At 51.4% G+C, this 107,935-nt stretch overlaps 3 protein-coding genes across 4 annotated transcripts; 1 reads left to right on the top strand and 2 right to left on the bottom strand.

Annotated features, from left to right (window-relative positions):
* Positions 1–17,695: 17,695 nt before the first annotated feature.
* Positions 17,696–84,819, top strand: OLFM2 (olfactomedin 2). Of its 2 annotated transcripts, none has more exons than XM_059696884.1 (6): positions 17,696–17,778; positions 79,825–79,974; positions 81,545–81,691; positions 81,922–82,141; positions 82,476–82,582; positions 83,698–84,819. In XM_059696884.1, exons 1-6 carry the CDS (start codon positions 17,710–17,712, stop codon positions 84,373–84,375), a joined length of 1,371 nt encoding a protein of 456 aa, XP_059552867.1. In that variant the 5' UTR covers positions 17,696–17,709; the 3' UTR covers positions 84,376–84,819. The 2 variants fall into 2 exon arrangements, with proteins under 2 accessions (XP_059552867.1, XP_059552866.1); XM_059696883.1 differs by lacking the exon at positions 17,696–17,778 and adding an exon at positions 36,413–36,723.
* Positions 84,820–88,649: 3,830 nt separating this feature from the next.
* Positions 88,650–98,861, bottom strand: PIN1 (peptidylprolyl cis/trans isomerase, NIMA-interacting 1). The gene is made up of 4 exons (XM_059696885.1): positions 98,715–98,861; positions 96,660–96,872; positions 90,350–90,460; positions 88,650–89,257 (listed from the first exon to the last, which is right to left on the bottom strand). The coding sequence occupies exons 1-4, from the start codon at positions 98,770–98,772 to the stop codon at positions 89,148–89,150; spliced, it is 492 nt and encodes a 163-aa protein (XP_059552868.1). The 5' UTR covers positions 98,773–98,861; the 3' UTR covers positions 88,650–89,147.
* Positions 98,862–105,345: 6,484 nt separating this feature from the next.
* On the bottom strand, positions 105,346–107,144 carry UBL5 (ubiquitin like 5). The gene is made up of 5 exons (XM_059696886.1): positions 106,990–107,144; positions 106,683–106,739; positions 106,319–106,402; positions 106,159–106,196; positions 105,346–105,500 (listed from the first exon to the last, which is right to left on the bottom strand). Exons 2-5 carry the CDS (start codon positions 106,736–106,738, stop codon positions 105,457–105,459), a joined length of 222 nt encoding a protein of 73 aa, XP_059552869.1. The 5' UTR covers position 106,739; positions 106,990–107,144; the 3' UTR covers positions 105,346–105,456.
* Between the last annotated feature and the right edge of the window lie 791 nt (positions 107,145–107,935).

The following is a 107,935-nucleotide window of genomic DNA, read 5'->3' on the forward strand; positions in this document are numbered from 1 at the left end:
CTGCTATCAAGTTTGCCATCTCCAAGTTTTACTAACTATTCACTATAAGCGGAATCCTCTGATCTCATATTTGTTTTAAGAGACAACTTTCTGAAACATCCCCAAACATTACAGTACTTTAAACTTGTCTGTACTATGGCCGATCCCATAGCATGTGGTTCAATACTGAGACATTGTCGAAAATCCCCTCCGAGAAGGAGAACTTTCCCACCAAATACAACATTCAAATTCATAATTTCCCTTAGTAATCTGTCTATGGCATTTATATCATGACCAGATGCCATGATGCATTCATCAATAATGAGAAGTTGGGCCTTTTTATTTTTATTTTTTTGGGGGGGCCTTTTTAATAGTTTTAGCAACTTCACTGTTTATATCAAGTCTAGAAATTGAAGTTTCATTTAATGGAGTTGGTCATTTATATTGGGAATGAAAGGTTCTTCCACCGAGAAGTAAATTTGCAGCAATTCCTGTAGACGCTGTGGGTAAAACAGTACCACCATGACCTCTAATATAATGTATTAAAACTTTATTGTGGGGAGCCGCTACAGTGTTTTGGACAGGTTCAAGCCTTGGACTGATGAGAGGGCACAGTCCTCTCATGGCCACGTGCAAGCCCAGCTTGGAGTGCAGGGCCCTCCCAGCACAATTATAGCCAACAGCTGTAGTTGTAAGCTTGAATCTATGCTCCAAACACGTGGCCCCACGTGCCTGAGTGATGTGGGCTTGATAGAGTTCAGGTGCATGTAGTTGAGTAGGATTGAAACCCAGGAGAATGTTTTAAACAACTTGATCACACCCTTACTTTGCCTCGTGGCATCTGCTATAAAATAAAGACAGGCTCTGTGGGCGTGGTCGCTGTCTCTCAGAGAAGCAGCGTCCCACCGAGACCCAGCTTTCATTCTCTTGTCTGTCTTTTCTAAGCCTTTCAGCCGCCCCCACTCAGGTTCACCCTTGGCCGTGCTGGCACAGCACACTTTATAAAGATACTAGGGGCCCGGTGCACGAAATTCGTGCACTGGGTGTGTGTGTGGGGGAGTGTCCCTCAGCCCAGCCTGCCCCCTCTCACATACTGGGAGCCCTCAGGCGTTGATCCCCATCACCCTCCAATCGCAGGATCGGCCCCTTGCCCAGGCCTGACGCCTCTGACAGAGGCGTAGACCCCCATCACCCTCCGATCGCCTGATTGGCCCCTTGCCCAGGCCTGACGCCTCCGCCAGAGGTGTCAGGCTTGGACAGGTGACCCCCATCTCCCCCCGATCACTGGCTCTGACCCCTGCCCCGGCCTGAGGCCTCTGGCCCAGGAATCATGCCTGGGCAGGGGACCCCCATCTCCCTCTGATCCACTCCCCGCCCAAGCCTGACACCTCTGACCCAGGCTTCAGGCCTGGGCAAGGGGACCATCATATCCCCCCAATCCCCGGCTCCGCCCCCCACCCAGGCCTGATGCCTCGGCCAGAGGAGTTGACCCTCATCACCCTCTGATCACCAATCATCGGATCGGCCCCTTGACCAGGCCTGAGGCCTCCGGCAGAGGTGTCAGGCCTGGGTAGGGGACCCCCAGCTCCCCGCCTTGCAGGCTCCACCCCTGCCTAGGCCTAATGCCTCTGGCCTAGGCGTCCGGCCCGGGCAGCGGGGACCCGCAGCGGCAGCAGCCCCATGACCGTGGGCTCCGCTTTAGGCCCAGGCAAGGGACCCCTAGCTCCCGGGACTGCCAGCTTCAACCGTGCCCAGCTCCCATTGCTGGCTCCACCCCTACTTCCTGCTATCACTGGCCAGGGTGGAAAAGGCACCTGATTCTCCGATCATGGCTGGGGGGCAGGGCAAAGGCGGCCCCAGGGCCGCCTTTGCCCTGCCCCCCAGCTCTTAGCTCCCCCCTGGGTTTCTGATCACTGTCAGTGGCAGGGGGCTTCTTCCTGCTTTCCCTTTCACCTCCCTGCATTGTGCCTACATATGCAAATTAACCGCCATCTTGTTGGCAGTTAACTGCCAATCTTAGTTGGCAGTTAATTTGCATATAGCCCTGATTAGCCAATGAAAAGGGTATCGTCGTACGCCAATTACCATTTTTCTCTTTTATTAGATAGGATGCCTCCACGCTCGAGGGCGGGTTCCTGCCTCAAACCTCGCCCTTACCTGAAACAGCTCCTGGAAATAGCTCAGGGAGGGTGCAGCCATTTCCAAGACAACCCCTGCAGGACTGACTTCCTTCCGGTTGGTCGAGCCTCAGGTCGTGGTGTTACACCCAGGGTTTTTATTATATAGGATGTGATTTCAAGTAGTGGTGGTTGTGAAGGAAAATAAAACAGGTTGCATGGCTAGATAGTGATGGGGTGGGCAGTTAGAGAGGCTTCATTGAGGAGGTGACGTTTGAGCGGAGGCATGAGGGATGTGAGGGCAGAGCCATTTAGAGTCTTATGGGGTCTCGAGGAAGAATTCCACACACAGTGAAGAACCCAGAAACCCTCAAATACCAATGAGGGGTCTGGAAGGGATGCTGTTTCTCCTGATTTGTTGCTTTTGCTGACTTCCTCACCCTGTGTTTTCTTCTTTGAACCCAAATGTAGACCTGGACCTGCTTCTCTTTAGTTTCTCTCCCAAAATCTTTATCTCTTTACCTCAAGAATGTATATGGCAACACCGATGCTGTGTGTTATTTCCTCTTCCTGGGCACACCTGAGGACACATTTCCCAGCTTCCCTTGCAGTTAGATTTGGGCTGTGTGACTGAGTCTGGGCTAATGGGGGTGTGGGTAGCCATACAAACTCCTACATCAGGGGTCCTCAAACTTTTTAAACAGGGGGCCAGTTCACTGTCCCTCAGACCGTTGGAGGGCCGGACTATAGTTAAAAAAAAAAACTATGAACAAATTCCTATGCACACTGCACATATCTTATTTTGAAGTAAAAAAACAAAACGGGAACAAATACAATATTTGTATTTGCATGTGGCCCGCGGGCCGTAGTTTGAGGACCCCTGTGCTACATAGTCCTCCATGATCTTCTCCCCATTCCATGGTGACTCCATGGTGACTTTGGAGACCCCATATGTAGGATGGAGGTGTCAGATACAAAACTAAAAAGGGGCCTGGTTCCCTGAGTTACTGCTTGGAGGAATGCTACCAAGGAGACCTCCATCAGGTATGACCAAGAAATAACTTGTTTTAAGTCCTTGATAATATTATTTTTTTTAATCCTCACCTGAGGATATGTTTTTCATTGATTCTGGAGAGGAAGGGAGAAGGAGAAAAAGAGAAACATCTATATGAGAGAGAAACATCGACTGTACACCCCAACCAGGATCAAACCTGACAACTGGATATGTGCCCTGACTAGGAATTGAACCGGAGACCTTTTGGTACGAGGGAAGATGCATCAACCAACTGAGCCACACCGGCCAGAGCTAAGCCTTTGAGATTTTTAAGGGTTGCTTGTTATGGCAGCTAACATTAATTATCCTAATACAGTGAATGTATCTAACATTTACTGAAGGTCAGCATGTGAACATGTGTGTGAACCAGGAGGAATCATTGCAGGACAATCAACAAGGTAAAATTTAATATGGAATATCCTTATCCTCAAAACTGCCCACCATTGTGAATTTGCCACTGGACATGTGCTCTCCCCAGGTCTGGGTTTCCTGCCCTTCTGCTGCCCTCTCTCATCTCTCCCTCCCTAACATCTCTTCCTGCCTCCCCTCCTCATCCCCTTCCTCTAAGGCTGTCTACACTCAGATCAAATTTATCTCACTTTCTTAAGAAGAACCATTCACTCAACCCTTCTTACAGACCATATCTTCACGCACACATGATCCATGATTAGTTCAACTGACACTGTTAATAATGACAATGATAATGACTGAGCATGTACATGTCAAACACTGTTCATCAAATGTTTTCCCTGGATGAATGTATTTGTTCCTCATCACAAACTTAAAGGAAGTTACTTAAAGGAAGTTCCTCATTTTGCAGATGAGGAAACTGAAAAGCAAAGAGGTGGAGAAATTTTGCTAAACAAAGACCTGTCATCTCCTTTGACAGAATTTTTTCCTATTGTTTTAAAAATGACATCTGCCCTGGGCAGGTGGTCAGTTGGTTAGAGCGTTGTCCCATATACCAAAAGGTTGCATTTGATTTCCAGTTAGAATGCAACCCCAGTTGGTCAGGGTGTGTATGGGAGGCAACCGATCCATGTTTCTCTCTCACATCGATGTTTCTCTCTTTCTCTCTCTCTAAAATAATATCAATAAACGTATCCTCAGGTGAGGATGAAAAATACATATCTATACTAATAAAAGCCTATATGGTCATCATGCCCTCACGCTGTGATGCCCTCATGCCGTGATGCCCTCACGCCATAACAATCTATCACCAGGAGGCTGTGTGCACAGTGGGTGCATGTGGGTGGGGGGGCTGAGAGCCACAGAGGTGGGTCCCGGCAGCTCCACCTTCTCACAGTCAGGCCAGGGTTCCCCTGGCATGGCATCTCCTGGCTCCGGCCTACCTCTTTGGGGCAATCCATCGAAGAGCCTTGGATGGGTGGGCAGGGCCTACCTCTTTGGAGCGATTGATCATGGGGCTCCTGCCCTGTGAGAGGGCACAGGCCAGGCTGGGGGGACCCCCCCCCCAGTGCATGCATTTTGTGCACCAGGCCTCTAGTATTTATATATATTAATATACATCCAATACACCGCCCAGGGTTTGAGTACAGATCAGCTGGCATTAGCTTTGGTAATTCCAATCTCACCCTGGTGCATGTATTTTGGAGGGAGGAACAATTAATAACGTAATAAGAACTCTTTAATTAGCTAAAAGCTCGTTAAAGAACTAAGAAAGCCGGTGCTGCTACATTAAAGGGTAATTGACGAAGGTGTAAGGAGGGACTTCTGAACCTCCCAGGCTCAGCTCCCTCAGCTCTGTGTACTTACCCAGCAGCCATGCCAGCACCCTGCGCTGCTGGGAAAGCCCCCAGCTGATTTGCATATTCAGCAGCCACAATTAATCACTTCCAGAGCAGTTACACCCCCTGTTCCGAGCACGGAGCTGGGTGAGGCAGCCAGTTTGGAGGCACCGTCAGCTTTATACAGATATGGTTGGGGGAGGTGGGGTGGAGTAGCAGATTTTACACACAGACCAAGAACCCAGGGAATCAGACCCTCATCTCATTCCTCACTTCCCCCCTCCCCTGCCACAGCTGCGGGCCACATCCAGGACCCACAGGCAGCCTCCCAGGGGGCAGGCCCTGTTATACACACCCCTACACCCTCAGCCAGATCAGACACGTTGACACAAATATCAGGCCACACACACAGCGGCACACACCCATTTGTGCCTGGACATACATCCAGAGCCCTCTCACACACATACACACAAACAACCGTGTTCACAAACTCGCACCCAGAGATGGAGCCACACCTGCAGGGAGACGCCCGTTGTCACTCACAGAGACACCCTAGGAACGCAGAGGGACGCAGCCCTGCACAGAGACGTCCACCAACACATAAGCTACAGACCCAGGTAAACTCCGTCATGACCACCTCCGAGATCCTCCCCCTCTCCACACGTTCATTCAGTCGTTCATTCAACAAAGATTTACTGGGCACCTACTATGTGCCCGGTGCTGTTCTAGGCTCAGGGGATCCAGCAGTGAACAAAACAAAGATGCCTGTCCTGGTGGAATGAACACTCCAGTGGGGCTGATAGGCAGTACGCAAATACAGATAGGAGACGTCCGGTGGCACCGTGGGAAAAAAGAAGGCAGTGAGGCAGGCCAAAAGCCTCCTCCAGGGAGGCATCCTTGAAGCAGCGGCTCCTTCAGAGGGAGGGAGGGAGCCAGTGACGTCTCACACAGCCACGCGCAGGCACGTGCCATGTAGCTTCACCAGGGCCCTGTCCCCGCCAGGCAGGTGCGTGGCCTGGTGTCCTGCGTGGCCCCTACCCCAGAGCTTCCTTTTGAGAGGTTGGGCCTGAGCCTTGCAGGTGACAGTGGAGGCAGGGGAAGCTGAGCCGACCAGAGACCACACTGACCGTGAGGCTGCCCTATTCTGCCTCGATGCTACTCTCTCCTCCTTTATACACCCCCCCCCCCCCGCCCCTCCCCGCTTGGTCTATTTCTTATTTATTTAATTTTTGTGGTAAAAAAAACAACCCACACATAACATAACGTTTGCCATCTTAACTGTTGTTAAGTGTTCAGTTCAGTGGTGGTAGGTTTTCATATTGCTATTCAACAGCTCTCTAGAACTTTTTTATCTTGCAAAACGGAGCCTCTGTCCCCGTGAAACGGTAACTCCCCCACTCCCTCCAGCTCCAGGCACTCACCATTCTACTTTCTGTTTCTGTGGATTTGACTCTGGGGACCTCCTATAAACGGAATTATACAGGATTTGTCTTTTTGTGACTGGCTTAGTTCACGCAGCACACTGTCCTCAAGGGGCACCCACTTTGTAGCCGGTGTCAGAATCTCCCTTCCTTTAAGGCTGAACACTCTCCCTCCCACAGACCGACCACACTGGTTTATCTCACCCATCGATGGGCACGTGGGTTGCTGCCAGTTCTTGGCTACTGTGAGTAATGCTGCTTTGACCCTGCTTTCAATTCTTTTGGATATGTCTTCCTGGAAGGGGGATTGCTCAATCGGGCATATTTCTTTTTGTAAAAATTGCTTTCACTGAGGCACACAATATATGATAAAACACACTGATCTCAAGTGCTCTGTTGGCTGACTTTTGACAACTGTCTGCACGCCCTAAGCGAGAGGTAGACTGTTTCCAGCTCCCCAGAAAATTCCTCACGCCCCCTCCAAGACACGAGCTCTTCTCAGATACATTCCTAGTGGGACAACACCGATGAATGAAATATGGAAGGTGATGGAGGCAGTGTGATGTAGTGATCAGAGCTAAGCCACTTGGTCCAAGGTTTTTTTAAATTTATTTCAGAGAGAGGAAGGGAGAAGGAGAGATAGAAACATCAGTGGTGAGAAACATCAATCGGCTGCCTCCTGCACGCCCCCTACTGGGGATTGAGCCCACAACCAGGGCATGTGCCCTGACCTGGAATCAACCATGACCTCCTAGGTCATAGGTCAATGCTCAACCACTGAGCAACACCAGCTGAGCCAAGTTTTTATTTTTTATTTTATTTTTTTAATATATTTTATTGATTTTTTACAGAGAGGAAGGGAGAGGGATAGAGAGTTAGAAATATTGATGAGAGAGAAACATCAATCAGCTGCCTCCTGCACACCTCCTACTGGGGATGTGCCCACAACCAAGGTACATGCCCTTGACCGGAATCGAACCTGGGACCTTTCAGTCCGCAGGCTGACGCTCTATCCACTGAGCCAAACCGGTTAGGGCTGAGCCAAGTTTTTTAAAAAATTTATTGTTGCCCTAACTGGTTTGGCTCAGTGGATAGAGTGTCGGCCTGCAGACTGAAGGGTCCCAGGTTCGATTCTGGTCAAGGGCATGTACCTGGGTTGCGGGCACATCCCCAGTAGGAGGTGTGCAGGAGGCCGCTGATCAATGTCTCTCTATCATTGATGTTTCTAACTCTATATCTCTCTCCCTTCCTCTCTGTAAAAAAATCAATAAAATATATATTTATAAAAAATTTATTGCCGAGGCCGGTTTGGCTCAGTGGGTAGAGCGTCGGCCTGCGGACTGAAGGGTCCCAGGTTCAATTCCGGTCAAGGGCATGTGCTGGGTTTCGGGCACATCTCCCAGTGGGTGATGTGCAGGAGGCGGCTGATCGATGTTTCTCGCTCATCGATGTTTCTGGCTCTCTATCTCTCTCCCTTCCTCTCTGTAAAAAATCAATAAAATATATTAAAAAAAATTAAAAATTTATTGTTGACTATTACAGATGCCCCCCATTTCCCCCTTTTGCCCTCCTCCACCCAGCCTCTGCCTCCCGCCAAGCCTTCTCCATACTATTGACTGTGTCCATGGGCTATGCCTATATGCATATATGTTCTGTGGTTGATCACTTCTCTGTCCCTCCACCCTCCTTCCCTCTGAGATCTGTCATTCTGTTCCATGCATCATGCCTCTGGCACTTGGTCCAAGTTTTAACCCTCCACTATCACAGGTGTGACCTTCAACCCTCTGAGCCTCAGTCTTCACAGCTGTAAAGTGGGGCAAATCATAGCACCTGTAGCATCAGGTTGTGCTAGGGTTAAATTAGATTTAACACTTAGAACCATGTCTGCCGTGTGGTAAATGCTGCAAGGTGTTGCTGTTATTCTAGAAGACACACACGGGGGAACTTTATAATGAACACTGTGTGTGCACCACCCAACCTCAGAAATAAAGCATCATACACATAGTTGACGCCTCCTACATTCATTTCTGCCATTGCATGCCTGTCCTTTCCGTTCCCCTCCTTTCCCCACCAAGGGTGGAGAGATGAGTGTGGAGAATTTTTTAAATATTTTAAATTGTGGTAAAATATACGTAAGATAAAAGTTACCACTTAGCCATTTTTGTGTCCAGTTCCGTGCCATTAAGTACATTCACACTATTGTGTCACAATCCCCACCACCCACCACCCGCCTCCAGCACTTTCTCATCTTCCCAAACTGAAACTTTGTCCCCATTAACACTAACTCCCTGTTTCCCCTTCCCCTGGGAGCTTCTGCTGAGAGCGTTTCTCCATGTTTCCGGCAAATCAGGCTGTATCCATGGATGACACACACATCATTTGGCAAGTTTTTAAATTATAACTGTACAGTATTGAACATTTTCTTTTGCAACTTGCTTTGTTATTCAATTGGGTTTTTCTTTTTTTTGTATCTTACCCATGTACTAGTGGACACAAGTATTTCTAATCCTGTCTTTTTAATTGCTTTTTAAATGCTTGCTTCAGCCCTTAGCTGGTTTGGCTCAGTGGATAGAACGTTGGCCTGCGGACTGAAGGGTCCCGGGTTCAATTCTGGTCAAGGGCACATGCCCGGGTTGCGGGCTCGATCCCCATTGAGGGACATGCAGGAGGCAACTGATCAATGATTCTCTTTCATCATTGATGTTTCTATCTCTCCCTTCCTCTCTGAAATCAATAAAAATATATTTAAAAAAATAAATGCTTGCTTCAGCATAGTTATTCTTCTCCTCCTCATGACCTTTTAGCTGTTTCCCACTTTGCTCCTGTTCACACATCCTGGCTTGTCTGTGCACAGGATGAATGTCTCTGGGGCGTATAACGCCGAAGAATGGAAAGTCAGGGTTTCGTCCTGAGTAGGATGTTCACACTTTGCCCAAACGTCACTATGTCCTTTTCCTCTTGTCACTCTCCTGAAGTTCCCTTTTGGCCCCCAGATAAAGTCCAGTCCGTCCATCTGGCAGCTCTGGCCTCACTGTCACCATACCTCCTTACGAGGAGACCTCGCCTCCTGCACCTGTGGGCCTCCGGGCTTTGCATCTGCTCCTCTCTCTGTCCACCATGGCCTGCCGGCTCTTACTCATCCCTCAGGTTTCAGCTGCAGCGTCATCCCCTGACCCTGGACCCCCCAAGCTAGGTCAGGGCCCCCAATCACGCTCAGAGAACTCTGCCCATCTGTGCATGCACCGCAATCTTAACTTGCTTTTTCTTTTTTTAAATCCTCACCTGAGACACTCTAAGGGGGAGAGAGAGAGAGAGAGAGAGAGAGAGAGAGAGAGAGAAACATCAATGAGAGAGAGAAACATTGATCGATTGCCTTCTATACGTGCCCTGACTGGGGACTGAACCTGCAACCCAGGTATGTGCCTTGGCCAGAACAGAACCGGCAACCTTTGGATGCACAGGATGATGCTGAGCCAGCTGCCGAGCCACACTCCTAACTTTCAACTACTTAACGATAGAGGCTGCCCTGTTCATAGCCACAAATTGCGTGCAGGCTGGGCCTGGAAGGAGCACCTGGTCTGTGTTCGTGGATGAACGGAGGAATCCTTCTATCTACCTCCTGGCTGGGGCAGGACTGCACAGAGACCTGGGCTCCCTTCCCAGTCCATCACTTCCTGCTGTGTGACCTCAGGCAAGTGGCTTAACCTCTCTGAGCTCCTCACTTTCCTTTCCTGTAAAACCCTTCCTAGGGCTGTTGCAGAGGTTGAAATGAGTGAGCCCATCAGGCCTGGCTAAGGGTAGGCCACTCCTGGTAGGAGCTACTCTGGTTCTGAGCCAAGTTCCGGCCCTGTAACCCTGGACTGGGGCCTTGTTCCTTCCTGGTTTGGCAGGGCTGGGAAGCAATGCTGGGTCTCCTTGTCCAGCCAGCTCATCCCTCAATTCCCAAGCCTGTAATGGGAATCACATGTGCTGGATGCCTGCCCAGCCCCCCTCCTTCCTCCCCCCTCCTCCTCCCCCAGAGAGGCCCCTGAGTCATCCTGGTCACCTCGCCCCTTCTCACAGCCTCATTCCCACGCTGCCCTGGCCTGGATACACATGTCAGAGGGTGTGTCACGTCATGGGTTTCTGTGGGTCTGTGTGTGTATGTGTGTGTGTGTGTGTGTGAACTATCTGTCTGTGCTGTGTTTATGTGTGTGATTGTGTTTGAATTGTAGGTGTACGGGTGTGTTTTGTATGAACTATGTGCTTATGTTGTATGTATGTTTGCATATGAACTGCCTGCCTGTTTTGTGTGACCATCTATGGGTCTGTGCATGTGTTAACTGTATGTCTGTTTTATGACTTTCTATGTATGTGAACTGTGTGTTTATATTGCATGTTGTTTGTGTGACTAGGTTGTGGGTTATGTGTGAGTTGGTGTGGGATCTACATGTCTATACTTGGGATCTCTGCATGTGGGCTGTGTGCCTGAATCACGGGGTGTGTGTATTTTTTGTTGAGGGAGTCTGTGTGTGTGATGGGTCGCTGTATTTGCGAGTGCTGGGTAAGTGTGGCTGGTTCACCTCTGATATTCTTCCACCATCTGATGGTGGGTGTATGCTTCTGTGGGCCCCTGTGCCCGGAATGTGTATCTGGCTGTTTGTTGTGTGTGCTTGTGCTGGGTGGGTGTGATGTGCCTGGACCATGTACCCAGGTGTGTGTCCCTGGGTGACAGTGTGCCCATGTTGCATGTTTGAGCGTCGGTTCACAGTTTGCCTGGGCAACTGGGGGATAAGTTCCCACCCCCGCAGCTGGCTCATTCAGCACGCCTGTGTGTGTGTGTGTGTGTGTGTGTGTGTGTCTGTGGTGCCTAGAGGTAAGGAAGTCTCAGAGTGGCAGGAGTTCCACAGTGAGAAATGCCCATGAGTAGGAAAAAACGGGGCTGAATGGTGGGGACGGTACATGGGGAACTCCAAGAGTTGAGGTTAAACTCAGGCTTCCCTCAGGAGCCTTCTCCTGGACTCGAAAGGGCCTGTGCTCTATTCTGTGTGAGCACAAGGGCGGGCGATTGGGAGGCCTGGGCCTGGAGGGGCTGGATTGAATGGTCCCTCAGGGCCTGGAGGGGTGAAGATGCTCAGCTCACCTGGGCAGGGCCAGGCCTCCTCGCTGCCTCGTGAGCGCTAGAGGGTGTTCCCTTGCAAACACAGCAGGAAGAGGATCACGTCTGTGGTCAGACACGAACCCAATCATGGTCTTAGCTCTGCTGTACATCCTCTTTGTGGCCTCAGTCAAGCATCTTAAGTTCTCTGAACCTCAATTTTTCCATCTGAGCAATGGGCCCCAGCCAGATGGTGTTGGTGCCCTGCCTGTATCCCTTCAGCCCTCACATGTTCTGTGCACTGTTTGTCCAGCCTCGGGGCTGCCTCAGCTCACACGCCGGCCAGACCAGGAATGCCGAGGAGCTGACGCCCCTGGACGCAGCCCTCCTCCAATAACCACGGGCCCTGGAGAACAAGCATCCAGGGAAACTCTAAGGCGGGGTTCTAATTTCTCTCCCAGGGGTCCCCAGCAGGACTGGCCCTCAGTGGCCTACGTGGATTTGGTGGGAAAGGAAGAATGCACAACAAACAACCCAGTATAATACTATAGAGGTCAACAGTTGGCTTTGAGTCTGACAGAACTGGGTTTGAATCCCCTATCTGCTCTTTTATGGTGGCTTTGGTCAAGTTACCTAACCTCTCTGAGGTTTGAGCTTTCTGTTCTTAAATTGGAGATAATAATTCCTCCCTTACAGGGTCATTTTAAGAATTCAAGGAAATAACTCATGGAGAGGACTTAGCCTGGTGTGGAGTTCTTAGTGGGAGTCTGATGAATGGGGATGGTTCTCATTAAAGGGGTGCAGTGTGGAGTAGGTCATCACACAGCCGGGAGTATTTGGGCTTCGTGAGTGATGGGGTCCTCTCCAGACAGGTCACGGAATGAACATTCCAAGCACATGTCAATCAGGGTTTCACTATAGGAAACAAAGACCCAAATCAGGGAACTTGGTACTTACAAAACTGCAGAAAGGTTGGCCAACGGGACTCTAGGCTAAGCCTTTAGGATGACTGCCTATAGAACATCTCTTCTGAATTGGCCCCCCAGGACCTCCTGCCTCTGTTATCTACAGAAAGGTGGGGAATCACCCTCTGGGAACCACTGACTTCAAGAACACATCACCATCATGGATAAACAAAATGTAGCCCATCCATACAGTGAAATATTATCTATACTAATAAAAGGGTAATATGCTAATTAGACTTGATAGACCAGATGTCATTCCGACGTCCTTCCTGACAAAGCCAGGGCCTGGGAAAAGCCACCCAGGGTCCCGAGTGCCTGCGGCCAGCCGGAGGAGGGAAGCCAGGGTCTTGGGTGTGGGGGCCGAGGCAGAGGTGGTTAGGGGTGATCAGGCAGGCAGGCAGGTGAGTGGTTAGGAGCCAGCAGTCCTGGATTGCGAGAGGGATCCCAGATTGTGAGAGGGTGCAGGCCAGGCTGAGGGACACCCCCCTGCCGTGCACGAATTTTGTGCACTGGGCCTCTAGTTCAGCCATAAAAAGGAAGAAAATTCTGACAACATGGGTGAACCTCAAAAACATTATGCAAAGCAAAAAAAAGCCAGACATTAAAGGACAAATGTTGTATGATTCTGCTTATATGAAATATCTAGAATAAGCAAATTCAAAAAGACAGAAAGCAGATTAGAAGTTACAGGGTGGGTGGGGGGAATGGGGAGTTATTGCTTAATAATTATGGAGTATCTGGGGAGGTCAGAAAGTTTGGAAATAGTATTGATGGTTGCACAACAATGCAGAAGTAATTAATACCACTGAGTTGTATACTACAATATTATTAAAATGGCAAATTTTATGTTATATATATTTTACTACAACTTAAAAATTAATCCCATAATATACCAAAAAGCATGGAACTACTTTAAAGGGTGAATTGTATGTATGTAAATTATATCTCAATAAAACTATTTAAAAAAACACAATACATGATGATAGTTGCAATTTAGAGATTTGGAAATTACCATCATTGTCACTTGCAACTGTCTCTCAATAAAAGCTAGTGGCACTGGTGACTGGAGATAGTAACATTCCGGCAGGAAAACCCATGGTCTCCACAATGTGTTTGCCACATGCCACTGCAATGCAGAAGAAAGACGCCTCCACCCATTTCTCCCGCACACATCTCATGCTTCCACTTTTTAAAAATATACTAGTATATATTTTTATTGATTCCAGAGAGGAAGGGAGGAGAGGGATAGAAACATCAATGATGAGAGAGAATCATTGATCGGCTGCATCCTGCACGCCCCCTACTGGGGATTGAGCCAGAACCCCCAGGGAATTGAACCATGACTTCCTGGTTCCTAGGTTGACATTCAACCACTGAGCCATGCTGGATGGGTTCATGCTTCCACTTTATAGAACCTAATTGGCATGCAGAAGTGTAGCTGCAAGGAAGTCTGCAAAAACAGTTTTTAGCTTTGCAACCTCTGTAGTAGAGGATTGCACATTATGAGGTTGGGGGCGGGTGCCTCAACACTTGCCATCTCTTGGTTTTGCTTGTACAGCATTCTTTCCCTTTAATGGTAAAACTTCCATGTCTGCTTCTACTTCCCATACTTGCCTTTATTTTCTATCCAGTATAGGTTGAATGAAGCTAACTTCACTCTCTGGATTCAGGAAATGATCTACAAGGGAGGTCTGGCCAAGCCATATAATACATTGCTCCAAACCCATGATTGGCTCAGGGATGGGCACATGACTTGGGATGGGCCAATGAGAGTCATTGCTTTGCAAGTTCTCTCTTTTTGTTGAAGTTGTGGAGCTTGGAAGGTGTTCCTGGGAGCCATCTTTTGCTAAAATGGAATCACTTGTGGAGAATATCAGAGACAAGAAATGAGAGACAAAATCCTGATGATGTAACAGAACCCCTGGATCCAACTATGCTTGAATTCCATTACCCCTGAATTTTTTAATGTCAGCTAATGGATACCTTTTTTTTTTTGTTTAAGATTGTTCAAGTTGCCTTTCTACCACTTGCTACTAGAGGAGCCTGACTAATATATAGAGAGGTATCAGCAAGAGCAAAGGCATGTGTAGACATGCATGCTGAAGATTTGTTCACTCATTACATTCTTTTTTAAAAAAATATTTTTTTAATTGATTTCAGAGAGGAAGAGAGAGGGAGAGAGATAGAAACATCAATGATGAGAGGGAATCATTGATTGGCTGCCTCCTGCACGCTCCCTACTGGGGATCAAGCTTGAAACCCAGGCATGTGTCCTTGACTGGAATCAAACCTGGGACCCTTCTTGATAATTTTTTTTCTGGTCAGGCCCTATGCTGGATATGAGAAAACAAAGGCCTTGACTATATCCTCCTCTGGTTGGACACGTGAAGGGGAGTAGAGGCAATGACTGAATGACTGCTCAAACACCAATTAGGAAAACCTATTCGCTAGGTGGTCAGAGTTAGTGGGGATCCAATGCCCCTCAACCTGGCCTCCTGCATATGGCGGAGAGCAGACTCTGCCCTGAGCCACCTGGTCGATCAGTTTTGCTGCATGAGGTCCTAGAGAAGCTGATCTCTCTTCAATGATGGTCTACAGTTCTGACCATGACACTAATCCCAGAGGAAGGTAGACACCATACTCATTATAGCATTGACCATGATACTGACTTTCAAGTGGACAATAGTACAACCAGGACACTGAGTATGACCTTGACCACAGTAGGACCTGATCATAATTTTGACCATAGCATGTCTAGGTAACTGTCTACAGCAAGGTCAGAACCTGACCAGGACAGTGACTGCGACTCTGAGTACAATATACCCAAGAAACTGATTACCACACTGACTGCAACACAACCAGGAATGACCAGTGGAGACCACAACATTAACCACAATGCTGGCTCCAGTAGAACCAGGATGCTGATGGCAGCCCAGATCACAGTTCAACAGAACACTGACCTCAGCATGTTCAGGACACTGAGTTTGCCACTGACCATAACTGTGGTCACAACCACAGCACTGAATGTATTGGCCAGTGTTCAGTCAGAGGGAAAAAGCTCACCTCAGGTAGTTCAATAGCAAACATTTAATATGTGGATTAAAACAGAGGTGTCAGTTAAACTTTAAGAGCAAATGGGAGGCCCTGATCGGTTTGGCTCAGTGGATAGAGCATTGGCCTGCGGACTGCAGGGTCCCAGGCTCAATTCTGATCAAGGGCATGTACCTTGGTTGCGGGCACATCCCCAGTGGGGGGTGTGCAGGAGGCAGCTGATTGATGCTTCTCTCTCATCAATGTTTCTTACTCTCTATCCCTCTCCCTTCCTCATTGTAAAAAATCAATAAAATATATATTTTTTTTAAAAAAGAGAGCAAATGGTAGAAGATGAATTGACTCTAGATTAGTAAGCTGCCATCAGCAAAGAGAGGCGGTGGTCACCAGAGTCCAGGGCTGAGCCCTGGTGGATTCTGTCCAGTGTGGTTGAAAGCACAGAGGAGACACAACAGCTACTTCTAGAGACACCCAAAGTGGGGAGAGAGGGAGCTATATTCTGGCTTCCTTCTTCCCACTTGCCAACCTCCCTCAGGCCTCCCTGGCTGAGCCTAGCCAGATGCAGCAGAGCCTGGGAAGTATAGTTTGTAGGGGGTGACCAGGACCTGGAACATGTGGTTTTCAGGGGCCATCTCCCTTGATACAGAGAAATCAGGGGGGGAATATACCACCTGATTGGGCATATTGACCAATGCCAACCACACAACGCAGGCCATAGTTTGACCATGACAATGAACATCTCAGTGACCAGAGCCCACAAAGGACATTGTCGCAGTCTTGAAACACAGCACTAACAAGGCCATTACCCTGTAGAAGAGGGACAAGCAGGGCCCTTCCGCACCAGTGTTGACCACAGCCCACTCTTGGTCAAGAGCTTGAGAGTTAGACCAACCAACGTCCCTCTCCCATCCCATATCTACTGCAGGCTTGGCCTGGGGAGTCAGCAAAGGACCAGCTCTGATTTGGAAAGAGGAGGTAGAGGGATGGATGGGATGCCTTTCCTGGCTCAGCTTCTGTTTGGTGTCCTTGGTCCCATAGCCAGTGTCGTCAGCCTCAAGCTTCATTGTAGTGAAGCCCCCCGGGGACTGAGCGCTGGCTCGGTGCTCACAGACGTCTCTCAGCAATTCTAGGAGGAAGCAGGTCTTCTGAGAGAAGGAATGCTCGTTGCCTCAGCTCACATGGCCAAGAAGTGACAGAACCAGGGCTGAACCCAGGTTCTACTGGACACCGAGCTCTTCCTCCTTGCGTTGACAAAACCATCCATAATGTGTGATCTGCCTGGCACACAGGAGGGTCGATAAAATGCCAGGACTGCCCCATATTATGGCTGATTCTTCTGTAACCTGATTTGCTTGCTGCCCCCTAAAAAAAGCCACTGAGGGGTGATGGGGGGGGGAAGTTGCCTGGGGAGACCCGATGGTGGGAAGAGGCAGAGAAAGGCTGGAGGCAGGACCTAGGACGCTCTTCATATGCAAATCATTTGCCCGGAGGCAGCCTTAATATTTTGATTCTCTCAAGAGTTGGCCTCACATCTGGGGCCTTTGAAACTGGGAGTAAGAGACTGTCCCAGGTGTGGCAGGGGAGGGGCGACTTTGAGTGGCAGGGCCCTGGGGAGTGGGACTTGGGGTGAGGAGAGTGAAAACAGGGTGCCCCTTTTGGGCGCCAGGCCCACCCTGCTGCTCATCCCCCTCGGCCTCTGGTCCTCTCAGGCGACCTGTTCTGCTTCTCACCCCAGTCTGCATCTTCTACACCCCTCCCCCCATGTCCAATTTCACAGGCTTTGCCTCAGTTTCTCTCTTGATTCTCGAGGTCTTTAGGGGGGAGCCTCTCAATTTCTCTTCTTTGCTCTCAGGCCTTCCTCCTACCCCCCGCGCCTCTTGGTCCCCCTCCTGCCCCCATTTCCAACGTGGAAAAGGTCCAGGGAGGCGAAATTTACAAACACGTGATGGAACCCCTCCCCCATCTCCGTGACTCGCCTGCATAATGGCCTGGGGGGCCGCGGGGTTTGGTCTGGAGCTACCGTCCCCGGAGCGGGCTCCCCCACATCCCGGGCCCCAGACCCCCTGGGTCGGCGCCCAAAGACCAGCTGGGGGCGGGGCTGGGGGGCGGAGCCCGTAACAAAGACTCGGCGCGAGCGAGGGGCCGGGGGCGGGGCGGAACCGGCCGCCGGGGAGGCGGGGGAGGCGGCAGCCGAGGGTCGCCCGGCCGGGCGGGCGGGGTCGCGCCTGGTGGCGGTCCCCGCACGGAGGCGCCGCGGGGGTGGGCGGGGGGCCGGGACGCCGGGCGGGGGGCGCGTCATGTGGCCGCTCACGGTGCCGCCGCCGCCGCTGCTGCTGCTGCTGCTGTGCTCAGGCCTCGCCGGACAGGTAGGGGCCCGGCAGGCAGGTGCGGGCGCGGGGGGCTCCCGGAGGGGAGGGCGGCTCCCGGGGTTCCCTCAGGAGCGGGGTTCGGGGTTCCGCGAGGCCCCCGGGGCTGCGAGGGGCGGAGGGCGCCGCGGGGAGGGGCTGGAAGGTGCACGCTGGCTTTGGGGGATAGGAGTCGGGCTTCAGACCCAGCTTCCAGCTGGGATGCTTTGGGGGACAGTCTGACCCCAGCTTCGAGGGTTTCGACTCCTCGGTGACCCGGAGCCCACCACGCCCGCCATCTCGCTGGAGCTGGGGGGAGCTGGGGGGACTTCAGGGGGCTTTGGGGTGTTGCTTACCCTTTGCTCCCCCATCGTGGCTGGAGGTGCCCAGCGTCGGAGGCCCCCCATTCTTCGCCTGCACCCCCAAGGTGGGGAAGGGGGCGGGGCTCACGTGTGAGTGAGTGACGGGGACATGTGTGAGGGGTGTCGATGGGTGCGGGGTAAACGTGTGCCTTTGTGTCATGACTGGGCGTGCCTGAGAGTTTGTGTGGCTGTGCTGGTGTGGGTCCAGCTGTGCGCGAGTGGGTGTGACGGGGGGGGGGTGTTTGTGCGCGGGGAAGAGTCTGTGCGTGACCGCGGGGGGCTGTGCCTGGGGGCTGGGGTCACAATGTGAGGCTGTGCGGCTGTGCCTGGGGGCTGGGTGTCTGAGTGGGGATGTGGCAGCAAGGCAGGACTTGACCCTGGCGGAGTGTGGGCAGCTGTAGCGGAGGGCAAAGGACGGCGTGTGACAGTGTCCCCGTGACTCTGTCCACCTGCCTGGGTGTCGTACAAAATGTCTGTGACCAGGTGTGTAGCTGTGTGAGAGCTTTGGGGTGACGGTGCGTGTTTGGTGCCTTTGAGTAAACCGCTTGAAAGGGGGTGTGAAGAAGCACGCTAGTACCTAGCGGTGTGTGCAGATGTGTGCACCCATGCGTGTGCGTGTGCGTGTTCATGTGCGTGTGTGTGTGCTGGTGGTGCCTCGAGCACTCCATTTGTGCTTTCACAGAAGCAGGTCTCCCTCTCCATGTTGCTCCCATCTCTTCGGCAGGCTTGGAGGATCTTGCTAAATGTGGGGGTCCAAGCTTTCTGCAGCCATTGGGAAACCTCTTTCCTCCTCCATCTTGGGGGTGCGAGCATCCCCGGGCTCGCAGATCTGTAGGAACTCAGAGGGAAGCTGGAATTGGAAAAAACCAACTGATAACCACAGCCAACGTTTATTAAGTGCTTATTATGTACTGGGCACCTTTTCAAGCACAAGCATGAATGAAGTCACTGAATCCCCCCAGCATTCCACCGGTGGATGCTATTGTGACCCTCGTTTAACAGACGGAGAAACTGAGGCACAGGAAATTAAGTCACTTGCCCAAGCTCAGGACACTTGGGAGGGGCAGAGCTAGAATTCCAGAGGCAGTCTGTCTGGTTTCGGCGCCCACATGTTTGCCCTCTTGTAAAATAATCCACTCCGTGGTGTGGACAGCACCTGTGTAGGCACTAGGAGGGGCTTTAGGTAGAAGCTCCAAGGGAACCAGTCCCGGCACATCCTCTTTCCTGGCCAAGAGAAGAAAGGAATCAGACCCTTGGACGCCAACCTGAAAGGGGCCCTGGGAGGGACGGTCAGACTCTAGATAGGATTTCCAAGCCACAGGGAGAGGCTGTGGGGTCCCCTTCCTCAAGGACGCCTCTGTTTTCCCATCTTTGGACCCACACACTGGGTGGAATAGGAAGCAAGCTCAGTAGCTAGCATCAGGCTGCGCATAGTAGGTGCTCAATGGATACCCCGTATGTGAACCAGAGAAAAGTAGAGTAAACTGAGAAAGAGACAAGAGACCAAAAGAGGCTTATACTTTAGAATTTGCTGGGGAAAAAATGAACCAGGAGTGAAGTTGAATTTGATTTCCAAGAAGTACCCTTGGAACCACCACCTGGGTGCCCCCCCCCCCCGCCCCTGATAGCCCCTAGGAACTCTAGTTTCCCTGTCTTCCAGCCAAGATTGGCTAAGGGTGCGGGAGAGTGTGTGAAATATTACACATCCCAGGGCGGGGAGGGTGTGGTTTGGGGGCGGGCCTAACACGAGGTTTCCTGGGGGCAGAGCTAAACTGGGGTCGGTGGAGGCGGGGCTAAAAGGCGGGCGGGCGGGGCTAAACTGGGTAATCCGTTGGGGCGGGGCCAGTGAGGTCCAACCACGGGCTGCAGTTCCTGCCGGCGGCCACCTCGGGCAATACAGTGTCGTCAACCGCCCTCAGCCCCCAGCGTGCCCACCAGCCCGACCCCCCAGGGAGGGAAGGGGTCTGAGGAATGGATGCTCTGTCCCCCCTCCGCCCCCTCCATCGCTTCCCAGAGCTCCCTCTTCGGTCCCTGCTGGACCCTGGGCACCGCCGAGGGGTCCGTTCTAGGCAGCATTCTTTCGTCCATTCAATCAGACGACACGATTGAGCACTGGGATGCAGCCATGAACCAAGTAATCAAATCCTCTCTCTCCTGGAGCTGATCTTCTGCAGGAGAGACAGGCACGAATCGAATAGATACACAACACAATGCCAAAGCTAAACGTATAATACAACGCAAGCGTCATAAAGAAGTAGGGGGAGGGAATTAAAGAGTGACTGACGGCGGTGGGTGGGGGCTATTTTAGCAGAAGGGCCAGGGACAGTGTCTCTGAGGAGGTGGTATCTAAGGCCACACATGAAAGAGGCGAGCGAGGGAGCCTTCTGGTGTCCAGAGGAAGAGCGTTCAAGGCAGGGAAAGCAAGTGCAAAGGTCCTGAGGTCGGAACAAAGTCGGTGAGCTTGAGGAGCAGCAAGGAGGCTGGTGTGGCTGGAGAGGAGTGAGCCAAAGGGAAGCTGTGGGGAGATGAGACCAGGGAAGTCAGGAGGGGGCAGGCCACATGGGAACTTGTGGACTGTGGGCAGGAGTTTGGATTTGACCTTGAGAGCAGGGGAGTAGCACCTGTCAGAGGAGTCGTCCGTCCTTCCAGGTTCTGTCAGGAATGTTCTAGGTGTGGCCCATGAGTGCCTTGGAGCTACCAGAGAGCTTTCCCTGTGGGAAAGATGCCCCCTTCCTGACCGCCAGACCTTCCCTAAGATCTAGCGACATCTTTGGCACTATCTGGGTTTGGGGTCACCTCTTTTCTGGGGTGCCCATGGGATAGGACAGGAGTAGTAGTTCAGTCTGGATGGCATGCCTCAGGGCCATTCTCTCTGCCTGGGACACTGTCCTCCCAGGCAGCTACTTGACCCCCTCTCTTTCCTTTTGCTTAAATGGCACCTCCTCCAAGAGGCCCACCTTGAACATCCACTGTCGTTCTCTGAGCTCTAGATGTATTTTTCTGCATAGCCTTCATCACTATCTTTACACGAGTTGTTTATTCATTCACAGGTGCTCAACACATATTTGTTGAATGAATGAATGGCTGGATGAATTCCCCTCGTCCTCCCAGAATCTTTTCTTTCTCAAACGGTGGGACTATTGTGCCACGGGAAAGTCGGGGAAACACTGCCCTTGCACCATCCCCCACCCATTTCTAGTCAACCACTGCTCCTGGGTATGAAGCCCCAGGAAAACCCCTCTTCACTGTGCCTGAATTCCCCCATTACCGGGCACCGTTATTTGGAGTTAAGACACCGTGTTAGTAGGCCCCTTTGGAAAATGTGACTGTCCCAGGTGGAGGGAAGTAAAAGGAAATCTTAAGGACTCCTAGTTAATAAATGAATTGGGTATTTTCTTCCCACGAAAGATCGGGGTTGGTGGTGGGTGACACCTAGTGGTGGAATGAGGTCTGTGCAGAGACTGTGTGTGCGTGTGTGTGTGTGTGTGTGTGTGTGTGTGTGACTGTGGCAACGCTGTGCTGGCTGATGTCCCTGTGTGTGTCACGGCCCCGTCCAGGGTGAGGCAAGTGAAGCACTCGCCGCTGGTGCAAAGTTGAAGGGGTGCCCAAAAGCACCAACACCAAGATAGAGAATATCTTACTGCAGCGTCTTTATTTATTTATTTAAAAATATATTTTATTGATTTTTTACAGAGAGGAAGGGAGAGAGATAGAGAGCCAGAAACATCGATGAGAGAGAAACATCGACCAGCTGCCTCCTGCACATCTCCTACTGGGGATGTGCCCTCAACCCAGGTACATGCCCTTGCCTGGAATCGAACCTAGGACCTTTCAGTCCGCAGGCCGACGCTCTATCCACTGAGCCAAACCGGTTTCAGCACTGCAGCATCTTAAGAACATAAACATTCATCCAAAAAATCTGCCATAAACAAAATTTTAAATAAAGACAGAATCCAGTTCTGCACTCGCACCACTAGCATTACTTGCCTCACCTTAACCCTGGCTCTAAAGGAGCGTGTCTGCAGTGCCGATGGGTGTGTGTTTAGGATTGTGCACTTGGCATTGACCGAGCTGGGCACAGAGGCGTGTGTGCCGTATTCGTGTCTGTGGGCATGTGCACCAGTGGCTCTGTGTCCTTATGTGTTGACCATGTGGGCGTGTTGACCAGTGGCTCTGTGTCCTTATGTGTTGACCATGTGGGCGTGTTGACCAGTGGCTCTGTGTCCTTATGTGTTGACTCTGTGTCCTGAGCCCAGCAGCTGGGGTGGGCAGTGACTTTGTGTCCCCAGAATTCACTGTCAGTGCTCGGGCGGCAGTGACTTGCTGTTTTCCTTTATTCGTGCCTTTGTGTGTTCACTTAGGAAGCATTCACTGGGAGCCTTCTGTGTCGAACCTCAAACCAGACACCAAAGGCTGGGCAACAGTTTGAGCTGCCGAGGGGTGGGGTGGAAGACTTCGCTTCTGTGATGTTGGGTCTGGCTGTGCTGGGGAGAAGGGAGTTGCGACAGGAGCTGGAGACTTTGTTCCCACTTTTCGGGAGCTCTCGTCTGAGAACATCAACGTGTCTTCACACCCAGAGTGGAAGCCTGTTCTGTGTTATAGTCATCCATGCAGAGCTCAGTAACGAAGCAAGGAGAAGCCAGATGGAGCAGAGAGCAGTCAGAATAGACTCTCTCTGTGGCTGTCCACTCTCCCTTTGCACACAGTCCTAACAATCCTGGGCAAGGAAGACAGGGAGTCACAGTGTGGAAGACAGAAACCAAAAGGCAAAGTCCGCCGAAGCCACTGAATGATATGGCAAACAGCTCCTGACCTTTAAGGCCCTGAGGGAGCTGCAGTTATTCACAAAAAAACGCATGATATCCCCATGATGAGCCAGATTCTTTCTATTCCTGATTTCTCTAGTAATTCCTACGTGAAAGACAGCAAGGGAGGCACTGGGGATGTGGAGGGCTTCTCAGGGCCACCTTGGGGAGCATGCAGCAGGCACAGGGTCCACGTGCAAAATGTCCAGAGTCAGGCAGGCTTCCTGGAGGAGGTGGCATTTGAGTGGGGCCTTGAAGGATGAGTGAGTGAAGATTGGAGGGTGGACATTCCCTGCAGAAGAAGGTTTTTGGCCAAGCTAGCAATGCGTACAGCACACGGAGGGTTCTGAACACAGGGGTCAGGTGGAGTGGGGATGATGCGCATGGGGAGGTGAGAAAGGAGGGGAGCTTGGAGAGGTAGGTTGTAATCTGGCTATAAGGACCTTGAAGGCTGGTTAAGGATTTTACAATTTATTGAGCTGACAGTACGAGGCCATGGAATGGAATGTGTGTGCATGTCTCTGTGTGTGTGTTTCAATAGAAGGTCTTTTAAAAAAATCAGCAAAATACACATAAAATTTATCATCTTATCCATTTTAAGTGTATAATTCAGTTGTATTAAATACATTCATGTTTTATTTTATTTTTTAAAATGTATTTTTATTGATTTCAGAGAGGAAGGGAGAGGGAGGTAGATGAGAGAGAATCATTGATTGGCTGCCTCCTGTATGCCCCCTACTGGGGATTTGAGCCAATAACTCAAGCATGTGCCCTTGACCGGAATCGAACCTGGGACCCTCCAGTCTGCAGGCCAACGCTCTATCCACTGAGCCAGACCCGCCAGGGCAGTATACTCATGTTTATGTGCAACCATTACTTACCACCATCCATCCCCAGAACTCTTTTCATCTTCCTGAACTGAAACTTTGTCCCCAATAAACAATAACTCCCCATCCTCCCTCTCCCAGCCCCTGACACACATTTTACTTTCTGTCTCTACGAATCTAATTCCTCTAGTGAACTTATATAAGTGGGGCCGTACAGTATATTTCTTTTTGTGACTGCCTTACTTCACTTAGCATGATGTCCTCCAGGTTCATCCATGTTGTAAAAAGGCATTTCAATCTTTTTATAAAAAAATATATTTTATTGATTTTTTTATAGAGAGAAAGAGAGAGGGATAGAGAGTTAGAAATATTGATCAGCTGCCTCTTGCACACCTCCTACTGGGGATGTGCCCACAACCAAGGTACATGCCCTTGGCCAGAATCGAACCTGGGACCTTTCAGTCCACAGGCTGATGCTCTATCCACTGAGCCAAACCGGTTAGGGCGGCATTTCAATCTTTTTGGGGGCTGCATAATATTCCATTGTATGTATATGCCACATCTTGTTTTTCCATTCATCCTTTGGTAGACACTCGGATTGCTTCCACCTTTTGGCTATTGTGGATAAATAATGCTGTTATGAACATGGGTGGACAAATATCTTTCAAGACCTTCCAGTTTTTTTAAAAAATATATATATTTTTATTGATTTCAGAGAGGAAGGGAGAGGGAGAGAGAGATAGAAACATCAATGATGAGAGAGAATCATTGATCAGCTGCTTCCTGCACCCTTCCCACCGGGGATTGAGCATGTGCCCTGGCCGGGAATCGAACCGTGACCTCCTGGTTCATAGGTCGATGCTCAACCACTGAGCCATGCCAACTGGGCTCTTCCAGCTCTTTTGAATATATATCAGAAGTGGGACTGTGCATTATATGGTAATAATGTACTTAAGGTGTTTTTTTTTTTTTCATTTTAAACAAGAAGTTTAAACAATAAGATGCTTGACTTAAAGGGAAAACTATCTAGGATTCATTTCTTTTAGCGTAATGTATCCTTACTTAAAGACAGATTGCCCTCCATGTAACAGCTACGTACAAAAAAGTTACAAATTGTCCTTAGTTTTACAACGATAAATGAAAAACATTAAAATTCTGCAACCAAACAAGGTGTGCAAGGATCTTTATGTTATTCTTTTTTGTTGTTGTTGTTAAACAGCGGGAGCAAAATAACTTACTGGGATATAAAGATGAGAGCTGCATGAGTTTCCACTAATGGAGAAGGGGGTCCTTTCACAGAACCAGTATTTTCCCCAGCCCATCTCCATTTGATGTCGATCAAAACATACCATTGGCCATTTATTTTACAAAATGCAAATGCTGTGTACGTACATCAGTTAATTTGTGCACAATAAGGGGACGGGGATGGGAAAAATGGCGGTATTCTAACTGAGAATGTCTTCTTGGCCTGGAGGAACCGAGTTCTGGATAAAGTAGCAGGTTCCCTTTGTGGTGGACACCTCCCGTCCGCTGCCAGAACACGTCCGTGGTACCTTCATCCTCCCTTTCCACCTGTGCAGGCGTGTCTGTGTCATTGATTGGCTGCCCAGCAAATCAGAATCTGATCGGCCTCATTGGCAAACCCTGTCTTTCACAATAGGCCTTCATTTGTTTACTAAGTGGCGTATGCCTCTTAATCTTTTTTTAAAATATATTTTTTATTGATTTTTTTTTACACAGAGGAAGGGAGAGGGATAGAGTTAGAAACATCGATGAGAGAGAAACATCGATAGGCTGCCTCCTGCACATCCCCTACTAGGGTTGTACCCGAAACCAAGGTACATGCCCTTGACTGGAATCGAACCCGGGACCCCTCAGTCCACAGGCCAACGCTCTATCCACTGAGCTAAACCGGTTAGGGCTAATCCTAAACTGTACCCAGAACCATCCTGCCCCGACACCTTCAAATAAACATGATCATGTTCTTAGTCTTGACTCCTTGGGCTTTTTGTTGACTCGTGTGGGAGTCGCTTCACAAAAGACGTACCAGGTCCGCCCTGAATGAGCACACAAGCAGCACCAGGAGCCAGTGATGCATTTCAGTTTTTGAGGAACTCCCAGGCTGCTTTCCATAGTGGCTGCCCCGTTTTCCGTTCTCACCAGCGGTGCACAAGGGTTCCAATGTCTCCACATCCTCACTGACACTTGTTATTACCTGACTTTTGATTCTGGCCCATCCTCAAGGGGTGAGGTGAGCTCTCACTGTGGCTTTGATCTGCATTTCATTCGGGGGTTAGTGATGGAGAGCATCCTTTCAGGTGTTTATTGGTCATTTGTGCATCTTCTTTGGAGAAATGTCTAGCTAAGTCCTTTGTCCGTTTTTAAATTGGGTTGTATTTTGTTGTTGTTGCTGTTTAAAGAGGTCTTAAAGCCAGGAATGAGGCATGGTTGGATTTGTGCGAGGGACAGAGCCTCTTGCTATAACATGGAAGACAGACAGGAGTGGGAAGAGTAAAGGTGTGAAGACGGAATTATTTCAGGAGCTGACAAGGCCTGAGGCAGATTGGGGGCAACCAGAGGCGCGGCAAGACTAACACTCGGGGGTGGTGAACGGAGGGAGGGCACTTCTCATTGTCTGAGTCCTTAACAAGGCCGCCTGGCTCCTTCCCACCTCCTCCTGGAATTCTGAACCAGGCGAGAAGCAGAGACGACAGGAGAAAGACTGCGCTGAGAGGAGAGAAAAAACAGCTCTTCCAAGGAGGGAAAAAAAGGAGACATATTTCAACACCATTTCCCAAAACTTGCTGTAACCAAGAAAAAAAACAAACCTAAAAGCAGCCACAGGCTAGAAGGCTCATACCATTTGTGTTCTGAGGGACGCAGAGCGGCGTGTGCGTGGACATGCATTCAGGCCTGTCTTTACGTGTGGGCTGAGGTGGCCCGGAGGACAGGGGCCACTTGGCTTTCTGCCAAGGACACGGAGTTTTGTGTGGTGTGTGATTTCTAGCGTTTCCACTGGAGAGCTCTACTATTTTTTACCTGCTGCCCATCAGAGACGGGACTTACGTTTTATGCTTGATGCCCTAATTCATATTTTTGAATACATTTTCTCTTGACATAAAACCTGCACAGGTCATAAGGGTGCATCTTGATAAGTTGTCTTGAGGTGACATAGTGTTACCAGCACCAGGTCAAGAAACAGAACTTTGCCCACTGGCATGGTTCAGTTGTTGAGCATCGACCTATGAACCAGGAGGTCACGGTTGGATTCCGGTCAGGGCATATGCCTGGGTTGTGGGCGCGATCCCCAGTGGGGGAGGCGTGCAGGAGGCGGCCGATTGATGTTTCTCTCTCATCATTGATGTTTCTTTCTCTCGCTCCCTCTCCCTTCCTCTCTGAAATCAATAAAAATATATTATAAGAAAAAGAAACATAACTTTGCAAAAATCCAGAGGCGCCCTCATGCTCCTTCCAGGTACCTGCTCCACCCCCCTCCCCCAGAGTCACCCACCACTAAGCTGACATCTCTCACCACACTGGTTTCACCCACTTGTTAACCTCATGAAGTCATGAAGTGTGTAGTTTTTGGCATTCGGTTTCTTCAGCTCCGCATAGTGTTTCTCCGTATGGTTGTTTTGTGATGGATCGTGTGTTTTCATCTCTTTGTGGTGCTCCATTGTGTGATATACCATGACATGTCTGGTTTAGGCATTTGGGTTGGTGACATTTGTGGCTGACACAAACAGTACTGACATAGACACTCTGACACATGTCTGTAAGGATGCTTGGCTATACGCATTCAGTAGATTCTCTTCATTCACAGTAGTTATCCTACATAATAAAAGCCTAATATGCTAAGTGTCCGGTCGTCCCATCGTCCATTCAACCAATCAAAGTGTAATATGCTGCCCTGACTGGTTTGGCTCAGTGGATGGAGCGTCAGCCTGCGGACTCAAGGGTCCGGGGTTTGGTTCCAGTCAGGGGCATGTACCTTGGTTGTGGGCACATGCCCAGGAGGGAGTGTGCAGAAGGCAGCTGATTGATGTTTCTCTCTCATCGATGTTTCTCTCTATCCCTCTCCCTTCCTCTCTATAAAAAAAAAAAATAAGAAAAAAAGCATGTAATATGCTAATGATATGCTAAGGCGCTCAACCGCTTGCCATGATGTGCACTGACCACCAGGGGTCAGACACTCAATGCAGGAGCTGCCCCCTGGTGGTAAGTGCAGCTCAGCTAGAAGCCAGGCACACAGCTGGAGCGGGCCTAAGCCGGCAGTCGGACATCCCCTGAGGGCTCCCAGACTGCAAGAGGGTGTGGGCCAGGCTGAAGGACCGCCCCCCCAGTGCATGAATTTTGTGCACCAAGCCTCTAGTGTTCTATATAATAAAAGCCTAATATGCAAATCGACCAAACAGCAGAGTGACCAGCGGAACAACCGGTTGCTATGATGCACACTGACCACTAGGGGGCAGATGCTCAATGCAGGAGCTGCCCCCAGCCCGCAGGCCCCAGGCCAGCCACAGCAGGTGCCAGCAAGGGCCCCCCAATTGCCCTGCCAGTCACCCCACAGATCAGCCTTGATCACCGGCCAGGCCTAGGGACCCTACCTGTGCATGAATTTTGTGCACCGGGCCTCCAGTGTTCTATAAAAACCCAGTGGACACTGAATTAACAAATACTGAATCATTGCAGGGTTAGATTCCTGCAAGCCTCTGGTCACAACATATTTGTGGACCAAACAATAGCAGCCTTGTTTTATATGTGTTTCTGTTTAAAACACCTTATTTCATATAAATTGTGGGTTCATTAGCATCAAACTCACAGCCAATGGCAGTATAACTCATACCTGAATGAAATTTATCGACCAGACATATTTTCTCCTGAAGACCCACCCCAGCCTTCCTGTGCTTGGAGACGCTAGACAGCCGTTCAGCGCTATGCGTAGGAGCTGCTTAAAGTAGAGAAATCACCAATAAAAACCATGAAAATGTGAACAATTTGGCACTCAATAGACTGAAAAGGACATGTTTACAGTTAGGAGAGCTGGAACAAGAAGGCAGAGCATGGCTGTGGGTGACCAAATTTTTGCTACTCTGTGCATGTCCACGAATGACCACAAAAACCCTGCAACTGTTGATTTGGGGGGTTATAAATAAATTGTAATGAGTAGGCGAGCTTGCCAATACAAAATCTGCCAATAGCGAGATTCAACTGTATATGCCTAAGAGTAGGATTGCTGGTCTTTGGGTGGGTATAGTGAGCTTTAGGAGATATTACCCAGCAGCCTTCCAAGCTTCTGAAGGCTCTTCAAAGAGTTTACCAATTTATTCTTCCACCAGCACTGTCTGAGAGGCCAGCTCTTCCACATCATCACAACACCTGGGGTTGTCTTTTTCATTTCAGACATTCTCATGGGTGTGCAGTGATATCACTTTATGGGTTTAATTTACAGTTCTTTTTAAAAACATATTTTTACTGATTTCAGATAGAAAGGGATGTAGTGGAGAGAGAGAGAGAGAGGAAGAGAGAGAGAGAGAGAGAGAGAGAGAGAGAGAGAGAGAGAGAGAGAGAGAGAGAGAGAGAAACATCAATGATGAGAGAGAATCATTAGCTGCCTCCTGCAGGCCCCTTACTGGGGATCAAGCCCACAACCCGGGCATGTGCCCTGACCTGGAATTGAACTGTGACCTCCTGGTTCATAGGTCGATGCTCAACCACTGAGCCAAACCAGCCAGGCTAATTTACAGCTCTTGATGACTGATAGTGCTAACTACCTTTTCACATGTTTATTTACCACTCAGGTATTTCCATTTGTGAAATGCCTGTTCAAGTCTTTTGCCCATTTTTCTATTAGGATGTCAGCCTTTTCCTTATTGATTTGTAGGAATATATCTATACATATTTTATATAAATAGAAAATCAGGATATGAGTTCTTTATTGGACATAGGATTGCAGATACCTCCTCTTACTCTGTGGCTTGTCTTTTCATTCTCTTCATGGTATCTTTGATCAATAAAAATTTAAAATTTTAATGTAGTTCAGGTGATTTTTTCCTTCGTTAGTGCTTGTTACTGTTCAGTTTTAGTGATCTAAACTAAAGTGATCCTATCTCAGAGTAATGAAGATATCCTTCTATATTTTCTACTAAAAGCTTTATTGTTTACCTTTCACCTTTAGGATGTACAGTCTACCTGGAATTGATTTTTGTATATGATGTGAGGTAGGGATCAAATTAATTCTTTCCTCTATGAATAGGTTGGATGGACTCAGCACCATGTAACCTGTCTGTCTGGAATAGAATCCTGGGGGCCTTTGGGAAAGTTTCTTAACATCTCTGTGCATCTATTTCTTCATTTTAATTAGAATCATGTTTACTTCATAGTGGTATTCTGAGGGTTAAATGAGTTATTTCATGTATATCACTGCATGTTATCAGTACTTGACACGTATTTAATAAACCTTAGCAATAATTGTTATTGTTTCTGACAGTTGTTAATGTTTTTCCTCCTGGGAATTTTCAGGAAATAAAACATTACTTCCCATGGCTCCCAGTCTTAGTGCACTCAGGCTGCCATAACAGAATACCACAGACGGGGTGGTTTATAAACAACATAGATTTATATCACATACACAAAAGACATTTCTATCTCACAGTCTGGAGGGCTGAGAAGTCCAAAATCAAGGTGCAAGCAGATGTGGTGCCTTCACTTCCTGGCTCACCGATAGTGCCTGCTTGCTGTCTCCTCCTCACATGGGGGAAGGGGCAAGGGAGCTCTCTGGGTCTTCTTTAGAAGGGCACCGTCCCATTCGGGAAGGCTCACCCTCATGACCTAATCACCTCCCCAACACCTCACCTCCTAATACCATCGCCTTGGGGGTTAGGGCTTCAACATATGAATGCTGGAAGAACAAACATTCCATCCACAGCACTCCCAAACGCCATGCTTAGGGTGATGATGGTGATGGAGCGGGGAAGACACTCTCTGGAGATATTTCTGCATCAAAATCAGCAGCATTGTTGCTGGCTTGACTGGCGGAGTAGGAAGAGAGAACACAGGGGTAAAACGGAGCAAGACCTGTAGTTTCTAACTATGGGTACACCCGGGCTATGTTCCTGGGAACTGAGGAGCATAGGGTGCACAATTTAAGGAAGAACTCATTCTCATGTCAGTGCAAGCACAGGGCACCTAAGGGAAGGGGCCTTGCAGGGGAAGTTTAAGAATGTCCCCTCTTTTAACAGTTTTATTTAGGTACTAGGGGCCCAGTGCACGAATTCGTGCACTATTGGGGTCGCTTGGCATGGCCTGTGGAATTGGGTCAAAACCCACTCTCCAACATCCCCCAAGGAGTCCCGGCATGCGAGAGGGAGCAGCCCAGACCGAGGGACCCAACTGGTGCATAATCGGGGCTGGGAGGGGATGTGGGAGGGTGGCCAGCTGGGGAGGGACTGCAGGAGGGCTCCAGGGCGTGTCTGGCCCATCTCACTCAGTCCCAATTGGCCAGACCCCAGCAGCAAGCTAACCTACCAGTTGGAGCATCTGCCCCCTGTGGCCAGTGCATGTCATAGCGAGCAATTGAGCAGCTTTAGCACATCATTAGCATATTACGCTTTGATTGGTTGAACGGCTGACCAAATGACCAGACACTTAGCATATTAGGCTTTTATCATATAGGATAATTTACATACCATAAAATCCACCTGTTCGAGTGTGCAATTCAATGGCATTTAGTAAATTGACAGAGTTGTGCAAACATCACCTCCATCCAGTTTTAGGACATTTCTATCACCCCCCACCCCCAAAAGATCCCTCGTGCCCATCTCAGCCCATCCTCACTCTCACCTGAAATTATGAAATTGTTTGAAATTAGTGATTGTTTGGTTCTTTCACTTAGCCAAATATTTTGAGGCTTATCCATATTGTAGAATGTGTCAGTAGTTCATTTCTTTTTGTTGCTGAATGGCATTCCATAATATGGGTGGACCAGTTTTATCCATTCACTAGTCGATGGCCATTTCGATGGTTTCCTTCATTATGAAAAATGCTGCTATGAATATTCATATATAAGCTTTTCCATGCACATGTTTTGATTTCTCTAGGGTAAATGGAATTGTTGGGTCTTATGGTAAGTTTCTGTTTAACTGTTAAAGAAACTGCTAAATTGTTTCTCAAAGTGGTTGCAACATTTTATACTCCCACTTGCAATAGGTTCTGGTTTTGCCACATCATCACCAATACTTGGTACTGCCTTTTTTTTTAACCCTCACCCAAAGATACATTTTTATTATTGATTTTAGAGAGAGAGGAAGGGAGGGAGGGAAGGAGAGAGAGAGAGAAAGAGAGAGAGAGAGAGAGAGAGATCAATATGAGAGAGAAACATCAATCCTCTGCCTCCAGTACACACCAGGACCAGGGGTTGAACCCATAACCTAGGTATGTGCCCTGAACAGAAATCAAACCTGCAACCTTCTGGTGCACAGGATGATGCTCCAACCACTAACCCCCCCGGCCAGGGCAGTCCTGCCTTTTTGATTGCGGTTGATCTGGCGGATGCCGCCTGCTCTCAGTCCCACTGTGAAAGACACAAGTGGAGCTGTCCAAGAAGCAGGTGGGCACAGGTGTCTCAGTTCCAGGTGGAGATCTGGGCTGTAGCTATACCTCTGGGAGGCCTCAGCTGTAGATGTATTTAATCACGCAGTCAACAATTTCTTGGGCCAATTACTGCCCAAAGTCTTGGGGATGCAGCTGTGAAAAATACAGGCTTGTTAAAATTCAAGTCTAATGGAGCCGACAGACCATAAAGAATAGAATGTCACATGCTGTTCAAAAAAAAATAGAGCCGTGTAAAGGACAGAGAGTGGTGTGGATGAGGCGGCCGGGGAAGGTCTATAATGGCCATATTACTCAGAGCCCAGTCAGGGAAACAAACTACTCTAGGGTATCAAAGAGGGGATTTAACACAGGAAATTGGTTGAGTGTGAGATGGAAGAGCTGAGAAGCCAACCTGATGGAATGATCAGGGAATCCAGCAATAAGCCATAGTACCAAGCTGTTAGAGGGACATGACCAAGGGTGATGTGATGAGAAAAGGGCTCTTGTGTGGGAGTTGGCTTCAACCAGCCAGAATACCCCACCCCACCCCAAGCTGAAGGAGAGAAGAGAAATACCTCTGCTCCTTCCTTCCTCTCCCCTTTCCAATCTCCCTCCGTTGCCTCCCGTTGGATGAGTTTAACAGGAAGCCAGTGTGCAAGGGAAACTGGGAAATGTAGTTTTCTGGAGAAGGGTAGGGCATGTATCTTACCCATACAATGACAGAACAGAGATATAAATGAAATGAGCAAACCATGTGTATCTGTGGCGATAGTGTTCTGGGTAAAGGACAGCAAGTGCTAAGGTCCTGGGGCCAGATGGAACCCAAACTCTGGCATGATGGTCTACCAGCAGTTCTCAACCTGTGGGTCGCGAACCCTTTGGCGGTCGAACGACCCTTTCACAGGGGTCACCTAAGACCATCCTGCATATCAGATATTTACATTATGATTCATAATAGTAGCAACATTACAGTTATGAAGTAGCAACAAAAATAATTTTACGGTTGGGTCACAACATGAGGAACTGTATTTAAAGGGCCAGAAGGTTGAGAACCACTGGCTAGGCTAAGTGTAGAGAGTGAGAGGGGCTGGGGACCTATGACCAAGCCTTGGAAAATATAAATATTTAGGGAGAAGGTAGGAGACAGTGATGGTGCAGCTAGAGAAGTGGGGGCAGAACTAGAAAGAATAAGGTGTCTGAAATCAAGGGACAAATTACTTTCAAGAAGGAGGGAATGGCCCAGCCGGTGTAGCTCAGTGGTTGAGTATTGACCTATGAACCAGGAGGTCACGGTTCAATTCCCTGACAGGGCACATGCCTGGATTGCCGGCTTGATCCCCAGTAGGGAGCGTGCAGGAGGCAGCCTATCAATGATTCTCTCTTATCATGGATGTTTCTATCTCTCTCCCTCTCCCTTCCTCTCTGAAATCAATAAAAATATATTTATAAAGAGATAGAAACATCCATGATAAGAGAGAATCATTGATTGGCTGCCTCCTGCACGCTCCCTACTGGTGATTGAGCCCACAACCTGGGCATGTGCCCTGATGGGAATCAAACCTGGGACCCTCCTCAGTCCGCAGGCCAACACTGTATCCACTGAGCCAAACCAACTAGGGCTAAAAATGTATATTTTTAAAAAATATAATTTTCTCATCTATGGAGGCGATCAGGTGATTTAAAAAAGAAGGAGGGAATGATCCATGAAGACTAACCCATGAGAGTGACTACGTGAGGGCTCGTGTGAGGCTGTGGGACTGGCCATTGGAAGGTCATTAGCCACTTTGGTGAGGAGTTTTGGGAAGAGGGAGGAGGTGGGGGGAAGTGGTGACAGCAGGGCAGGTGTGAGAGAAGACCACTCGGTGGAGAAGTTGGCTGAAAGGCGCGAGGGCAGTTTCCCGCAGCGCCAGTGTTGAGTGAGATTACCATTGGCTTCCAAATTCTCTAAGCCAGGAGGCCTGGAGTCCAGCGGTTTTGGCATCTAAAATCAGACCTGGGTTCAAATCCTGGGGCCCCATGTACCTGCTGGGTCACCTTGAGCTGGGCCCCTCTCCTCGCTGAGCCTATTTCCTCACCTGTAAATAGGGGAGTCGCTGTACTTTGCATGGGAGGTTGTAACGACTGCTCAGCAAGCAAATCTGCAGTGTTCAGCACTCATAAATGCAAGCTGTAGTACAAGTAGGCAAGGACACATCTCATTTTTTAAAGCTTAATATCAGTTGCAAATAATCATAAGAACAGCGGCCTGGCGGGTGTGGCTCAGTGGTTGAGCATCGACCTATGAACCAGGAGGTCACGGTTCGATTCCCAATAGGGGCATATGCCTGGGCTGCAGGCTTGATCCCAGTTATGGGGTGTGCAGGAGGCAGCTGATCAGTGATTCTCTCCCATCATTGATGTTTCTATTTCTCCCTCTCCCAAATCAATTATATATATATATATATATTTTAAAAGAACAGCGGTTACTCTATATGAAACACCATGTCCCAGACACTCTGCAAAATGCTTTACAAGCACCATCTCCCCCTCACTCTCCCCCAGCTCACTCTGCTCCAATCACAATGGCCTCCTCCCTGGCCCTTGAACACGTATGCTCCTGCCCAGGGCCTTTGCACTTGCTGTTCCCACTGCCTGGAACTCTTCCCTCAGGTATCCAAATGGCTCCCTCCCTCCCTCCCTTCTTCGAATCTCTGCTCAAATGTCACTTTTCCCAAACCACCCTGCTTAAGGTTTACTCCGTATTTATTTTTCTGCCCCACCCGAACCCCGATGTCTTATTTTACGTTTGTTTTCTTATTTCTTGTCCGATTCACCCCACAGAATGTTCAGCGCCACGAAGGCAGGCATTCTGTTTGTTGTTCACAGTGCCTGGGACATGGATGCTCAGTAGCTTTCACTGATTCTCAGGACACTGGAGCCCTTTACACACATGCGGTCCGTTGTCCTTGCAACCACCCACTTGGCAGATGAGGAAACTGAGGCAGAGAGAGAAGTCATTGTTGGAAGTCAGAACCTGCCTCTCTCCTGCCTCTCTCAGAAAAAAAGGACCGTTCAAGGCACGCACCCCGTGTTCAGGGCTGTTCCCCAGGCGAGACCTTGCAAAAGCCTGAGTCATCGCCACCTCCAGACGGCGGCGGCCCGGACTGAGGGCGGCGGCGGCGCGAGGTGATGCGGGGACGCCAGGAGGGGGCGTGAGTGCAGGGAAAACAGAGGAAATGGAACCGGCCGGGCGCTCCTCCCGGCAGCCTCGCCGCCCCCGCCCGCGGCTGGTGCGGGGGTGGGAGGTGCGGGGGCTCTGCACGCCCGGTTCCCCCGGGCCCGGAGTCCTGGGGCCTGGAGGGGGGTCCCGAGGGTCGGTTCCCGCCCCCTCTCCAAGTTCAAGTTGCGCCTGGAGAGCCGCCTGGGACTTGACTGCAAAAGGCTGCCGGTCTCCGCTGTGCCCGGCCGTCATGCCGCCCCCGGCGCACCGGGGAATCCTCGCTGCCCTAGTGACCCCCATTCCCGCACCTTTGTCAAGTCACTGCGTCTACTGGCTTCAGACCCGCCACTCCGGCTTCCCCGGTTCTGAAACGACCCGAGTGGCCCTGGTCCCCGGAGCGCCCCTTCCCAAGGAAAAGGAGACTCTGGGCCGCGGGATTCCTGGGGGCGCACCATCCTGCCCCCCAGACTCTCACACCTGTGTCCCCTGTTTTAGCGAGCGGGGTTGCTGTCCTCACTGGGGAGGAGCGGGACTGGGACTCCGGTCCCCTGCCGGCGCGGGGTGGTCGCGGGGCCAAGCGCCGGGGAGTCTGTGCGCGGGGGTGGCCCGGGAACCCCGCCGGCGGTGGGGAGGGGGCGACCGCGGGGGCGGGGCTGGGGATGCCGCGGCTGGGGCGGGGGGTCTCTCTCCGGGAGGGGCGGTCCCGGGCGGGGGGCGGCCAGCCTGGGGAGGGGAGCGGGGCCGTCGGGGCTCCCCCCCGCCCCCCGCCGGGCTCCGGGCCTGGGCCGTGACGTCACGGCGGCTGGAAGTGCCCGGCGCGGAGGCGCGGGAGGGGGCGGGGGCCGAGCCGGCGCTTTATAAGCGGAGCCCGCCCGGCGCGCGGAGCCGCAGCCCGCGTCCCAGAGCCCCCCGGCCGGCCGGCCCGACCCCAAGCCCAGCTCGCGCTCGCGCCCCCGGGGCCGCGGGGCGGCGAGGGCCGGAGCGCCAGGCGGCGGGCGGGAGCGGGGCGCGCGGCGGGCGGCCGCGGGGCATGAGGCAGGGGCGCGATGTCGGTGCCGCTGCTCAAGATCGGGGCCGTGCTGAGCACCATGGCCATGGTCACCAACTGGATGTCGCAGACGCTGCCCTCTCTCGTGGGGCTCAACGGCACCGTGTCCCGCGCCGGCGCCTCCGAGAAAATCGTGAGTGGCGGCCGCGCGGGGGGCGCTCCCGGGGGGCGTGGTGCCCGTGCCGCCGCCGCCGCCGCCGCAGCCCCCGGGGACCCCCGGCCCCCAGTTTCCCGGCCCGGGGGCGCCCTCTCGGGGCCGGGGGCGGGGCGCCGAGGCGGCGGGGCCCGGGACCCTCCGCCACTGTTACTGTTATTTCTTCTTATTAGTGAGCAGCGTCCGAGTGGCAACGATGTCCTAGGCTCGCTCCGCCCGGGGTGGAGGCGGCGGGGGTTCGGGCTGAGTGGGACGGGGCGGAGGTTGGGGTGGGGGACCCCGCCTCGGAATGGGGTAGCCTCGGGGTCCCCGAGTGCCTCCACCTTCAGGATCTCTCCCTGTTTGCGTCGGTGTCTCTGAATAGTCCCGTGTCTGTCTGTCTGTCTGCCTGTGTGCGTGTCTCTCTGTCTGTCTATTCTTTTGCCTGTGGTTTGCTTCTCTGTTTCTGTCTCTCCCTGCCTCTGTCTCTGTTGCGCTGTCTCTGACTTTGAATCTTTTTTTGTGTGTGTCTCTTTTTCTCTCCCTTGCCCCCCCGCACCCCCACCCCCCAGCATCTCCCTCCTCATTACCTGCCTTACCACGTGCTGAATATTTATTCCCATAACTTGCCCTCCCAGAAGGGTCTCCGACTGGGCGGGGCTGACGCTGCCCCCAGAAGCTCCAGTATTGCCCCCTCCCCCATGCCATCCTATCCTCCATCACCTTCATCCTCTAGCCTTCCTGCCACAGAGCTGGAGGGGAGGGAGGGGGTTTATAATGGTGGTCCTGGTGTCCTGAGGAGGGGCGGGGGAAGGCATCCTCCATGGAAAACTTCCCTCAGCCTCCTCCAGATACGTCCCTCCCGCCCCTTCCCTCTTCAGTCTGTTTGCGGGACTCCTCCCCTTACATGGAGCTGGGATGCTCGGGCTCCCTCTCCTGCTTGATTTCCCCCCAACTTCGCCAGCAAACGCGGTTTAGCTTCCGATGGCTTCCACACTGCTGCTTCCTATGCCTTCCATGGAAGAAAAGGGGTCTTTGCTCCAAAGACTTTCAGGCCTGGGCTCAGCCCCTGGGGAGAAATGGCACTGGGTTTGGCACAAGTGAGGGCGTTCAGGCCACGTTCTCAAGCTTGAAGCCAATGTGTGAAACAGTGTCTTTCTGTGTGTCTCAAGTACGTCCTGGTGTGTCCATCCCTGCATGAGTTCCAGTGTGCTGCGGGGGGGAGGGGGGTGGTGGAAGGGGGCTGCGAGAAAGTTTATGTGTTTTGCCAGCGTGAGGGTCTAAGTGTATCTTCGTGTGTAAGGGTGCATCCCAGGACGAGTGTGAGTGTGTCCCTGGGTGAGTGTGTCCAGATGCAGATGCACCTAAGTGTGTCTCTGCAGCTGTATGTCCCTGACTGTGGGTTTGCATGTGCTATGTGATTGCATCTGCACATGTGAGTCTGTATACATGAGCCTGAGACAGCCTTCTTGCTGTTACCTTCTGAGGGGCAAGAAAGATGATGGTGTCTCATTGAAATTAGAAGCCAGATTCCTCTCCCCCACCATCTTAGGAGTGCGAGTTTTTGTAAGTGTGTGCATGATTATGTGCAGTGTGTGGTGTGTAAATGAGAGCATATGCTATGTCTGAGGAATGTGTACATAAGTGTGTAAGAGTGGGTCTCTGAGTTATGATGTTGTGTGTGCATATGTGTCTGTACAAGTATGTACATATGCATGTGTGTGTTTTGTGTGCATTTTAAGTGTAGACATGTATGTCTTCAGAAGAGTGTGATATATGTGCAAGTGTGTATCTATGCCTACCTTGTATTATATGTATGTGGGTGGACTCCTTTGTGTACCATGTGTTTTCTGTAAATATGTGTGTGTGTGTGTGTGTGTGTGTGTGTGTGTGTGTGTGTGTGCGCGCGCACTCAAACAGTCCTGGTCCCCAATCTGGCCCATCCGTAGTTAACAGCGCCTTGATCAATGCTTCCATGGAATTGCCTGCTGAAGCTAATAGTTCTCCCATCCCTGAGCCCCACCCCATCCCTGAGTCTCACTAAGCCTTGCCAGAGGGCTCTGTGGAGTGAGATGCCCGGGACCTGGGAGGGAACTGTGACATGAGGGTGTTCTAGAAGGATCTTGGGAGTGTCTCATAGACCTAGGCGGGATCCAGACTTTCTCCCAACTTGCTCTATGACTTGCTCTTGATTCTGGACCAGTGACTTCACCACTGTGCAGTTTACTCATCTATAAAATGGGCATGATGATTCTTACCTCACAGAATTGTCATGGTTAACAGATCTACTGTCCAGCTTCCCATCCATCCATCCATCCATCCATCCATCCATCCATCTTTATCCATTCACCCATCTCTATTCTTTTATCCATCTCTCCATCCATCCATCCATCCATCCATCCACTCATCCATTTATCTTTTTATTTTTCCATTCATCTATTCATCCACCTCTCCATCCATTAGCCATAATTTGTCTCTCCATTTCTCCTTCCATCTGTCTATCTCTCTATCCATCTATTCACCTATCCCTCCATTCAATCATTATCCACCATCCAACCATTTCTTCATCTATCCTCTATTTATTCATCCTTCCATCCATCCATCTCTCCATCCATCTTGTTTAGTCAACAGAATCATTGAGTGCTTCCTCTGTGTCAAGCACATGTATGCTTGAAAGCCCCAGCCCAGTGCCTGACATAGATTCTCAGTTAGAGATAGGACTCCAAGTCAGACACCTGGGTTTGAATTCTGGCCCTGAAATTTACTAGCAGAATGACCTTGAGGGAAATTATTTGATCTCTTTAAGCTTGGCTACAATGACTCCCCATTGTCAAGGAGAGTCAGATTCCCATTAAACCATCGGACCCATGTGAACTTCAATGTTTTGCTCACTACTGAACCCTAAGGTTTGATGCAATAAATATAGAATGTCCCCCAAAATGTATACACACGCTTTGAATAATTAGAAAGGCAGTGGTTATTAAAATACATTTTATTCCTCCCACCCCCCCGGGCTGGCATGGCTCAGTGGTTGAGCATCGACCTGTGAACCAGGAGGTCATGGTTTGATTTCCGATCAATTGGGGCACATGCTGGTGTTGTGGGCTTGACCCCTAGTCGGGGGTGTGCAGGAGGCAGCTGATCAGTGATTCTCTCTCATCATTGATGCTTTTCTCTCCCTCTCCCTTCCTCTCTGAAATCAATAAAAAAAAATCTTTAAAAAATTTAAAAATACATTTCATTTTCAAAATTGAGCTGTCAGCTGTTAAAGTGTGTATACAGGGACACCCTGTATTTGTCAAGTGGCTGAATCAACAATCAAATCTTCATAAGGATTCAACCTTCACATGGAAACCAATGGTTGGGTGCACATAGGTTAGCGATTTTCAACCTTTTTCATCTCATGGCACATATAAACTCATTGCTAAAATCCTGCGGCACACTAAAAATAAATTTTTTGCTGAGCTAACAACAACAAAAAGGTATAATATTGGTTCGTTCATGCCAGACGGCTATTGTGGTGGTGGCTGTTGTCATTTTTTTTTATTTGACAATCTAAGGGAAAAGAGGTCAGTGCCCCAGACTAAATAGTCAGGTGTTGCATGTTTTTTAAATTCTTGCGGCAAACCAGTTGAAAATTGCTGATATAGATGCTCAGTAAGGAGGAGGTACTTTGCTTGCCGTTGTAGCCAAGCACATCACATGCCTGAAATAAATATTTTTAAGTGTTTAAATTAATAATCCATTTTCCTAAGGATTGGGAAGAACAAATGGAAGTGACTAGGCACATAGTAGGTGCTTAGTAAGGAGGAGTTGTAAGAAGGTATGGAGCACCAACATGGGTAAGTAAGCTGACGGGTTCAGGAGCGCGGGTAGTGAGAAGTCCCAGTTATAAGGCAGAAGTTTGAACGCTGGCATTTGGCTTAATAAAGAACCTCAGTGGTGAGGTGTGAGAGCTGGTGAGCCCAGACTCTCTGGGCCTTCTTGTCTCTGGCTTCCCCTCCCCGATCTGATCCAGAGGAGCAACTTAGCATGCCGAGAGATTCTAAGAGAGGGTGTTACAGACCATCTCTGGGAAGGAGGGGGAGGAAGCTGCCACTGCTGCTATCTTTGGCCAACGCCCAGCCATAAACCATTCTTGTGGGGTGGGAGCCGTCAGTGGAATGGCTGCTCACCTGGGCGTCATAAATCCAGAAGCAGACTAAACGCTGTCAGCCTCATTGCGAGCGGCCGCCGTCATTATGGGGCCTGGAGTGAGTTACCTGCACCTTATATGTGATGTCCTCGTCCATTCCCTCATCCTTAAGGGCTGGAGGGAGGAGAGGGGAGATGGAGGAAGCTATTCTGCTTGGGGAGGACCCTCTTCCTCAGGAGAGGAATGGGGAGGGACTGAGCAGGTACCAGCAAAATGTTCTTTGAGGACCTTCCCGTGAAGGACCCAAGTGCAGAATCCATGTCTTTTCTTGACATTTTCGAGGAGGAAAAGGCCCCAGATACTCTATATGAGTCAAGAGAGGCCGAGTTACACTAGTGACAAGCAGCCCCATGTCTCAGTGATTTATTTCTCTTGCACTGCGTATCCACTGTTGGCTGGAGAGCACTGTCCATGGTGGTCACTCAGGGACCCAGGGTGACCTAATCACAGAGACTGGAAAAGGAAGGCACAGCAGTCCTCCATCCACCCCCCACCCTCAGCTCCTAGAGCCTTGCCCTGAAGGTAACACATGTCACCTTTGCTCACATTTCATTGGTCAATGCAAGTCACATGGCATGCCTAACCTCAATGAGAGTAAGAAGTGTGGTCCTACCATGACCTGTGTGGAGAGGAATGGTCTGATATGTGTAAACAACCCTAAATACTGCCCTGCTGCGCTCAGTCTCTCCTCCAGTTATCCTAAGTAACAAGAATTCTCTTAGAGGGTGTCTTCATTCATTCATTCATTCATTCATTCATTCAGTGAATACGTATTAAGTTCCTATGATGTGCCAGGCCCTATTCTAGGTATCAAGATACAACAGTGAACAAAATAGACAGATATCCTTGTCCGCATGGAACTGACATCCTCGGGCAGGGTGGGGAGAAATAAGTATATAGGAAAATTTACAGTCTTTCAGGTGCTGAAATGTGCTATGAAGAAACACAGCCGTCAGCAAAAGGGGAGTGGAGAGTGACGAGGGGGACTTTTAGATTGAGTGGCCTCTCTGTGAGGAGGCGACATTTGAGCAGAGATCTGAAGGAAGTGAGATGGGCTTAGAGGAAGAGAATTATGGGTAGAGGGAACAGCAAGTGCAAAGGCCCTGAGGTGGGAATATGTCTGGAATGTTGGAGAAACGGTGAGGAAACCAGTGTGGCTGGAGCAGAGTGAGCAAGTGGGGGAGGGAGTGTGAGGAGATGAGGGTGGGCAGATTGCAGAAGCCACATCATGTTTGGGATGGGGAGCCTTGTAGGATTTCAGATTTAATGTGAAACTCCTCATATATCGCCTCCCCTCGCATGCTCTCCTTTTCTCCATTGCTCTTTTAACTGATAATATACTCTATGTATTTGGCTTATTTATCTTGTTTAATTCTCCCCACTATAATGTCAGCAACCCGAGGAAGGGATATTTTTAAAAATCAATTTTTGTTGACTGTTGTAGCTCCAATGCCTAGCCCGGGGCCTAATACACACTTTGTGTTTAAGAAATACTTGTTAAGCCCGGCCAGCAGGGCTCAGTGTTGGAGCGGCGACCTATGAACCAGGAGGTCATGGTTCGATTCCCGGTCAGGGCACGTGCCTGCATCGTGGGCTCAGTCCCCTGTGTGGGGTGTGCAGGAGGCAGCCGATCAATGATTCTGTCATCGTTGATGTTTCTATCTCTCTCCCTCTCCCTTCCTCTCTTAAATCAATAAAAATATATTTTAAAAAAGAAATACTTGTTAAATGAGTAAATGGGATGTTAAGGAGGGTTCTGAGCAGAGGAGGGATGGACTTGACTCAGGTGTTCAGTTCTCCTGGCCTTGGTGGGAAGGGCAGAGCAGGAAGTGAGGGCTGGAACTGGGAGACCAGGGAGGGGCCACTGCACTGGTCCAGGTGAGTGAGGATGGGGACTGGACCAGAGCAGGGGCCCAGGAGGTGGAGAAAAGTAGGTGATTGTGGATTCGACCACACCTGCCATATCCACCTGCTCCCAATCATGGGCTCACAGCTTCTGCTCAAACACCTCAAAGTGTGAGGAAATATTTACTAAACACCTTCTTTATACTGGGAAGGGCTCTAGACTATGGAATATAAAAATGAACAATTCCCCCAACTTCAGTCACATCGCAGTCTCATCAGCAGAGATGATAGTGATGTTTTGGAGTGTTATGGGGCAGAGGAGGGGCACTGATACCAGCCGGCGTGCAGTGGAGGTTTCCTGGAGGTGGTGATGCCCAAACTGTGTCTTCAAGGAATTGGCCAGATGAAGACAGAGCAAGGGCATCCCAGACAGAAGGAACAGCATGGACAAAGGCTCAGAGGCTCAGAGGCAGTTCAGAGTGGGCGGAGACTTGGCGCCAGGTTGGGAGGAGTGTGGAAGTGGCCCGAGTGGTCAGAAGGCTCTATGTCGCGAAGGGATTTTGCTCGAGGTGCCTGCACTTCATCTTGAGTGTCCAAGATGGAGCCTTGGAGGGGTTTGGAGTCAGGAATTAATGTGAGGCTGCCTATGGCATTTTTTTCCCAAGAGACCTAATTGTTGGAAAATACTTCAAGATTCTGAGTGTGAAATCTGCTTCCTTTTAACTTTTGCCCACCTCCCCTGCACAAAACAATCTAAACTCCTTACCCTGGCCCAACTTGTGAAGCCTCAGTTTTTCCATCCATAAAATGGAGATAATAGCTGAATGTACCTTATGGCATTATACCTGACATATGGAAGGTGCCTATAAAAGTTAGCTATTGTTATTTCTCGCCATCACCATTATTATGACAAGATCCTACCTGCCTGAATCTCAGATCTTGGACCACTCATCTATCCCTCCACATTGCTCTTCTCTTTTTTAAAAGGTTTTTATTGATTTCAGAGAGAAGAAGGGAGAGGGAGAGACAGATAGAAACATCCATGATGAGAGAGAATCATTGATCGGCTGCCTCCAGCACACCCCCTACTGGGGACTGAGCCCGCAACCCGCGCATGTGCCGTGACCTGGAATTGAACCGTGACCTCCTGGTTCATGGGTCCACCTGCAACCACTGAGCAACGCTGGCCGGGTCCTACACTCTTCTGGTTCCCGCGTCCGGAACTTTGCACTTGCCGTGCCACCCCCTGGGAACACCCTTCCTGTAACCCTCCCTGCAGCCAGCTCCTTCTCACTGCTCAGGTCCTAGCTCAGATGTCGCCTCCTCCGAAAGATGTCCCTGACGGCCTGGGCTCACACGTCCCCGCTATTCTGTGAACCTGTTCTATTTTCTGCCCAGTACTCATAATGATCGGAAATCATCATGGTAATGGTTTGTTTACCACCATCAGGATTGGAAATGCCACGTGAGCAAAAACTTTGCCCCTCTTGCTTGTCACGGGGAACATCTCAGTTCAAGCGGGAGGTGTTTTCCGAGTGGTCTCGGCTCTGGCCCGGAAGGCCACGGCCCCTCATTCCTCCACTGACACCCGTGAGTCTGGATGAGTGTCCCTGTGACCCGCGTCTTCTCCCAGGGCTCAGGGGGGCCCGTTTCTCAAAGCAGTTTTTCTCGTGCCCTGGTTTGAACGAGTGTCCAGAAAGCGTGCACATTGCCAGCTTCCCACACACATGTCTGGCGTGGTGTTGCCACCGAAGAGCAGGGCAGTCACCCCCAATGAGCGGTGTGAGCCCCTCACGTGCTGAGTCCTGGGTGGGGTAGGGGGCACTGCAGCGAACAGGAGAGACTCGGTCTCCCCCTCGCACAGCTCCGGAGGGAGGCACAGGGAACCGCATGAATGGCTGTGTAATTGCAGTTTGATGAGGGCGAGGAAGGAGCTGATGCAGAACCACGAGGGCATGCGATTGGGAAGGGGGGTCAGGGAAGGCTCCCCGGGGAGATGGCATTTGCCCTGAGACACGCAGGGCGAATAAAGCCAAGACAGAGCGGGGAAGGGGAGGGAGAGAGGCCAAGTGTGGGGGGGGGGGGCAGGGCTTGTGAAGGCGTTGGAGTGGGACAGGGTGGGTGTGTTTGAGGATCTGGTAAGGTAGGAAGGAGCCTTAACCCCTTAGGTGACCACCACCCTGGACCCAGTCCACCCCAAGTGTGATGCCAACACCTCTACAAATGGCTTGAGGTGTGGCCTTTGCCCACCCAGGCAGAGCCACAGGCAGCTTTCAAGGCCAGGTGATCTGGGCCGCTGGCGTGAGGGGAACACCGGCTTCCTCTCCTGCCAGAGGAGGCGCGGGTTTCTGCCTCTGGGCTTCTCTCAGGCCTGGCATCCTCTCACCTCTGGCCCCGGTGATTGATGCCTCTGTGTGAAGCTCGGCCAGGGAGCAGCCCCAAGCTGGGCGAGGAGGAGAGGCAGCCTCTGGGGGGCCCAGGCGCTTTGAGGGTTGGATGTGGGGTTGGATGTGTTCACGCGTGGGAGGGAGGAGGCTCCCACAGGGAGACAGGGCGGGGGGGGGGCAGGCTGGTTCCCAGTCCCTGTCTCTCTCAGCCTTAACGCGTCTCTATTTTTAAACTCTCGTCTTTTGAGTCTCTCTCTCTCTCTCTCTCTCTCTCTCACCCCCCCTCTCTCATACTGTCTTTATTCCTTCTCTCTTTCTAGCTGTGTATTCATAACACACAGCAGACATTTATAAATGTTTGTTGAGTCAATATTGATGATGATCTCTGTCTGCCTGTCTGTCTGTCATACTGTCTTTCTCCCCTCTCTGTCTTGCCTCTATCTGTGCCTCTGAGTCTATTTTGTCCTCTGTCCGTGTGTCTCTGTGTGTCTCTGTCTGTGTGTCTCTGTCCATGTGTCTCTGTCCGTGTGTCTCTGTCCGTGTGTCCCTGTCTGTGTGTCTCTATCTCTTTCAACTCTGATTCTCTTTTGTCTCTTGGTGTCTCTGTCTCTCTATCTCTTTCATCTCTGTCTCTTAACCTGTCCATCTGTCTTTCTTTCTCCGAGAGCCTATTTTCACGCTGCCAGAGTTGCGTCTCACATCCAGGACCCTGACAGGGGGTGGGGGAGAGACTAGAATTCTCAGACCCGAGAAAGCTCTTGAGCCAGGACGGAGCCAGGCCCTGTGGGGGGTGCTGGGCAGGATTCAGGAGACAGGATGAGCCAGACCATCTCAAGCCCTTGAAGGGTATTGGACTCTTGGGGTATCCAGTGACCCCATCTCCCCCCCCATCTCCATTCTCCCCTGCCGCCAGGAGGATGTGTGTCCCTCTAGGATCCAGCCACCCTGCCCGTGCTGGCTCCAGGATGGAACAGCTGTCTGGGCTGCAGCTGCAGCAGCTCATTTTGAACAAGGGAGATGATTGCAGGAGCGATGGGGGAGGGAGAGCAAAGGGGAGGGCGGCAAGGCCAGAGGAATCAGGCGTGATTGTTGCTGCTGCCGCAGTGGGTGGTTTGCCCAGGAGATGGGGAGGCCGGGAAAAGGCAGAGGAAGGTCTGTCTGCCCAGTCGTGGGTCCGTCTGTCCCCACTTCAGGTCCTCCCTGTTGTGAAGTTTCGCCGCCTGTCGCTCCCTGTTCCTGTGTCTCTGACTCTCTGCCTGTGTCGCTGTCTCCGGCTCCTGTCCCCCCCCCCCCCCCCCGTGTTTTAGTTCCCCCATCTCTCCCGCCTGCATTGCTGTCTCTCTGCCCACCACTCTGCCTGGATCTCTTGCATCTCTGAGCGTTGCCCGCCGTCATTATCAGAAGCTCAGCTAAGGTTCAGGCAGCCTTTTGGACTGCGCTGTCTTTTTCTTGTCATTTCTGCGCTACTCAGGGGCTAGAGACAAGTAGAGATGGCAAATTCCCAGGAAGCGACGGGCTCCTGTCTTTCAGTAAAGAGATATTTACAAAGATATCTCAATTAGAACTAATTAATTAAGCGAGCCACTCTTCCCCTGCCCTCTCCTCCACCCGGTAGTCCCGCAGCCTCCTGGGAGAGAAGCAGCCAGTGAGTGGATGGCTGTCTCAATGTTTAATTTATAACAGCCTGCTCTCCGCGCCCCGTCAATCCATCCGGAAGGGCAAGGTGGCCACATGGGTATAGACTCAGTGCGTGCCGGGGTGTGTGCCTGTGCATGGAGCCTGCCCTGCGTGTCAGGGTCGATCACGGCACGTTTGAACATGTCTGGCACGTCTCTGTGGCAGGCATGCTGCTTCGTATAGGGAGAGTCTGATGCCACTGGGCACGTCTGAGCACATGGGACACGTAGGCGCAGGCCAGAGCCTGTCTCGGAGAATGTCTGAGCTCAGCGTGCCCACGTGTGCCGGGGGCATCTCTCCTCGAGGGCATGGCCAGGTGTGTCTTGCAGGTCCCCTGGCCAGGAGACTGGAGGCATGATAATGTCTACAGCTTTCAGGAGGAGCTGGCCATACCCCCCGGCCCCAGCCCCTCAGCACTGGTGAACGAGAAGGGTTGGGTTCCAGCTCCTGTCCGCCCCTCTGCGCTCTGTGGCCTCCCTCCCTCGGTGCATGGCTTCAGAGTCCTCAGTTTCCCCCGTTGACTTATAGCCATGTATGTAAATGTGCATTGTATACATACATGTATCTATGGCTGTTCACCAGCCCCCTTCCGATGGCCTCTCAAGCTCACCTCTGCCTGCCCCTCCCACCCCACACAGAGGAGTCCCGAGTGCAGAGGGAAAATGTTGCTTTTCCATTGTTACCTTCTAGTTACGAAGCCCTCAGTGTAATATCAGCCTGGAGCCCTGGCGGTGTGACCTAAAGGGCGATTCAGTCCTCACGTAAAGACAGGCGTGCTGCTGCAGCCCTGACCGTAATGTCCAACGAGGTGATGCAGCTCTCAGTGTAACGACACGTCTGTGGATGGAACCCTCAGTGTCGTGCCCCGGCGAGTGGTGCAGCCGCCAGCAGTGACAGCTCTGGTGATGCAGCCCTTAGTGCGGTGCCAGGGCAGTGCTGGGGCCGTCAGCTCGAAATATCTTGAAATGTGACTTCGGTTCTGCAGACAGGCACTGGCTGGGACATTTGGTGCAGTCGGAGGAAGGGGAATGTGCTCGTTGGTGAGTGCATTCCCTGGCTGCTCCGGGAGGGAGGCCGGGGTTCCCCACCCCCCGCTGGCCGCGAGGCTGGCTTCATTAGCCGTGGTCAGTGCCCTGTGACCTCAGCAGGATCCCAGGCTTATTTGTGAAGCATGGATTTCGCGGGAGTGTTTCTGGGCTGATTGCAATGCTAATGAGTTAGTCAGGGAGCCCTCAGAGGGCAGCCGGTGGAATGTACACAGATGTCCCTGCCTACCGAGAGCAGTGTGGGCATGCTTCCCGATTCAGGCGGGCAACGCATATGGATGCAGAGAATCACACCTGGAAGGGCATGCATGTTCTTAAGTGGCCATGTGTGACATGTCCGTGGCTTCTGGGTGGACAAACACATGTGTCTATGGCTGTTCAGAACAGCAACAGAGGGCCAGGATTATTATTCTTTTTCTTTCTGTCTTTTGTTGTTGTTGTTAATCCTCACCCAAGGATATTTTCCCATTGATTTTTAGAGAAAGTAGAAGGGAGGGTGAGAGACAGAGAGAGAGAAAGAGAGAGGGAGAGAGAGACATCGATGTGAGAAAGACACATCAATTGGTTGCCTCCCACATGCGCCCCAACCAGGGCTGGGGATCAAGCCTGCAACCGAGGTACGTGTCCTTGACTGGAATTGAACCTGAGACCCTTCAGTCCCCGGGCTGACACTAGACCCACTGAGCCAAACTGGCTAGGGCAGATGAGGAGTATTTTTAAGGAGGTGTTCACCTGTGTGATGGGCTCTCTGTGGCAGGGCTGTTTGCAGGTCTAGGCAATGCACATTTACATCCATGGCTATAGGGCGGCACGTGGACACGAATGCTGAAGGAGAGAGGCAGGTAAACACAAGTATATCCGGTATACACATATCCAGATTGACTTGCGGGCTCATGAATTGTACCGAGTATATGGGAATAGCATGCTGTGAACCTGTCTGAATGAAGGCAATGCTCATGGCCATGGCAACAGTGCAAGGTGCACATACACTTGCACTTGTCCACTGATGCACACTGGCATTCGTCTGGGTTTACAGGTACGTGCACCGATATACATGGCTAGTCACAGATGTGTCCAGATGTTCCATGTGTGTCCAGAATGATGCTCACAGGGGCCTGTGGATAAACATGGATGTCCACAGTCACAGAACCCCTGTGTGCCCCAACACCTACATGCCACTATTTTGGGATACAAATAGCCAAATCTCCTCATTTCTGGACTTCTGGTAAAGTGAGATTTGAAGCCAACAAGAGTACAGAGTCACACGGGAAGTCCAGAGTCACACCAGCCAAGAATACAGAGCCCTGAGCCCAGCCTTGCTCATCTGGCTGTCCTAGCGGAGATTCTTCCCTGTTGACACCCCCCTCCCATCAGAGCTAATTGGGGCAGCCAGTGCTCAGAAATGGCTCAGAGTGGTCCCTGCACAAGGAAGAGCCCAGTGCATGTCAGGGACCATCATTGTCATTGAGTAGAATCGTTATTACCACATGAAATGCAGGTGGACCCTGGTCCTTTGTGTCCGGCTTCCCAGCCTTTCCTCTCCCCGCCCTGCCTGACCTGGCATCTACCCCAGTGTCCCTCGAGCCTCCCAGCGTCATCTGTTCCTCTCTGCTCTCCCTTGAGAGAGTCAGCCCTGGAAAACCGTGGTTTCCTCTCTCATGGTGGGCTCTTTCCTGACACCTCTCTTCATCCTCATTTGCCTCCAAGCATCTCAGTTCCGGTCTGTCTGCCTAGGGGTGGGAGGGTATCCGAGAGTCAGTTGGGAATAGAAAGCCGCCTAAAATGGCCCAGTGAAATAGGACCTTCATGTAATGAATGCAGGGAATCTCATAAAATCCAACAGCTGAGGCTCCAGAGACCTGGAAAATGATAATTCACTCACCCATTTCTCAATGTAGTTAGCCAATATTTATTACGCACCTACTGTGCACCAGGTAGACAAGATGGATACGATGCTTGCTCTCATGCAGCTGACATTTTAGTGGGAAGAGGCCAGTCATAAACAAACGCGTGAGAAGTGATCACCCAGTAATAGCGCTGTGCAGAGGGATGGCGGTGGGGCTGGGGCTACTTTGGATTTAGAAGCAAATCCCCGCTCTGAGCAGCCTTTGTTTCTGCGCCCCTCACTCTAGCCTGCCCATGACTCTGGGTTTCTGCAGCCTCTGGTCCCCCATGAACCTTCAGCTCCACGGCCCCGCCCCTTTTAATCACCTTGACCTCCATGTTTCAATTCCCACTCCCTGGACTGGAGAATTTACCTCTTTCGACGTCTATCAGGAATCCACTCTCCCATTCTCTGAGACTGGACACTTGGGCCCCTGGGAACATGTGGGTATGGAGGGCTCCCTCTCAGAGGGATTTACAGGTAAGGGCATTCTCTGGGAAGGGGCACTGGGAGGGGAGGCAGTGATGGACATCACCATTCATTCATTCACTCACTGGACTAACTGACTGAGTGCCTAGGCTCAGGCACTGTCGTAGGTGCTGAGACACAGCTGTGAATATGATGGGTCTGCCTCTATCTTGTGATGTTTATTTATACCGAGACACAATAAGCATGGAAGCAAATAACTAAACAAATTCATCTTGGATAGTTAAGTGCTATACAAAAGAGAGGGGGAGAGAGAGAGAGAGAGAGAGAGAGAGAGAGAGAGAGAGAGAGAGAGAGAGAGAAAGGGAAGAAAGTGACCAGAGAACCTCATTTTGTTGGGACATTGGGTTGGCTCTCTGGAGAGGTGACTTCCCCCCAGCCCCCCAGCTTTTCTGAGATATAATTGACGTATAACGTTGTGTAAGTTTAAGGTGTACAATGAAATGATTTGATAGATGTGTGTATTGCAAAATGATTGCCACATTAGGGTTAGTTAATACCTCCATCACCTCACATAATTGTGTGTGTGTGTGTGTGTGTGTGTGTGTGGTGAGACCATTTACGATCTACTATCAAGTATATAACACAATATTGTTGACTGTAGTTACCATGCTGCACAATAGATCCCCAGAACTTATTCATCTTATACTTGGAAGTTTGGGGAGGCAGCATTTGTACAGAAACCTGATAGATGAGGAGTCGGCCTTGGAAAGGACAGGGGAGGAACATTCTGGAGAGGGAACTGCCAGTGCAAATGTCCCTGAATGGAAATGAGCGTGGTGACTGCCTTCTGGGAAGGGAGGGCTGGGGTGGCTGGAGAGGAGGAGGGGATGAGGTGGTACAGGTTGGCAGGGGACACTGCATTACGGCCTCACGGGCCAAAGTGATTTGTTGGTTTTTATTCTAAATGAAATGAGAGGCTGCTGGGCAAGTTGCAGTGGGGAGAAGCTCCATGATCTGATCCCCAATGTTTAAAGGTCCCTCTAACTCAGCGGTTCTCAACCTATGGGTTGCAACCCCTTTGGCGGTCGAATGACCCTTCCACAGGGATCGCCTACGACCATCCTGCATATCAGATATTTACCTTATGATTCATAACAGTAGCAACATTACAGTTATGAAGTAGCAACAAAAATAATTGTATGGTTGGGTCATAACATGAGGAACTGTATCTAAAGGGCCAGAAGGTTGAGAACCACTGCTCTAACTTCTGTTACAGGAAATGGGTTCCAGGGAGAGAGAGTGGAAGCAGGGAGATCAGGAAGGAGTCCAAGCCAAAGCCAGTGGTGGCTGAGCCAGACCGAAGCATCTGGAATCATGAGCAGTGGGGAGATTGGGCTCATGTCTTAGTAGTAGAGCCACCAGGACTTGCTGACAGATTAGATGTGAGGGGTGAGAGAAAGGAACAGAGAAACAGGGTGGTAGCTGGAGAGAAGCATGAGGCCTAGGGAGAATTTTAAAAAATGGGAGGACAAGAGCAGACCAGATGTCAGCTGGTCACCCTGCCTTAATAACCAGGGAGAGATAATGGCTTGACCCCTTCCATGCTCCGTGCAAAGGCAGTGTCTCCCCAACATCACCACCCTTCCTGGGGGCCTATATTCTCTTGGTCATTCCTGCCTCTGACTCCCTGCTTCTGCTGATCATTGCTCCCCATTTGGCATCTATTGCCCTCCGGTCTCTGCTCTAATCTTTATCTAGACTGAGAGCGTAGACCTTGAGGCCACGGAGAGCCAGATGCCAGGGCACGCCACTCGAACTCGATCCTGAGAGCAGCGGGGCCATTCACCCACCATGTTTTTGTTCAACAAGTACTTTTGAGGACCTACTAGGTGCCCATCATGGCAGTTAAGATGGTGAGCCCAGCAGACATGGATGCATGGAGCTTCCTTCAGAACGGGACACAGGTCTGATCAAACGTTCACAGATATCACCGGCAGCTGTGATAACAGCTTGAGGAAAAGATCCTTGGTGTTACAGGAGCTTTTAATAGGAGGATTTAATCTAATTTGGAAGCTCAGCGGAAGTAAGAGCTGAGATCTGAAGCAGAAAGCAAAGGGTATTCTAGGCAGAGGGAACTGCTTATGCAAAGGCCCTGGGGGTGAGAGGAAGTGTGGACAGTGTGACAGATTAAAGAAGGCCTTGGAGGGGAAAGACAGAGGAGGATGAAAGCAGAGAGGTAACTGAAAGGGCAGACCTGCTGGGCCTCGGGGCCATGTTAAAGAGTTTTAGCTCTATCCTAAGAATAAAAGGAATTACCAATGAGGTTTTGGTTGGGAGGATAACATGATCAGATATGCATTGTAAAAATTCTCTGAGGCTCTTATGTATAGAATGGACTGGAAAGGGAAAGGCTAGATCAAGGGAGACCAGAGAGACTTTCTGAAGTGTGGGGGTGGCTTGGATCATTGAGTGGTGATAAAGATGGAGAACCATGCATGAAGTGTAAAAATATCTAGGCATTAAAGTCAACCAGACTTGATGAGGGAGTAGGAGTCAGGGAGGGAATAGTGCCTGGGCATCTGAACCATTGACCTGGGGAAGTGGGAATGGTGACATGGGAGTACCGCCTGAACATGCTGGGATTGAGATGCTTTTGAGACATCCAAAGGTGAGGGTCAAGAAGTCCATTGTATATGTGGATCTGGAGTTCTGGGGATGTATATGTATGCAGGTGGTGATGGGAGGTTTGACAGGGTTAAGAACCCTTAGAGAAAGATTGAGGCAAAGAGACAGCCCAAGGCTGAGTCTAGAGCAGTGGTTCTCAGCTAGGATTTTGCACCCAGGGGACATTTGGAAATGTCTAGAGATGTTTTGTTGTTGCAACTGGGAGGGGAAACTACTGGTAGAAGCTGGGAATGCTGCTGAGCATCTTATAATGCCCAGAATTGTTTTCTGGTCAAAATATCAATAGCACTCAGGTAGAGAAACCTGGGTCTAGAGCAGTGACGGCGAATCTATGACATGCGTGTCACTCATTTTTTTGGTTGGTTTTTCTTTGTTAAATGGCATTTAAATCTATAAAATAAATATCAAAAATATAAGTTTGTTTTACTATGGTTGCAAATATCAAAAAATTTCTTTATGTGACACGGCACCAGAGTTAAGTTAGGGTTTTTCAAAATGCTGACACGCCGAGCTCAAAAGGTTCGCCATCACCGGTCTAGAGTAACATGTAACAGCCAGGTGGAGGAAGATGAGTCTGCAGAGGAGATACATTGATGTAGGAGGAAACCATGCAAGTATATGTGATGGTGCCCAAGGGAAGGAAACATATAGAGAAAAAGAGGGCAGTCAACAGAGTTGAATGCTGCTGAGAGGTCAAGAAATTTGGCAGGCTGAAAGGCATCCATTGGATTTAGAAACTGCAGTGGCATTTGCAAGAGCCATGTTGGTGGTACTGTCAGGTCAGAGACTGGATAGGAGGGGTGGAGGAGGGAGTTCAGGAAGGGAGGGAATGGAGGCAGTGGTGTAGGCAACTAAGAAGAGGAGGGGAGAAGTAGGAGACAGACGAAAGGACCAGTCAAGTAAGGCGTTTTGTTTTTTAATAGGAGAGACTTCAGTTTACTTAACTACGGAGGAAGCGCTTCTTGAGAGGAAGAGGTTGAATATGCAAGATACAGACAGTATGTTGACGATATGAGATTCCCAAGAGGGTAGAGGAGGAACGAAGCAAGAGTAGCTGCCCCCACCTTAAGATGAAGGGCAGCTCTTCCATTATAACAGGAGAGAGGGGCCAGGATGGGGCAAAAGTTCATCCATTACCACAGGGGAGAAGAGAGACTCATTTTATGGCTCTTGTTTTCTCTGGGAGTTCACCGGAGGGTGGAGGAGAATGGAGAATGTTTCGCGTCTTCCTGTTCCGTGTGTTGGCCTTCCCATGAAGAGCGCCCTCTTCAAAGTCCCCTGCTGAACTTCTGGCCTGGGGTTTGGCATCTGAGCCTAGAGAGGGCTCGGATGGGGATGTCCGACTCCAGGATTTATGAGGTAGCCTCATGATGGGTTCTCATAAAGTCCCCAACTTTTTGAAAATTAATGCCGTTCGTAATAGCCCATCAAGAAAGCCTTGTAATAATCCTTGAAAAGGACCCACATAATCCACCTTAATGAATCTTAGATCATGGCGTTGGAAGAAATCCCCTCACCCTCAGCAATCCTTATTCCCACCAATCATTTGCAGTGGACATTCATCCAAGAGTCCTGAGCACTTAGGGGAAAGTGCTCCATGAGTTGGGAGATGCTCGGGAAAAGGAGACTTTAGCGATGGCATTCACACTTGATTGTGAAAGTTGAGGAAGGTGGATGCAGATACTGAGATAGACCTGGTGGAGAATGGGTTCTGAGATAGACCAGGCTCAGCTCAGGTTCGAGATTAGGGATTAATTCAAGTCCTGGGACAGAGCAGGGATATTCCCCTGAGGTCTTTATTTTATTTTATTTTTTAATTTTTATTGATTTCAGAGAGAAGGAGAGAGAGAGAGAGAGAGAGAGAGAGAGAGAGAGAGAGAGAGAGAGAGAGAAACATCAACGATGAGGGAGAATCATTGATTGGCTGCCTCCTGCACCCTCCACACTGGGGATCGAACCCACAATCTGGGCATGTGCCTTTGACTGGAATTGAACCAGGGACCCTTCAGTCTGCCGGCCAATGCTCTCTCCACTGAGCCAAACCTGCTAGGGCTCCCCTGAGGTCTTAAGATACTCCATGGCTGACTCTGAGACAGACTAGGGTCAAACCTAAGCCCTGGATAGACAAAGGCTGAACTTGGATCTGGGGATAGACAAAAACGACAAACTTGGTCCTGGGAGACCAGGACAGAGTCCGGGTCCTGGGTGAAGCAGGGTTCCGGTAGATAAGGCCTACCTCAGCTCCTGGGATAGAGCAGAGTTGAACCTGAGAACTGGGGTGGAATGGTGCTGAACCCACCTCCTGAGATAGACCGGAACAGAGCTCATGGGGACAGACACAGAAAATGGGCTGATCGTGGGGAAATTAGGTTTGCCCTGTGGGGGTCTCCCTGCTTGTTGAGCCACTTTGCTCAAACTATTGAGTACCTCTGGGGTTAGTGTCCATGGCAAATGACCTGGCATATCCCCGGACTAACGAGGGGAAGCCAAGTGAACTTTCCAATGCCAGCTTATCCTAGGACCCAGGTTTAAGCTAGCTCAGGCCCAAGGACCTGGAGACATGCTCAGCAGAGCCGACAGCTTGGAAGGCCCAGGGTGGCCATCCCTCCATCCATACAGACTAGAGTGATGCCCATACTCCGCACAGGCTCATCACACATGGGGGCTCATATCGTCACAGCACAGCAGACACACACACACACACACACACACACACACACACACACACACAGCACCCAAGTACAGTCCTAGAGAGAAGAACTAGAAAATTTGTGGACACTTCTATTGACTACCACAGTCTCTTACACATTCCGAGGGTTAACACGCTCACATATGCAGTGCATACACGCACACTTTGTTCCCTCTTGTATGGACCAGTCTTTATGACCTGTTCCTCTCCATAGGATGAGGCAGGAGGCCACACTGGCCCTCCGCCTGGTTTGCCTCCAGAGTGCCTTTGTCTTGTGGCACATCTGAGCGGTCTCCCCCTCCCTCCCGAGCTGGGGGTCCCAGGGTAACAAGTTTCCAAGCTGGAGCTAGAGTCAGAGCTGAGACAACAGCGCAGACACCTTCCCTGCCCCCGGAGTGGGCGGTATTTCTCCACAGACACTGGGGAAGAATAATAACAGGCACTGAGAGGTCTCCGTGTTGGCCGAAAACCTTCCCCATCTTGCCAGCTGCAGCGTGGAAGGGGAGCTGGAGGGGAGAAGGCAAATCCAGGGAGACCCCATCCTCCCTGCTGCAGGTCCCCCCCACCCCTCACACCACATGGGGCCCTCTCCTTCCTCTCAAGGCCTGCCCCACGCCTCCCTCCTTCCAACTACTTAAATATTCCAAGGCAGGAAACTCATGAATATTTATAGGGCCCTAGCAGTGAGGGAGAGAGAAAAAAAGGAATTTATGAACCAGGATACGTCTATAAATAACAGGCCTGTGGCTGATGGGGCTCTTCCCTCACCCACCACATTCCTTCAACTTTGGCTCTAGCCCCATCCAAGCCTCGCAGAACTACCCTGTGCACGTTCACACGCGTGCACACACGCGCACAAACACAGCTTGGCTATGGATGCACACATTCCCGTCCTCCAGTGCGCTGTCATACATGCACCCGTTCACATACGGTTGAACACAGACACGCATTTGCACCTGCCTGGAGCCTGGCCCCACTGCCTCCCTTCCACACATAGACACTGACATGCAAAATCTGCCTGAACTTGTCTGGCAGCCTCCTGTGTCCACTTTCAGGCAGATACAGGCACTTGGGCTCAGATGGGCACACACTCCAAGTTGCATGTAATCTCACACACACACACACACACACACACACAGCATAGAGGCCCTCGGCCTCAGCTCATGGGCCTACCCTCTGACCCACGGCTTAAGCATGGTACTTCCCCTGTCTGGGCCTTGGTTTCCTCATCTATGTAAGGGGTATGCTGAGAGTCCCTGCCTCATAGGGTCTGTGCAGATTTTTAAAAATAACAAATAGCCTGGCTGGCGTGGCTCAGTGGTTGAGCATCGATTTATGAACCAGGAGGTCACGGTTCGATTCCTGGTCAGGGCATGTGCCCAGGTTGCGGGCTCGATTCCCAGTGTGGGGTGTGCAGGAGGCAGCCGATCCATGATTCTCTCTCATCAATGATGTTTCCATTTCTCTCTCTCCCTCTCCCTTCCTCTCTGAAATCAATAAAAATATATTTGAGAAAAATACCAACAAATAAAAATAACAAATAGGTACTAAGTGCCTGTTGTGTGAAAGACGCTACTCTAGGTGCTGGCGACACAGCAACGAACAGAAAAAGGTAAAAAATCCCTGCCTGACATCTGGAGGGGAAGAAAGGTATCACGCAAAATGAATGTGCAAACGATGTGTTGGAGGCTGATAAAGCAGGGGAACGACTAGTGCTGAGAAACATGTAGTCTGACTGGGGGAGAGCGGAGCTCAGGGAAGTGCTCTTGAAACATGGCGTTTAAGTAAAGATTGGAAGGCAGTAGAAGGACATTCCAGGTAGTGGGCATAGCCTGTGCGAAGACTGGGTGTAAAAGAAACATGCTCTGGGTGTCGCAGGAGCAGCGAGGAGGCCGAGGAGGCTGGTGTGGCTGGAGCACAGGGAGCTAAGGGGAGTATGGAGGACGTGAGGGGCGGGAGGTGACCGGGCCGGGCTGATCTTGCTGGGCCTTGTGGGCCATGGGGAGGATTTTGGTTTTTACCCCCAGTGAGGTGGGAGCCATGCAGGATTTAAAAAAAAATATATGTTTTTATTGATTTTAAAAATTTATTTTTAGAGAGAGAGAGAGAGAGATATCAATGAGAGAGAAACATCATTTTCCTCCTGCATGCTTCCTACTGGGGATCGAGCAAGCAGGGCACGTACCCTGACCTGGAATCAAACCAGCAGCCTCTTGGTTCCTGTGTCAATGCTCAACCACTGAGCCACACTGGATGAGTGCCATGCAGGGTTTTGAGATGAGAAAGAATGTGACCTCTCTCTCTCTCTCTCTCTCTCTCTCGCTCTCGCTCTCCCCACCCCCCCAACGCCCGTTTTCTTTTCTCAGGTGCCTACTTTTGCCCTCTCTCTCACTCCTTGCCTCTGTAACTTCCTTCCTGAGCTCACACAGCCCAGCTAGCTCCCCTTCTCTACCCCGTGACTTTCTAAACAAACTTCCGCTTGCATTTGAAAGAAAGAAAAAAAGCGACCAGACTCAGGTGCTCATAGGTGCCCATAGGCTGCTGTGGTGGGAACAGACTATGGGAGGTGAGGGTGGGAGTCGGGGGCCAGGGCAGAGGCAACTGTACTGGGTCGATGGTCATTGGGAGATGGAGCAGCGAGTAGATTCTGATGATGAAGCTGTACAAGGAAGAGACCATGAAAACCGCCTGTAAATGAATGCATTTCAAGAACTCATTCTTTAATTCCAGAAGTGTTTATTGAGTCCCTACTACGTGCCAGGCGCTATTCTGACGGGAGAACACAGCACTGAACAAAGTGATAATCATCCTGCCCGTGGAGGAGACAGGCAAGAAACAGGATGCATTTAATCTAGGGCCAAGGAGTAGGGAATTTTATACAGAAGAACGCAGCCGAGTGAGCCTCGGGGGCGACGGGCGCTGCACATGTAGATTGGGTGGACTGGGCAGGATGGGGGATGCATTTTGAAGCGAGAGGTCCTCTCGGGGTTGGCTGACGGATTGCCTATGTAGGTGGAAATGACAGAACTTGGTGCCTGGGTGTGACTTTGGGCTTTGAAGGGTTGCCCACATAAATATTCCCTTACAGTGAATGGTCATTGTCCCCCCCCCCCCCCATGTTAGGTTGGGTTCCTGAGTGCATGATTAACTGGGAGTGGGGCCGAAGCGAAGTAGAACTGAGCGGGGAAGGGGTTGGCCGAGGAGGAAGTTTCCAGTAAGGCCTAAGCTTGGCCTGATCCACGGGGTGGGGTTCCCTCCAGAAGGTAAATTGTACTGCGAAGGGGTGGGCTTTTGGGTCCCCCCATCAATCAATCATTGGCTGCTCCCAGGGGTGGGGAACACTTCCAGGATGTCTCCAGGGTGTGCTGGCTCCAAAAGCCAAGGGCAGGTCTCCAGAGAAGGTCACGGGTGCTAGCTGTGGGCCTTCACTCTCAGCAGCTGCAGGGTGAGTGCACCCAGGCGGGAGGGGATCTGGGCAGCGCCCCAGGCTCCCCCAAAGAGGGTCAGAGGAGCACCAGGCATTTGTGCCAATCACAGCCTGGGTGTCTGACACCAGGGCCTGTTCTCAGCTCTCTTGGTATGGAAAGCAGGCCAACTTGGCACCGGAGCTCCCGCGACACAGCTGAGATCCTTTCTGGATTCATTAAGTGCCAGAGCCTCAGCCCTTCGCTTCCCAGATTGCCTGGGGATTGCAGAAGGGAGCTGAGGGGAAGAGATGCTGCCCCGACATAGGTCGGAACGGCTCCTTTAATTCTCCCACGGCCCTAGGGGACGGCACAGCTCTCACCCCCGTTTTGCAGATGTGGAAATGGGCGCACAGAGAAGTTAAATCACTTACCCGAGTTCACACAGCTGGAATGTGGAGGAGGCAGGATTTGAACTCAGGTCACTAGGCTCTGGGGTCTATGTGCTTCGGAGCTGTACTCAACTGCCTTAAACCCCGTGCCTCCTTCAAAATCCCAGAGCCCCTGTACCCACTCCAAGAGGGAGGGGAAGGAGGGAGGGGATCCTGAGGGAATGGGACAGAAGGTGTGTGGGGAGCGGGGCAGAAAGAGGTGACATTGAGGACTTGCCATGTGCAAGAGACATTCATTCATTCGTTCATTCATTCCTGACCTGATGATGACGCCTACCCTGTCCAGCATGTGCTGGTGTTGGGGCCACAGTGGGAAAGTAGAAAGACCTAAAAAAAAAAAAAAAAAGAAAGACGGACCTCAGCCCTGCCCCTTTGGCGCTAACAGTTTAACAGGACACACAGACTCTCACCTCGGCAAGGAAGAGAATAAAATATAAGAAACTTGCTAGAGGGGAGGGGCAGGGAACTGTGGAGACACACACAGCAGCAGCTCGGGACCTGTCTGCAGGGATGGGGAAGGCTTCCTGGAGGTGGTGACGTTTACTCTGAGCCCTGGAGGATGCACAGAGTTCGAAGAGTCCTGGGGCAGCCGACAGGAGTGCAGCGGAGAGGAAATACCAGCATCTGTACAGCTCCCAGACCTGTGTTTGTCATTCCAGCTCTGCCACTTCATATACTATAGAGCAAGCACCATTACCTCAAGGTTTTAAAAACGTGTGCAGATATTTATGGAGTACCTACTACGTGCCAAGTGCTTTTAGGCATTGGGAACATGGGAGAGATCAAGACGTGAGGTCCTTGTGCATGTCCCTCCTAGTGGGTCATACACCACACCAGCCAACAAAGATATAGTGTGGTTTCTGCATGACAAATGTCAGGCTGGGAGAGGGGGACTGAGAAGGGTTTCTTTAAGGGGGCAACCAGGGGAGGCTTCCCTGAGGAGGTGACTTTTAAACTTAATTCTTAACTTTGGACAAGAAGGATCCAGCATTATCACTGTTCTTTCATAGGCTTATGGTAGGGTTTGAAACGGGACAGTAGACATGAGCCAAAGCTCCCTGAGTGTGTAATTCAGTAACTAAGACAATTTTAGAGGGAGGCAGCCTGGGTCCTGAGTCCTGTTAGCTAGCTGGTCATTTACCCGGTGTCCCTCAGATCCATTCCTTCCTCGCCCTTCCCTTGTTCTCTGTCTTAGGGGAGTTGGCTGAAAACTACATTTTCCAGGTTTCCTTGCTCACTGGCTTCCTGTTAAATTCAGCCAATAGAAGGCCATGGTGGGAGCTTAGAGAAGGGAGGAAGAAAGAACCTGAGGGATTTCTCCCAGTTTCTTTGCTGCAGGCAGGGCCTGTCTCCTCCCTGGGTCTAGTGCCCGCCTGGCATCCACTCAGGCAGCCTAGTGGCCCAGCTCCTGGGCTCAGCCACACTCCTCCTCCCTTTGCCCTGCCAGCCCTGCAGCTTCTTGCAGTTGCTATTCTTTAAGTTATTTCACCTTCTCCCCTGCCCTCTTTCGACCCTTCTGGCTCCTCAGCACCGCATTCCCCACGTTAAATTTCCTCCATGAGCCGTCAGGCATGACCTCTGACCCTTAACAGGCTGGTGGCGCACCAGCCACTGCCACCTGACTTTTCCTCCCTGACCCTCAGTTTGTAACGCCGCCAACCTCACGAAGCTGCTGTGAGGTGAGCAGAGACAGTATCAGTAGCCGACATTACAGGGCTCTTGTTTGTGTGGTTCGGAGCTCTGCACGGGCACCCATTTAACCTCCACAACAATCCTACGAGGTGGCGGGTGCTACCGTTAGCTCTGTTTGATGGGGAAACTGAGGCGCAGTGAGGTTTAAGTCACCCGCTCAAGGTCACCCGGCTAGGAGGTGCCGCTAGGAGGTCCCTCAGGCACACGTCGTGCATGTAGAGTGTCTGGCATACGGGCAGCGCTTGGCAAGTGGGGACAGTGATCATCGCTACATGAGGCTGGTCTCTGGTGAGTGCCCAGGATGGAGGTGATGCTGAAACTCCAGCTCAGATGGACACAGGCACTGGCGGCCACAATGCGTGTTGATTGAAGGCCCGTTTGGGATCTGCCACCTGGAATAACATCCCTCAGCCTCCTGCTGGCTCCTGTCCCGGCCCTGGAGGAGCGGGGCAGAGGGCCTCTCCCTCGCAGCTTGTGCTGGGAGCAGCTGCTCAGCGCTTAGCCAGAATCGATTTCCCTTCACCGGGCCCATTCTCCCTAACAAAGAGCTCCCTGACCCAGGTGGCCGCCATGCCCCCTCCCCTCTGAGCGGAGACGTGCTTTGCCGCCGGCTGGAGCTGTTTTCTGTCTGTGGGATTCATTTCTCTGAAAGCTCTGGAAAAATCCTAAGATGGAGTTTTCAGCCCCCCAGGTACCCACCTGCAGTTCACTGGCAGATATCTCTGTCTGTCGTGCCCTGGCCAGTCTACCTCCATGATCTTCCTGACCAGATCCTCCCCCACTCACACACGGTTATGGGCAGAACTCCCCTCCGCCCCCCAATTCATATGTTGAAGTCCTCGCCCCCAGGACCTCAGAATGTGACTGTATTTGGAGAAAGGGTCTTGAAAGAGATACAGTGGGGCCTTGACTTATGAGTTTTTTGAGATACCAGCTGTCTCTCCGCAGATTTTTTGCATTGAGTTGACAGAGTAATTTGAGTTAACGAGCTCGGTCTCAGAACGAATTAAACTCGTAAGTCAAGGCACCACTGTAGTTAAGTTAAAATTAGGTTATTAAGATGGGCCTAATCCAGTGGTTCTCAACCTTGGCTGCACATTAGAATCACCTGGGAATCTTTTTAAAATCCTGATTTCTGGGCCTCATCCTCCGGAAATTCTGTTTCTTTGTTATGGGGTGGGGCCACAACATTAGTAACAAAGAAACAGAATTTCTGGAGGATGAGGCCCAGAAATCAGGATTTTAAAAAGATTCCCAGGTGATTCTAATGTGCAGCCAAGGTTGAGAACCACTGAGCCAATACGACTGGTGTCTTTATAAGAAGAGATTAGGCCCAGCTGGCATGGCTCAGTAGTTGAGCATCAATCTATGAACCAGGAGGTCACGGTTTGATTCCAGGTCAGGGCAGTTGCCCGGGTTGTGGGCTTGATCCCCAGTAGGGGGCCTGTAGGAGCAGCTGATCCGTGATTCGTTGATGTTTCTATCTCTCTCTGTCTCTCTTCCTCTCTGGAAACAATAAAAATATATTTTAAAAAAGTAAGAGGAGAGCCCTAGCTGGTTTGGCTCAATGGATAGAGCCAGGTTTGATTCCGGCCAAGGGCACATGCCTGGATTGCGGGCTCTATCCCCAGTGGGGGGTGTGCAGGAGGCAGCCAATCAATGATTCTCTCTCATCATTGATGTTTCTCTCTCCCCCTCTCCTTTCCTCTCTAAAATCAATAAAATATATTTTTTAAAAAGTAAGAGGAGATTAGGACACAGACAGGCACAGAAGGAAGACCGTGGGGAGACCCAGGGGGAAGGTGGCCGCCCCCAACCCCAGGAGAGAGGCCCTGGGAGAGATCAGCGCTGGCGGCCCTTCCTCTTGGGCTTCCAGCCCCAGAATGGTGAGCGATGAAACTTCTGTGCAGCTCCCCAGTCTGGGGACTTTGTGATGGCAGCCCCAGCAAACCAATACACACAACCTTCGTGGCTTCCCACCCCCTCAGGGTGAACTCTGGGTCCATTATTCAAGACCCTGTGTGGCCCCATAGTCTCGTGGAGACTATGTCTGGCAGGGTCCCGGTGCGAAACCTGGCTCCCTCAAAAAGGATGATTAGAGAGAATCCAACAAATGACTCATCAGAACGGTGGGCAGGGGTAAGAGCACAAGCAAGGGGGCGTTGAAGACCTCTGGGGTCAGCAGCGAAGGGGAGCTGCGGCTACCCTCGGGCCTCAGGGGGAGCCATGGCTGCAGGAGAGGGTAGTGGTCTGCTCGAGCTGCCATAACGAAATACCAGACTGGGCAGCTCAAACAACAGAGATTTAATTTCTCACCATCCTGGAGGCTAGGAGACCGAGAACAAGGCGTCAGCAGGGGCGGGTTGGTTCCTGAGCTGAGGCCTCTGCCCTTGGCTTGCCCGTGGCCCCCTTCTCCTGTCTTCACCTGGTCTTCCTTCTGGGCATACCTGTGCCCTGATCTCTCTGTAAGGACTGCAACCATATTGAACTGGGGCCTACCCTCATGTGGTTTCTTTAAAGGCCCTGTCTCCAAATACAGTCACATTCTGAGGGCCTGGGGGTGAGGACTTCAGCATAGGGATTTAGGGGAAACACAACTCCGTCCATAACATCAGGGGTACCCAGAGGAGCCACCAGGTTCAGGGGAGGGATGCAGACACGGTGGAGCCACTGCTTGCCAGACTCTCTCCTCCGCCCCCACCCCACCCCCAGGCTCCCGGGCTGCTTTCCTTGGCCACACTGTTCAGTCTTCAAGGCCTTCCCCCAGGCGGCCCCCGCTCGCCCGCCCCGGGAGCCTCGCAAGCAAGCACCTCCATTTTGCGCAGGGGCGGCTGCAGCTACCCGTGTGACATGCCTTGGCCAGCCACGGAAGATAAATTTACCCCATGACGACCTTTTCCACGTGCTGACGGATTGATTTTAGCAATCTATCCCCGGCCAGTGTGCCCAGCCCCAGCCCCCACCACAGGCGCTGATGGCTGCAAATTTATGCCCGTGCCAGAAATTGAATTCCTGTACGTCGAGGCAAGTGTCTGAAGAGCTCACCCAGGCTCATTTTTACTTCTGACAAACTTCAGTCGAGAGATTAAAGCTGGGCAGGCGTCTTCCAGCAGCAGGGACCGTGGTGATGGGGAAATTACTCACCGTGGGCATTTCTCTTACCTTCCCTGCCTTCAGCTTGGCCTCCAAGGGCTGAGAAAGAAAAAGCAGCCAGGCCCGCAGGCCTGCATGGTGAAAGGGAATTCCCACTTCTGACCAGCTAATGTCAGAAAGAGGGCACACTCTGTGTACCCAAAGGCAGGCCGGTCGGTCCCTGTGGTAAATACTGGGCCGTTCAGGGGGGAGGGGAAGTAGAGCTTCTAATTCATCGCCGGCTCTCGGCAACTTTGCAAGGTTCTACGTTTCCTTGGGTTGCGGCAAAGAGGACATCCCAGTGTGGATACTCCCGGAGCCCCTCACTTCCTTCCGCCCCTGCCAGAGGCCCAAAGGTGGTGGAGGGAGAAACAGAGACCCCAAGGGGCAGCTCTGTGAAGGAAGAGACCCCGCTTTGGTAGAAAGATCTCTCCGGTTTGCCTTGAAAACTGTGACTGTCGGATGCAAATGTCGCTGTTTCTCTTTTGTACAATATTAAAGAAATGAACCCTTGATGTCTACCAAAAGGGATCAAAAGTGAATCTTTCTTTCTGAAAGGAGAAGGGCTTTTATGCCGCTGTGAACTTTTCTAGATCTAGCCTCTGGCAGGGATGTCTGCAGAACGCGGAGTGTGGGAGGATAAAGCCATAAATGACTGCCATTCATGTATTCATTCATTCAGGAAGCGGCTGTGAAGCGCTACTGCGTGCCGGCATGGGGCTGGGGAGACGCAGGGACAATTCGAACTCCGTTCCTGCCCTCATAAGCCAGTGGGGCATTCTATACAATCCCTGACCGCTAGTCAACATTATCATGGTGGTGAAAAACCAGGAAGACTGAGAAACGATTATGGACCGGAGAGGATTAAGGGGACATGACGACTCAGCACAGCGTGGGGTCCTGGGTGTGATTCTGGACCAGAAAAAGGACATGAGCCCTGACTGGTGTGGCTCAGTGGATAGAGCGTCGGCCTGCGGACTGAAGGGTCCCAGGTTCGATTCCGGTCAAGGGCATGTACCTTGGTTGCGGGCACATCCCCAGTAGGAGGTGTGCAGGAGGCCGCTGATCGATGTTTCTCTCTCATCGATGTTTCTAACTCTCTATCCCTCTCCCTTCCTCTCTGTAAAAAATCAATAAAATATATTTTTTTTTTAAAAAAAGAAAGAAAAAGGACATGAGTGGAGAAATTGGAGAAATCCAAATAATGTCTAGAGTGTAGTCATGGTGACGCACTATTTAGTTGTGACACATGTACCGTGGATATATGTAATGATGTTAATGGGAAAACTGGGTGAGGGGCATATGGGAGCTTAGTGCTATCTTCGTACTTTTCTATAAATCCAAAAGAAAAAGTTTATTTTAAAAAAGTCAGCGGGGAACAGGGAACAATTCTGGAACAGGGCTGTTTCTGTGAGTTGATTTAAAGGCTCCCCGTCGCTGGGTGGGCACTCGTACAGTGCCAGGTGCTGTGATTGACTCCTTTTTTTTTTTAATCTTTATTTTTGAGAGTATTACAGATGTCTCCCTTTTTCCTCCTATCGCCCCCTCCACCTGGTTCCCACCTGGCCCCAGGCCTCCACCACCCTATTGTCTGTGCTCATGGGTAATGCATATGAGATCTTTGGTTAATCTCTTCCTGACCCCCTCCCCCCTTCCTTCTGAGACTTTTTTTTTTTTTAATCTTCACTGGAGTATATATTTTACTGATGAGAGAGAGAGAGAGAGAGAGAGAGAGAGAGAGAGATGTATGAGAGAAATCTCAATTGGTTTCTTCCAATATGGGCCCCCACTGGGGATCGAACCCACCACCTAGGTATGTGCCCTGACCGGGAATCAAACCAGCAACTTTTAGGTGCACGGGGCTATGCTCCAACCAACTGAGCACACTGGCCAGGGCCTGTGATTGACTCTTGACGTACTAATTCACCATCCTGACAACCACCTTGTAAAGCCCAGCCATTATGCTCCCAACTTTTATTTATTTTTTTAAAAAAGTATTTTTATTGATTTCAGAGAGGAAGGGAGAGAGTGATAGAAACATCAACGATAGAAACATCAACGATCAGCTGCCTCCTGCATGTCCCACACTGGGGATCAAGCCTGGAACCCGGGTATGTTCCGAGACCAGCAATCAAACCGTGACCTTCTCATTCATAGATCGAAGCTCAAGCACTGAGCCACGCTGGCCGGGCAGATCCCAACTTTTAGATGAGTAAGCAGCGAGGTTAAGAGAGGCACTGAGGGGTTAAGCTTGCCCAAGGTGACACAGGAAGGAAAAGATCAGAATTTGGACCTAAGCAGCCTGAGCTGTTAAACTCTACAACCACCTGTTGATGCACAGGTATTTAGTGAGCAGCTCTCAGGGGCTGACTAGAGAAATAAAACTCTTCTAGGTATTTCAGGGATTTTAAGTCAGGGCTTGGTTACCGAGATGATGGAAGAGATGAGCAACTGAAGAGAAGATGAAGCTGATACTCAGAGATGAGCAATAGCAGAGAGCCTCTATCCCACTCCCCCCCCTCCCCAGCCCCCAGGACTGGGGGTCGGATGGAAGAGGTGATATAGACGAAGTCCAGGAGTGTGACTACCAGTGGGAGCTGAAGCCACAGCGGAGGTGCAGCCAGTGCTGAGCACAGGAGGCAGAGAAAGGGGTCCCCTGCTGTAGCAAAAATCCAAAGGACGGTGTGACTTCCACAACAGGCATTTATTTCTCACACCTGTGGGGGCTGGCAGGCTCAGTGTCTAAGAACCGGATTCCTGGTCGTAGCCCGCGTCTTGCTGTGTCCTCGGGGCGTGAGTTCCACTCCAAAGGCCCCGCCTCCAAATGCCAGCACATGGGGGGTTAGGTTTCCACGTATGGATTTTGGGGAGCCAGAAACATTCAGTCTGTGCACAGTGTGAGCTCTGAAGTGTTAAATAAAACAGAACCTTGGTGGCGGGTGGCTGGTGCCTGGCCCACTCCTTCATCCATTCCTGTGACTTTTGATCCCATCTGTCTGCTGACAGCACCCAAAGGCTCATCTCTCTGCTCCCCTTCCCATATGCCAACTTGACATATTCCCTTCAATGTGGTCACAGCATCATGACCTGAACATGCCTTGATTTCCATCCCCTCCCCAAAGCTGCTCCTCCCCCACTTCCCATGGGTTCCTCCTCCAGCGTTCTCCAGCTCAATAAATGGCACCCCCATTCATCCGCTCCATTACCTGGGTTCCAAATATCGAAGAAATCCTCCACTTCTCTTTCCCTTCTACTCCTCCCCTCAGTTCACTGGACATCCTTATACCCGGTGCTTTGAACTCTGCATCTGGAAAACTGTTCGCCTCCGTTTTGTTTAGTCCTTTTTCTGGAGTTTCCCCCTTTTCTTTCATTTTAGACATGTGTGTTTGTCTCCTCATTGCGGCTGCCGCTCTGTGTTTGCTTCTGTGTGGTCGGTAGATCTCCTAGCCTTGTCAGACCGGCATTATGGAGTAGGTGTCCTGGGGGCCCAGTGGCGCACTCTCACTTATCACCCGAGCCAGGTGTTCCAGGGGTGTCGCTGGTGTGGGTAGTGGTCCCTTCCTCTTGTAGGTGAGCCCTGATGTAGTTGGCACATGAGTGAGTGAGACTGACCCTCCGGCGGACTGGCTGTGCGGACCGGCTGTGACTTCAGTTGTGTGTGGGCTGCTCCCCGAGAGCTGCATCGCTTTAGCAGGACTCTGGTGTCTGCCAAGCCCACCCTTCGCGCGTGTCATCTGCGGCACTAATTGTGTGGTGCCCTGGTGCGGTCTGACCCCAGCTGCCAGGAGTGTTGGTTCTGGGGCCTCTTGGGAAGGGCTCAGAGGCAGGCCAAGGTCAGCCACTCCATCTGACCTTCCGGTGGAAGGTCAGCCACTCCATCTGACCACCTGGTGGAAGCTGGGAAGTGCTCTGAAGTTGGTAGCTGTATGTGCTAGGCTTGGAGGGGCCTGGGCGTGGTTATGCTGTGAACCGAGGCTGGTGACCACTCATGCCAGTCTGGAGGCCAGTTAGCAGGAGGGACGGGGCACTTGGAGGCCAGCCATCCCTTGTTTGGGGTTTTGGGACCTTGGAGAGATTTTAGGAAGGTTTGCAGTGCCTCTTGTGTGGATTAGCCTCTGAAGAAGGTTCAGGCCAGGCACGTGAATTGGGTGAGGTGGGTGTCAGAGAATCGCTAGGGCAGGGAGATCAGTGTTGGCTGGGTGGATGGCGACTCAGATCTGGCACCGACCTGTGCCTGCAGGCTGCGTGTGTGGAGGGCTCCACAAAGGAACAATGTTGCCGGCCAGCACTTTGCCCCGAGAGAGCTGCCCCTCCAGCCCTCGCCTTGAAGCCGGAGAATTCGGTTCCTCCTCGTACATCCCTGGTGCCTTAAAAAGTTTTTAAAAAATATATTTTGTATTGATATCAGAGAGGAAGGGAGAGGGAGAGAGAGATAGAACCTCAATGATGAGAATCATTCATTGGCTGCCTCCTGTATGCCCCCCTCCCTCCCGCCCCCTTCCCACCACTGGGGATCAAGTCTGCAACCCAGGCAAGAGCCCTGACCAGGAATCGAACCGTGACCTCCTGGCTTATAGGTTGATGCTCAACCACTGAGCCACACCGGCTGGTCTGTCCCTGCTGCTTTGTGAGCTGGTGTCCCTTCTCTGGAGCTTAGGGTGAGTGCTTGTGAGTCTGTGTGTGGGCACTGGTGCCCTGAGGGCCAAGTGTGGGGCTGGGACCTCTCCCTCCTCAAGGTGCCAGGGGTGGGGGGTGGGGGGGATGGAATCGGGGAGGTCCTCTGCATCAGAGATACCTCTCTTGATCATTTTTTAAAAGATCTTTTAAAATTGATTTTTAGAGAGAGAGGGAGAGGAAGAGGGGGAGAGAGAGAGAAACATTGATACGAGAGTGAAACATCCATTGGTTGCCTCCTGCATGCTTCCCATCAGGGATTGAGCCTACAAACCAGGCATGTGCCCCGACCAGGAATCAAACCAGCAACTTTTGGTAAATGGACAACGTCCAACCAACTGAGCCACACCAGCCGGGGCTCCCTCCAGGTTTGTAACCGCCGCACCCGTTTCATGTGTCTTATTCCCTAGGTATTTTCTTCTTTTGGTTGCAATTACAAATGGAACTGCTTTCTTAATTTCTTTTTCTGACATTTCATTGTTCTGTATAGTGTATATGGATTTTTGTACATTGATTTTGTATCCTGCAACTTTACAGTATTTGTTTATTGATTCTAATAGTTTTTTTAGTGGAGTCTTTAGGGTTTTCTATATGTAGAATCATGTCATCTGCAAAAAGTGACAATTTTATTTCTTCCTTCCAATTTGGATGGCATTTATTTCTTTCTCTTGCCTGATTGCTCTGGATAGGGCTTCCAGGAGAATGCTGAGGAAGTGGTGTTCCTGTTCTTAGAGGAAAAGCTTTTAGTTTTTCACCATTGAGTGTGTTAGCTGAGGGTCTGTCATAGATAGCCTTCATTATATTGAGGCACTTTCTTTCTTCTATACCCATTTTATTGAGTGCTTTAATCATAAATGGATGTTGTCTCTTGTCAAATGCTTATTCTGCATCTATTGACAGGATCATATGATTTTTGTCCTTTATTTTATTAATGTGGTGTATCACATTGCTTGGTTTGCATATGTCGAACCATCCTTGCACCCCTGAATGAACCCCACTTGACCGTGATGTATTCTCTCTTTATTGCATTGTTGTATTCAATTTGCTAGTACTTTGTTTAGGAGTTTTGCATCTATGTTCATCAAGAGATTTTGATCTGTAATTTTCTTTTTTTGTGTTGTCCTTGCCAGGTTTTGGTATCGGGGTAATGTTGTCCTCATAAAATGAGTTAAGAAGTATTGCCTCTTCTTCAATGTTTTTGGAAGAGTTTGAGAAGGATAGGTGTTAAATCTGCACTTTTATTTTTGGGGAGGTTTTGATGACTGTTCCAATTTCCTTACTTTTGATTGGTCTATTTAGATTTCCCAGTTCTTCATGATTCAGTTTACGAAGGCTATCTTTCTAAAGACTTGCCCATTTCTTCTAGGCTATAGAGTTTGGTGCTGTACAGCTTTTCATAGTATTCTTGCGTAGTCCTTTGTGTCTCTGGAGTGTCCATTGTAACTTCTCTTTCATTTCTGAAAAAAATTTAAGTTTTTATTTTATTTTGTTGAATTTATTGGGGTGACATTGGTTAATACAATTATACAGATTTCAGGCCTACAGTTCTGTAATACATCATCTGTATATTGTATTGTGTGTTCACCACACAAATTCAAGTCTCCTTCCATCCCAATTTATCCCCCCTTTACCCTCTCCTGCCTTCAATACCCCCCTTCTCTCTGGTGATCTTCATACTGTTGTCTGTGTCTATGATTTTTTTTCTTTGCTTAATCCCTTCACCTTTTTCACCCTGCCCCACTCCCCCTCCCCTCTGAGAGCTGTCAGTCTGTTCTCTCTGTCTATGAGTCTGTTTCTATTTCGTTTGTTCATTAGGTTCCACATACAAGTGAAATCATATGGCACTTGTCTTTCTCTGACAGACTTATTTCACTTAGCATAATACCCTTCAGGTCCCTCCATGCTGTCCCAAAAGGTCAAATTTCCTTCTTTATGGCCAAGTAGTATTCCATTGTGTAAATGTATCATAGCCCGCCCCCCCCCCCTTTTTTTTTAAATCCACTCATCTATTGGTGGGCACTTGGACTGCTTCCAAATCTTGGCTCATTTCTGAATTTACATTGAGTCTTCGTATTTGTAAATCCTTGCACAAGGCAAGTTCCTCCACCCCTTCCCTGGACTCCGGGGAAGGAAGTCAGTTGAACTCAGAGGCCTGTGTCTCTTCCTGCCTTTCCCGAGAAAGTCTATTTCATTGATTATTGGTCCACATCAGTACTGTGCTGGCAGAGACGAAGGCATGCTAGAACATAAGCACTGGCTTGGACTGGGGCTCAGGGGCGCTGGGGTGCTCTGCCAAGACTTGGGTAGCTTTAGAGAGGGTTGCGCTGTGCTGCCAGCCTGGACAGCCTCTCAGGGCAAGATGGGTTAATTACACTGTGAGGGAATGAAAGGATGAATGAGTGAATGAATGAGTGAGTGAATGAGTGAATGAATGGACAGAGAGGTTTCTTCCATCCGGCCCCGCCCCCAGCCACAGGCTCTCACAGGCAGAGCCCCAGCTGCTCAGGCTGAGGGAGGCCGCAGCTCTCCCTCTCGGCGAGGATGAGCTGATATCTTCTTTAAGGCCTGTCAAGCTTATCACTCAGAGGATTTGCCCGATGCCTCGAGGTGTGACAGGGGCAGCCTGCGATTATCTCAAGCCCTCCAAAGGGACATGGCGCCTGTCATAGCTCAGCAGTGGCAGGCAAGCGTGTCCCCGATCGATTGTCGCGGCCATCCTGCCACCCTTCTGAGGGAAGCCACGCTGCCCCGGAGCCCACGGGGTGTCTGTCTGCAGCCCGATCTCAGAACATGCCTTCTCGGGAGAGACCGAAGGGGAAACGCACGGGAGATCTGCGGCGATGTTTGCTCTCTGTCCCACCGGCCGACTAGATCCAGTCATTCAACAAACATTCATTGTGATAGGCCTGGGGAAAGGTACAAGAGAGGTGATGAGCAAAGCACACAGAATTCCTCACACCCATGTGGTCCTAATGGTCACTGTGATCAGGCTTGCAGGAGGACAGGGGAGGTGAAGCATGGTGCTGCGGACTGGAGCCAGATGGCACGGGTTCGAATCCCAGGTCCACCACTTGCAGGCTGTGAGACGCTGGTCAAGAGACACGAGCCCTCTTGCACCCAGTTGTTTTGCCTCTCAGAGGAGGATGAATGACCGTGCCTGCCTCCTAGCACTGGGTGAGAGTCAAATCCGTCAAAACATGCAAAGTACTTAGAACAATGCTTAACATATCGTAAGAAATAGAAGGATTAGGGCGGTGGTTCCCAAGGTGGGGCACACGCCCACAGGGGGGCAATTTGATTTTTAAGGGGAGCAATTCAAGAATGAGTTATTAACAGTGATTTTTTTTTGCATTTCTTATGGTTCTAGGGGCCTCATATACAGTATATAAATATATATTGTGACATTTAAGTTCTCTATTATATGTTTTGAAACTTTATTTGCTATTTTTTCATATCACTTCATATTATTATTTTTTTAAAACAATTGCTTAGTGATTTCTTCCTCAGTACTTCAACTGTCCTTTCATTCTCTTATTTTTCTCTTTCATGGATGCCGTGGTCTTTGGAGGCTTGTTTAGACTAAGTTAATGGCCTTTTAGGCTTCCTCCACGTGAATAGGAGTTCACTTTTTGAATAATAAGAATCACATGTCACAGGGGGGCATCAGGATTCTAGAGAGGCTTAGGTGGGGCATGGCCAATAAAGGTTGGGAGCCACTGTATTGGGAAAAGCACAGGATGCCATGGGAGGTGGGTGACTGGAAAAGGTACAGCAGAGGCTGCTTTTGGAAAAGACATTTATGCTTGAGCCCCAGGAATGGGGAAGAGGGAGCCTGGCCAGGAGACGGGTGAGAGTGTTGACGGCAGAGGGTCCAGCCAGTGCAAAGGCCTGGAGGTGAGAAAAAGCATGGTGTGTTCCAGCAAGGGTCGGACAACGAGAAGATGGCACAGAGAGGACACGGCATTGCGAGCCTCGTTGATGGCTGGTGAAGATGAAGCAGGACTCGCCTCCGCCAAACGACGTCAAGGCCATGTCCTAAGACAGGAAGCCGCCGGGCCGCGTGGGGACCAGACACAGCGAGCGTCTCTGCCCGTCTTCCGCGGGGCCCCTCTCTCGCTCACTCCTCAGCGCCATGGGACTCTCCGTGATTCCTCATCACTGCAGCCTCAGCCCCAACTCCACAGGGCTTCCATCAGTCCTTCCAGATCGTCTCCACTTAGTGACTCAAGCTCCAACCATTTTAACTTCAGGAAGTCAGAGTGTCATGAGGGTTAGAATCGACCATCAATAGCAGCAAACACTTCTGATGACTGTTCTCATTGCTCGTGCATTTAGTGTGAACACATGCAAGCTTCCCAGCAACCCTGCGAGGTAGGCACAGTGGTCACGTCCTTTTTACAAATGAGGAAGTGGCGGCGCAGAGAGGTTCACCGAGTTGCCCGGGTCACACAGCCAGTGAGTGGCCGAGCCAGGACAGAAACCCAGGCAGCCGGACCCAGGACACTGTTCTTGACCGTGTGGCTCTCCTCTGCCATGCGAGTGGGCATAAGAGACAGCGGAGGAAGGGGTCGTTTCTGTCGTAAGCGTGGTGTCTGGAAAGCTGCTGGTGACACCACACAGACTCCTTTCTGGGAGGGCCGTGGGAGAGATCCTTGCCTGTTCTTGGTACCAAAATACTTGAGCTTTCTCCCGAGCATCTGGTGCGCTTGCTTTCAGGACACTGGGAGCCGCAGAAATGACCAGCTTTCCTTTTCTGAGTTGGCAGCTAAGGAGCTAGGAGCCAAATTTATGGCCCAAGCATATGCTGGCTGTTCGGGGTCTTAAGGGACCAGTTTTTCTTAGCCTCGCTTCTGGCTCCGTGTCCCTGCTTTTCTCTGTCTTCCTTTTCTCCTTTGCAAAAAAATAAAAAATCTTTGCCAGACCAATCTGCATTCATTGTGGAAAACTCAGAAAATAAGATACCCTTGAAGATGGCAATAAAAATCCCCACTAATCCCCAACTTGAATGTCTGCATGGTTTTCCCTCCTGTGAATGCACCTTAGGTTTTGAAATCAATACTCCTGATTGGACAACATGAGGGGGAAATTCCAGCTGTCCAGTTTTGCCCAGGACTTTAATGAGCATCCTTGTAGCAATTGTTCGTCCACATGATTCCCCTGGGCTGAATTCTTGGACTTGGATTGGCTGGGTCACATACAAATGCAGAAACCGCCGAGCTTTGGCTTGGGATTGGCAGACGGTCCTCCAGGATCACCTAATTCCCACTCCTCTGTTTAATTGGCGCGATCTGTGGTATTTTACATATCCTTGTGAACCACTCGAGTCCTCTCTGGAACGAGGCAGGGTACAAATGCATGTATAAGCCCCAAGCCACTTCTGCTTCCTGATTAAATTGTCCAGCCTCAAATGCAATAATATCCTTGTCTTATTAAGAGCCAGCTGCTTGCTCTGTTCTTGTTGGCTAGTCCCCCGCAGCCAGTGCTGGCTGGCTGGCTGGCTGCCCCCAGGACCTCGGAGCAATCCCTTCGGCCCTGGACGACCCAGGCATTGTTTTTAAACCGAGGCGTGGGTGGTGGAGCTGGGCACTGAGACCCGGGTGTGACAGCAAGAAATTTTTTGTGTGAATTTCTCAGACTCAGCCAATCCTGAATCTGTTACAGAGACATCGGCTTAATTGGGGCAGCAGCCTCGGCGAAAGTATTTGAAAAACCCCAGCCAGAAAGACAATCTGAGGAGCGGCCACTGAGCACATAGCTTACCCTCTTAGAGGCCATTAGCAGGAATATTAAACTCTGGAACCAGCGTCTCAGCCAAGACAGCGGCTGGCTTCTGGGGAGCATTTGCCACATCTGAGGTGAGACAGGCCACCCCTGGGCTCCCACACCTGCTGTTACAGCATTTCCCACGGCACAGGCCATGCTCTGTCCCTCGGTCTGTGACCTCCAAGAGTTCATGACTTTGGTTCCAAGCTAAACCCAGCCTGGGAGAGCAGGCGCGAGGACCCTCAAACAGCAAGCCTTCCAGGACACCCCAGTGGGCCTGGGGACATGAACTTGCCTGTGTGGTATTTGATCTTGAACCTGACGACTGGCGATCTCTGCCGTGCTGAGAGTTGGCGGCCAAACCCCAGGCATTTAATTCCTCTGCTGCAGGGAGCACTCTGGCCAGGGGTGTCCACGCAGACAATTATTTTAGGAAAGCCGCGGAGGCCGCCTCTCCTCCCACTTAAATCCCGCTTCTCTTTTGCAATCCAGTATTTCAGTTGTTGAGAGGACGAGGATTGTTTGCTGCAAAGCACAGTCTAGGGGATGTAGGGAGGAGAAGTTAATTAGGTTGAACTGGGCAGCTTGGTCTCTCTCTGCACAAGTGAGAATTTTGAGGGGGTTCCGTCCAAATTGCTTGGGGATCAGAGCCAGGGAACGTGGATGGGGAAGCTTGGACTCACGTTTGTTGTTGTTGCTGTGTGTGTGTGTGTGTGTGTGTGTGTGTGTGTGTGTGTTTTAGGAACTGAATTTGTTGTGAAAGGAGGCGAAGCTAGTTACGGTCTTCCAGAAACTAGGGGAAAGCTTTCTTGACTCACCCTTCTTGGGTTGGGTTGGGCTCCCCCAGGAGCAGAGGTGGAGAAGAGTTGAGTACAAGTATTCCCCTGGGAGGTGATCCCAAGAGGAGCCAGTGCGGGGAGTGAGGAGAAGGGAAGGAAACCCATGCAGGGTGAGCTGGTGAGCAGCGTGCTGTTGTGGGCACCTGGAGTACAGGTCCTAATGGGCTCCCCTAGGAAACAGTACTGTGCACAGCTCAGAGTTCTCCTGCCAGGGAGGCGAGAGGGAGGTATTCATCACTAACTCCTACGAGGCATGGATGGGGCCTGCGGGCGGGAGAAGGCTGCCCAGTGCAAAGGCAGAGCGGGCTGGGGCCCCCAGAGAAAGCCCTTGGCATTGGGTGATCCGGGTGCTGCTGCCGCAAGACTGCGGAGGCAGGAGTGTTGGCCCTACCTGAATCAGACCTGCGGGCAGGGGCGTCTGGGAAGGCGAGTGACTTCATTCCTCCACAGGGAAGACATGGGCTTGTAAACAGGGGTTCCGCCAACTTCAGAAGGTTGTACATAGGCACAAACAATGACGAATTACGGTAGCTTCTTACAAATTAGTGAGGAGTCAAGCTCGCCTGTACAATTATATCACTCACTCACATCCTAATACGCTTTTCAAAAAAAGACTTTATTGAGTGGGAGAGAAAAGGGTGGGCGTATAATAGCTGGAGACTCCAGGATTGTGCATAACACAGCCTGGCTTCTGCTGGGCGCTCAGTTAGTTAATGGCTTGCAAATGATCAGTTATTATAGGGCTTTGTTTCTCTGTAAAACTCTTGGGCTTTTATCAGAATTTCTTCAGTGCCTGTAGGAATACATCCTGGATGGGACCAGCGTCTTTCACTTCCCACTTCTGTTCACCACCTGTCATCTCTCCACCTCTACGCTCACCACCCATCTCTTCCCTGGACGTGCAGTCACCTTTACCCTGGTCTCCTGCCCTCATCCTGCTCCCTAACCCCCACAGTCTGTTCCCCCCACAGCAGCCAGAGGGAGCCTGAGAGCACCTGACTCAGGTCATGTCTATCCTCTGTTTAGAACCCTCTATGACTCCCACCTCACTCAGAGCAAACTTCTCATCTTCCTCACTGCCTGCAGGCCCCGAACATGCGGCCCTGTCCCCTCCCTGCTCTCCTCTCCCTCCTCCCTGCCCCCGCACCACTACTTACCCCTTTGCTGCAGCCACACCAGCCCCTTCCCGTGTTTCCTAATCACGCCAGGCAGGATCTTGCCTCTTGGATCTTTGCACCTTTCGTTCTCTCTGCATGGAACATCCTTCCCAGATAGCCACCTGGCTTCTCCCTCTCCTCCAGGTCTTGACTCAAATGCATCTTCTCATGGAGGCTTTCCCAGGCCACCCTAAAATTGCAACCCCAACCACCTCTAACCCTGTGGCCCATCATTTCTTCCCTGCATTACTTCTCTCTGGCACTCATCACCATTTAAATACTGGACATTTACTTAATGGTTTATTTCTTTATTAGAGGCCCTGTGCATGGATTCGTGCACCGGTGAGGTCCCTCGGCCTGGCCTGTGGGGATCCGGCCGAAACTGGCTCTTTGAGGGGTCCCAGATTGCAAAAGGGCGGTTTTCGGGTGACACACCTCAGAATTGGGCTCCCTCCTCCCTCGTCCCGGGTGCGTCACCGGAGAACCACAGCTGCCAAGTCACGGCAGCTTGGCAGATCCTGCATTGAGCACCTGCCCCCTGGTGGTCAGTGTGCATCATAGCTACCGGTCGGACAGTTGGAAGGCTGCTTAGGCTTTTATATACATAGATGTCTGTTTCTCTAATGTGTACTCCTAGAGGAGCTTTTGTATTTGTGTGTTTTGTTCACTCTGTGATTTCAGGATCCAGAACAGAGCCGGACACACAGTAGGCGCTTAACAAATACTTGTTGAACAAAATGAGGCCATCATGCCCTGATAGAAAACAAAAGGACTGGGACTGGTGACTAACTCCAGAAGCTCCAGGGGGCCTGATCTGGAGGCCCAGCATGTTCCAGCCAGGGGCAGTCAATGCTTTCTCAAATTTCATTTTAGTTTTCAATTACAGTTGACATTCAATATTATTTTACATTAGTTTCAGGGGTACAGCATAGTGGTTAGACATTTATATAATTTAAGAAGTGATCCCCCCGATAATCCAGATACCCACCTGACACCATACATAGCTATTACAATGTTATTGACTATATTTCCTATGCTGTATTTTACATCCCTGTGACTGTTTGTAACGACCTATTTGTACTTCTTTTTTTTTTTAAATATATTTTTATTGATTTTTTACAGAGAAGAAGGGAGAGGGATAGAGAGTCAGAAACATCGATGAGAGAGAAACATCAATCAGCTGCCTCCTGCACGCCCCCCCAGTGGGGATATGCCCGCAACCCAGGTACATGCCCTTGACCGGAACCGAACCCGGGACCCTCCAGTCCACAGGCCGACACTCTATCCACTGAGCCAAACCGGTTTGGCTTATTTGTACTTCTTAATCCCTTCACCTTTTCCACCCAGCCCTCCCAACCCCCTCCCATCTGGCAATGTTGTTTGTCTTCTGCACCTATGAATCTGTTGCGGTTTTGTTTGTTCTTTACATTCCACATATAAGTGAAATCATGTGGTATTTGTCTTTCTCTGTCTGACTCATTTCATGTGGCATAATTCCCTCTAGGTCTATCCATGATGTTGCAAATGATTTCATTCTTTTTTTTATGACTGAGTAATAGTCCATTGTATATATGTACTGCATCTCTTTTATCCAGTTGTCTACTGATGGCAGTCAGGTTGCTTTCATATCTTGGCTATTGTAAATAACATTGCAATGAACATAAGGGTGCATATATCTTTTTGAATTCGTGTTTTGGGTTTCTTCGGATATATTCCCAGGTGTGGAATTGCTGGGTTATAAGGTAGTTCCATTTTTAATTTTTTGAGGCTCCTCCATACTATTTTCCACAGTGGCTGCACCAATTTGCATTCCTACCAACAGGGCATGAGGGTTCCTTTTTCTCCACATCTTCACCACACTGTTGTTTGTTGAATTTATTGATGATAGCCATTCTGAAAGGTGTGAGGTGATATCTCATTGTGGTCTTTTTTTTTTATTGTGATGTTGAGCATCCTTAAAAATTTGTTTTTTATTGATTGATTTGAGAGAGAGAAAGGAAGGAAGAGGGAGAGAGAGAAAACATCAATTTGTTGTTTCACTTATTTATGCATTCATTGGTTGTTTCTTGTATGTGCCCTGACCAGGGATCGAACCTGCAACTTTGGCGTATCAGGACAATACCCGAATCAGTAATCAACTGAGCTACCTGGCCATGGAGCATCTTGTCATGTCTATTGGCCATGTGTATGTCCTCTTTGGAGAACTGTCTACTCAGATCCACTGCCCATTTTTTAATCGGATTTTTTTTTTTTTTTGGTGTTGAGTTGTATGAATTCTTTATAAATGTTGGATATTAACCCCTTATCAGATAGATCGTCAAATATCTTCTTCCATTCAGTAGGTTGTCTTTTGTTTTGTTGATGGTTTCCTTTGCTGTGCAAAACTTTTTAGTTTGATATAGTCTGATTTACTTTGCTTTCGTTTTCCTTGCCGGAGGTAAATCAGAAAACAATATTGCTAAAAGAAATGTCAGAGTTTTGGCAGTCAGTGTTTTTTGAACAATGCACAGACTTATCTGACCACAGAGGACCCTTTTTCCAGCTCACCTGGTAAGATCACCAGCATTCCAAGGATCATGGCTTGCAAACACGGCCGCGATAGATCCCGGAATTACCTGAGCTATAGCAACTAACTTGAAGTTTTACTTGGGAGGAGTCTTAAGGTGATGGCTTCTATTCAAGGTCCCGAAGTCTCCCTGAGGATTGTCACCCTGTGGCCATTTCCAGGAGCAGGGGCAGATACGGGGAGGGGACAACAGTAGGGCTGTGCTTAGTGGTCTCTGAGGTGTATCCGGAGCTTATGTGTCTCCGGGCTGAGGAAGCAGAAAGGGAGGTCTGGGGTTGGGGGTACGAGCAGCCCTATTTCTAATGGTGGTTACGGAGGCAATGTTGTGTGTGCGCAAATGTGTGCGAGCGATTAAATTCCTGCCCGTGGAAGGGCTCAGATCCCACAATTCCTTGCTGTGTCCTTTCACTCTTCGTACCTCAACCTTGTCATCTGTAATATGGGGTCCCATGCATCAGTCACTCTGCACATTCCAGGGATCCAGTAAAGGCATCCGTTTTTCTCCAGTTCCCCTTTCTCCTCCAGAGAGGGCTGGGTGCGTCCCCCACTGGCTTCCTGCTCCCTAATCCGTGACTTCCCCACAGACCCTCTTCCAAAGCCCAGAAGAAGGCTGGCAGCTGTATACCTCGGCCCAGGCCCCCGACGGGAAATGCATCTGCACGGCCGTGATCCCCGCACAGAGCACCTGCGCCCGAGATGGCAGGAGTCGAGAGCTGCGGCAGCTGATGGAGAAGGTGAGACGCTTCTGGTTTCTTTGGGGAATTCGGAGAAGTCTCCCAATTCTCATCTTGCCCTCCGCCCCCATCCAGGTCAGCCAGGGCCATGTCTAGCCATGCAGGTCATTCGGAGCCGGCAGACAACCGGCCTCCCCTCCAGATGGGCATTTTAGTTAGTATCTGTCCAGTGATTCTTTGGCGGAGAAGCTGAGCTCTGTGTGGGCTCCAGGAGGAAAGAGGACCCCAGTGGCAGCATCTGTCTCCTGCATGTGTGAGCTCCACCCTCACTGTGCACGCCCCACTCAGCCCTTTAGTTTGTCGTACTCACCTGCTAAGAAGGTGTTTTGTGTCCCTTGAGGAGGGGTCTCACCCTCTATCCCAAGAGGCTCGTATGAGGATTCCTTCCCCTTCTGATCATTGCCAATGGAAAATGGTCCTCATTCAATGCATCCCTTTGTAGACTTGGTGCCCTTTATACACTGCTTGCTGCCCTTGCCGCTGCCCAGCTGCCTGCCCATTCGACGGTTCTAATGTTGGTGTTGAAAGGGCCCAGCTACCTCCCACCGTCACCCTATAATGGAGGAAGCTGAGGCTTGGCAGAGAACGAAAGAGACCCTTGTCATCAAAAGAGTCTCCCACCTATTAACTCGGCGGGATCCTGCCCTACCCGCTACACCAGAATTGCTTTCCCCACAGTTTGGGGCATCCATGCGATGTCCCTGATTGTTTACAATGGCTGTATCATGTTCTGCGGTGGCCAGGGTGGGTATCAGGCTGTTGAGAACTTCCAATGTCATGTGGAAAGCCTGTGTATTTCAACAACTTGCCTTTGAGTTCACCTGACCCAGGTGGAGGTGGGAGCTAGAGGGCCTTCAGTCTGGGTTAGGAGGCCAAGGGCTAGGGAATTGCAGTTTAGTCACTTAGCCAAAAAGTGCTTATTAAGAATCTGCTTAGGACCCATGCTGGGCACTAGAGCTTTGGCTGTGGACATGCTAGATACCGGGTCTGCCTCTGAGGATCCCATCTGAAGGTAACAGGTGAATAAGCCCGTTTCGGATAACAGTCATAGTTGGGAAGATAATAACTGGGTGAGGGGGGAGTGGGTATCTACTTGAGATGGTGATCAGAGAAGGCTACTCTGGAGAGGTGATGCTGGAGTTGAGACCTGAATGATGAGGAGCCAGCTGTGGGAAGACGACGGGAACAGTGCTCCAGGTAGAGGGATCAGTGGGTGCAAAGACCCTGAGGAGGAAAGGAACTCAGAATCTGTGAGAGTGAAAGGGGCTGGTGGTTGGAGTGGATGCACATGGAGAGAGGCAGGCAAGGGGGCAGAACCAGCCTGCAGAGTCTACAGGGGAAGGGAGATCCAGTCTTCCTTCTGAAAAACTCCCTCTAGCTGCTCTATGAAGAACTGACTGTTGGGGGCTAGGGTGGGAGCAGGAGGTGAGGGAGGAGAGGAGAGAGGTGAAAAGCGATGGTGGCCATTCCAGGCGGAGCCGATGGGTGGGCTTGCTGTTGGTAAGATCAGGGGAGGAGAAGGTTGGCTGGGGGCAGGAGTCTGGCTGTCTCTAACCCTCCCAGTTCCTAGGTCCAGAATGTCTCCCAGTCCATGGAGGTCCTTGAGTTGCGGACGTACCGTGACCTCCAGTACGTGCGCAGCATGGAGACCCTCATGCGGAGCCTGGATGCGCGGCTCCGGGCAGCTGATGGGTCCCTCTCTGCCAAGAGCTTCCAGGTGGGTCCTTTGGGGTCAGGTCAGAGGTCAAAGGAAGAATTGGGAATGTTGCCCATTTTTCTAAGAGTGAGATTGCATCTGGGAAGGCTGAGGGTTGGCTGGAATCTAGGGTCCAGTATGGGCCAAATGTCAAAGACAGGGGGTGAGGCTGTGGGTCAAAGGTTGGAGTCATTCATGTCTGGTTAAAGGTCAGGGATAGGGATTAGCGACAGTTCCGTCTTGGTGAGCAGGAACTGAAGGACAGGATGACGGAGCTGTTGCCCCTGAGCTCGGTCCTGGAGCAGTATAAGGCCGACACTCGGACTGTTGTGCGCCTGCGGGAAGAGGTGAGGAATCTGTCCGGCAGTCTTGCAGCCATCCAGGAGGAGATGGGTGCCTACGGGTATGAGGACCTGCAGCAGCGGGTGATGGCTCTGGAGGCCCGGCTCCATGCCTGCGCCCAGAAGCTGGGTATGCTTTGACCCTTGACCTTGACCCCTTACCTCCATGTCCAATCCCAGTACCACCTGTGTATGCAGAAGCCAAACAATGTTGACCTCTAACATCTAAACTTTGACCTTTGATCTCCCTTCCCAAGGCCACAAATAGACCCCAAAGCTGAAAATGACCCTGACCTTTGACTTCTAGCCCCTCACCCCCAACTTAACTCCATCTTGGAGCCAGATCTCTGGATCCATTCTCACCCCTGGTCCCACCTCTTCCCAGTCCCACTTTATCCTGGCTCTACCTCCCTTGGGCTCTTTCCACCCCTGACTCCCTTATTCCCCCCGTTCCTGCCTCTCAGGCTGTGGGAAGCTGACTGGGGTCAGTAACCCCATCACCATTCGAGCCATGGGGTCCCGCTTCGGCTCCTGGATGACCGACACGATGGCCCCCAGTGCGGACAGCCGGGTGAGTAACTGTGCCCACCGCAGGGGTTGGAACCTGGGAGGGACAGCCTGTGGTTGCCCATAAGTGCCTGGTGATTTCACACCAACGATTCTCTTGTAGCCCAAAGTGTCTTTGGATCTTCAGAGCCCTCGCACCTCCCCTTGACTGGTGACTACCAAGTGATCAAGGACCTTCCAGCCCTATGAATCCCCAAGTCTGTTGACCTCTGATGACTGAATAGAGACTAATGGTTACTGGTACTACTGACCAGCTCCCAATGACCACTGACCTTTAAGTAACTATCTAGTAACCTGTGCCTTCACAAGAACTAGAGCTCTCTCCAACCCTCCACTCAGCACCACCAGAGACCTTTGGATTTCCAGTGGCCTCTGAGTCCACAATTGCCAATCACCTCTGATCTAGAGGGACCATTCATTAACTGCCCAGTGACTAGTGACTGATATGCTAGTGACTGATATCCTTGCCATGAAAATTGGCCTCCCAGGGATTATGGTGGTTCAACCACGTGGTTAAGAGCTTGGGTTTGGGAATCAGACTTGGATTTGCATTTCAGTTCCACCAATTCTTAGCTGACCAGGGTTCCTTCATGTCTTGGATACTCAATCTCCTTATCTTCAAAAGGGTCGTGATGATGTTGGCATTGAAGTTTTTAAGATGTGTATCCCAGTAACCAGCCCTAGTAAGGGCTCTAGGGCTAATGAATATGCTGATGAGTGATGATGATGATGAAGGTGCTGATCACAGGCCTGGTCATCTCATGGTTGCAGGGGTTACCATGGGCAAGGAATTCAAGTGACCTCTCATCAGCCAATGGCTGTCCAATGACCACTAACCATCCAATAGCCAATGACCAGTAAATTTCCAGGTCCAGTGAGTCCTAGAGACTGAAATCTCCCCTGATCCTTAGGGGTCAAGCCCTGTCCACTTAGTGTGTGTTTTAAGACCAATGGCAATCCCTGATCTAATGATCCCAATTACTGTGACTATGATAGGTCATGAATGATCACTAATGACCATTTAGTAACTGTTGATCCCTAGTGGTTGATTCCTGAGTGATTGCTGCAGACTTTGGGTCATTGGCAGTGGTCCCCCAGTGACCAGTGGCTCTCTCATAGGTCTGGTACATGGATGGCTATTACAAGGGCCGGCGCGTTCTGGAGTTCCGCACTCTGGGAGACTTCATCAAAGGCCAGAACTTTATCCAGCATCTGCTGCCCCAGCCCTGGGCAGGCACAGGCCATGTGGTATACAATGGCTCCTTGTTCTACAACAAGTACCAGAGCAACGTGGTAGTCAAGTACCACTTCCGCTCACGCTCCGTGCTGGTGCAGAGGAGCCTTCCGGGGGCTGGTTACAACAACACCTTCCCCTACTCTTGGGGTGGCTTCTCTGACATGGACTTCATGGTAGATGAGAGCGGGCTCTGGGCCGTGTACACCACTAACCAGAATGCAGGCAACATTGTGGTCAGCCGGCTAGACCCGCACACCCTTGAGGTCATGCGATCCTGGGACACTGGCTACCCCAAGCGCAGCGCTGGTGAGGCCTTCATGATCTGTGGCGTGCTCTACGTGACCAACTCCCACCTGGCCGGGGCCAAGGTCTATTTTGCTTACTTCACCAACACGTCCAGCTACGAGTACACGGACGTGCCCTTCCACAATCAGTACTCCCACATCTCCATGCTGGATTACAATCCCCGGGAGCGGGCCCTCTATACCTGGAACAACGGCCACCAGGTGCTCTACAATGTCACCCTCTTCCACGTCATCAGCACTGCTGGGGACCCCTAGAGGCCCACCAGGGGCCCTTTCTACTCTGCCTGTGTCCCTTCAAGTTGATCTCTGTCCTGCCCCACCTCCCCTCCTGTCCTTTTTTTCTCTCTCCCTGCCTTTCGCCCAGCTTTCATTCTCTGCCTCTGTATTTCTATTGGTGCATTTTCTCAATGTCTCTTCTCCTTTATTGATCTGATTTTGATACTCCAGTTCTTTGTCATCCTGCCTCTTTATTGACGTCCCTCTTTCTTTTTATTGATCTGACTCTCCAGATCATTCCCTGTCTCTGCCTGTCTCTCTTCCCTCCCCTCTCTGCTTCCCTCCCACCCATTCCCTTCTCCCTCTCTCTGAACCTCTCCTCTTCCCCGCCAAGGAGTTGAGTGCATGGATCTGTTTATTTTTATTTTTATTTACACCTTTCCTTTTTGGGTTGCCGGAATAAACGGGACCTTTGACATTTGATGCGTTGGTTGTTGTGTGTCCAGGAGGGGCGGAGGAGGCAGTGGTGCAGGGTAAGTCTGAGCCTGGAGACCCATCCCCGCTGGGCCCGTCCTACGCAGCAAGTTTTGTGAACCAGGGCAGGAAAGCCCAGCCTGGGGTGGGGGGGGGTGGGCCGGGCAAGCCCTTTGGGAAAGTAGGCAAAGTTGTTTCAATGGAAAACAATTTGTTGAAAAGCAATTTGACCCAAACACCTGAGAATTCTGTCGCAGCAATGAAAACTGGCCTCACATGAATATTCTCCATCGTTTTCTCACTCATTGATCAGTCTGGTGCATTGGTGAGCCCTCTGGCAACTTTTTAAATAGGGTTTGAACCATTTGGCTGCTTCTAGAATTTGGGTATGAGTGGGTGGGACACAGTTTTCCTTTTTCTTCTCTCTTTGCTTTGTAATTTCAAAATCATTTTATAGGAGTCACACCTGTTCTTTGTTAATAGCAAAAGGCTAGAGACAGCCTGGAGGCGCACTGGGTGCCTTCAGTTGAACACACCCACACCTGGGCCCCATCTACCTGGAAGGGGCTTGGGCAGGCATGGGCCTGACATCGAGGACCCAACGCGGAGACTGCAACTCCTGCAGGCGAAGGACAGGAAAAGCTAGGGGACAGGAAGGGGTGTGAGAGGGCGCCAGGCAGAGATGGGGGGCCGCTGTGGTCACGGAAGGGAAGAGCAGATGGAGGCTTGATTTCTGCCAGGTCCCCGGTGGCCTGGATGAGACAGCAGGGAGTGGGAGAGGGACCTCTGGGCCGGTGGCCAGGAACAAAGGTAGGACTGTCCACCACAATATATGGTCCCCACTGAATCCTGAGCAGAAACCGTGCAAAGAACCCACTGGCCCAGACCCCACCCCCACCCGCTGAGGCCAGAGGCTGTGAAAGCTGGTCCTCTGGGTGGAAACCCCGTCCCCCAGCTGCTCAGCTCTAATTAATGGCCTCCTTGATTAAATCATCTCCGCTCCACGCTGGCATCTCCGGGAACTCGGGACACCGGGGCCATATTGTGAAGGAAACCAATGAATAATAAATGTGACTGCCTAATGCATTCATTTAAAACCAATTTTTAAAGAAATGTTCAAGAGGAGCAATTAATTTCCATTTAAATTAACAAGTTTGACAGGAAAAGAATCGATCCCTGGGTAGACATGTTGAAAGGCACTTTGCTCTGAACCTGCTTAGAAGACAGGCCCCGGGCTGGGGCACTCAGAACATCTGCCCGCCACCCTCCGACTGTGTTTATTCGGAGGAAATCTCCAAGGTGAGCAGAGCGGTGGGGTGGGGAGTGAGGGCGTTGTTCTCCTATAGCGAATTTTCCCAACGTAAGGTGAGGGACTGCGACTGCTGAGTTCAACAATCTTTGTCCAAAATATACACAGACTTGGAGACTCGCATGAGAAAAGGCATAGGTGGGTGGGTGTGTGTCTGTCACATCTACAGCAAATGTATTTTCTCTTCCTTAGAATTTTTTTTTTCAAACTGTAAGAGAAAGTTTACTTACAGAGTTACAGAGGTAGTATAAGTGAGCAAGCAAGTTACAGAAGCAAAAGGACCCTTGGAGCTTAGGAGAGAAGGGCAGAGGTCATGCGCCTAGGGCAGTGGTCGGCAAACTGGCCCCTTGAATGTGGCTCTTCCACAAAATAACGACTTTTGCGCATGGGCCACGAAGTTTCAATCGCACTGTAAGTGCGCGCCCGCACGTGGTATTTTGTGGAAGAGCCACACTCAAGGGGCCAAAGAGCCGCATGTGGCTCGCGAGCCGCAGTTTGCCGACCGCTGGCCTAGGGGAAGAGGGAGAAGGGTGTGCTGAGGGAGAGCACATTTCCTTTTCTCCAGCTTACTGCAAGAATACAGTACATAACACATATAGCTTAGGAAATACGTGTGAGTTGACTGTATCATCCACAGGGCTTCCGGTTAACAGTAGGCTATTAGTTAAGTTTTGGGGGACTGACTGCACGAGGGTCAGTGCCCCTAACAGCTGTGTTGTTCCAGGGTCAACAGTATATCCAACAAAGGGTAGGCAGGAATAATTCACCCACCCCCTGCCCAGGCCAGGATCATGTCATCTGGTTTTGGCCACCCTCTGCTAACTGACCTCCCCCCACTGGGAAAGCACGGTTGCAGTACCAGCGTTTCCCTGAGTCGAGGGACCCGAACTGGCCCTGCCCGGTGGCCGCAGAAGCCGGGGCTGGTGCACAGGGCAGAGGAGTGAGCACCAGTCCCCTGGGACGAAGCTCAGCTGGGAGGGAAGGCTACACGTTCTCACCACCCTGAAGGCCGGATTTCTGACCTCGCTTCTGGGCCGGAGGGAGATGTGGAGCAGGAAAGGAAAGCCACAGCCACTGAACCGTGAATCAGCCTGACACTGAGTGGGCTCTGGGGACCTGTTTATCTAACAGTGACGTTCTTTTGTGTTTGGGTCTCGGCTGCTGCACAGCTAGACAAAGCAAGGGGAGGGGGGCCCACAAAGGCAGGGAGGGGGGCAGACCCAGACTGGGGAGGTGGGGAGATGGGAAGGGCGTTACTCCCAGGGTCGCAACGGATACATACCTAGAGACAACTAGGGACACACGGCCACATGCACTCGTGAGAGACATGGATGCCCAAAGTGACAGGGAGTGCCACGAAGACCAGGACAGAAAATCACACCCCTCTCCCTGGCAGCGTCTTAGCCACCTGGGAGCCTGGGACACCTTCTCTGGGCCTTTGGTGTTGAAAGTGCCCATTCTCCAGAGGCCCTTCGTCTTAAAGCAGAACTCCGACACCCTCCTGTCCCACAAGCACTCATTTCTGATCCTTCCCAGAGGCACCACTGGGCGGGGAGCGGAGTGACTGCTCCCCTGACCACACTGAACTGTTGACACAAACAGTGGGGCTGCTTGCCTGCCTGCCTTGTGGCACCCCAAGGCGATGGAAGATTCTGTCAGGAGGTGCAGCCAACTAGCTGACTCTCCCCAGCCCACTAGAGCTGAAACTCATTAAGCCTTCCTAATGACAAATGCTCCAGCAGGCGGCAGGCGGAGAGCAATTGCTCCAGAAACCTGCCAGATTGGAGTCCGCCCAGGTGACTGTTTGAGACTCAGCCCTGGGTTCCTGCCTCCCTTGGGGTCAAGCCAGTCAAGGCTCTATTGTGCTCAGGTTCCCAACCCCTGGCAGTCTGCTATCCCCCTGATGCAGGCTAGTCCCCATTAAGGGGTCAGCAGAGTGGGCATAACCACCTAACAGGCCCGTAACTCCCAGAATGAACTCCGAGTCCCTAGCCCAGGCCCTGGCACAGGGGCAGCTGTGAGGAAGGGATGAAGAGCAGGTAGGCCACACCCACAGCCCCGCCCCAAGAGGGAGAGCCCACCACCTCCCCTGTCAGCCACAGGGATCCTCTCTGCTCTCACAGCCTCCCGGCATCTGCAGAGGCGGCAGGACCCAGGCACAACCTGTCAGAAGAGTTTGTGGTGCAACAGGGAAGCATCAGCGTGCGGGCATCACTCTAACTGGGGTGCCCGTGGGTGGGGTGTGTGTGTGTGGCTCTCCCAGGATCCCCTGCAGGTCTCCAGCTCCATCTGACCTGCTGAGTCCAGGCTGTGGGTTCCAGGCAGGGTCCTTGCATTCGGGAACACCCAGGTCTGAGGGCCGCTGGTGCTGACCGGCGCCCCCTTCCCTGGGGCCTGGATGTCCTCAGGCCCAGAATGTGGAGGCTTCTCAGGGAGGACGCGCAGGCTGGACACTAGGGGTGGCGGGAGAGGCCTGCTCCGACAGTGCGCCCTCACTCAGCAGGGAGGAAATGAGACACAGGACACGGAGCAGTGGTTCCAGGTTTAATGGAGGGTGTGAGGGTGCTGCACTGCTGCTCAGAGGGCCCACAGCAGCAGCAGCCTGGGCCCCACAGAGAGCATCTGCGTTTTGCGATTTAATAGAGGAACATGGCATAACCAGGAACAACGTAAGGCCCTCCTACCCCATCCTGGACACGGACAGCTCAGCTGACTAGGCCTTCCCTTTGGGACAGGGCACCCCCACCCCCTGGGTCTGGGAGCTCTGGGATTCCCCCCACACCGCTGTCCTTCCCAAGTCAATTCCAAAAGAGGGGGGAATCTGGCGGGGACAGCCCCAACTGGGTCCGACAGGGAGCCCCTAATGGTGCAGAGCCCCTCTCCTAGCCATTTTGGGAACAATAAATACTGTGTGACATCAGCAGGGAGAGGCGCCCATGCTCGGCTGGCAGCAGTAAGCAGGGCCTCCAGGCCCAGCCACCCTGCCTGCCCCGCCCCATCCCAAGGCCAGGCCTGGGCACCTGCCCCCTCACTCCGTGCGCAGGATGATGTGGATGCCGGAATCCGTGAACACGGGCCCGCTCATCTCCCCCGTCCGAAGCGCAAAGGAGGCATCTTCAAATGGCTTTTGCATCTGACCTGGGGAAATGTAAGGGAGGATGCGTGGGGGTCAAGACGTGGCAGAAGCTCGGACCAGGCAGGACGGCCAGATGGGGCTCCCGCCTGTGCCCAGTCTCCCACTCATCTGTCACTTGGTTTATGGCCCTGTCCCGGTGCTGAGCAGCCCAGCTGGAGGTGGCAGGGCCATTAAAGAGGCCCCAGGAAGCCTGAGGACAGCATGAGGGATGTCGGGCAAAGCTGCTGCTGCTGCTGCGTGCTGAGAGATGCACTTCAGTGATGAATGTTTCCCTAGACCCAGCTCCCAGCCCCGGCCACATCATCTGTCCTGTCTGCCCCGTCTGCCTCCCGGGGTGGGTGGCAGCTCCTGGTTGGTTACCCCACACCCCTCACCCCATCCTGGGCATCTTGGGGATGGAGGGAAAGGAAAACAAAGAAGTGGTGGTCAGCTGGTCCCCTCTGCTCCTCCCTTCCCACTGCCCCAACCAGACAGCCCTAAACTCAGAGCTGCTGATCCAACCCATCCTCCCTCACCCCTGGTTCCCCACCAGTAAGGGTGGGTAGAGGTTATGGGAGACTACCCTGGGGCTCGCAGGGGCCCTGCCTTACACCTCCAACTGGAGGAGAGGCAAAATGCAGCTTGGTGGGCCCGTGACGGAAAAAATGTGCAAAGAAACACAGCCTGACGCCCCATCCCAGGAGAGAATGACTGGGGAGAAGGCTCTGCAGTCATCCCAGCCTCTACCAGCAAGACAGCCTCTGGAGCCTGAGGAAGGGCTGTGCTGCCACCTGGTGGACCCTGAAGGCGTGTGCCGCAGGGGCCACCCCTCTCATCCTCTACAGCAGGCGGGGGGAACGTCGGGCAGTGTAGGCCTGCGGCGAAGTCATTTGGTCTGGCCCTGCCCAGGCATTAAGGGTGAGTTAGTCACATGTTTGACCAAACATGAGCAGGCAAATGTTAAGTTGGTAATTTGTATGGCCCGTGAGTGACGTCATAAATACCCAACAGCCCTCGGCAGAGAACAGGTCCCATCCCTGCTCCGCAGGCGGGGGGGGGGGGGGGGGGGAGGCCAGAGGGTCCCCAGGGCTGGGTGGTGCCCCTTACTTGCGCACCTCTGCTGAAGGCACCCAGGTCTCCCCTGGCCTTGGCCGAGCTGCAGTCACTGTACTGTGAAGCCAGAGACTCAAAGTCTTCCTCTCCGGACTTGATCTTCTGGATGTAGCCTGTGGACACACATGACAGGAGGCACACGGGAGACCATGTCAGGGGCGGGGCGGGGCAGAGAGCTCGATGAACGGCGGCACACCCCTCAGAATGAAGCTGTGCCACCTTTGCTCTACCGCGTACGCGCACACATGCACGCACATGTGAATGCTCGCCTGCCCCACATGCTAACACACTGCCACAATGCCTTCTCCCTGCACACGCCTGGAGGCACAGGAGTCCATGAAGTGGTGCCTTCCACACGCATGTGCACTGTGACCCTGCAGTAACCTCAACAGCCATGCTGGTCTCACAACCCATCCTAAACTCCTGCTCCCTTTACCACGCTCCCCAATCCACACAAATATAACAAGAATTCAGCAACCCAGGTATGTGCCCTTGACCAGGAATTGAACCCTTGACCCTTCAGTGCATGGGATGATGCTCTAACCCAGCCGTGGGCAAGCTACGGCCCGCGGGCCGGGTCTGGCCCGTTTGAAATGAATAAAACTAAAAAAAAAAAAAAAAAAAAAGACCGTACCCTTTTATGTAATGATGTTTACTTTGAATTTGTATTAGTTCACACAAACACTCCATCCATGCTTTTGTTCGGCCCTCCGGTCCAGTTTAAGACCCATTGTGGCCCTCGAGTCAAAAAGTTTGCCCACCCCTGGTCTAACCACTGGCCAGGCCAAAAGTCAAGCTTTTAACCACCCCTGCCCATAGCTCACAGGACCCAGATCTTCCTCCGAGCAGCCAGCTCTCCCAGAAAACATTCTGCTCAGATGGAGCCTGAAATGATATTTAAAAAAAACATTTCCCTCCTCAGTTCACCTTCTAGAGCAGCGGTTCTCAACTTGTGGGTCGCGACCCCTTTGCGGGTCGAATGACCCTTTCACAGGGGTCGCCTAAGACCATCGGAAAACACATATATAATTACATACTGTTTTTGTGATTATTCACTATGCTTCAATTATGTTCAATTTGTGACAATGACATTGGGGGTCACCACAACTTGAGGAACTGTATTAAAGGGTCGCGGCATTAGGAAGGTTGAGAACCCCTGTTCTAGAGGCTGACCTTCAGGAGTTTGGTCTTGGCCAAAAGCCAAGATGCAAGGGAACCTTCAGACTCCTGTGTCCCCTCGGCTCCACTCTTCTACCCCACAGGGTGCCCCTCCCAGCCCCACCCTGCTTCTCTGCTCCCTCAGCCCCATCCACCCGCCGCCTTGATGGCGTCCACATGCCATCCTTGCTCAGGCATCTCTTCCCACTTGAAGCTGGCCTGCTGCCTCCCGCCCCGCAACTCCTGCGCCCCAAGACCCCGCTCTGTGAGGTGCCTCCCCTGGGCCCCGCTTTAACACTGTCCTGTTTGGGCGTCTGTGGCCTGCCTGTACTAGGAGGACGGGGGCTGGGTTAGCCTTGCTCACTGCTGTGTCCCCAGCACCTGGCACTATACACTGAGCAGATGTTCACTAATGTTGAAGGAATTCATGAATAAATGAGACAGAAACAGGCCACGGGGAAGGAGGGAGAGGGATCCGCCGCTGGGCTCTGTAGGCAGAAATGCCAGAATCTCATACCTTTTCTGTGAACCTCAGGCCCAAATACTAAAGAGGAGGCAAGACAGCAAGTACAAACCAGACGCCCTGGCCTTTTCCCGGCAATGCCCTGGCCTCACCTGACTGCGTCAACGCCAGTCACCAAGACAGCGCCCACCCAACCCCATCCAGCGGCGCTCCGGCTGGGACAGGAGCCGGGCAGACCAGCAGCCTCACCAGGAGCTGCCAGTCTGCAGCGGCACCTTCCACCTGCTCGGGGAGTTCGGGAACTCCTGAGAGGATGCACAACAGAACAGCCTCTGCCCCTGCTGGCAGATCACAACAGCCCTGAGGCTGAGGGGACCTGGAACACAGATCCCAGCTTTACTGCTCCTGAACCTGTGACCCTGGTGGGTGACTTTCCCTCTTGGAGCCTTCCTTTCCTGACCTGCAAAATGGGCTAATTAGCAGCTCCTACCTTGGAGGGCTATTGTGAGGCATAAAGAAGGTATTGCTGGAGCAGGGCCTGGCCCAGAGCAAGCCCTTGACAGGTACTAGCTATCGGTCCCCACAATATGGACTGCAAGGGTGCCCCAATTCATGTGCTGACCCCCCAATGTGACTGTACTTAGAGATGGGCCTTTAGAGAAATAATTAAGGTTAAGTGAAGTCCAATAATTAGCGTTCTTATAAGAGACACCAGAGAGTTCCATCTCTCCCTCCACATGGGCACACACCAAGGACAGGCCTTGTGATGACAGCATAATTACCGGAGGGAAGTGAGTGAACAAAAAGGGGGTCTCTGACCCTAAAACGGTTTGGAGACAAACAAGGGAAAAAGCCTGGACAGAAAAAAGGTAACGGTTTAGTTCTGTCATCCCAGAAGTCCCAGACCCAGCAGGAAGGGCCCAGAGAGACCAGCAGGCTGGGAGTCACTGCCCTGGGGGGGAAGACATGAACCACAGCACTAACTGACCCTCGATCCTTGGACAGGGTCATGGAGAAGCCCTCCCCACCTGCTCTCCTTCCCTGCTTCTCCAGGGCCTGGCCTCCTCAGACAAGGACACCAGGATTACAGGCAGCCCGTTCTTGATCTCCGATAGCTCCTGGCCACAGGCCAGCAGCTGCAGAGGAGCCGGCGCTGAGAACAGGGGCATCAGCAGAAAACTTGGAAGCACTGGCTCACTGCAGGCAGCCTGTCCCCTTGGGCAACGGGCTGCACTGGCTCTAAATGGGTACTGATGAGGCTCCAGACCCGGCTGCCAGCTACAAAGTGTGCTGCCCGAATCCTCATCTCCTGATCACCTGGAATAAGCCCCTGACAGGGGAACACTCTCTTCCACGGGAGAAAAAAGGAGCCCAAACGCCAGGCTCGCTGACCTGGCACCACAGCCTGCACCTCACTGCTCCCTCCCAGCAGCCCTGAAGGAGGCCTGCCCCAGCCCCATCTCAGTGTCTCAGGACACGGAGGCAGAAGAGGAAGCTCACTGCCCAAGGTCATCAGAGGGTCTGCCCGCTGAGCCCACCAGCTCCTGCACCCCTGCCCAAAGCTCTCCGTGGGCCCGAGTTCTTCCCATCAGCCGTGGGGAAGCAGCAGGGGCTGCCAGAGAGCAAAGGCCTGGTCTTGACCTTGGCCCCCACCACACACGCCTGACTGAGGTCAAGGCTCCAGCATGTAAACCAGAGGTCCTCAAACTATTTAAACAGGGGGCCAGTTCACTGTCCCTCAGACCGTTGGAGGGCCGGACTATAGTTTAAAAAAACAACTATGAACAAATTCCTATGCACACTGCACATATCTTATTTTGAAGTAAAAAACAAAACGGGAACAAATACAATATTTGTATTTGCATGTGGCCCGCGGGCCGTAGTTTGAGGACCCCTGACGTAGACAGTGAGCGCCAGACACTGAGCCCATTGCTCTTCTGAGCACTCCCTGGACCTTTATGGCCGCCTTGTCCCCATTTTACAGAAAAGGAAACCGAGGCTCTGAAAATGAAGACACCTGCTGAAGGCCACGCAGTTGGCACCAGAATCCATCTCTGTGTGACTCCAGGTTGGGCTACTGGGTTCCGACTTTACCCCACCCCCGCCCATCTAATCCATCACCCATTCCTCTGGATTCTGCCTCCTAAATCTTTCTAGAATACGCTCCACCCCTCCCGCCCACCTCCAAGTTCAAGTCACATCATCTGTAGCTGCAATTCCTCCCACAGCTTCCACCAGGCCCTCCAGCGCAGGTGGGCATGCCCTCCCCTGCTAACCCTGGTCTGCATCCACTGAAGGTTAGGCCCCAGGGCCCAGCTGCTTGCGGGGAGCACCCTCTCCCAAGTTACCCTCCCCAAGACCCAGCTGACTTCAGCCCCTCAGCCCCACAGCAGTGCCAGCTGACCACACACCTGCCCCCCAGGGATGGGAAGCACCCTCACCTGCCATCCCAGGCGGGCCTCACAGCCTGACAGTTGGCCCAGCCCCCTCCCAGTTGCCTTCCCAACGGCTCTTCCTCAGGCCCTCAGATTTAGTGAGTCCCTCCTCAGACTGCATCTCTCTCCACGTCCTCTCTACCAGTGGTTACCTCTTGTCACTCAATCACAAACGCCTGTTACGTCTCTCCCTTCTGGTCCAGAAGCCTTGGAACAGGGACCACCTGAGCTGGGAGGACCCAAGATGCCATCTCAAGGTTCTCTCTGGGCTTTCTCCACTCGCTTCCTCCTTTTTCCCTGAGGCAGCCACATCCCCCCGCCCCCCCCCAACCTCCTCCTCCTCCTCACTCATAGTTGGTCCCAGCCAAACTGGCCTCTGGACCTTCTGGCTTCCCTGGCCGTTCACCTCCAGCCACACTATTGTGAAAGCACCACTGCAGCGCCCTTCTCCGGGTCACACTTGGCCACGTTTCCTGCATGACCAGGAAAGACCCCGACTCTCTGCCTTGCTCTGGGCCCTCCTCAATCTGGCCAGGACCTGCCCTTGAAGGATGTGGCCCTCTTCAGTCCCCCGCACAGCCCTCCAGGGTTCTGTTCACAGCCCAGCTCCAGGCCTTTATTTCTGTCATGTCCTCTGCCAGGAATCCTGCTTCCTACTGCTTCACGAACAATGCGAGTGCTCACAGGCGCCGGGCTGTGGGCTGGGCAGTGGGAAACGGGGAAAGAGCAGATCCAGTCCCTGCCCTCATGCAGCTTAGGAGGCGAGTCTAATCGGCCTCGGATTCTGTGCAAGAACCGAGATCCTCCCTATAATGTTATGAGGCTAGCAGGTGCCATTTATCATGCCAGACACCATATGGGGGAGGGGGTATGCATGTGTGTAAGTAACATCTTACCAACCAAGTACTGGACCAAGTGATATGATAGCTAAACACAGCCAATACTGACTACTGTGTACTCGTTGCCAGGCTTGTGTTAATAACAACAACCATAATCACCGCGAGTAATTATAGAACGTTTACTAGGTGCCAGGTCTGTTATTCGTGCTTTACTGTCTTAGGTCAGAGCCCTCACAACTACCCTGTGAGGTGGGTCCTATTATACTAATTTTACAGGTAGGAAATTAAGGCTCAGAGACGTTAGGCAATTTGCTCAAGGTCACACAGCCAGGACCTGGCAGAGTCCGATGGGAACTCAGGCTGTCTGGGCATGGATGAGGGTCCAGTTATGTGGGGTAGGAGCAGCCAGGGAGAGGTCTGGGGTCTCTGGTGGGAGAGGCTGAGTGGATGATGAAATCACAGGTGAGATCCAGACTAGCACCGTCCAACAGAACTTCTCCCGAGGATGAAAATGTTTATCTGTGCTGCACAAGATGCAGCCCTAGCCGCACGATGCTACTGAACACTTACAGTGTGGCCTCACGACTGAAGAACCAATTTTTAATACTTCTTCATTTTAATTCAGTGATGTAGGCAGTGGACAGCTCTAGGGCAGGGTTCTGCCAACAATGACGGGCAGGCTCGCTATTTCTGTAAACAGAGTCTGACTGGCATCTAGCCACGCCCATTTGTTTACCTTTTGTCTAACGCTATCATTTTACAAAGCAGGGCATACAGAGACTGTTTGGCCTGCAAAACCTAAAATATTTACCATCTGGCCTTGTAAGAAAGTTTGCCAGCCACTGTTCCAGACTGTGGAGAAAACAGGAGAGAGCAAGAACAGCCTCCTCTCTCCGGACAGAATGAACTTACAAACTGCAGCCAGCTCTGCACGGCTACCTTTCGGACCTCCCTCCCCCTCCAGAACCACTCCTGGTGCACCGCAGAGGCCTGCTCGATGACAGCATCATCCATCACTCCCACTGACTGAGGGCACACGTGCGCCATGCACTGTCTTATCTCACTGAATTTTCACAACCACCCTCAGAGGCAGGTATATGACGATGCCCATTTCATAGAGGTGAAAACTGAGTCTCAGGGAGGTGACTTGGGCCCCTAAGGTCACAGAGCTTACAGGGGTCTGCTACCCCAATGCTGGGTCTTCCCACCCCCACGGATGGAAAGAAAAAGGAGAGGTGGCCATTGGCCAGGCTCACGTCACCTGCAGGCACTTTTGTGTCAGCCAATGCCACACCTCACAGCTGAGCAAGCTGGGGTAGAGGGCCTGGTGTGATTTCTACGAGGCTTGCTCTGGCCCGTCAGGGAGAGGCACCCCCCCCCCCCCCCCCCCCCGCATCCTGTCTCCAGTTCTGCTCACTGTTGATCAGCTCCAGGGCCTCCTCCTTGGTCCGGGTTATCTTCTCTTGCCTCCAAGATGACGGCCGCCGTGACTGGCTGTGCTTGACCAGCAGGTGTGAGCAGCGCACCCTGGTAGGCTCCCCCTGTCCGTTTTTGCCACTGCCACTGCTGTTGCCACTCGGCCGCTCCCACTGGCTGGCGTTCGTGATGTGATTGAAGTAGTACACCCGGCCTGGAGGGAGAGGAGGTGGATATTCAGCTGGGACTGCTCATAGGACACCACCCTGAGGCCAGAATAAGGGACTGGCCTAGGAGATGCCATGATTCAGCAAATTCCCTGTGTGTCCACCACATGCCACAGGCCCTTAGCGAGCGAACATTCCAGGTGGGGACAGATCGCCACCCGCCAAGCAAACAGGACACGGTAACTTCAGTCACTGATAACTCTGAATGAGCCAGGTGACAACAGAGAAGCCAGCCGCACCCCAGAGGTGGACCAGGGCCGGGGAGAGGAAGTGGTTCAAAGCATGCACTCAGCAGTCGGACCACCTACTCAAACCTGGTTCTGCCACTTCCTCACCGTGTGACCTACCTTCCCCCGGCCTCGGCTTTCTCACCTGGAACGTGGAGATGACAACAGGACCTGCCTGTTGGGCTGCTGCAAGGACTGAATGAGTTCACATCTCTAACGTGCTTAGGATGGCTCCCGGCTCATATTTAAGAGTGTGATAGCCATTACTAGCTCCATTTATAGAGGACAAACCTAGGCAATGTTTCCTGAGTGTTTACTGTGCTTCAGGCACACTATGGAGGGAGGCATGGTGTCAGACAGCAAAGCTCTGCTCTTTCCCCTACAGCGACACTGCAAGGGGCCAGACGTTACTCAGCGACTGAGGAGCATGGAGTAAACACGGCACACAAGAAACCTGAAGCGCGAGGGACCCAGCAGAAAAGGGGTGTCATTCCACTGGGTTACATGGAGGGCTTGTGTCCAGCCCTGTGAAGGGCTGGATGTGGCCCTAAGGACTGTCAGGGTCAAGCCACGCAGAAATGGCAGGTCTATGCCACAGCAAGGTGAGTGAGAGCTGAGCCACGGAAGGTCTATAAAACCTTGGCCATGGACTCCATCTCCTTGAAAAGTGGCGGTGAAGTGAGAGATGAGGCCGTCAAACTTCATGGGGTTAATGTGGAGAGTCCATGATGATGCACACGAAGTGCTCATCAGAGCTATTACTGCGAGGATGACTACTATGGACAACGATGGGTGGAACAAGATGCAGGGCCTGCTGCTCTGCAGTTTGCAGTGACAAGAGCATGGGGCTCTGGAGTCAAAATGACTGGATGCTAAACCAGCCCTCAACACCCCGCCCCCCGCCCGCCCCCCATGAGTGACTTTGGGTAAACTCCTTCATTTTTCTGGCCTCAGTTTCCTCACCTGCAAAATGGGGGCAATGACTGCCAACTTCCCAGAGTTGTGGCCAATCAGAGAAGACACTTAAAACGCTCGGCACAATGCCTGCAGCTGATAAAAGTACCCTGTTGTGGACATTATTACCATGGATAAGCCTTACATCGGACCCAAGAACAGGGGCTCAGCACTAGGTGTGGGTGGCCGGCGTGGTAGCAGGAGCAGGTTGTGCATCCGAGGCCGGGGTGCACCCCGGGGCCACACCCTACGCATGGGCCTCGGGTGTCCTCCCCCGGAGATGGACCCCCAGGGCCAGCGGGGTGCGGAGACGCTCCCCGGCGAGGTCAGGTGCATTAGGCCGAAGGGTGCCAGCCCGGTCCGCAGGGCCAGGGCCTTCGCCGGGAGGAAGGCCGCGGGATCACCAGCCCCGCCCCGCGCCCCCGCAGCGCGCTGGGCCTCCCCGGCCCGGTCCCAGCCTGTTTCCTCCGGCTTCCCGGCGCCAGAGGCTCCCAGCCTCAACAGGGCGGGCCGGGCCGTTACCGGAGGATGCGGAGCCAGGACCCCACGGGAACAGGGCGGCGGCGCCGCGCCCGAGGGCGAGCTCGAGCCTTGCTCCCGCTCCCGCAGACCCGCGCGGCCCCGCCCCAGCCAGGACCCCCGCGGCACCTGAGCTGCGGCTCATGCGCTTCTCCCAGCCGAGGGGCAGCTTCTCCTCGTCCGCCATCTTCCCTCCTGCGGCAGCGCCTGCTCCGCCTCCGCGCACCGCCTCCGCCGCCCGCGCCCGCCCAGCGCCGCCGCCAATTGGCGGGGCGCGCCTGGCACCGGGCCTGGCGACGACTCCCATTGGGCATCTTGACTGGCTTTCTATTGGGCAAAAGCGAAAGCGGGCGTACCCACCCCTCCTTTTCTTACCTGGGCCCCGCCCCTCGCTCTCCTCGGGCCTCGAAGTGTTGAGGAAGGGAGACACTCCGCCTTCCCGACTCCCTTCTGCAAGCTTCAAAGGAGGCCCCGTCCCTCCTGTGCGTCCTTAGCCACAGCGCCTGTCTGATTGGCTACTGCAGCCGCGATTCCGTCCCCTAAGCCGTTTCCGGAGGGCCGCAGCCCACCTTACGGAAGCTAGCTAGTGTGGAGGTAGGGGCAGCCGACCAGATGCTTGGGAGATGCGGTGCTGTCTTTACTGTTGCCATAGCAACGCAGTTGCCTTGGTGATAAGCATCTAATAACCTGAAGCCTAAATCTGGCTTCTCCATCCTCCCTCTTCCCACCTCTTTCCTTCAGATGTTCAAGACTAACCCTTATTTTATTTTTTGTGCAAAGCTAACCCTTTGCCTGTGCCACTGACCCAAACACCTTCACTTATCCCCTCTCAAGCTGGCTCCTGCCTCCATCCTGATGACTGGTGGGTGTTGGCACTGCCACTCAGATGGGGACACAGAAGGAGGCGAGGGTTGGAGGATGATGAGTTCAATCTGAGTCAATTTAAAATGGAGTCCACGGGACACTGAGGAGGTGGTTGGGGACCCAGGGCTGGAGATAGATATGGAAGTAAAAGAGACTAACAGGAAAGGGTTCAATTACAGTTCATCTACAGCGTGGGCCCTCATGTGATCACTAAAAAGAATGAGGCACAGTGAAACGTATTCACAGGAAAGTAGAGACAGGATTCGGTAGAAGGTTAAGAACACCTCAGAGCCAGATTGAGTTCAAAGCCTGGCCCTACCATTTCCTATGACCTTGAACAAATTACTTACGTAACCTCTGCATTTCAGCTTTCCCACCTGAAAAATGAGGGTAAGAAATAAAATATATTTCATGCATATCTTTGATGTAAAGTGTAAATGAGTTAATTTATGTAAAGCACTCAAAACAGTGCCTGGCCCATACATGGCAGGGATGTATTTTCTGGGTGGAAAAAAGCAATAATAGTACAGCATAGCAATTATACTATGTAGAAAGGCATAACAAAATGAAAAAAATAGAATTCTTTAATGACATCATCCATGGAAATATATCGAAGTATTAAGAATATAAAAAAGCAAGCTAATGAACAGTATCAGTATTAGAATATGTATAATTAACGGTGTAAAAACTATAGATTTACATCACAGAAAATTTCTGGATTCAATAAATATGTCATAACTACCACTGGTGATACAGATGGAGAAATGAACAACTTAAATAATGCCATTTTCATTTTTTATGAGCATGTATTAGCATAATAATCTTTTAAATAATATATAATTTTAGAGTTAGGGCAGAGTTACAAAAGTAGTATAAAGATTTTAGTATAGAAGATAGAATTTCATATAGCCTTCACCTAGCCTTCCCTTGTATTAGCAGATGCTAATAACGGAACAGAGGTTCTTAACCAGAGGTGATTTTGTTCCCTAAAGGACATTTGACAATGTCTTAAGACGTTTTTGGTTGTCACAAATGGGGGGGGGGGGGCATTGTTTCTAGCATTTAGTGGGTAGAAGCCCAGGATTCTGCTAAATATCCTACAATGCACAGCCCCCACAACAAAGAATTATCCAGCCCCAAAAGCCACCAGTGCCAAAGCTAAGAAACCCTGCCATAGAGTAATTATCAAAATTAAGAAATCAACATGGGGGTGGCAGCAGTGTGGAGGGGGGTAATGGGTGAATAAAGAGGACATCTGTAATACCCTCAACAATAAAGATACGTTTTAAAAAATCAACATTGATATAATACTCTTAAAAAATTTTTTTTTATTGATTTCAGAGAAGAAGGGAGACAGAGAGAAAGATAGAAACATCAATGAGGAGAGAGAATCATTGATCGGCTTCCTCCTGCACGCCCCACCCTGGGGATTGAGCTTGCAACCCAGGCTTGTGCCTTTGACTGGAATCGAACCCAGTAAGTACCCTTCAGTCCGTAGGCTGACGCTCTAACCACTGAGCAAAACCAGCTAGGGCAGTATAATACTTTTAGACTAGACTTGAATCCACATAGTCACATCTCCTTAGTCTCTTCCAACATGTGACAATTTGTAGGTCTTCCTTGTATTGCATGATCCTGATACTTTTGAATAGCAAAATGCCCATTCTGATGTTTTATCATGATAGGGTTTGTTGGATATTTTCTCATGAATAGATTGAGGTTATACATTTTTGGGAAGGATACCACAGAGGCGATATAACTTCAGTGCATCATACCTGGTATGCAATCTATTCCTGGTTGTATTAAGGTATCTATTGTTGCAATAACACTTACCTCACAAGTTAGTGGATTAACAGTTATTTTCTCACAGATTCTATGGGTCAGGAATCCAAGCACAGTTTAGCTGGTGTCAGTAGGGGTGGCTGTGGTCTAATTTGAAGGCTTGACTGGGGCAGGATCTACTTCCAAGCTCTCTCAGGTGGCTGCTCGCAGGATTCAAGTACTAACAGGATGTTTGTCTGAGGACTGCAGTTCTTTGTTGGGGGTCTCTCCATAAGGCAGCTCACAACATAGCAGCCAGTTTCATCAAGGAGCAACTGGCAGAAGCCAGTTTCTTTGCAACCTCATCTCAGAAGTGATATCCCACCACTTTTGCCATGCTCTACTTGTTAGAAGCTAGGTCTCTAGCCTGTACTCGAGAGGAAGGGATTACACAAGGATGTGACTACACAAAGACGAGGGGATCATTAGGGGCCATTTTAGAGGCTGCCTACCACACTTGCAATATTAACGTTGATCACTTGGTTAAGGCAATTTCTGAATTTACTATTGTAATAATACTTTCGAGGGATACTTTGAGATTGTGCCCTTTCAACATGCGTCCATCCTTTTTATTCTGGCACTTCTTACCTCCTGACACCACTAGATGCTCCATGCCCAGCTTGTATTTTCCCTGCCCTGGCTCTAGAACCAATCACTTCTCCAAGAAGCTCTAGTTCCTTTCATTGGAGAATGTTATTTAGAAACAAAGATCTGGGTGCTAGACATGCTCATTGCACCTGGGGTGTCACTGCTTCTGGTCCCTCTAAGTGGAAAAAGCAAGAAAATATATGTATGCACACATATCTGCATGTCTATATACATAGTAAATAAAAACCATGAGTCCACACTGATGCCTCTAACTCTAATCCAGTCCCACAAGTTCATTCTAACAACACCCTTCCACCCTTCCTGCCTCATTTTATTTTTAGCTTTAAAAACAACAACGTATTTTTATTGATATCAGAGAGGAAAGACGAGGGAGAGATAAAAACATCAATGATGAGTCATTGATTGGCTGTCTCCTGCACACCCCACACTGGGGATCTAGTCTGCAACCCAGGCATATCCCCTGACCGGGAATCGAACCATGACCTCCTTGTTCATAGGTGGACACTCAACCACTGAGCCACGCTGGCTAGGCTATTTGTAGCTTCTCCAGCAGTGAGAAACCTGGATCTCACTACCTACAATATATTTACCCATTTGTTCAACTGTGTGTGTGGATACATATGTATGTTTCAGAATTGTTAAATCATGTCCCTGTGAGAAACATATTTACCAACTAGAGTGCAGTGTTTTTCTACACTTCTTTTTGTCTTTAGCCTTCTTGTATCCTAGCATACACTTTCCCCAAACTTAGGTCAGCTGTCTTTCCCACCTTCTTGTGTGTGTGTGTGTGTGTGTGTGTGTGTGTGTATTCACCTGAATAGTCAGGGAACTTCACCTATTTTATTTAGGTTTTCATTTTTTCAAATTCCAACCACAAGCTAAATACAATTGGAAACCAGTAAGCACTAAGTTTGCTCCAAAAGAGTAGGATCATTCAGATTTACTCCAATAAAGTATATTCCCCACCTTCTTCAGTGTGGTCATGTGATTCATTTGTAATACAAGCAGATTCATTAGACGGCCTGCATTCCATTCCTTCCTACACTGTTTCTGACAGAGTCCTGCATTCACCACCACAGTTCCCTCATCACAGGAATCCCTCCAAACTGCCCTTTTATGTAAAAAAATAATCAATAAAAATACCAATGAAAAAAGAACGAGACATATAATTTACACGGAAGGATATCAAAAGCATAAACACAAACTGATGCATAGTATGTGAATATTATAGAATGTATAATTATCCCAATTTTATAAAAACTATAGGTTATATTTCAGAAAATGTCTGGATTCACTCAAATATGTTAGTAACTGCCAGTGGTGGGAGGGGGGATGTTAATATGAAACAATTTTTGTTGTTTTTACTTTTCACCTGAGTATTTTTTTCCATTGATTTTTATAGACAGTTGAAGGGAGGGGGAAGAGACAGAGAAAGAAACATCGCTGTGAGAGAGAGATATTGACTGGTTGCCTCCCACACTTTCCCTGACTGGGCTGGGGATGGGCCTGCAACGAGGCAGATGCCCTTGACCAAATCCAACCTGGGACCCTTTAGTCCTCAAGCCAAAGCTCTAACCACTGGGAAACCAGCTAGGGCTGAAACAATGTTTGACAAAACATTTGGATTTTTTTTACAAGCAGATATTGCATAGTTATCTTTTAAAAGTAAAACTGAAGTTTATACAAATGTGCTGAAAAAGTTCTGACCTCAGGAGAAAAAGGGGTGAGGAAAAGGGCTTTACTTTTTGCACATATTTTCTATGCCGATTTGAAATGATAAGGAATCACCTTGTCAAGGCTGTCATGTAGTTTATTTATTTTGCTTTACTTGAGGCCTTTTATTTTTTATATATTTTTAATTAAATTTATTGGGGTGACATCTATCCTATATAATAAAAGCATAATATGCAAATCAACCAAATGGCCAAACAGCAAAACAACCATCTGGGACCTGCTATGACACCCACTGGCACCAGGCCAGCCAAGGCGGGTGTGATGCAATCGGTCGGGGGCCCGGCCATCACCCCATGACCGCCCCGCAGAGGGAGGGCCAGGCCACCAACAGGCAGGCTGTGGCGGGTGGATGGGGCCTCCCTCTGCGAGAGAAGCTGGTGCTGGCAGCCGGGGGAAGGCAGGCCTACTCTTGCATGAATTTTGTGTATCGGGCCTCTAGTCTATAATAATAAAAGTGTAATATGCTAATTAGACCGGAGGTCCTTCTGGACAACCTGCTGGATGAAGCCTGGGTGCCAGGTGCCAGAGGGAAGCCGGTGCTGGCAGGCGGGGGAAGGAAGGCCTACTCTTGCACAAATTTCATGCATCGGGCTTCTAGTTGGTTAATAAAAGGCCATCCTGTAGTTTAAAAAAAATTTTTTTTTAACAGGTCAGAGGGGGATACTGAGTTCTAAGGGTAGTGGGAAACAGACATGTCTTAGCGATAGAAGGGAAGCCAAGAGGCAGGTAGAGAGACCAAAGAGAAACCATTCTCAACAGAATCCAGGCCAGCGCTCTCCCAAACAGCTGGCAGGTCATCTCCCCAGAAGCTTGGTGGTGAAGGGAAGGCAGAGGCTGGCAGGAGCTTGGGGGCAGGGGGGGTGTCAGGGGGAGCAGTGGGCTAGAGCTGACTGTGTTGAGCTACTGAGGAGGATAGGACAGGTCAATACCTTGTGGGGCGTGCAGGAGAAAGAACAGAGCAAGGTTCTGGGTGAAGCTCTTGAGAAGGGTTCCAGAATATGGCTCTGGTAAGGACAGGGACAAGGTCGGCCCCAGGATCTGTGGCTAAGGGAACAGAGGTGGGGTGCTTGGTGTCCTGACTACTCACACCTGGGAGAAGACTGGAGCCAGCTGGTAACACCATGTAACAGACATCCTTGCTGCTCTAACTGCATTTCTCATTGAGATGTGGGTGTCATCATGGTACCCCATTTTAGAAGAGGAAACTGAAGATCAAAGGAAGCTGACGACCCCAGACCCCACCACTAATCATCAGTCAAAATTCAGCCTATGCCACGCTGTTTTGCTCTGTCCACTAGGATTTCCTAAGTGCCAAGAATTGTAGATGCTTAACCTCATTTTCTCTCAGCTACACTCTGCAGCACGACCATGATCTATCAGTTCCAGTTTGGAAAAGGAAATGCAGGCTTAGGGAGGTCAAGAAACTTGCCCAGGGTCATTGTTGACGTAAGAGCTGGGATTCCACCCATAGTCTGTCTCAGACCAGAGCCTGTATTCCTAACCATATCACTGTCCCTACCCAGAGGGCCCTGGGCTTCTTAGGGTGACAATCATCTCAGACCTCTTGCCCTCCACAAACCCACACCGGCTCCCAGTCTCCTGGCTCGCTCTTCCCTCACCGGCCCAGTCAGTCTTGAACTCTGAATGGGCAGCTGGGCACTGAGAGGACAGTGACCACCAGACACCAGCCTTCCCTCACCAGACAGGCCTCAGTCAAACATGACGACAGTGAAGCTATTCTACGTTTTTATTAACATGACTTTTTAAAAACAAGCATCCATACCAGGGGCTGAGAGCAGGAGGAGAGGGGCGGGGGGACCGGGCACGGGGAAGGAGTTCCGCTTTATTGGTAATAAAGCTCCAGGTTCATCCCATCATGGATTTCATCTGGAGGGAAGGTGTTAAGGAGCCTTCGCTGTGGATTCGGCCCCCGCCTTTCACCTCTCACGGCTGGGCCAGGGCGGCCTGCTCGCTCGGCCCGGAGCCAAGGAGGCCATTCTGGGCCGGGTCACTTTGATTTGGAAAGAGCACAAACTATGACATTTCATGCTCCTTTTGCACCGCAGGCATGGCGGAGTCTCACTCCACCCCGACCTCCTTCAAAGTGTCTTCTAAGCCTCAGAATATTTGACCAACCAACCACCTTCCTCGCCCAGCATAACAATGACAGGACTCCCATTCTCCAAATCAGTGGTTCTCAACCTTGGCTGCACATTAGAATCACCTGGGAATCTTTTTAAAATCCTGATTTCTGGGCCTCCTCCTCCGGAAATTCTGTTTCTTTGTTAGTAATGTTGTGGCCTCACCCCATAACAAAGAAACAGACTTTCCGGAGGACGAGGCCCAGAAATCTGGATTTTAAAAAGATTCCCAGGTGATTCTAATGTGCAGCCAAGGTTGAGAACCGCTGCTCCAAATGCTCACCGCGTGCTACAAACTCGGGGAGACTCCTTAGGGCACAGCCTCCGACAGACCGACCCCGGGTTGAACCAAGGACCAGGACGCGGCGTGGAGCCCCGTCCTCCAGAAACCACACAAAGGATACAGTCGCCCAGAGAAACGTGGTCCTTAAAGATCGTGTACCTGCGGGACAGACACCTTTCAGACAGAAACCCAAGGCGGGCGGTCTTCACCCTGGAGGCAAGCGCGCCCCGGTCCGGACCCCCGGCCTGGCCCCCGCACCCCCGCTCGGCCGCCGCGCTCACCACTTCTTCAGCACGATCTTGTTCCAACGGGTCCCCGTCTGGGCAGCGATCAGCTTCTTCAGGTCCCCGATGGTGTCATCGGTGCTGGCGCCCAGGAGTTAAGGGAAACGGAAGGACGGTAGGACGGTAGGACGCGGGGCGCTGGAGGGCTAGATGCACTCACAGCGCCCCCCCCCCGCCCCCCGCAGCACAGACCCAGGTGTCTGTGACCCCCCGCCCCCCGCAGCACAGACCCAGGTGTCTGTGCCCTGCCCCGCCCCCCGCAGCACAGACCCAGGTGTCTGTGCCCCCCCGCCCCCCTTACAACACGGACCTCCCCCCCGCCCCCGCCCCGGGCCACTGTCTCTCCGCCGCCCGTGGATACTTGCACTTCACGCGGACCTTCTTCCCCAGACGGTCGTTGCAAACCACCTCGATCATCCTGTCCGGAGCCACACAGGGCGGGGGGTGGGGGCAGCACAGTCAGCACGTTAAGGGCCCCCCACACCCCAAGACCTCAGCTTGAAACTTAGGCTCACTTCCCACCCCCTCGGACCCGAGTCCTCCGGGGCCCCAAGTTCCGCGTCTCGGGACCGCGGAGCCCAGGCGCCGCCCCCCTCAGGCCCTTGGACCGTCGATGGCCAGACCCCGTCAGCTTTCTCTAACTCGGGGCCGCCCCACCGACCCCTCACCTCGAATCGCCTGGAACCAGCCGACGCCACAACCTCGTCGCTCGACAGCGGAGAGGGGGCCGGAGCCTGCGCTGGGAACCGGAAGCGGAAGTGCGCAGCCTGCAGCGCCCGCCCCTTCCTCGGGGCCTCGTAACCCCGGTGGCGTGCAGTGCGGGCCTCAGGCGCGCCTTAGGGGCTCCGGACCCGGCAGGGGGATCCTTGCGGTTGGTGCGCGGACCCAGTGGGGGTCCCGCCCCGTGGAGGGAGAGTCAGAGGTCAGGGGCCGGGGCCCAGCTCGTTGGTCGAGGCGCCATTCGCTGTGGGGAGACACCGTCAGTTGGTGAGGACGCTATAGGGGCCCGGGCGACAGCGGGAGGGGTAGGTGACCTGCCGCTGCTGAGCCCGACGGAGCCTCTCGCTGCAGCTACGGGGAGCCGGGTGGGGTCCTGCAGCCATCCCGGGGCCCCTGCCTTCATCCAGGACCCGGCCTCCCCTCTGGCAATTGCTCTGCCGCCTGCGGACACCTGCCTGCAGACTATCCTGGATAATAAAACCCTAATATGCAAACGAGGGACTGGTCCCTATGACGCGCACTGACCACCAGGGGGCAGACGCTCAATGCGCGAGCTGCCCCTCAGTGCGGAGCTGCTCCCTGGTGGTCAGTGCGCTCCGACACGGGGAGCGCTGCCCAGCCAGAAGCCGGGCAGGCGGACATCCCCCAGGGGTCCCCACTGTAAGGGGAGCAGGCTTGGCTGAGGGATGCCCTACACCCCTCCGCCCCCCTCCTCCAGTGCACGAATGTCCGGCATCGGACCTCTAGTAGTTAATAAAGAGGGAACCGCCTGATCCTGGCCTGGGTGCCACCCCTTATTAGAATGGACTTTGAGCGCTAACCGGCCACATCATCAAAGAAGCTGGAAACAGCACATGCAAAATCTTCCAGGCCTTTGTCTTAAAGAAAGGTCGC

The sequence above is a fragment of the Myotis daubentonii genome, chromosome 5, assembly GCF_963259705.1.
Source record: "Myotis daubentonii chromosome 5, mMyoDau2.1, whole genome shotgun sequence".
Classification (NCBI taxonomy): Eukaryota; Metazoa; Chordata; class Mammalia; order Chiroptera; family Vespertilionidae; genus Myotis; species Myotis daubentonii.

What these genes read in the sequence shown, in the direction of transcription:
- OLFM2 (XM_059696883.1), top strand. Translation starts at nt 36,589, where the DNA reads ATGTCGGTGCCGCTGCTCAAGATCGGGGCCGTGCTGAGCACCATGGCC. An exon ending in CCGGCGCCTCCGAGAAAATC is followed by an intron (nt 36,724 to 79,824) that starts GTGAGTGGCGGC and finishes ACTTCCCCACAG; the next exon opens with ACCCTCTTCCAAAGCCCAGA. An exon ending in TGCGGCAGCTGATGGAGAAG is followed by an intron (nt 79,975 to 81,544) that starts GTGAGACGCTTC and finishes CCCAGTTCCTAG; the next exon opens with GTCCAGAATGTCTCCCAGTC.
- PIN1 (XM_059696885.1), bottom strand. Translation starts at nt 98,772, where the DNA reads ATGGCGGACGAGGAGAAGCTGCCCCTCGGCTGGGAGAAGCGCATGAGC. An exon ending in GCGCATGAGCCGCAGCTCAG is followed by an intron (nt 96,873 to 98,714) that starts GTGCCGCGGGGG and finishes CTCTCCCTCCAG; the next exon opens with GCCGGGTGTACTACTTCAAT. An exon ending in GGCCCTGGAGCTGATCAACA is followed by an intron (nt 90,461 to 96,659) that starts GTGAGCAGAACT and finishes GTGTGTCCACAG; the next exon opens with GCTACATCCAGAAGATCAAG.
- UBL5 (XM_059696886.1), bottom strand. Translation starts at nt 106,738, where the DNA reads ATGATCGAGGTGGTTTGCAACGACCGTCTGGGGAAGAAGGTCCGCGTG. An exon ending in AAGGTCCGCGTGAAGTGCAA is followed by an intron (nt 106,403 to 106,682) that starts GTATCCACGGGC and finishes CCTGGGCGCCAG; the next exon opens with CACCGATGACACCATCGGGG. An exon ending in AAGATCGTGCTGAAGAAGTG is followed by an intron (nt 106,197 to 106,318) that starts GTGAGCGCGGCG and finishes TCTGTCCCGCAG; the next exon opens with GTACACGATCTTTAAGGACC.